This window comes from Balaenoptera ricei, chromosome 9, assembly GCF_028023285.1.
Source record: "Balaenoptera ricei isolate mBalRic1 chromosome 9, mBalRic1.hap2, whole genome shotgun sequence".
NCBI classification, from domain to species: Eukaryota; Metazoa; Chordata; class Mammalia; order Artiodactyla; family Balaenopteridae; genus Balaenoptera; species Balaenoptera ricei.
The window spans coordinates 27,870,662-27,984,803 of NC_082647.1; the positions used below are offsets into that span (position 1 = coordinate 27,870,662).

The following is a 114,142-nucleotide window of genomic DNA, read 5'->3' on the forward strand; positions in this document are numbered from 1 at the left end:
AAAATGAGAAAATGGATGTACTTCAGTGAGTGAAATGAGAGAAAAGGCTTGTGATGGGAAATGTTCTCTGGCTTTGCTTTGCCTCATAAGACTGAGAATACTGAACTAACCTTTGCACCCAAGAGATCACTGAGACGATAGCTCCGCGACCACCCTCATTTTACTGCACACTACGCTGTGGAAGAGAGGAATTCACCAAAGGTTAAGACGAATGCAGGTTCCTAGAGTGACTATGACCTCAATCTCCTGGTGTGTTTTTGTAGCTTGGAGGGTTTCCCTCAACCTCTGGGCAGGCAGGCAGCGTGAGAGGGTCAGGAACTGACACGTAAGACACCTAACATAACCTTTGCCCCACCCTCCTGGTTTAGAGGCTTTGTGCACTCATTGCGCATGCGTCACTTTTTCTTTTAGGAATGGGCGGTGCAGAGCCTTTGCCGCCGTAAAGAGCCTCAGGGGGCGGGGCCAAGCTGTTTCCAAGGTGACGGAGTGGCGGCCTCTGTGGTGGATTGAGCGGGTCTGGGCGAGTTCCCAGAGGGCTGCGCGTCCCGGTTGCTCGGCGCTGTCATGGCGGGCTTGCTGAAGAAGGTGAGGCGGTTGGAGGTCACTGACGGAATTTAGACTGTGGGGATGGAGTCAGCCCGCGGGTGGTGGCCGGAACTGTCACGGGCTTGGTGGTGCTTCTGGGGGACTCATTTTCCTCTGCCCTTAGGGGTGACCAGGTTAGCGGCTCCGATCGGAGAGGGAGAAGAAAACTCCGAACCAGCGGCTTTGAGAGACCGGTAGCTGGTTTTAGGCCAGTTTTAGCCAGGACAGTAGTGGTTTTGCTTGTCTTAGCGTGGGTACGCGGGGAATTGTAGTAAACAGCATGAATCGTGTTCTGTTTTTTTGAACAGACCACTGGCCTTGTGGGATTGGCTGTATGTGAGAGTCCACACGAGGTATGTACCTCTTTTTTTCCTTCCTGAGTTTCCAAGGAAGCCTAGAATCCTGCGACTTTGTTTCTTGAATGGTTAGCGGGATACGGATATTGCAAGCCCCAAGTTACAATTCAGCGTGAGCTCTTGAGTCAACAGCGGTATTTAGTACTTGGTTTATCTGGTACCACGTTTTTGTTTGGTTGTTTTGCTATGATCTCTTTCTCAAACCATTTTCTTGTTGACTTTTTCCGTGGCATTCTAGTGGCTCACTGGTACTTTTGCGAGTGTCTTCCCAGATCTGTATCGCCATTTTCCACCTTTCCCCCCGCCTCACCTTTTCTTAGGTGCCTTAGATTCTGTACACTTTCGATTACCAAAGATAGCGGTCTAGCAGTTGCCGCCTTTTGTCATCCGTTTTCCCTTCTAGTAGGTCTTTCCCGTCAGTATTCAGACATTCTTCCATCAAAAAAAAAAAAAAAGACCTCCCTTGATCGTTCTCCTCCCTCCTATAATCACGCCATTTCTCTCCTTCCTTCTCTTTTACAGGTAACTCAAAAGTTATCTGTACTTAACGGTCTCCTATTTCTCTTATTCCATTTTGAAGGCACTCCAGTCAGGCTTGGCCAGACTGTTCTTTTCAAGGTCACCATGCTGCTAAATCCGATGGTCAGCTCACGTTTCTCAATTTATTAACCCAGTAGCAGCATTTGACTTATTTGGCACTGTCCATCAAACACTACTGTGCTTCAAGACACCTCAATCTCCTGGTGTGTTTTTTTTTTCCCTACTTCTTTTGGCCTTCTCCTTTTCTGCTTATCCCTCATATCCCTACTTCTAAATGGTGGAGTTCTAAGACTTTGTTCTTGGGTCTTTTCTCTATTTGTATTTGCTCTCTGTTGGTGTCTGGACCCATTCCCATGGTTTTAAATACCACCTACACACTGATAACTCTTGGGTTTCCGTGGCAAGCACACTGACCTCTCTCCCTTTATGGAAGTCTTGTATATTTCATTACTTAGGGGACATCTCCACTTGGATGTCAGGCAGGAAACCTAAACTTAACGTGCCCAAAATGGGGTTCCTGATCTTCTCCCCAAAACCTGCTCTGCTCTCAGGTTTGCTCATCTCAGCGAACAGCAGTTCCATTTTTCTATTCACTCAGTCAAAAGCCTTGAAATCATCTTTCATTCTTTTCTTTCTCTCACACCCCACATTTGGTACTTCAGTAAATCCTCTGGGTTCTACCTTCAAATGATATCCAAATTTTGATTACTTCTCACCACCTCCTCTACTACCCTATTCTCAGCCGCCATCATCATGGCTGTGGATAATTGCATTTGCTTCCTAACTGCCTCTCCCTGCTTTTCACTGCCTCAGTTTGATCTTTTTTCGACAAAAGTCAGCCTGCTAAAATGTGAGTCAAGTCATGTGACTCCTTTCCTCAGAATTCACCAGTGCTTTTCCATTTCACTCTAAATACAAAAGTGCTTACAGTGGTTTTCCAGATCGCTATTCAACGGACTGTATTCTACTGATTGATCTTGTATGTTGTCTCTATCTACTGGATTGTAGGTTTTCATCAAGACAGGGATTTTTTATTCTTTTGTTCACTGCTAGAACTATGCTAGCACATGGTATGTGCTCAGTAACTAATGTTTGTTGAGTTAATGTCTTGTACTCATTATGAGTTCATAATGCCTTTAGACTCATTGTCTAAAACTGAACTCATGGTTTTCCCTTTCTAAATCTGTTTCTTCCACTGTGGAGTATTTTTCTTGATGGTATCAAAATCTTTCTACTCTGCAGGCTGGGAATTGGACATCATAGTTGATACTTCTCTTACCTCTTTTATCTTCATGTTCACTCCAGTGATGAATTTTGTTGATCCTTTTCTATAACAGCTCTCCATTATGACCTCTCTTTTTTTGTCCTACTATTATTACCACAGTTTAGTCCCTTGTTCTTGTGTAGAGATTTGCAACAACCTTGTTACTGGCCTTCTTCTCTGTTGCTCCTTTATCCTATTCTTTTAACTCACTACTGCCAGATTAATTTTTCTGAAGCACACATCTAATCACAATTTCCCTAAATCATTTAATTGCCCACATAATAAAGCCCAAATGCTTTAACTTGCCATGCAGAACCACTTACAGTCTGATTTGCTTTTTCTCCAACCTTATCTCCAAAGCATTTTCTCTGTGTCCTATATTCTAGCCATGTGCTGTCCAATAAAAATATAATGCAAGTCATAAATATAAACCATGCTTGTAGTACAAAATTTTCTAGGAGTCACTTTTTTTTAATAAAGAAAAAGTTAATATATTTTATTTTACCTAACATATCCAAAATATTACCATTTCAATATAAAAATTAATGATACTTTATAGTCTTTTTTTCATACTAAATGTTCAAAATCCAGTGTGTAGTTACACTTAACAGCACATCTTAGTTCAGATTTGTCACATTTTAAGTGCTCAATGGCCAAATTTGGCTAGTGGCTACTATATTAGACAACACAGTTCAAGGGAAATAGAACTATATAATAATTACTTTACATTCCCTGTATTTTCTGCCATTCAATCCTCTGTATGTATTCTATGTGTAAGATTGCCTTTCCTAACATCTTCAAATGTCTAAGGCCTACCATCCCTCCAGGTCTATCTCAGATGCTGCCTTTTCTATGAAACCTTCTCTGGTATCTGCTGATGTGACTCTTCTTTCCCCAATAGAATAATAATGCTAACATTTATTGAAACTTAATGTGCGCCAGGTACTGTTCTAAGTTATACAAAATCCTATGAAGCTGATATTATTAACATCCGCATTTTAGAATCCATGTCTCTTACCAGGCCTTTCTATTGTCATGCCCTTTGCTAAAATTGAGAAGAAATGAGGCTAAACCACCCCTCACACACACACACACACACACACACAAAATTTAGATTATATGTTATCTAACAAGCTCTACATTAGTATAGTAAAATACCCTCTATTATGGAACATCATATTCAAATATAGAAGTAATGTCTAAATATGCAGAGCACTTTTTAAGAAAAATGATTCTTAGAGGCCCTTAAGGTTGGTTTTGTTTATTCATATATATGGTGAATATATATGAATGAAATTAGGTATTAGCATCTACGGTTTCATACAATTAAACTAAAACAAATTTCAAATTAAATTTCAAAGAAATAATGAAAAATCCTCATCACATATCTATATTTATGATTATACTTAATATTTATGAACTGTGAATTAGGGTCTACTATAACAACTTTTTATCATATGACTTTATTGCTGGCTGCTGTATTGAACTTTAAGTTCAGTGTGCTTTAATACGTGCTGCTTTAATATGTGCAGTGACTCAGTTTTCTTGCTGCTTTTTTCTGTTGAGCCTGTGGTGAAATCTTCACATGGTACCAACTTGATCATAGTCACTAAGCCTAAGCACTGAAGTATCATCACTACATTCCATTACATTTGATCATACTGATAATATACTGCTTATATATTTTTCTATTTCTATAGAAATTCAAATAAAAATTTTTTTAAAAATCAGAATTTTCAGTGCTTAGGCCCTCAATTTGAGACATACTGATTTAGTAAGTGATTTAATTTATCAAAAAGATTGTTAGCAATAAGTTAGAATGCAGTTTTATTTTTGTTATCATACCTTTAACTTCTGTACAACTTTTTTCATACATACAAATATGAAGTTTCCGTCTTTATATTCACATTTTTCCTAAGTTGTAAAGGGATCGATAGGCATAGACATGAAGAAGTTGCAGCAAGGAAAAGTTAAATGCTTTTTAAAAAAACAGGTGGGAAGTTTTTTTTTTAATAATCGGTGAGACTTTTTAAATCTTTGGTGACATTTTAAACTGGAAATTTGTATTTTTTGTCTTTTCAGAGGCTAAAAATATTGTATACAAAGATTCTTGATGTTCTTGGACAAATCCCTAAAAATGCAGCATATAGAAAGTATACAGAACAGATTACAAATGAGAAGCTGAGTATGGTTAAAGCGGTAAGTAGCTAACTTGATTTTGTTTTCTTGGATGTATGGTATCCAATGCAACATTTAACAAAAAAATAAAAAATTCAGTTCATTACTTTTTGCATATTCTGCACACTTTCGTCTCTCATTTCTATTCTCCTTCCTTCCGTGCATTTCTTCCATCCTTTCTCCCTTTCACTCATCCAACTTCTGTTTATTGAGTACTTTTTATATGACAGGCACTATAAATACAGGAGTGAAAGAATAAGATCAAGTCCCTTCCTTAAGTTAACATTATAGCTTTCTTTTATCTCTCTTACCTGTCTAGTCCTTTATTGATCTTTTACTTCTTATCCATAGATATATCAATCTTTATTTCATTTTTCTAGTTTTAGAGTAGAGAAGAATGAAAACAAAACCGAAAAAAATATGTATATTGTGTTTAACAACTGTCAGGAATAACTATTTTAAAAAGTGCTTTGTTATGAAAAGAAGAGGACCAAGTTAGCTCTTAACTACCAAAAATTATATTGAGCATGTTATGGACAGAATGTTTGTGTCCTCCCAAATTCATATGTTGAAGCCCTAACCCCGCAGTGTGGAGTAATTAAGGTTAATGAGATCATAAGAGTGGTACACTGATCCAGTAGGATTAGTATCCTTCTAAGAAGAGATACCAGAGAGTTCGTGTTCTCTGCCATGTAAGGACACAGCAAGAAGGTCACTGTCTGCAAGCCAGGAAGAGAGCTCCCACCAGAAATGGACTCTGTCGTACCTTGATCTTGGACTTCCAGTATCCAGAATTGTGAGAAAATAAATTTCTCTTGTTTGAGCCATCCAGTCTATGTATGGTATTTTGTTATGGCAGCCCAGGCAGACTAATACAAGCATTTTACAGCTTCTGAATCAAAGGCCCTAGACAGGCACACAATAGACTGCTGCTAATTCTTTTATACCAAACTATATTGCACTGTTGTTAAATTTCCACACTAGCAGTTATTTCGTGGACTTTTGTAATTATCCAAAATAGTGTTCATAAACTCCAAAAGTTTAGAACCACTTATACATGTAATAAGTGACCCTAATATAGTTTTCTTATTATTAGATCACCAAACTCTGTAGTCCAGAGATAATTCTTACATTTTCTGCAGGTATATGGCAAAACAGTGCAATTTGATTTGGAACTTTTATTCTTATCTTGGCAGTTCTGGAAGTAATTCACAGATTACAAGTCTCTAAAGGGGAAATTAACATTTCTTTTGAATTCATCTTTCTTTAAGGAAAATGGGCTTATGCATTTTTTCCCATCTCATGGTAAGAAATTTCTCTTTTTCTTTTCATGAGGTCAGTCTCTTCAGCTGTCTTTTATTCTCTGCTTTCCTTCTCCATAACCATGTTCCCCTTTAATCATTTCTTCTCTGTTTCTCTTTTAGCCTCCCATTTTATTATCATCTTTCAGTTAGCCTCAAAATGTATTTAGCTTTTTCCTACCTTAAAAGAAAAAGAAAACTTATCCTTATATTTTCCTTTACTTTTGCCAATATCACCCAAAGAAGAGTTCACTGTCATTGCTTTCACTTAATAGTTCTAAAATTCTTTTCTCTGACCTAGGCTGTTTCAGTTGCCTTATAACTAAATTGGTCTGTGTTTAGTTCTATCATATTTCATTATATGCCCCACGCTGCCAATAGAGTCTTTTTTTCAATATGTAAATCTGATCATGAGATCTTCCTGCTTAAAACCTTACTATGGTTTCCTGTTCAGTGTTTCTGAAAGGCTGAGTTTAAGGATTTATGCTGGGCTGGTTGTGTGAAACTCATCTAGCTACCTTTATCTGCATGATTTTGACGTATAGCCAGGTTTGGGAGCCTCTGGCTTACAGGATGAAGTCTTTAGCATGGTATGGACTTTAGCCCCCCCAAGATCTGGCTCTAAGTTACCTTCTCAATCTTATCTTGTCGTTTCCTGTTTTGTACACTATACTTCAGTAATACCAGACTGCTGACAGTTATGTGAGTTCCATGCAATTTTATTTTTGGTTTCTTTGTATTTTCTCTTCCCTCTTCCTGGAATACCCTTACCTTGTCTGCCAGGCAGTTCTTACTCAGTCCTCAAGATCCGTCACTTCCTCTGTGAAGCCTTTTATGTCTTCTCTACTAGTCCATAAGCTACTTGTGAATTGCGGTCATCTTTGTATCCCAAGAATCTAGCTTAGTGCCTGACACTTAATGAGGTCCTTAGAAATATTTGTTTATCCAAAAGGCTGTATACAAATAATTTTTTAAAACACCAAGTGCTATGTAATAGCTGTATTGCTGAATCCTGTTTGATAAAATTAACACAGATTTTTTAACCCCACCCATAGAGCCATGGAATCTTCAGGGAATATTGTAATGATTATAAAGTGTCTAAGCCTAAAATGGAAATAAAAGTAAATATTTTTTTCAGATTATACTAGGGAGATAGTAATAGCATAGTGGTGAAAAGCATTGGTTTGTGGCCTTTCCAAAATTTTCATCTCAGCTCTAATACTTACTTGGTGAGTTGGCATATTGCCCATTTTCTCTGTCTCAATTCCCTCATCTATAACTTGGATATAATAATACCTGCCTTGAACACTTGTTGTTAGGACTGAATGGGTAATATATGTACAGTGCTTAACACATTTGCAAGCATATAGTGAGCATTCAGTACATGGTACCTTATTAAGCTTGGTGGCATTATGCCGTTAGTAAATAAAACTCACATTATTGACCCAACTTAAGTAAGACAAATTTTGAATTGTTTTCCCAACACAGGCTTTTCCTGAGTTGAAAATAATGTTGAATATTCCTTGCCTTCTCTACATTCTCCCTCCTGGGTGTCATGACAGTGACCAGCTTCCCTGTTTTGTTATTAATTTTTGGCTTCATAGCTCAGTCATTTTGAGTTAAACAGTCTTTCTCAAACATGTTCATCTGCTTTTTTTCCCTCTCTTATCTAACTACTTTGTATTTATTCAAGAAACACTTAATGCATGTCTATCATATGCCATGTATGGTTCTGGGCATGGAAGCTAGTGCCTACATGGCAATGAACAAAACATAAAAGTCCCTGCCTTGGAGATTATACATTAATGATGGGAGGCAAAGAAATAAATAAGAAAAATAAGTGAATGAAGAAGTACATTCCATAGTGTGTTAGAACATAGTAAGTGCAGTGAAGGAAATTAAAGAAGGAAGAATGGTGTGTATGAGGGTGATGAGGGGTGTTATAATATGTATTAGTTTTCTATGGTTGCTGTAACAAATTACAACAACCTTGGTGAGTTAAAATAATAGAAATTTATCGTCTTATATTTCTGGAAGCTAAAATTAGTATCAGGGGCAAAAATCAAGGTGTCGGCAGGCCTGCACTCCCTTTGGAGGCCTTAGGATAGAATTCATTCCTTGCCTTTTCCAGCTGTGACGGCTTCTGTTATTCCTTGGCTTGTGGCTGAGTCATTCCAGTCTTTACTTTTTCTTCTTCCATGTGTAATTTCCCTCTGCCTCTCTCTTATAAGGACACCTATAATTGTATTTAGGGCTCACTCAGATAATCTAGGATAATCTTCCCATTCCAAGATCCTTAATCACATCTGCGAAATATTTGCCATATAAAGTAACATTCATAGATTCCAGGGATTAGTTCATGTACAGTTTGTGGGGCATTATTCCAGCCTACCACAGTATAAATTATCAGAGTGGTTCTCACTAAGAAGAAGATGTATGAGCAAAGACTTTGATGGAAGTGGAGGAACAAGCCATACAGATATCTTGGGCCAGCCAGCAGATGCCCTGAGACAGATGCCAATTCCTGTAGAAAATAACTTTTTTTTTCCTCCCTCTTTTCACTCCATTTATAGGCCAAGAAGCTACCCTATTTACACCTTATTTACATATGCATGTGTATATATAGATCATGGTTTCTGGCTCTCAAAAAGCTTGGTCTACTAGAAAATAAATATATGTCATTGAATGTTCTAGTTACTATATTAACATTTTTTTTTTTTTTGGAGTCAAAATAGGGAAGCACAGTGGCTATTTTATTTTTAATTATTTTTTTTTAACTTCTTATTTTGCATTGGAGTATAACCGATTAACAATGTTGTGATAGTTTCAGGTAACCTTTTATTGAAGAATAATGTACATAAAGAAATGTGCAGACTTTATAAGCATAGAACTTGATGTATTTTCACAAAGTAATCACACATGTCAACACTGAATCAAAAAAGAGGACATTTCCAGAATGCCAAAACCCTTTCTTATTCTTCTCAAGGTTACTACCCTCCTGAAGATAACTACTCTTCTGACCTCTAATACCACAGATTCATTTTGCCTGGTTTTGAACTTTTTATAAGTGGAATCATCAATATGTATTTGTCTGGTTTCTTTTGCTTAATAATATGTTTGAGAGAATCATCTATGTTGTTGCATATAGTTGTAGTTTGTTCATTCTCGTTGCTCTATAATATTATATTATATTCGGATACTACAGTTTATTCATTTATTCTATTATATATGGTCATTTGGATTGTTTCTGGTTTGGGGATGTAATTTATGCTGCTGTGAACATTCTTGAACATGTCATTTGGTTAATGTATTATGCATTTCTGTTTGGCATATACCTAGGAGTAGAGTTCTGGGTCATAGGGTGGCATTTATTTTTAATGCTAATGCTTAAGAGGAAATATAGGAAGTACTAAGAAAATAAAGTATTATTTTAAAATCTGTATTTTAGAGAAACTGAATTAAACATATTCTTACCCTTGATAAGCACATCAATAAACATTTAACACTTTTAATATTAAGACAGAAAAGCAATAAAATAGTAGAGAGATGAAATGGCTCTTAACCAGATATTTGGTAAAAATTAGCAAGGGTACAATGAAAGAAAAATTAATTACATTTGTCATATTAAGTGCTTTTTGTGCTTCTTTAACTATTTTTTTCTTTTTTTCCCTTAAATTGTAGGAACCAAATGTTAAAAAACTAGAAGAGCAACTTCAGGGAGGCCAAATAGAAGAGGTGATTCTTCAGGTAAAGAAAAGTTGACTATTCAGATGTTTAGCTTCAAATGTTCAAAGGCACAATGTTATAGAGGTACAAAACTGACATTCCAGAAAGAAAAGAAAACTAAACTTTTTAATTTATATCAATTCATCCAATAGAAGAGTAACCACATAAGAAAATGCATACTCTGACATGTGTATGTCAGTTAAATATTTATCATTGATTATAATTTGAATTTATGAGGCTTTTGTTGGAAGTTTGGAATTTAATTAGCATGTTCTTATTAGCCTTTCCTTAGTTCAAATTAGTAACAGTATTATTGCTATTTGAATAATTTATCTTTTTAGATACATATACTTTTACACTTTAAAGGGTTACTATATTTTTAATATGGAAAAATACAGATCTTTTGAGTCATAAAATTAAAATGTAGTTTCATTTTTATTTTTGACTCTTGAAGGTTAAATTCTTAAAATATGTTTTTGTATTTCATGTTTTGTAATTTATATTGTTAAAGTTTTTACTCTGTCATTTGTTTTTAGTGTTTTTCTTATATATTTCTTTGAGATTTTTTTCAAATAAAAGATATTAACCTTAAATTTTTGCTATATTGTTTTTTTTTCTTTTTTTAGTCTGTTCTTTGCCTTTTGACTTTTCTCCCATATGTAGAGGTTTTTAAATTTTTTACTTGGTCAAATCACTCTCCCTCTGCCCACTCCCCTTTTAATCTCCCCTCCTTCCCAATATTATATATAGGTTTAGAATGTCTTCCCCTTATAAGGGTCTGATAAATGTTTAATTCTGTTTCATGTAATTTTTACGTTTTTCATATTTTTAAAAAATGTAAACATTTTTTTCTTACGTTTTCTTGCCTTTTATCAGAATCTCTTACCAATAGACATAATATATAAATTTGAAAGAATTGTTAGATGGCTCTGTTAAAAGAGGAATGGAGTATTCAGACAGCTTTCTATAAATGTAGACTGTTTCAGTCATTCAGAGGCCTATTTTCTTCGCCTTCCTATTCATTTGCCAGGTTGAATATGGTACTAGATAAAGTGTTATGGGAATTTAATGCAAACTTATTATTATTGTCTTCCTTCTGTTCCTCTTTCTTTTCTACCTGATTTCACTTTGATCATAACTTTAGTTTAGCTGGTACATTAATTTATCATGCAGGTATAGTCGTAGGGTACATTAAGTATTTTTACGTTATCTGTGCAGTTCTCAAATTTTCATGGGCTATGCTAAGGTTAAATTTTAATAATGCTTTATTTAACCCATTAGATCTAAAATAGTATCATTGAAACATATCAATGTAAAAAATTAAGACATTTTACATTTTTTTATACTAAATCTTTAAAATCTGGTGTGTATTTTACACTCTCAGCACATCTGAATTTGAACTAGCTACATGTCAAGTGCTCACTCAGTAGTCACAGGTAGGTAGTGGCTACCGTACTGGACAGCCCATTTCCAGAGGGACATATGAGAGGAATGAGGAAAGGGTAGTGTGTCGGAAGCCAGAGAAGAGGGAGGGAGTGGATACAGGCGCCACATGCCAGCTGAGTCCAGCTCCCTGAAGTAGGGCTGACTTCAGTGGTGTTCAGGGGTAGGAACCCTCCTCAGCGTGCAGTGACTTTTTGGGGGCATAGAGAAGGCATGAATGTTCAAGAGACAAGAGTCAAAGGGCATTCAGAGAGAGAGTCATCCTTAGGGATAGTTTTAATCAGTATTTTCTCATTTCAGCATTAGGAAATGCCTCTACCCCCAGATTTCTGTTTATCTACTCTTTTTAACTCATTGTTTATATACATTTTAGACTGTTGCTGCTAAACATAGACTGGCTGTTTCACACCACTGACATAAATGAGGCATTGCCTTTTTTTTTTCCTTAGTTGTGGCTCACGGGCTCCTTAGTTGTGGCTTGCCGGCTCCTTAGTTGTGGCATGTGAACTCTTAGTTGCAGCATGCATGTGGGATCTAGTTCCCGGACCAGGGATCGAACCCAGGCCCCCTGCATTAGCAGCTCAGAGTCTTAATCACTGCACCACCAGGGAAGTCCCAAGGCATTGCCTTTTAACTGGAGAATTATAGCCTCTGATAGAAACTAAGCATTCATTCTGTGTTTGAATTCTTTCTCTGATGTCCTGACAAGTGTTCAACAGTGTTCTTCTTCTAAGTTGGCCAGAGTTGTCATAGGTCTTTTTGCTGTGGAAAAAATGTGAAATAAGAAGATAGCTAAACAGGGAGATCAGCTTGGTGCTTTGTGTCCAACTGGAGGGGTGGGATAGGGAGAGTGGAAGGGAGACGCAAGAGGGAGGAGATATGGGGACATATGTATATGTATAACTGATTCACTTTGTTATACAGCAGAAACTAACACACCATTGTAAAGCAATTATACTCCAATAAAGATGTTAAAAAAAAAGATAGTTAAAATATATTTGTTAAATATGTTGTAAATTGTGTTTGAAAGGAAAAATTAAATGTAACATAATCTGATTAAGGAAACTGATTTGATTGATCAGTAAAAATACAACTCTTGTATGCTCTTACACTTCACAGATCACAATTTTACAGATTGTGGGTCTAAAGGATTATGGATCATGAAATCAGTTTAGGTGGATTGTGACTAGTTTTTTTTTTACATTCAATAGAAAATAGAGTGTATGACAGCTAGTAAAGGTGATGATATTTTTAGTTTTGTTTTAGTTGTATGTGCATCTTGTGGATCCCTTAGTAAAAAAAAAAAATTTTTTTAAACGGTGGGCCATGGTAAAATAAAGTTTGAAAGCCATTAACATAGATTAAGAGACATACTTCTTAAGAGAATTTGTAGTCTAAATGGTGAAACAGACAATTAAGATCAAAAACTCACCAACTAAACTTTTGAACACTCTAAAAGCAAATTTTAATCAAATAGAAGAAATCAAAAGCCATCCTTTCTTACTTATGATGATTGTGTAGCTGTGAGAATTAAGGTAATTTAATTAATGATGTTCAACATGTGATGGTGGAACAGCTTATTATGTATTAATATGAAAGAAGTAGCTCTACTAGTTTATATTTCAGTTATTAGCTGTGATAAATATCTATTAGACAATATAATCAAACGATCTTTTAAAAATTTCTTATTAACAGGCTGAAAATGAACTAAGTCTGGCAAGAAAAATGGTGCAATGGAAACCATGGGAGCCTTTAGTGGAAGAGCCTCTTGCCAACCAATGGAAATGGCCAATATAAGCATCATTAAATGACTTGTGTGTTTATGGGAAACTGATGTAATTAAATATTCTGTTATATTAAAAATATTTCCATATTATTGACATCTTATAATCAAGAAAACTGATACAGAACATATATAGGAGACTTGATAAAATCGCTGATTATGTAATAGGGACTTGTGAATTGGTTTTTGATTTGTAGAGCATTCATTCAAATTATTTCAAAAATATTTTTTAAAACAGAAATGTTGTGGGAAGATTTGAAAGTTAATTGGAAAAATTCCTATAGATCTCCAATGCAGGGGCCATATTCAAAAGGTGAAGTATTTTTAGTAATATCTTTAACATGTCATTTAATTTTTTTTATTCTGAAAAAACATAAAAGGTACTTAATTATTATTGTTTAAACAAATGTATAGGTCACTGTTTGAAGTGAAGTAGTAAGAAAAAAACCTATCAAATTAGAATTCATTGTACACTTGAGAAAATTGATTTGGTATTTGAAAGAAAAATTTTTATTTATAGTGGTAGTTGGAAAAACTTTTCCTTTTGTCTCATTTTTAAGGAAGTTAGCTTTCTGGCCCTTTGCCTTTAGTTTTCTTGATCAACCGAAGTACAGTAGGATAGAGATAGAATTTCTGTAAAAGAAGAGACACTAAGAGTTCTTAAAGTTTATCTGACTTACAGATAGGCTTATATTCAAAACATCTTAGTTGTATGGTTATAACTTCAAAGTGGAATCATTAAGTAGTTTTCACTAATTTCCAATATGAGTGCAGCTGGGTATCAAACAAGATAAATGCTGTTCAAAGAAAGAAGCAGTTTGGTAAGTTTAAGGTTAAACAAAAATAAAATTACTTTTCATATGTCCTCACCTTTTCTACCTAGCCTCCTATCATTTCTAAGTATTTAAATTTGGTAGTTCTTACCTTCAAAGATAAGAAAGTACTTTTGTTTTTTGTGTGTGTGTGTGTGTGTGCATGTACATATGTGTTTTGCTATCTCTTGTAGCCAAACAGAACCTTTCAGAATTTTTGGAATGAGGGAAAAAAATGTATTTTTCTTTTTTTTCCAATATTTCTCCCCTTATATAGATGTAAATTGAACGCTAAAGGAATATTTAAAGTGGATTGAGATAATTTTTAGCAGTCAGACTGCAAGAGGACGCTTCTGTGTGGGAAGTGGGAAAAGCATTTGGGGGCGAGTCCAGCGGCTCTCATTCCCAGGCTCCAGCACTACTGTGAACTCAGTGACTAAGTCGAGGCACATGGTCAGTTTCTCAAAGAACCTATTGATTTCCTTCTCTGTAAAAGAAGTAGAATTTATGATTTATATCTTCCTTTTCAGTTCTAACCATTTGCTTTAATATATAATTTTACTGAGGTCAAAATATATGATCTTAAAGCATGTTTGCATAGGTGCTTTCAAGCTATTTTTCTGGCCAACAATTTTTTCAGGTCCTTTGGGTACATGAAAACAGAAAGATGACTTGATACATACTTCCAGCTCCATTTCTCCCATGATCCTTGGCATCTTATATATTTCACCAGCAGAGCTCCTGTGGCTGTTAATAAAAGGGGACCTTATATGATGTTTACATTAGAAATTAGAATGCTAGTTGTAGAATAGCAGTAGTAGTCATAGGAATAATAATAATGACTAATGTTTGTTCATGTTTGCCAGGCAATTTTCTAAGTACTTGACTAATGTTACTCATTAAATCTGCATTACAACTCTTAAGAGTGAGATCCTGCAAATTTTTCCAGATGAAGAAACCAGAATTCCGTTGCAAGTAGTGCTCCCCTGCAATTAGGCAACATGGGGACCCTGGAGAAACTGAGGCAAAGAGACAGTGTAATAACACACCCAAGGTTACATAGTTAGCTCCTTGTGGAGCTGACTTCTGAACCTAGACAGTCTTGCTCCAGAACTCATGCTCCTAAACATTATATTTTTTTTATGAACATGCTTGGGACGCTGTCCCTCCTGCCTGTACTGTTTGGGCTGCACCAAAAGAATGTAGATCTAAAAAAAAAAAGAATGTAGATCTGCTTTCTTAACTTTTTCTGTCAAAGTACCTATAAAAAACAAATATAAAGTAATAAACTGGATTTCATTTTGTACAGAAATCTTCATATGGATTATAGGCAGATAATGTTAATGGGGTAGGTATTTTAAAGACATCACTGTGTGGTCCACTCTTTTACACTTCCTAACTGCCATTCCAACTGCCCCTATAATCTGACACCTGATTGTTTTTAATGTGTGCAAATGTTTTCCAGGTGCTTTTTATAAACTTCCAGATTAACCTCTCCTGATCTTTTGCAGCTGATTCTTCTATTTAAAGATCTTCAGTTGTTGCTGAGTGGCTTCTAGACTAATTGGAGTAGTTTTCCAAATGGCCCATTTCAGTCTCCCTGGGCTCCTCGTAGGTCTCATTCAAGTAAATCACCATAATCCAGGCACCTCAAGAAAAAGAAGCTAATCAGTTTGAGCTTTGCAGACAAAGAAGGAAGTAGCAGCCAAGTGATGCCCCCTTTTTCCAGTCTGTGGACTGAGTGCAGAATATTCAAATTTCTGGCATTCTTTCCTTTGGGAAGAAAATGGCTTATACCTAGGATAAGCATATAATTTTTCATTCATTGTGTAATGATTGTGAGAGTGAAAGGAAGTATGATAATAATAGGTATAAGCCATGGCTATCCTGGGCACACAGGATATGGCTCAGCCTTGAGGGTTGCCATCCTTTCTGATCAGGAGAAGCTGGGGAAGTTGTCTGCCTTTCTGAATAGAAAGGATATGATGCCAGCAGTGGCAGCCGTCATGTGCCGCCAGACCTCAGGTGTCATTTTGCCTCTTCCGCATTATTCCACTCCCTGACTCCTTTCCCTCAGAATTGGGGATGGAAGTAAGGAAGCTTATCTCTGTTTTAATTTCCTTTTCTAATCCTAAAGTATAGTTAGAGAAGTGAAGCTAATTGAGCTTTTTTGTGGTTACAAGGCAAAGCAGATTTATTTTTGAGCACAGCAGTGAAGATTAGGATACTAGATAAAAAGGAAAGCAATCTTCTGTCAAATCTGTCAAATGGAGAAGATCAGGATTCTTTTTTATTTTTTTCACTGTAAAAAGGCAGCTTACATTATTCTTGTGATGCTGGTGGGTGCAGGTATGAGCAACCTGTCGGCCTCCATTTCTGAGCTGGAGGGGCCCCAGAGGCCCTGAGGCCAGCTCTCTAAGTGCAAGAGTCCCTGAGGGCTGCCTGGTCCACATTTGCAAAGTGGAGTGCAGGGCAACTTCTCCCCAGGTCAACCCAGCTGGTCAACCCAGCCGGTTTGCCTGCCTCTCACTTGGGTCCAGGTGAGAGCTTCCTCAAATCCACATGACTCTTGTCACCAGATTCTTAAGTAGCTGAATTTAGGACCTACTACGATGGGAAGATTTGCTGTGTTGCCTTTAGAAGTTAAGTCTCTTTACCTGATGCTTCATCAGACTTTTCAAATGGGCCTTCCCACTGGGCCAGCTCTTCTAATTCCTTCTAACAGCCAAGACAGTATTCCAGAGTCTGTGTTCTTCTGTTCACTTTCATTTTTCTCAAAAAGCCAAGATCTTCAGGTCTTGCAGGACCTTGCCTACCATGTTCTCCAACTGAAGAGGACTGTAGAGCTTGAACCCTTGCCACGCCCCCAGTTATCTATATCAGGCTTCTTAATCACTGGAAGACAGTTTGCTACCCTCACATTTTTTCTTCAAAGGGAGAAAATCAGCAGTGCTCCATCGAAGAAAATTCCCACATATAGGTTAATATCAGCCTTTTCTTTTTCCTCCCACTCTCAAGGGCTATATAGACAAATGGAAGTTAAAGAAACTGCCTATGCAAGTGTGTTCTGGGGTCTAGGGTAAAGCAGCAAATCACCGAACATACCATGAGTAGTATTTTGCATCTTAGGTCAGAATTTCCTTTGAAACTCAGTACTTGGTGGGATGGCAGCCTATACTACAATTACAATGGAGAAAAAAGTAAATGAGAAGATAGGAGTTTGGTTTAGAGGAGAATGAAGAGGTTTATTTTCAATAGAATTCACAAGAAATTGTAGGGGAGCAAAACTTGCCACCCCAATATGTCTGTGGCATGCAGATTATTTTGAGCTGAAAACAAGGCCTAAAAGACTCAGGAAGAAATTTGGAAGGAAGCTATCACCATACATAACTATAGTATGAACTAGGTGTATAGACAGGGAGGAACCTAGCAAAGTCTGTTAAAATTTCCGTGTCCCATTGTCTCTGCATGGCCCAGCAAACATTTATTTACCAAACATTCGCTCTTCTATATCCTTGTGAAATGCCTTCCTCCCCTCTGAAGTCCCAAACCACTACCCACAACATCCTCTTGTCGTTAGCTAAAGATGGTATTTAATGTGAGGGTTTCAGCTGTTTCGGTGAGTTACTCAGTTTTCTTGGATCTCTCCCATGTATGTGTTATTAAAATTTGTGTGATTTTCTCTTGTTAATCTGTCTCAGGTCAACTTAATTCTTTGACCAGGCAGAAGACTGTAGAAGGGTAGAGGAAAGTTTCTTCCTCCCCAACAAAATCAAAGTGGGAATGTGATACAGAAATTGAATTATTTATGGGGACTGAAGAAATTTATTCGAATGTTTTCATTTAGAGGTAATAAGCCAAAACTCTCCTTAGTGAAGGAAAATATGAGAAAAATAGTGAATTAGAATAGGCTACCCCTAAACCTCAATGTCTTAATGCAACAAAAGTTTGTTTCTTATTCATATTACATGTCTAATGAGGGTCGACAGTGCTCAAAAGAGTCACACAATAGATCTGGGCTGAGAATGATGACATTTCAACACGTGGTTTCATAAACACAGAGGCAGAGGAAAGGGAACATGGCAAATCATATATAGAAACAAGAAATAGAAAACCAAAGTTAAAAACAATGTTTTTGGAATGTACTATAGAACTCATAAATTTAACTTGCCACACATTGCTAATATTGGGTTTTCAAAGTGGTCTTCCAGTTTATATTAGTTGCTAATTTTTTGTTGTGTGCGTACATGATATGTGTGGTCAATTAGCTTCTTTCTATACGTGACTAAATGAAAAGCATTGCAGAGATTCTTTTTTGGGATTTCTCATAATCTTCAAATATGTTGGTTTCTTTTTCAGGTGAACATTTTAGGCATTTCTAAAGGTAAACATTACTATTTTATGATAATATTTCATTTAACTCTCTTTTTCTATGACTGGAGGGTTGGTTCTTTTTCTTAGGGTAAAATAGGTCCACAATTCCATATCTAAATTCTAAACTCCAAAAATGTTTGAAAATGGAAAGTTTTTTAATAACTCATTTGGAAGCAAAACCTGACCTGAATTGAGAAAAGGCTGTTTATGGTCTTTAACCCACTTTAATGTGATTATGGATATATTTTGTTATAGAAGTATTAATGTATTTGCTTCTGGAGTACTTCCCCAGACCCACTGAAGGTGTTACAGAATATACAGTATATGTCCATATTACCTTTCAAAAATCTGAAAAAAACCTGAATTTCAAACACATCTGTCCTTAAGGTTTCAGAAAAGGGACTATGGATCTTTATTTCCAGTCTCTTAACAAGCTCACAAAGGTATTATGATCCAAATTCAGTTCTTACAGATAATTTCTAAAGAATAATTTTGAGGTCCTTGGTCTAAATTATTCTTCTAATATTTTTTTCTGATTCACTCATTTGCATTTTAGCATGAAGTAACAATGGGAAATACTTTGAAATGCTTGATTTCATAAAGCCACTAGATGGCATCTTTGTAAAAATAAAAATACTTTAAAAGAAATGTTTATTGTATAAATAAAGGCTGAGATAAATAAAGGTGGATTCTTATTTCGTGAGAAATAAAGATAAGTCATTTTGGGCAATAAATCCTGAGAAAAATGCATAGGTTTATGGTGAAAAGTAAAATGGTATTTTAAATTACTTTTCCACCTTCAGAATTGAGGGTCTTTTTCTGATTGGTTGTTTTCAGCTTGCATTTACATTTATTTTATATAACCAAACAACCGTATATCTGTGTGTGTTTGTGTGTATATACACATATATATGTATGTGCTTTTGATGTGCTTTCCAACTTGTATAGACTACCTGGGAAGCCTACCAATTAAGTTAGGCTTATATTGTAAAATTGAGTTGTATAAAATCGCCTCCACAGCAAACTATAAATAAAATATGAAGATATAGTGTGTATCAAGTCACATTTAAGATGGTGAAGTATGTAAGTTATCTACCACCAGGTTTTCATCCCTCCATCTCCTGCCTCTATGACTAAATCTAGCTTTTCATACTGTCCCTAACAGGGAGGGCAGTGAATGATACATTTTAAACAGGAGACCCAGAAAGGTGAGTGTTTAAAACCAATTAAATTCGCATTACTAGTAAAATTTAAGATACATTATGATTTTGGAGATGGGAGTAGGGGAGCACTGAGAAGAATTTGTCTGCATATCTCCAGCAACATCTGGTTTATTCATGAGAGACTAACCCTAGTGGTTATCAAAATGCCCTTTTCTCTGCTCTTCATGAATATGTGGATTCATGAAATGGTTTAAATGCATATGCTTTGGGACTTTTCTGGTGGTCCAGTGGTTAAGACTCCAAGCTCCCAGTGAAGACGGCCCAGGTTCCCTCCCTGGTCAGGGAACTAAATCTGGCATGACGCAACTAAAAAAAAGATCCCGCATGCTGCAACTAAACATCCTGCTAAAACTAAGACCGGGCGCAGCCAAAAAAAAAAAAACAAAAACACAACATTTTTATCTAAAACCATTAGCAAAGCCAATTTCATCTGAGAATATAATACATATTTTATATTGTTCTAGTAAGAAATATCTATTTTAAAATGAGATAAAGACGGAAAAAAATTACATTGGACATTAGAAAGTTATTGGGGAGAGGAGAATGCAATTTCAACAGAATGGCATAAAGGAATGAAGACATTGAACATTATGAAGGAAGAATGGACCTGTACTATATATAACAAATTTTAATTTTATTACTTAATCTTACATCCTTTTTAAATATCAAAGGGTTTTAGGTCAAAGGCAGCATAGAATAGTGGTTTAAAATGGAGGTTCTGGAGTCACACTGCTTGGGTTTATTTCTGGTTCCCCCACCAAACCTCTCTGAGCCTTAGTTTCCTCATTAGTAAGAGGAAGCAGATCACAGTTCTGCCTTTAAAAAATCACTGTAAAATTTAAATTAGAAGTATATGTAAGTGCTTAGTAACAAATAATCATAAATGGTAGCTATTATGAAGCCACATGAAGTTTGTTACTACATATACAATAGGAACACGATCCTTTCCCGCAATAATCATGCTTCTTTAAAAACCTCAATTTAAAGAATTTATAGTCATAGGGAAAAAAAAAGTTTATAATTCAGTGATTAACAATAGCTTTGCTTCTCCTGACTTAAAAGGGGAATTATTTAATAGCTCCAATCTCCCTTTTCTGTTTGGCTGCAAGGGAGCTAAGAGCCGAGTTCCAAATTTAAGAAAAGCAAGTAGGCATCTGCTGCTGTACACCTGTGTTCTCCTTTGCTTAGGTCCTCACTCTCACTTCATATTTACATTTTCTCTAACCCTGATTTTTTATATCCATAGCGCGAATTGCTGTCAGTATTTGGTTCGGAGAACTGTGCCATTTCACAAGTGTAAAAGACAGCTTAGAGAGTGGTTACCATCAGAACCACTTTCGGATCTAGGTAGCGAGTAGGTAAGAAATCCCCTCGCTCCCTCACCCCGCCCCAACCTCTGCTTCATTCCTTCTCTCCGCCCCCTCCCCTGGCTCCGCCCCCTCCCCTGGCTCCATCCCTCGCCCCTTTTTTTCTAAGCGCGGGCACCGCCTCTTCTCGCGGGAGTGGTGTTCTGGTGGGAGGGAGTGGTGCCGGGGCCGTTGCTAGGATACAACCGGAAACAGAGAATTCGGCGAGCGTGGACTCTGCTTTCTAGGAGCCCGGGAAACCGCTTCTCCCCGACTAACTGCGTTTCTTAGGTAGGAGGACAGGTTCTGGCTGCCCTCGACTGGCCCTATCCCCAGGCCGACCTTGAGCGGTGGCTAAGGCGCTGGACTCCGAGGGCTCTGTGCGGGGCGTTGATGCAACCTGGGCTCTGGGGACTGTATGGCCACTCGGAAACGTTTCACCTTTGCCTAAAAAACTGTGCCAAGCATCCCATCTTTCTTGGTTCCTTTTCTGGCTCCGTATCTCTAATTTGGGATTCGGAAGTAGCGGCATCAAGCTAGGAGGTGTGCCTCACCTCCCACCCCGAGCGCTTATCACGGTTAATAATATAGAAGCAAGACGTGTGTGCAACCCAGTCTGGCATTAGAAAATGTTTAGCCATCCATGGTGACCATTTTTAGTCTTTATAGAGCGCTTTCAGACATTCCTCTTTCACTCCTCTCCACCCACGGTCTTTGCTGTGCCCTGTTAAGAAACTTAAATGCTCAACAAGGCTATTTGGTAGAAGGGAAAACTGGATCCCTGCCTTACTACTTACACTAATATTCTAGATATACCAACGAAATTATGCATTGTAGGTGAAAGGGGGACGTTTTTGTATGCAATCATAGGAGAGTGTTTTTTTTTTCTTTTTAAACAACTTTTTAAAGATTATAACATTTACCCTTGAATACATAATACATAAAGATGATTAAAAGTTCAAACAGTAAGAAGAGTGAACAGTGAAAATCTGTCTTGCACCCATGTTCCCCAACTCCCTGCCCTCCAGTTCACCTTCCAGAGGTATTCTACACATATACAAAAGTAGTCGTATCTGTAACATTGTACATACTGGTATGTGCTTTTGTTGGAGGAGAGGTCATTGAAAGGACATGACCTCCGGTTTACCCACTACCCAGGGGGGCAGTCGGAGGCTCTTTTCCCCTCCCCTGTCCTTGGAATGTACCTTCTGCCCATTGTTACTGAACTAGGAGATGTGCTATTGAGACCATCGGAACTGTATACCTGACTGAACCCAATTAAGATCTCATAAACTCAGGAATTTTGGCGGGTAGATGTTGAGATTTACTGTCTTTAGGCTGCCTAAGACAACCCTCCTTTGTAAGTTTCCTTGCTTATTAAACCTGCCACCTGCAATCTGGAGCGGTCTGCCTCTTTCTTCGATTTTCCTTGCCCTCTGTGTACCAGGCTCAATTTCTGTTTTACCCAGCGAATTCTGGAGGTTGTGAACCAAGAGCTTTGCTTTTTCACTTAATTGAAGAATACAGTATGTAGCCTTTAGAATTGGCTTCTTCATTTATCATAATTTATTTGAGATTCACACATGTTGTATCAATAGTTTATTCCTTTTTATTTATGCGTGGTATTCCATTTTATGAATGCATCATAGTATGTGTATCCATTCCTCAGCTAAGGAACGTTTGTGTTGTTTCCTGTCTTTGGTGATTAAAAATGAAGCCTTTATTAACTTTTGTGTGAAGGTTTTGAGTGAATGTAGTTTTTCATTCCACTTGGGCAAAGGATACAGATTGCTGGGTCATATGATAAATGTGTTTAATTTTACAAGAAACCTGACAAACAGTTATCTCAAATGCTATATCAATTTTCACTTTTGCATCAAGCTGTAAGAGCTCCACTTGTATTCATACTCACTGGCTATTGTTGGGCTAAAATTTTTTTTAAACTATTCTAATAGATGTGTAGTGAAATCTCATTGTGATTTGAAGTTTCATTTCTCTAATGACTAATGATATTGAGCATTTTTCATGTGCTTGTACTCAGGGCCAGGATTAGAGTGAGGCAACTGAGGCAACTAGGTCTAAAATCTTAGGAGGCATTTATTCTCAGGTGCAAGTGCGTGTATAGGGCAGTGCAGGTGCCACGCTTGCCTCAATCTTGTCCTGGCTCTGCTTATTTGCTTTCTTTTGTATATTCTTTGGTGACGGATCTGTTTAAATCTTTTACTCATTTTTTTCACTGTTTTTTTTTTTCTTCTTATTATTGAGTTTTGCAAGTTCTCTATATATTCTGGGTACACGTCCTTTATCAGATAAGAGTTTTGCAAAAAACTACATCCCAGTGTATGGTTTGCCTTTTAATTCTTCTAGTTGTCTTTTTTTAAGAGCAGACGTTTTAGATTTTGTTGCTGTTGCTGTTTTAGAAGATGCTATCTTGGCCATCATGGGGGGGAGGATGACCCACCAGATAGAAACAAAAGCATTATCTCAGATTCTCCAAAAAGGGTAGATAATTATGTTGCTAGGAGTTAAGGCTTCTTTATGGTGCTCTCTTTCTAATCAGGCCACTAAACTTTGTTATAGGAGAAAATAACCAAAAGGAAGATTTTTGTGTGTGTGTGGGTGAGAGCCTAAAGAAGTTTCTAGAACTTCTTAAAAGTTGAAGTTTTGTTCAGTTTTGTCTCATTTTTTTTCTCTTTGTTTTTCCGGAATTTTAAAACTTTATTTCAGTTCTTTTATTGGTTGTTCTTGAAGTTTAACTATGCATATTTTATTTAACAATGTCTAGAGTTAAGAATATCATAGCTCTCAATTTTGTAAACAGTATAAGGAATTGATAATAGTTTATTCTCATCTTTCCCTTCCCAGTTACATATTCTTATTGTCTCATATTTTAATTTTCTGCTATTATTTTGTGTTGACAATATTTATTTGGGTTTACCCATATGTTTATGATTTATTTGTTTGCCTTTCCTTCTTGTGCTTCAGACTTACATTGGACCCATTTTACTCCTCTTCAAGTGTATCCTTTAGAAGTTCCTTTAGAGCAGATATCTTGGTGATAACTTGTTTGTAAATGTTTCTGTTTTTCTTCTTGAAAGATAGTTTTGCTGGGTGTACAATTCTGGGCTGATAGTTACCTTATTTTAATTAGTCTATTATTGCCTTGGCTTCTATTTTTCTGATGAGAAATTGCAGTGATTTTACTTTTCTTTCCTTTGCATTAATGCCAGCAAATATGATTCAGAACAGTGGATGATATGTCCTTGATCACTGTTTGCTTTTCGGATTTTCTATTTGTTATTCTGTAATTTAGTTATAATATAAATGGCTATGAATTATTTCTATTTATCCTGTTAAGTATATTTTTATATTGTGCTTCCTGGACCTGTAGATTCATATTTTTAATCGGTTTTGAAAAATTTTCATCCATTACCTTTTACGATATTTTCTCCTTTCCATCTTTGTTTTCTTCTAGGACTCCAATTTGACACATGCCAAATCAGGGGCTGGCAGACTTTTTCTGAAAAGGGCTTCACAGGCTACATGCAGTCTCTGTTGCACACTCTTTGTTTTTTTTTAATGTATTTTTTAACAATTTTCTTCTATTTATTTATGGCTGCGTTGGGTCTTTGTTGCTGCGCACATGTGGGATCTTCCCAGACCAGGGCTCAAACCTGTGTCCCCTGAGTTGGCAGGGAGATTCTTAACAACTGCACCACCATGGAAGTCCCTCTTTGTTTTTTATTTTGGCAATACAAAGCCATTCTTAGCTCACAGCAAGAGACATGCTTAGCAGAAAAATATGCTAGACTTTCTTTTTCTTTTCTCCATGGCTCTTAATCGCTCATATTTTTCATATCCTTATCTCTTTGCAACAGTCTATATAAAATCTTTTGATTTATCTTCCAGTTTACTAATTCTCTCTTCAGCTCTAATACTGTATTCATTGAATTTAACAAGTATACATTTTTATTTAGGATATTATTATTATTAATTATTTTTAATTTGTCATCTGGTAGCCAGAGAACTTCACTAAGGTTAGTTTTTTTCTCCGTAAGGATCTACGCTTAAGTGAAAGTTCCAAACACAGCTTTTCCATCTCACTACTATTTCAAGTTTTAATCTTCCCTGTGCTTTTGCCTGAGAAATCAGCCTCAGGGCCACTTCCCCTGTCCCCTTTTCCTGGCTGCCAACCTCTATAGGTAGGCTCCTGGCTATACTGGCTTCTCACTGCTCTGATCCAGCTCCTGCCTCTGATGCCTGGCTCTGGGCTGCTCTGGCCCACCCTGGCCCAAGCTCCTGTATGCTGTCGTACTGTTTCCCAAGCCCAAACTCTTGGTTTCTGTAGCTTAGGCCCTAGTTAGCTCCAAGATCAACCCACATTTGTTTGTTGATATGTTTGTTTTGGGGGACAGAGGTCATTGGACACCTCTGCTACAATTTGCGAGAGCAAAGCTACTACAGTGTGTACTTCCCAGCATATAGTTGCTGTGGAGATGTCAGGTTCCTTGGAGCTTCTATTCAATTGCAATGTCAGAAGCATAAATAGCCTTTTTTAGAAAAAAGGCTATTGAAAAAAATTCTTCTTTCACAAGGCATTGTTCATTGAGTAAGAGATGACAACATATTTTAGAATTTTTTAAATATATTCTTCATAGAATATTTCTCTCAGATTTATTGTGTTTTGAGGTTCTCTTTTTGGTACACATTTTTACTTTCTGTGGTGTTTTTATTAAAAATTCACCAATGTTTTTTACCTAATGCCATTACTAAGATAATATTAAAAAAATAATGAGCCACATTGTAGTATACTATGAACATTGCTGTATGCCAGCAATGAATTTGATATTTGGTGTAGAAGTTTTAAGTGTAGTGTGTGTGTATATATATATATATATATTTTTTTTTTTTTTTAATTCAGGACAATGTCGGACCAGGAGGAAGGATCCGATGCTCAGAATGTTGATTCACCAAAAGAAATAGAGGATGCTTTCGGGACTATCAATATTCCAGTTCCCGCAGAAGAGGTTCCAGAGTCAGATCAAACTGAAGACTGTGAATCTGAACTAGAGCCATCTAGTGGGGGCCGTGAAAAACGTGTTGAGGAGACGAGTGACCAGAGCGTTTCAAGCCTGGAGCTAAATGATGTCGAGCAACTTATGGAAGACGTTACGGCAGATGAACAAGTTTCACATTCTCCAGGAGACGGTGGAGAGTCTCTAGCTAAATCTGATAATGCAGTGCAGTCAGCCGAACAATATTCAAAAGATTCTCTGGCATTTCTGGAAAAAATAAAGGCTGTAAAGGAATCTCTGAAAACATCAATGAAAGATTCGTCAGCAACAGGTATTACCTAGGGAAGATAGGGTATTTTTTCCGCCTCATTTTGAAGAATGGTTGTTTTTTCTTGTTTGCTTTTGCTTGAAGATTTATTTTACATTTGATATTACCTTCCCACTCCCTTATCCACCAAACCTCTGTGGCTATGCCCCTTGAATCTCTTAATTACGTGTGAAGCCTCTCCTCTATTCTGCAGCATCTACTTCCCTAAATAAAGGAGCATCAGTAAATTTTAAAGTGCTGTTTATCTGTTATTCCCAAATAAAATAGGTTCTTAAAATGTTTAGGGAGAAATTTTTGAGTATAATTGTAATTCTTTTGCATGCCATTTTGGAATTAATTGTACATAGCTAGCAAGAGGTGGGATGGGAACTTGACACCATATTTTTCTAGTTTCATATACAGTACTCATTCCACATATCTCGTTGCTTTTACATATTTCCATATTTCTGCTTAGTGTTAACTTTATATTAAGCTTCAGAAAAATCATTGTTGTCTTTCAGTATGGGTTAATTTTAAAGACATAATGTTGACCACATGGCATGTGGAAGTTATTACTACATTGTTGGTAACAAAGCAGAAGGGGAGCAGGAACAAGGTGGTTACATGGAGAATTGTACTTGGGTGGTTAACTGACCGCTCCTTCTCCCCCTTGTCCATAAGTTTTGAGAGAGTTTCCATCCATAGAGTGGAGAACATGGGTCATCATTTAACAATAACAGCAGCTTAGTCTGGCTGGTAAAATGTAGCTTTTGAATCTAGTGGAGTAGTTAGCTCTTGTGTGGTGTGTCCACACAAGTAAGAATAAAAAGGAGGAGGAGAAGTAATCAAGCCCATTTATGCCTAATTGAAGTTGTTATCCCTCAATTACATTATTCATTGTGAATTTGGGCTCCAGTTTTTGATAATTCTGTGATTCCCTGTGATTATAGCTTTTACCAAATATATTATTATTAAAAAAAAATGGTCTTGGTCCTGTAGTTCCTGAGGCTCACAGATTCCTGAACAAACTTTCCCTTCCCAAACCTTAGGAAGTCACGGCTATGAAAAATTTAAAATACATTAATCATAGAATTTTGAATCCAGGAAACAATTAAAATAGCCTTCTGATAATGTAACATCTGTGAGAGTGTTCTCTTATTAAGAGAGAACTGTGAAAATAATATTTAACAAGCTTAAAGAACCTTAGCATCAATAATGCCTTGATACATTTCATGCTGGGATTAGTGATGAATGTCTCATAGAGCTTTATGAAAGCTGTCATGTCAGGCATCTAGAAATATATGAAACTTTTTTGGTCTACATGTGTATTCTCCACTCCATCTTACTTATATTACATCTTCTCCATTAAAATTTAAAGTCTTAGATATAAAAGTAAAAAGTTTACCCCATCATAATTAGTTTTTAAGTACTATATACCCTCCCTATAATTTGTAAACAGATAATCATTTTATAATAACAGTTTTTCTCTATTTTTAACATGTGTCTTGATTTTTATTTTATAGAGTTGGGAGTGAGCTACATAATGTCCATTTTTGTGAAAAGTAGATTTGTGCATAGTTATTCCAGATATTTGTAAAACAACAATGATTTTCTGTTTTGCATTTTGCCAGCTATAGTCATAAATCAATTATGGGAAGAAGAATGGACTTAGATAATCTTTTGTCATCGCAAGGTCAAGGAAAATTTTCTTTGAAAATTTCCCTGTTGGTTTTTCTTAACTTCATGAATACACACTGACTTCCTGATACATGTATAAATATATAATCAAAGCATGTATGTTTCTCAGTTCAGGTCTCAGGGTCTCCCTTTGTAATACTACACAGAAACACTTGATGTTCTGAGATGTTTCCTATGTTTATATCTGAATTATATATACCAGATATTGGGAATCTTTAAAAATTTTAAATGATTTTAAAAGAATCTTTAAAATCACTTTAGTTTCATTTCCTCTTTCTCATGGTATTCTGGGCAAGGAGGTAATCTCAAACGTGCACTGATCCTCATAGAAGGCAATGCAAGAGAGATCTGAACTTTGAGCTGGAGTTGGGGGAGCAGGCATTGACCATTGATGCCAGTTCTTGAGGTTATGCATTGATTTTCAAAGCAAAACGCTGCAACTGAATGTTTGTCACTTCTCCTCTTAGAAAATGAACACTAGCTCTTATTACGGAGGTGTGGTGGGAGAACATGGCAGAGACAACCTACATTCTACGTGATTACAAATTGTCCCATATTTCTCTGTCTGCCTGTGGATTCTATGATGCTGACCCTTGCTTTTAACTATGACTCTTTTTTTTCTCTTATTTTTTCTATAGTAAAAGTTGTACTTCTTCCTGTGGGCCAAGAAATTATAATGCCCTTTAAAGTTGACACTGTTCTAAAATGCCTCAAGGATCATTTTTCATCTCTATTAGGTATCCCACCTTATGTCCTGCAGATAAGATGTGCAGGTAAGCTTGGAGGCTAATAAAACTTATCGAGACTTCTCTTTGCTTTGTTAAACTAAATATCTTCATGTTTACTGTTTGAACATTATATTGTGGTTATATATTCGTTCATTCAACACATTATTATTGAGGACATACTTTGTTCCAAATACTTTGCTAAGAGCCAAATATATAAAGAAACATGAAACAAAATCCCTGTTTTCAAGTTGTTTACAGACTAGGAAGGAAGAAGATGTATGCAATGGTTACCACACTGTGTGTAAATGTTTTGATGGAGATATGTTCAAAAAACTGTGAGAACAGCGAGGAAGGAAACTGGGGAGATTCTAGAAAGCTTCATCTGATAAAAGTGATAATACTTGTGCTAAGTCCCAAAGAGGTGAGAAAACCTGGGACTCTTGGGAAGTTGTAAGGAGTTTAGAGGGAGTAGAAGTAAATTATATATGGGAAGTAGGAGGAAATGAGGTTAAAAAAATAGATGATGAATGAGCATGTATAGAAAAAGAAGAGGACTGAAAATGGTTTATCTATCAGTCTTCTGTACATTAAGGTCAGTTCACATTCTGATGATGTTCAACTTTATTTGTATTTTGTGGGCAATATTGAGTAGCCCACCTTATATTAGCCTGTGTCATGAGAGGCTGAGGTCTTAGTAACTGTGATAGAATTAAGCAGACTAGAATAGCTCAGGAAATGTTTCTGTAGAATATGCCTACACAGATCATAATATTTTATTTAAAAAAGTTTGATATTAACTTATAAAGATGCCACAAGTTTCTAGGGCAATAAGAACATTTTTTTTGTGGGAAAAAACGAAGTGCTAAAAAGGAGTAAGCCATACCTATGAAGTTCTTCCTCCTTGCCAAATCAGAGAAAAACAATCAGTTCAATTTCAAAATTATTTTTAGAAAACTATTGTAATGAATGTGCTCCAATAGTAAGATGTTCATGTATTCAAACAACAGGTTACTAAAGCTTGATTGAGGAACCAAAGCTAAAATTTAAATAGTTATTGTAACAATAATGATACTGATGATGATAATGATCATGTTGATGATGATGGCTAATTTAATGAGCACTTATTATGTGCTAGTCCTTCTACAGAATATTCTGCCTACATTATCACATTATCACTCAATCTACACAACAATCCTTTGAGGTAGGTATTACTATTAATTTTTTTTGAGAGATGGAAGCTAAAGCTTGAGGAACTTCTGCAAATTCCCAAAGCTTATGAGTGGCAGAGTCTGAACTTAAATATAGGTATGACTCCAAAAAGGGAATTTGGAACTGCTTGGCATTAACTATAAGGTGAAATTCAAAACTGGAGAAGAGAGAACACTTTGAGACTGAGCACCTGGCCAGTGGTACCTAAGAATCTATTTCTTTGCACTTCATGACTTTTCTTCTTTATGTGTAAATACCGTGCATCGCCACTGGCTTATGTCAGCAGCAATAAAAAAAGAGCTTGATTCTGTGCCAACCACTCTCTAAGACAGGTGCTTTCTTCTTGTACTAGAACTGGAGTTCAAGTTTGGTGGGACTAAGCCTACACTAGAAACAATTAGAGGGCTGAAGAGGGCTCTGTGTTAGTTGGAAGAGGAATCTCTATTAGTTTCCTATGACTGTTGTAACAATTAACAAATTTAGTGGCTTATTTTGCTTATGGTTCTGGAGGCCAAACATCCTAAATCAATTTCACTTGGATAACGTCAAGGTGTCAGCAGGGCTGTTCTCCCTCTGGAGGTTCTGGGGAGAGTCTGCTTCCTTGCCTTTTCCAGCTTCTAGAGTTGCATTTCTTGCATTCTTGGGCTTCCTCATCTTCAAAGTCAGCAGCATAGCATCTTTAAATCTCTCTCTGCTTCTGTCATATCATCTTCTCTGTAGTCAAATCTCCCTCCTCCTTCGTCTTAAAGGGCACTTCTGATTACATGTAAGGCTCATGTGAATAATCCAGGATAATCTACCCATCTCAAATCCTTAACTTGATAAAATCTGCAGTCACTTTTTCCATATAAGGTAGCATTCATGGACTCTAGGAATGTACATGGATATATTTTAGGGCCATTATTCAACCTATTGCAAAATCCATATAACGTTAATTTTTTTAAATTAAGAATTTAAGGTGAAATTGAAACTCAAAGATTTTTGAATGTGCTTTCTTGAACATAGCTAAAATAGACTAGTGGTATCTGACATATTTCTAAGAATGAGTAAAACAAACCTTTGCTATGTTAAATTCCTAATTGTAATTTAGGAAGAACATACATTGGAAAACTGATATAGTTTCTATCATTATACAAAGCAGCAGCCAGTAACATTGTATGTATTTATGTATGCCTTAAAATATAGAAAAAAATTTATAGTCAGTTTATGAAATAAACCAGTGGGGATGGGGGTATAAGTTGAAGCAATAAAACATAAAAATACGGTGATGATGTACACTTTTTTCAGCAAAAAACTGAGTCTTAGCTCTACCTTGGCATGAATTAATTTATATGAATTTCTGATTATAGAAACAGAAAGGAAGGGATTCTTTACAACTCTGAGTGTATACATTAGGAGTGTGTATTAAAATAATCAGGCTTTCCCTGATATGGATATGTCCTATGCTTATGTATAAAACATTGTGATTTTTTAGAGAATCGATGTTTAGAATATGATTTTACTAATATTATAGAATGTGTTTTTTATTTTTAAATGTTTATAGTTGCATGGTTATTGTATATTTGTATTTCTGATGAGTTGAGAGTTGTATTTTTACTTTACTTATAATGCTGAATTCTTGCTCAGGAGTACCACCTTAATTTTTTCCATTGTGGAGTTTTTGATACTAATAATACAGCAAGAGGTGGACATCATCAATACGCTATTTGGTAATTAAACAATATGTGTTCATATAAGCACCACTGATGTTTTCCATCCCTTAAAATGAGTACATATAATCATTTCTTTGCCATAACACTTCTTATAATTTTATCTCATTTTTAGGAATGATTATTAAAAATCATGAGACGCTACTACAACATGGAGTTAAGCCCCAGGATATTGTCCAAGTGGAAATCTTTTCTTTACATCCAGATCTATATCCAATCAAAAGAATAGATAGATCAAGGGATGCCTCTCAAATCATAACTGTCAGAGTACAAACTGGTTAGTTATTTGATATCTTTTAGATAAAGTATTTTTTTAGAGTCCCTTTGTAGTTGAACTTTCATTTAATCTTGGTTTTATCTCCTCAGGCATTGATCAGTACCAGGAAGTAGCTGTTGAGATTATAAAATCTGATTTTCACAAACCATTTCTTGGTGGATTCAGACATAAAGTAACAGGAATGGAATATCACAATGCTGGAACACAAACTGTACCTAAAAAGATTCCTGAAAAACTGAATGCATTTTGTAGGGATACACAGGTAATTTTTTTATTTTTCCATGTAGGATTTTTTTTTAAAATTATTTATTTATTATTTATTTATTATTTTTATTTTTGGCTGTGTTGGGTCTTCGTTTCTGTGTGAGGGCTTTCTCCAGTTGCGGCGAGTGAGGGCCACTCTTCATCATGGTGCGCGGGCCTCTCACTATCGCGGCCTCTCTTGTTGCGGAGCAGAGGCTCCAGACGCTCAGGCTCAGTAGTTGTGGCTCACGGGCCCAGTTGCTCCGCGGCATGTGGGATCTTCCCAGACCAGGGCTCGAACCCGTGTCCCCTGCATTGGCAGGCAGACTCTCAACCACTGCGCCACCAGGGAAACCCCATGTAGGATTTTGAAGCTACAGAATCAGCAAATGTTTTACTGTGTAGCTCTCTAAAATTAAAATCTTCTAAGGAATTATATGGTAATTAAAATAATGAAAGATATTAACTTAAATGTGTAGGAAAATATGCTCTTTACTCACTTTATGTGTATATAGTAGATATTTATTTAAATTTTTAAAATGTTTTTATTTTAGACAGTTTTTCAGAGAAGAAAGCTCCAGCAAACTACAAATACAATATCCACACAGATGACTAAAATTGGTGTGTATGTATCAAATATGACTGATAAACTGGTAACACCAGGAAAATATTTTTCAGCAGCAGAATACCATGCTAAAAGATTAAAGGCGGTAAGATAACTTTTATTATAGGTGAATACTAAATGACTTTTTACTATGTAAACGGAGTTATGCAACCATTACCACAGTCAATTTTAGAACATTCTCGTTATCTCAGAAAGAAATCCCACATCCAATAGCAGCCAGCCCCTATTTCCCTCCAATCCTTTCTGCTTTCGGCAACCACTAATCTACTTTCTGCCTCTATTGATTTGCTTATTCTGGGTATTTCATATACATGTAATCATACAATGTGTAGTCTTTTGTGACTGGTTTCTTTTACTTAGCATAATGTTTTCAAGGCTCATCCATGTTGCAACATGTATCAATATATTGCAATCTATATTGCAAAATAATATTCCATTGTATGTACCCAATTGTATATACCTACTGTAGGTAGGTCAATATATATACCACAATTTGTTTGCCCATTTATCAATTGATAGACATTTGATTTGTTTCTACTTGTTGGCTATTAGGAATAAGGCTGCTATAAACATTCACGTACAAGTTTTTATGTGGATATGTATTTTCATTTCTCTTGGTATCTGCCTAGGAATGTAATTGCTAGATCATATGGTAATTTATTTATTTATTTATTTATTTATTTATTTTTGGCTGAGTTGGGTCTTTGTTGCTGCGTGTGGGCTTTCTCTAGTTGTGGTGAGCAGGGACTACTCTTTGTTGCAGTGCATGGGCTTCTCATCGCGGTGGCTTCTCTTGTTTTGGAGCACGGGCTCTAGGCGTGCGGGCTTCAGTGGTTGTGGCTCGCGGGCTCTAGAGTGCAGGCTCAGCATTTGTGGTGCACGGGCCCAGTTGCTCTGTGGCATGTGGGATCTTCCCGGACCAGGGCTTGAACCTGTGACCCCTGCATTGGCAGGCGGATTCTTAACCACTGTGCCACCAGGGAAGCCCTCATATGGTAATTCTGTTTAACCTTTTTGAAGAACTGTCAGACTGTTTTCTAAGGCAGCTGCACCATTTTATGTCCCACCAGCAGTGTGTGAGGATTCCAGTTTCTCCATATCCTTATCAGCACTTTTGGATTATTGCCATCCTAGTGAGTGTGAAGTGGTATCTCATTGTGGTTTTGATTTGCATACCCTGATGGCTAATGATACTGAATATTTTTCATGTGCTTATTAACAACTTATATATATTCTTAAGAGAAATGTATATTCAGATACTTTGTCCAGTTTTAATGAGGTCGTCTTTTTTATTATTGCTTTATTGTTTAAAAAAGTTTTTTTAGTTATTTGCTAAGTGGTTGCTCCAAGTGTAATTTAGGGATTAGAATATACATCTCAATTTATAGCAGCATACTTCGTATTAATACTAACTGAAATTTAATAAAGTATTGAAACCTTGCTCCAATAGAACTCCAAGTTTATCCCTTCTTCTTTGTGCTATTATCATACAAACATGTACATTGTTTATGTTCTAAGCCCTGTAATTCCTTTTATAATGATTGTTTTTATGCAATTGACTTTTAAATAAGAGTAGAAAAGAGGAAAATATATTTATATAGTCTTTTATATTTTACCTACATAATTACTTTTTCTGGTGCTATTTATTTCTTCATTTGAGTTAAAATTAACATCTAATATCATTTTCTTTCAGTTTGGAGAATTCCCTTTAGTATTTGTGTATGCTTGTATACTTGATGGTGTCCTAAATATCTCTGAGTCCCTGTTCCTTTACCTTTTTTTCCCCCTCTTCTTCAGAGTGGATAGTTTCTAATGATCTATCATCAAATTCATTATTCTTTCTTTTGCCAGTTAAGATCTGCTGTTGAGCCTACTTTTTGTGTTTTCATTTCAGTTATTTTACTGTGAAACTCCTAAATTTCCACTTGGTTCTTTTTTTTTAAATTTCTGTCTCTTTGTTGATATTCTGTCACCATACATTTTAAACAAAAATTTATTCAGTATCTAACCCTAAACATAGTCAATATGGTATTTTCCTTCTTTTTTTCCAAATGGAAAAAAATTTGCAGAAAATTCCTCACTCAGATTTTTCTTTTTCTTACTTTCCATTGGGAGATAATTATACATGGAACTTTAAAGAAGTTTCTTGTACACCTAACATTATATCACAATCATTTCTCTACCTTTTAGTATTTATTATAAACAATTTAACGGCATTATATTATTCCACAATGTTAACACTATAATTTAATTACTTTCTTTTTTAGGACATATAGACATGTTTTCATCAAAATCTTAATGCTATATAAATTGTAGTGTGCATTTAAAAAATACTTAGAGAAGATGTTAGAAGTTGAATTACTAGGGGAAAAAATGATGATTTTTAAAGTTTTAGATATTACCAAAGTGTTTTTCAGAAATACTGTACCAAATGATGTACGCATAAACCACTTATAAGAGCCCATTCCATGCTGACTTCACCAGTAGCACATATTATTTTAAAAAATTGTTGTCTCCTTATAGATGTTAAATATATTTTTATATTTTCTCTCAACCTATCACTCATACTTAGTTTATGATGTCTTTCATTATAGTCAAACTTATTAATATTCCCTTTTATGGTTTTTGCATTTTATGTATTGTTATAAAAGGCTGTATCATCCCACAGTTATAAGTATAACTTTCTTTTATAGTTGGTGTGTGTGTACAACTTATTCTGGATTTTTAAAAATGATATGAAGAAGAGTTAAATTATTTTTTCCAAATGTAATGCCAACTGCTGAGTACCATGAATATTCAAGTTTATTCTCTCCACAGTAATGTATACTAAATTTTCATATATATATGCATCTGTTTCTGATTTCTGCATTTTTTCATTAATGTATATGTTTTTTTCTCTGTCAGTAATGTATTGCTTTAATTACTACTGATTTGTAATATATTTTGAGGCCTGATCCATTAGGTTCTACCTCATTGTTCTTCCTTTTCAAGACTGTCTTGACTATTAATGCAAGTTTTTCTTCCATATGAATTTTAGAGTAAGTTTGCAGTTTTCATGAAAAATTGCAGATCTTGCTCAGAAGTACATTGATCAGTTGGGGAAAAATGGACACCTTTACCCTGTTAAACATTTGGGATATCAGCTAAACATGACATACAAAGCATATGCATTTTATCTCTGCTACTTCCTAGCATCATTTTGCTTGAATAAAAAAAATTGAAAGCAGTGATTTTGTTTTTTGCGCGACAAGAAACCTGGAGCTAGACTGCTGTTCTAGCCCAGTGAGCTTAGGACATCGAGAGAGGAGCCTGCAGTCTCAGCCTGCTGACTCGCTGCACTGAAGGAGACTGCTCACCGGGGGGACCACGCGGCTAACTTTGTAGTTGACTTTATCAGTGCCTGCAATTATTCCAGCCTGAAGAATGTTTACGTTTTCAGTCCAAACTAATTTTAACAAAAGGAAAAGGTGGAATCATTACAGACTTTTGGGGAGGAGTGACGTTTTGGTGAAATTTAAGTGTTACAGTATTTTGATTGTCTCTGTAAAATAAGGTTGCGTGTAGATGGGTCAGCATCAAGTCTGGACTGAGACATGGACCAGAGAGTCCTGTTCCTTTGGTAACAAAGTTAGGAAAGAGGTGTGGATGTGTTTCTTCTCTGAAGTTCAGCACGTTGGTTGTAAATCAAGGCTGCTTCTCTCAGTCAAAATAACACAGATCCTCCCGGCAAGAGTGGGGTGTTTCATTCTTAGTGATCTAATTTCAGACAGCAAAGTTTATGATAGATTATGATTTTAGAGAACAGAGTTTCTCAGAGAGAAAGAAAATAGTAGTCACTCAAAGAAGGGGTTGTTATGACATTTTATAGCTGCAGAGTGTCCTTGGGAAAAATATTGTTTCCTATTAATTTTGTAGCTGACTTTATTCGTGCCTGGTATTCAAGCCTGATAGATTCTTATTTTCTCAGTCCAAACGAATTTTTAATTTCTTACTGTACGGGGCCTGGCTGGTGGCTCTGTGATGTCATCAGGAACCTGAATTCCTTTTACCCTTCCACTCTAATAATTAATCTTACTATCATGAGCTTGTTACTATATGATGATAAAATGGTTAATCAACCTTCAGCATAATGTCTGCATTCTGCAAGAAGGGAGAAGTCAAGGGAGCATGTCCCATGGATGCAATTCAAGAATTTTCCCTGAAAGCCCCTGCCAGTGATTCAACTTGCATCTCATTGACCTGAACTGGGTCATGTGACTTCACTGTCCCTGCTGGGACTATGTGATAATTACATTTTTAAAGTTTCATATTGTTGCTCCTCAGTTAAGACTGAGATTTTGTTAGTAAGGAAGTCGGAGAGAAAGACTATTAGGTGGGGAAATGGACAACACTACACTACACTACAACACTTTCCAAACTCGGATAAAATGATATTAAGGGAATAAGAAAAGCATAAACATACTGCAACAAAGAATATATGGGAAGAGAGGAGAGTAAATGTCAGTCGATTTTTTAAAGTTGTAAAGCAGATGGGGAAGTGTTAACTTGACTTACTTGAGCAGAGGAAGTGAAAATCTAAATGCCTGCCAAGGGGGATGGCATCAAGAACCAAATCAGTTTGCCCCACAGAATCTTGGAAAGTGAACTGGAGGTTCTGTGGAAGATGGAAGTGAGATGTGAGCTGTAAGCAGAGAGATTGGTTAAAAGCCAGTAAAAGGAGTAAATTTCAATTTAATACATGCTTCTATCTTGATTGATACCTATCTATTTGTATCATGTTTATTTTATTCTTGAACTTCTTGAGGTCAGTGCTTAGTATTTATATCTTTCTTGTTGTAAGCAAGATTATATTATCTGTGACTACTGATATTTTTGTACTCATTCCTGCCATCTCATTTTGGTTTTGATTTATTATTTATTCTTGTTTGGTTTTTTTTACTAACCTTTTTTTTTTTCTTGATTTGACTAAACTTTTCCATTTTTTTGTTCTTTCATAGGTCAGAAGTAGGTACTTTGTTTCTATTTTTCTAGTGGTTATTCATAAAAAAATTTTAATGGACTTAATTTTTTAATACCAAATGCATATTTAATCAGCCTCTATATCTTTTCCATGAACAAGTCAGGACCCTAGCAGGCTTTTCTTCATTTCTTCCTCCTCCTCACTCACTCCTCCCGTTCAGTGAGGACTTGATCTGGAATTACAACTGTATGTATATTACATCATTATAATTTACTATATAATTATAACTTCAGATTGTTTTTATATATTTACATCAATATAATATAAATGAATTTTTTCAAATATGTTATATTTAGCTTAAAACCTTTTTTGGAAGTTTTTGCTTACTTCTTTGCTTTTTCCTCTTTATTGTTCTTTTGTTGTTGTTGTTCTTTTTATTTTTTAATTTTATTTTGTTGTTTTGTTTTTTTTTCTAACATCTTTATTGGAGTATAATTGCTTTACAATGTTGTGTTAGTTTCTGCTGTATAACAAAGTGCATCAGCTATATATATACATATATCCCCATATCCCCTCCCTCTTGCATCTCCCTTCCACCCTCCCTATCCCACCCCTCTAGATGGTCACAAAGCACCGAGCTGATCTCCCTGTGCTATGTGGCTGCTTCCCACTAGCTACCTATTTTACGTTTGGTAGTGTATATATGTACATGCTACTCTCTCACTTTGTCCCAGCTTACCCTTCCCCCTCCCCGTGTCCTCAAGTCCATTCTCTACGTCTGTGTCTTTATTCCTGTCCTGCCCCTAGGTTCTTCAGAACCTTCTTTGTTTTTCTTTAGATTCCATATATATGTGTTAGCATACAGTATTTGTTTTTCTCTTTCTGATTTACTTCACTCTGTATGACAGACTCTAGGTCCATCCACCTCACTACAAATAACTCAATTTTGTTTCTTTTTATGGCAGAGTAATATTCTATTGTATATATGTGCCACATCTTCTTTATCCATTTATCTGTCGATGGACACTTAGGTTGCTTCCATGTCCTGGCTATTGTAAATAGAGCTGCAATGAACATTGTGGTACATGACTCTTTTTGAATTATGGTTTTCTCAGGGTATATGCCCAGTAGTGGGATTTCTGGGTCATATGGTAGTTCTGTTATTATACTCCATACTGTTGTCCATAGTGGCTGTATCAATTTACATTCCCACCAACAGTGCGAGAGGGTTCCCTTTTCTCCACACCCTCTCCAGCATTTATTGGTTGTAGATTTTTTGATGATAGCCATTCTGACCGGTGTGAGGTGAGACCTCATTGTGGTTTTGATTTGCATTTCTCTAATGATTAGTGATGTTGAGCATCCTTTCATGTGTTTGTTGTCAATCTGTATATCTTCTTTGGAGAAATGTCTATTTAGGTCTTCTGCCCATTTTTGGATTGGGTTGTTTGTTTTTTTGATATTGAGCTGCATGAGCTGCTTATATATTTTGGAGATTAATCCTTTGTCCGTTGCTTTGTTTGCAAATAATTTCTCCCACTCTGAGGGTTGTCTCTTTCATCTTGTTAATGGTTTCCTTTGCTGTGCAAAAGCTTTTAAGTTTCATTAGGTCCCACTTGTTTATTTTTGTTTTTATTTCCATTTCTCTAGGAGGTGGGTCAAAAAGAATCTTGCTGTGATTTATGTGATAGAGTGTTCTGTCTATGTTTTCCTCTAAGAGTTTTATAGTGTCTGGCCTTATATTTAGGTCTTTAATCCATTTTGAGTTTATTTTTGTGTTTGGTGTTAGGGAGTGTTCTAATTTCATTCTCTTACATGGAGCTGTCCAATTTTCCCAGCAACACTTATTGAAGAGGCTGTCTTTTCTCCATTGTATATTCTTGCCTCCTTAATCAAAAATAAGTTGACCATATGTGCATAGGTTTATCTCTGGGTTTTCTATCCTGTTCCATTGATCTATATTTCTGTTTTTGTGCCAGTACCATACTGTCTTGATTACTGTAGCTTTGTAGTATCGTCTGAAGTCAGGGAGTCTGATTCCTCCAGCTCCGTTTTTCTTTCTCAAGATTGCTTTGGCTATTCGGGGTCTTTTGTGTTTCCATACAAATTGTGAAATTTTTTGTTCTAGTTCTATGAAAAATGCCATTGGTAATTTGATAGGGATTGCACTGAATCTGTAGATTTCTTTGGGTAGTATAGTCATTTTCACAGTGTCGATTCTTCCAATCCAAGAACATGGTATATGTCTCCATCTGTTTGTATCATCTTTAATTTCTTTCATCAGTATCTTATAGTTTTCTGCATACAGGTCTTTTGTCTCCTTAGGTAGGTTTATTCCTAGGTATTTTATTCTTTTTGTTGCAATGCTAAATGGGAGTGTTTCCTTAATTTCTCTTGCAGATTTTTCATCATTAGTGTATAGGAATGCAAGAGATTTCTGTGCATTAATTTTGTATTCTGCTACTTTACCAGATTCATTGATTAGCTCTAGTAGTTTTCTGGTAGCATCTTTAGGATTCTCTGTGTATAGTATCATGTCATCTGCAAACAGTGACAGTTTTACTTCTTCCTTTCCAATTTGGATTCCTTTTATTTCTTTTACTTCTCTTATTGCTGTGGCTAGGACTTCCAAAACTATGTTGAATAATAGTGGTGAGAGTGGGCAACCTTGTCTTGTTCCTGATTTTAGAGGAAATGGCTTCAGTTTTTCACCATTGGGAACGATGTTGGCTATGGGTTTCTCATATATGTCCTTTATTATGTTGAGGTAAGTTCCCTCTATGCCTACTTTCTGGAGAGTTTATCATAAATGAGTATTGAATTTTGTTGAAAGCTTTTTCTGCATCAATTGAGATGATCATATGGTTTTTATCCTTCAGTTTGTTAATATGGTGTATCACATTGATTGATTTGCATATATTGGAGAATCCTTGCATTCTTGGGATAAACCCCACTTGATCATGCAGTATGATCCTTTTAATGTCCTGTTGGATTCTGTTTGCTAGTATTTTGTTGAGGAATTTTGCATCTATGTTCATCAGTGATATTGGCTTGTAGTTTTATTTTTTTGTGACATCTTTGTCTGGTTTTGGTATCGATGATGGTTGCCTTGTAGAATGAGTTTGGGGGTGGTCCTCCCTCTGCTATATTTTGGAAGAGTTTGAAAAGGATAGGTGTTAGCTCTTCTCTAAATGTTTGATAGAATTTGCTTGTGAAGCTCTCCGGTCCTGGGCTTTTGTTTGTTGGAAGATTTTTAATCACAGTTTCAATTACAGTGCTTGTGATTGGTCTGTTTATATTTTCTATTTCTTCCTGGTTCAGTCTCGGAAGGTTGTGCTTTTCTAAGTATTTGTCCATTTCCTCCAGATTGTCCATTTTGTTGGCATATAATTGCTTGTAGTAATCTCTCACGATCCTTTGTATTTCTGCAGTGTCAGTTGTTACTTCTCCTTTTTCGTTTCTAATTCTGTTGATTTGAGTCTTCTCCGTTTTTTCTTGATGAGTTGGCTAATGGTTTATCAATTTTGTTTATCTTCTCAAAGAACCATCTTTTAGTTTTATTGATCTTTGCTATTGTTTCCTTCATTTCTTTTTCAGTCATTTCTTATCTGATCTTTATAATTTCTTTCCTTCTGCTAACTTTGGGTTTTTTTTTCATCCTCTTTCTCTAATTGCTTTAGGTGTAAGTTTAGGTTGTGTATTTGAGATTTTTCTTGTTTCTCGAGGTAGGATTGTATTGCTATAAACTTCCCTCTTAGAACTGTTTTTGCTGCATCCCATAGGTTTTGGGTCGTCGTGTTTTCATTGTCATTTGTTTCTAGGTAGTTTTTGATTTCCTCTTTGATTTCTTCAGTGATCTCTTGGTTATTTAGTAGCACACTGTTTAGCCTCCATGAGTTTGTAGTTTTTACAGTTTTTTTTCCTATAATTGATATCTAGTCTCATAGCGTTGTGGTTGGAAAAGATACTTGATACTATTTCAATTTTCTTAAATTTACCAAGGCTTGATTTGTGACCCAAGATATGGTCTATCCTGGAGTATGTTCCATGAGCACGTGAGAAGAAAGTGTATTCTGTTGTTTTTGGATGGAATGTCCTATACATATCAATTAAGTCCGTCTTGTTTAATTTGTCATTTAAAGCTTGTGTTTCCTTTTTTATTTTCATTTTGGGTGATATGTCCATTGGTGAAAGTGGGGTGTTAAAGTCCCCTACTATGATTGTGTTACTGTTGATTTCCCCTTTTATGCCTGTTAGCGTTTGCATTATGTATTGAGGTGTTCCTATGTTGGGTGCATAAATATTTACAATTGTTATATCTTCTTCTTGGATTGATCCCTTGATCATTGTGTAGTGTCCTTCTTCGTCTCTTGTAATAGTCTTTATTTTAAAGTCTATTTTGTCTGATATGAGAATTGCTACTCCAGCTTTCTTTTGATTTCCATTTGCATGGAATATCTTTTTCCATCCCCTCACTTTCAGTCTGTATGTGTTCCTAGGTCTGAAGTGGGTCTCTTGTGGACAGCATATATACGGGTCTTGTTTCTGTATCCATTCAGCCAGTATAGGTGTTTGGGTGGAGCATTTAATCCACTTACATTTAAGGTAATTATCGATATGTATCTTCCTATTACCATCTTCTTAATTGTTTTGGGTTTGTTACTGTAGGTCTTTTCCTTCTCTTGTGTTTCCTGCCTAGAGAAGTTCCTTTAGCATTTGTTGTAAAGCTGGTTTGGTGGTGGTGAATTCTCTTAGCTTTTGCTTGTCTGTAAAGGTTTTAATTTCTCCGTCGAATCTGAATGAGATCCTTGCTGGGTAGAGCAGTCTTGGTTGTAGGTTTTTCCCTTTCATTACTTTAAATATGTTCTGCCACTCCCTTCTGGCTTGCAGAGTTTCTGCTGAAAGATCAGCTGTTAACCTTATGGGATTCCCTTGTATGTTGTTTGTTGCTTTTCCCTTGCTGCTCTCAATATTTCTTTCTTTGTATTTAACTTTTGATAGTTTGATTAATATGTGTCTTGGCGTGTGTCTCCTTGGATTTATCCTGTTTGGGACTGTGTGTGCTTCCTGGACTTGACTGACTATTTCCTTTATCATGTTAGGGAAGTTTTCAACTATAATCTCTTCAAATATTTGCTCAGACCCTTTCATTTTCTCTTCTTCTTCTGAGACCCCTATAATTCGAATGTTGGTTCATTTAATATTGTCCCAGGGGTCTCTGAGACTGTCCTCAATTCTTTTCATTCCTTTTTCTTTATTCTGCTCTGTGATAGTTATTTCTACTATTTTATCTTCCAGGTCACTTATCTGTTCTTCTGCCTCAGTTATTTTGCTATTGATTCCTTCTAGAGAATTTTTAATTTCATTTATTGTGTTGTTTGTTGATTTTTGTTTGCTCTTTAGTTTTTCTAGGTCCTTGTTAAACGTTTCTTGTATTTTCTCCATTCTATTTCCAAGTTTTCGGATCATCTTTACTATCATTACTCTGAATTCTTTTTCAGGTATACTGCCTATTTCCTCTTCATTTGGTCTGGTGGGTTTTTAACATTGCTCCTTCATCTGCTGCATATTTCTCTGTCTTCTCATTTTGCTTAACTTACTGTGTTTGGGGTCTCCTTTTTGCAGGCTGCAGGTTCGTAGTTCCCATTGTTTTTGGTGTCTGTCCCCAGTGGGTAAGGTTGGTTCAGTGGCTTGTGTAGGCTTCCTGGTTGGGGGGACTGGTGCTTGTGTTCTGGTGGGTGGGGCTGGATCTTGTCTTTCTGGTGGGTAGGACCACGTCCAGTGGTGTATTTTGTGGTGTCTATGGACTTAGTATGATTTCAGGCAGCCTCTCTGCTAATGGGTGGGGTTGTGTTTCTGTCTTTCTAGTTGTTTGGCATGGGGTGTCCAGCACTGGAGCTTGCTGGCTGTTGGGTGGAGCTGGGTCTTAGTGTTGACACGGAGATCTCTGGGAGAGCTCTAGCCGATTGATATTATGTGCCGCCAGGAGGTCTCTGGTGGTCCAATATCCTGAACTTGGCTCTCCCACCTCAGAGGCTCAGGCCTGACACCAGACTGGAGCACCAAGACCCTGTCAGCTACATGGCTCAGAAGAAAAGGGAGAAAAAAAGAAAGAAAGAAAAAATAAATAAATAAAAATTTAAAAAAGAAAATTATTAAAATAAAAAATAAAAAAGTAATAATAAAAGAAAAAAAAAAGAAGAGAGCAACCAAACCAATAAACAAATCTACCATTGATAACAAGCACTAAAAACTATACTAAGATAAACGTAAAAATCAGAAACAAGTCAGTTGCAGACAGCAAACCCCAAGTCTGTAGTTGCTCCCAAAGTCCACCACCTCAATTTGGGATTATTCGTTGTCTATTAAGGTATTCCACAGATGCAGGTACATCAAGTTGACTGTGGAGATTTAATCCGCTGCTCCTGAGGCTGCTGGGAGAAATTTCCCTTTCTCTTCTTTGTTCGCACAGCTCCTGGGGTTCACCTTTGGATTTGGCCCCGCCTCTGTGTGTAGGTCACCTGAGGGCATCTGTTCCCTCCCAGACAGGAGGGGGTTAAAGCAGCGGCTGATTAGGGGGCTCTGGCTTACTCATGCCTGGGGGAGGGAGGGGTACGTTAGTTATAATTGGAATGCAGGGCGAGCCTGTGGCGGCAGAGGCCGGTGTGACGTTGCAACAGCCTGAGGCACGCTGTGTGTTCTCCCAGGGAAGTTGTCCCTGGATCACGGGACCCTGGCAGTGGCAGGCAGTGGCGGGCTGCACAGGCTCCCGGGGGAGTGTGGATAGTGACCTGTGCTCGCACACAGGCTTCTTGGTGGCTGCAGCAGCATTGTTAGCATTTCATGCCCATCTCTGGTGTCCAAGCTGATAGCTGCGGCTTCCGCCCATCTCTGGAGCTCGTTTAGGTGGTGCTCTGAATCCCCTCTCCTCGTGCACCCCGAAACAATGGTCTCTTGCCTCTTAGGCAATTCCAGACATTTTCCTGGACTCCTTCCCGGCTAGCTGTGGTGTGCTAACCCCTTCAGGCTGTGTTCACACAGCCAACCCCAGTCCTCTCCCTGGGATCTGACCTGCAAAGCCCGAGCCTCAGCTCCCAGCCCCCGCCCACCCTGGCGGGTGAGCAGACAAGCCTCTCAGGCTGGTGAGTACTGGTCAGCACCAATCCTCTGTGCGGGAATCTTTCCGCTTTGCCCTCTGCACCCCTGTTGCTGCGCTCTCCTCCATGGCTCTGAAGCTTCCCCCCTCCGCCACCCGCAGTCTCCGCCCGCGAAGGGGCTTCCTAGTGTGTGGAAACCTTTCCTCCTTCACAGCTCCCTCCCAGAGGTGCAGGTCCCATCCCTATTCTTTTGTCTCCATTCTTTCTTTTTTCTTTTGCCCTACCCTGGTGCATGGGGAGTTTCTTGCCTTTTGGGAAGTCTGAGGTCTGCCAGTGTTCAGTAGGTGTTCTGTAGGAGTTGTCCCACGTGTAGATGTATTTTTGATGTATTTGTGGGGAGGAAGGTGATCTCCACATCTTACTCCTCTGCTATCTTGAAGGTCTCCCCCTCTTTATTGTTCTTGTTGGAAGATATTCTCTAGTAATTATTTCAGATATTACGCATGGGAGGTGAACCATCTAAGTCCTATTGAATGAACCTCATTTTGGGTTTTAGTCTGAGTGAGTGTAGAAGGTTAGATTCAAACTTATTTTCAAAATTATTTTATTCTATATCTTTGAAGATGTTTTTGATTAAAAGTCTGATGTCAATGGGATTCTCAGTTCTTTGTTTCCTCTTTCTGGAAGCTTTTTAGGATTTTCACTTAATCCTTAGTAATCTTACTGTGATGTGCTTGAGACTTGGCGATGGATCCTTTCTGTCTGAGAGCTTATGTCTTTAGTTTGGGGAAATGCTCTTCTATTATATTTTGAGCAATTTCTCTAATCCAACTTTCTTCATTCTGTCTGGAACTTGTATCAGACATATTTTGGAATGTCTACATTTATCTTCCATGTCTCTTAATATTCCTTTATTCTTTCTAATTTTTACGACCTTTCACCCTGCATTCTAAAAGATTTTCTTGTCTAAGTTTCTTGCTTACTAATTCCCTCTTAGACTCTGCACATTCTGTAGATCAGCAGAATAGATAACTAGTTATTGGCTGATACCTATTCTTCCCATTGTAGTAAAGCTTAAGCTGGGCATGAGGCTGCAACACTGAAAGCTACATTTTACAACCTCTTTTGTATGTTGGTGAGGCCAAGGAACTAAGGCCTGGAAAAAGGGAATGTGAGGGGAAATGATGTGTGCCCCTTCTGGATATTGCTCTTAAAGCGGCTGGGTTGCAATTCTGTTGTCTTTTCCCCCATCCTACTGACTAGAAGATGATGATAAGTGGATCAGCCACTAGGAAACACAAGTAGGAAGCCATTTGTAATACAGCACAGAGCTTCCTACTAGCCCTAAGCTGCTTGCCAATCCCTGGGCCAATCCCTGGAGTGTCATGCAAGAAGGGAAAAACTAAGTTGTTTAAACAACTGTGTTTTAATATCCTTAATGAGTTTAACAAGTTTAATAGCCCCCAAGATAAACACATTGTACTGATTTTTTTAAAATTTCAACAATAAAAATGTCGTCACAGTCTTTTGTTGCTCCTTTTGTACTGATTCAACAGTCTTTCCTTTCTCTCTGAAAATGTTAACTCTATCTAGTCTGGTCTTGTTTTTTCTTTTGCTTTGTTTTGTTTTACTCTAAAAGAGTGGTTCTAAAACTTTGGCATGCAGCAGAACATCTGGAAAACTTGTAAATATACAGAATCCATGCCCACCCCAGAATTTCTGATTCATTAACTCTGGGGTGGGCCTGAGAATCTGCATTTCTAACAATTTTCCAGATGCTGCTGCTGCTGGTGGTCTGGCCACCATACTTTGAGAACCTCTGTTCTAGTAATTCTCTTTCACACAAATGTAAATTCTTCTACATTGAATGAGAAACCTTTTATTCTGTTGGCTGTTCTCAAATCTTTGGTTACTCTTGGGTGTGTACTCAAGAGTATTTGAAATTCCTGATGTGCAAAGTGCTACAACGTATTTGTTTACTGTAGCCTTACCTCAGTGGCTTTCGGGGATGCGCAAGGCTTGATTCTGGGAGGCAGCTAGTTTTCTGGAGAGGGGGCTTCTATTCATTCTGGGTGTCACCAGCTTTCTGGGACACTAGCCACTCTTGCCTAGAGGCAGATACCTCTGATGCTCTTTACCTAAATTGTTTTAGAGGACCCTGTCCCTTTTGCATTTTTCAAGCAGTCACCTTGTTAGTTGCCCTCAGACCCCTTCTGCTCACAGGATCCACCAGTTTGGGGGTTGAAACATCTTAGAGACACTTCTTTGTTTTCTAGCTTGCCTCTCCAGTGCGTGATTAGGCTGTAGATTCCTTCAAATTCCACCCCTGCTCTGTGGGGGGTTTTCCGGTGTGGACCGGAAAACCTGAGACAAATTTTAAAAGAGCTATAACACTAATTCCTTCTCCAATTTATTCCACGTGCCTCCTTTCCTGAAGGGAATTCTTTAAAGTTTCTGTTCTGTTGGAAGATTCCTCCAGTATGATCCAATATCTTTATTGATTTCTGCTTCTATAATTTTTCTGTAGTCATCAGGGGTTAGGATGAGGGGAAGGGACGTGTCAGCATATTCTCTACCCTCAAACTTGATCTAGCCTCTCTATATTTTACTTTTTTAAAATGAGTTTACTAAATAAAAACAAAAAAATCTCTCAGTTATATCACAAGCTTTTTGTGACTCTAGTACTGTATTATATACCTTCAGACATATATATTTTTCTCACAATTTAATACGTGTTTGCTTTGGTGGTTTCCACATATAACCTACCCACTGTGTGGTTAGTAAATACCATTTTTTAAAAGATATGAGCCTATGCTAATGACAATTAAGAAAAAGTAGATAACGATACATAGTATTCATAACAATAATAGTATTTATTGAGGACTTGTGGTGTACCAGGCTTGAGGTAAGCACTTTATATGCATAGTATTATTATCACTATTTTGCACCTGAGGGTACTAAAGCACAGAGATGGCAAGTAACTTACCCCAAATTAACTAACTAGTGAGTAGCAGAGGGAAGATTTAAACTAAGCGGTACTCCAGACCCTGTGCCCTTAACTTCATACTAACTGCCTCCTGTGAAGGTATCCTTGCTACTAGATTTCAAAGTCACATAGCTGATGTGCATTATCTATGACCTTTCTGTTATAATGTATGTGAGAATACATGGCATAGAGCTGAAACTAGACTCTCAGTATTTTTTAGTACTTATTGAATTGGAATAGAAATAGTCATTGTTGCCTTTCATTGTGTAATAAGGTTGACCATATTTTATTTCCTTTAAGTATAGGTAATTGTGATACAGACTTACTACAGACGATGGCATGCTAAAGTTGTCGTAGACAGTTTAAAAAGACAGAAAATGTTAAGGTTGCAGTGGGAAGCACAGGAAGAACTAAGGAAGATAAGAGAAAAAGAAGAGTGGATGAAATTGGATTATTACCGGAGGCATAATCCTCAAACAAAGGAAGATTTTGAACTTCTTTACAATGCACTAGAACGTAAGTTTGAACTAGGCTTTGCATAAAATATTAATTTTATAATTTTTCATTAGTAGGAAAAACAGGTTTACTAAAGACAAAAGGGAGACCTTATTATTTTAGGAAGATGTCTGGGGTATCTGGACTAGAGAATTTTAAAAGATGAATAATGTCTTACATTTGGGACAGGAATTAAGGCTGGAGTGAAATTGGAAACGCTTTTATATTAACAATGGATGAATAAAATGTGACCACAGCTCTGTGAATTATTCAGTTTTAGTATGTTATCTCATTTGCTCCTCATCCCTATGAGATAAAAAGAGAAAGTATTGTCCAGTCTGTTTCTCTGATGGTCTTGGGAATTTGTGAACTCAGAGTTGAACTGTCTTGAACCCCTCAGTCCAGCATTCTGTCTCTGATTCTGCTCTTTTCAGGAGATACCTTTTTATTCCCCTCTACTAATGATTATAAATATATATATATATGTATATGTATATGTATATATATTCTCTACACATTTGATTTTATGGCTTATTTCTTCCATAGGATGTGTGCTAGTCATTGACACAGTTAAAAACTTCCGTTACTTGAACAAGCCAATCACTCCCTACTTTGGGCAGTATATACACTGTTCTTCTTGAAGCTTTTCCCCAATACCCACCCTCTAATCTCAGCTTAAATATCACCTACTCACAGGCTTTTGTGACTGACAGTGCAACTTGGACATCCTATTATCATCTTATGGTTCTCACTGCACACCAACTTTTCATTTATAACACCACAATACGTTTCTTTTTTTTAACATTAATTTCACTACTGGACTGTAAGCTCCGTAAGTGAATGACTCATTTATTTTTTGGATGATCTCTTTTTCTGTGCTTAGCGCACATGCCCAACAAATACTGGTGGAGTGAATAAGTGAGTGAACGAAGGGAAACCCAGGGATGTAGCCATGCAACTGTCTCTAGCTTCTGCTTTCCCAAGAGTACCTCTAAAGTGGGAGTAACCAGAACAGAAGAGTTATTTGTTACCTTAGATACCGGAAAGTGAAGTTGGGCTCTTGTGATGACATAGAAGAATTAAAACAATTAAAAGTAGCCTCAGTTTTTTTTTTTAGTTGAATACGGTCTTTTTATCCAAAGCAATAATAGTCTTTGACTTCTCTATGATTATTCATAATATTAACTTCAAGTAAATTTTCTTACTATAACGTTGTTTCTCTATATACTATTTATTTGTGGAGGTTACTACGTGCTCTGTTACTCAGGTCATCCTTTCCTCTCTAATCGAATACAATTTTAGGTGTCAGATATCAGGTCTATTTAAATAGCTATATGATAATATGCTATTTACTGAAGATGAAACACTAGGTCTAACAAGCAATAGTAATACATCTATCTCTTTGATAAATGGAAGAAAATGAAAATGAAATTTCTTACATAAAAGAGACATCTCTTAGTTTTCTTCCAGGCCTAAAATTCTAAATTAGAACTCTAAGAATAATTTAAAGTTCTGTTCTGTTGTAGTTAAAATTCTGGTTCACAAGCTCAGTAATTTACATAGCTCTTCTATTTACTATAGTTTTCGTTCCATATTCTTTACTCCAGTGTTTGAAACTGTTGCCCTCTTGTGGCTTATAGTGACAATTGCATAGTTTGAATTACAACTCCTAATAACAAAAGTTTAACTTTTCCTCCAGGTAACCTGTTCCTTAGTAATAAAAGCAAAATGATATCAGTTTAGGAAAATGAATTTAACTATATAAGATAATATGCTGTATCAAAGACAAGACTATCTCTGGGCAACAGTGTGTTTTTTTTGTTGTTTTTTTTTTAATTTTATTTATGGCTGTGTTGGGTCTTCGTTTCTGTGCAAGGGCTTTCTCTAGTTGTGGCAAGCGGGGGCCACTCTTCATCGCGGTGCGCGGGCCTCTCACTGTCGCGGCCTCTCTTGCTGCGGAGCACAGGCTCCAGACGCGCAGGCTCAGTAATTGTGGCTCACGGGCCCAGTTGCTCCGCGGCATGTGGGATCTTCCCAGACCAGGGCTCGAACCCGTGTCCCCTGCATTGGCAGGCAGATTCTCAACCACTGCGCCACCAGGGAAGCCCCAGTGCTTGATTTTTATGTCTTCTTCTTCTTCTTTTTTTTTTCTTATAGCAATATGTTGAGGGCAACTTCTTTCCTTGATCTGACTGGTTACTCTTATCTCAGACTCGGTATAGGAGTCATTATCTTCAGGAAACCTCTCTTAGCAGCATGGATTAGGCTTAGCACCTCTTTTCCTTGCCCCATTATTCTCTGTGCATACCATTCTCTTAACTGTCCATGTCTGTACCTAGGGCACCAGATAGGACCTTGTTCATTATGTCTAATAAATCTTTGTTGAATTGAACCTTCTACCCTTTGTCTTGTTTTAACTTGTGGAAATGGTGTTTTCTGACTCTTCTCTAATTATTACCTCTTGATCTCAAGGTCCCTTGACTTCTAGCTTCTGGAGACTCCCTGGCCCCAGTCCTTTGACAGATCTGGCCCTGGGCTTTCAGTCTGAATCTTTCTTGGTTTTTTTTCCATTCAGGCTTCCAGTCTGTGATAAGAATTTTAAAAAGCAGATGCGTATAAACTGCCAGTGACAGACAAAATATTGTATGTTCTGCTGTTTCTTGTTTGGAAATAGCAAGTTTATCAGATCTCAGAAATTTTAGAATGTGTATGGACTTTATATTTTAGTACTATCCTTTCATTTTATAGTTGAACTTCAGACCCTGGAAATTAGGTAATTTGTTCAAGAATGTAAGTTAAGGTTATAAGATAAATGTATTCTTTGAAAGGAACCGGTTGCTTTCATATCTTTTTCTTTAAAAATATTGGAGGTTATTGACATCTGTTATGGGCTGAATTATGTTCCCTCCAAATTCAAATGTTGAAGTTCTAACATCCAGTACCTCAGAATGTGACTGTATTTGGAGATAGGGCCTTTAAAGAATTAATGAAGAAAAAATGAGGTCATATGGGACCCTGGTCCAGTATGACTGGTATCCTTATAAGAAGAGGAGATTAGGACACAGACATGCACAGAGAGAAGGTCATGTGAAGACAGTGGAGGAAGGTGGCCCTTTACAAGCCCAGGAGAGAGGCCCTCAGGAGAAACTAATCCTGCCATCACCTTGATCTTGAACTTCCATCCTTCAGAACTGTGAGGAAATAAATTTCTGTTATTTAAGCCTCCCAGTCTGTGGTACTTTGCAATGACAGCCCTAGCAAACTAATGCAGGATTCCAGTTTTTTTTGTTTGCTTTTATTATCATTCCCAGGGAGCATATATTTTATGAAAGCAGGAAGAATCTCTCATTTTTCTCAGTGTCTTCTCTGTATAGTTCTGGAAACTGTCAAATCAGTTATAAAATCAGTTTTATATAGCTGTTCCTGGTCCCTGTGTTTTTCTATTCCTTATTAGTAGTGGGTCATGGTATTTTTCTGAGGCCAGCCATGTTCTATCCTTTACTATAGATTTACAGGGAGTTTGTTCATCTAATGGAGAATTTTATTGGAATTGAGGTCCATTATTTTCATATTTCTAATTAGCTTCATTGGGTTGTTTCCTTTTTAAAAGTCATACTAATAATTTAAGCAAAATACAAAATCTGAATATATATGGATATAAATGTATTTGAATACACATATGTATAGCTCCAGATTCACCCAGGACTTAAGGATTAATCTAGCAGATCAGTATATTGCTTTTTGAGGTTGGCAGAATAGCTTAAATATCCTAGTGGCCTAAATTTATTACTGGTCCCAAAGGTTTCTAATGTAAAACTGGGAAGTAAAATACGCCTACTAATATCATTCAGTTTTTATTTGCTTTCTGGGGACATCCATATAATCCCATGAGGTAAATATTCTCAGTTATTATTTCCACAAGCAAGCAATCTTCCTCTTTATTCATATACTGCCTTTTAGTATATGGACATTGTCAAATTTTTAAAGTTTTTTGGTTGGTAAAACTACTCTTAAATGATAAGCTCATCAATCATGGATTTTCTGGACTTTCATAACATAATTTAGCACTTAAATTTACAACCCTTTTGCTGAACACAATTTAGCTTTTAAATTTACAAATCCTCTTTTCGAATAGACCAAACTGTACAGTATCTGAATAATGTATTCCTGGTAAGAGACAGAATGGGATTCTTATAAAGAACACAAGTGACAAGTCCTTGACCTGATCAGGATGATTTCAAATTGAAATTTGAGAGGAGGAAGAAATAATATGTTAAAATTATAAAACTAGATATCATGAAAGGCAGTGATTATAACAGAGGAGGGCCAGAAACAACACTTATGACTTCAGATATTTACCTTTCGATGCAGGGACCCGTATTAAAGTAAACTTGAAATTTTAATAGAAGAAGGAAAATATAATTTCTAATTATATAAATTATATATAAATGTAATATATTCTGAAATATCCCTGCAACACGATGAGAGAGTAATCATGCCTGGAATATAACAACAGAAGAGTACATTTTACTTGATTGAATCATATCTAATAGAAGATAAGAGGAAGTAATCTTATGTCAAGAGTTGATTTACCCAAAGGAAGTCTTTAAAACTAATGGTGAAAAATGTCAGGCTTTTGGGTAAAGATAAATGTAATGACAAGCAAAAATTCTGTCCCAGTGGAAGGATTTTACAGTCTATCCAACTAGGGAGAGTCAGAGACACATTCGCTCCTTCAAGAAGGCATTATGTCTTTCTCACTTTTGTGTGTACCATCAAACCTTATAGAGTTCTTTCCGATAATAATTGCTCAAAAATTGCAGTTGAGTATTTTGAATTGGCAAAGAAATGACAGGATTTTGACAAGTATTGATATAATAACCATATCAGGGAACTAGGTTTTTTGAAGTTCAGATAAAAAATAGGCTTGATTCTATGGCCAGAGTGTAGTTCATGAGACTCTGAAGCTTCATCATTCTGACAATAAAGTAATAAACCATCTCTACATAAAAGGAAAGAATTACATGGCTAATTAAGCAAATATGGCTTTCCAGTAGTAAAGCACCTAATAAGTTCACATTGAAAAGAATTGTGATGAATGTCAAAGACTAGAGTGACTATGGAATATTTATTCAGAATAAAGAACAGTAGGTCACTGTTTCTACTTTTGTTTTGCTTCCATGTTCTGTGAAGAACAGAAAACAAATATGGCTCAAATGAGTTCAGGTTCACAGTCCAAATGTATGTCCCAGAGGATCAAAGCCATACGGTTATCTTTCAGTAATCATGGAGAATGGGAGGTGTGCCCAGAAGACATGACCTTCCAGAGAAGGCTTGTGATTAACTGTCACATATATTACAGATTTTTATAACTCTGCCCAGCTCCCTGCCCCAATACACACTTTTCAGGTGCCTGATTTAAATTTGAGGCTTACTTATGTAAAATTCCCCCAAATTGACCTTACTGCAATTTTTGTTTCATCCTATGCATTTTGATATGTAGTGCTTTTTTTTTTCTTTCCTTAATTGTTGACACTCATACCTTTTACTTCTTATTTGATTAAAATGTTATTTTTGATAGTATTTCTTACATTTCCAAGCAGATGGGAATATATTTCTTTTTTAAACTTTTGTTATTAATTGTAGTTGAATTGTACTGTGTCAAAAAATGCAGTTTTCGACATTTCTGATTTGGGGGATTTATGTTTTCTTCCATTCCTACTCCTAGAATTTATATAAATGCTTCATACAACTTTGAAAATAAGATATATTTTCAGACTTTGGTGTTCAGAGCTTGATGTATATTAATTAATTTAAATTTGTTAATCATACTGTGTCAGATATTTTTTGTTTTTAATTCTTCTTTACTTGACTGTCATAGATTAACTCATTTGTATTTTATTTATGTTTATATAATATAAAATATACTCACCACAGTAGTGTTTATAACTGATAGAAGTTTTGCTTTTTATAGCTTGATGGGATGTGATTTTCAGTATAAATATTCATGAGAGTCATACCTGTCATCATAAAATTATCTTCTACCCCAAGGGATGAATTTTGAGTGTTTTCCCCCCTATTTTCAATATATTAATATTGCTGTGTCTGTCTTTTTTGTTGTTCATATTTACCATCCTTTTATGTTTAACCTTAGTCTTTGGCATCACTTTGTGCCTTCCAAAAACATCATGTCATTGAATTTTTAAAAAACCATAATATTTTATTTTCAGTCAAAAAAATCGAACCATTTCATATTTTTCAATATAACGATTATGCCTGATTTTGCTTCTCTCATCTTGCTTTATGCTTTTTATTTCTAATTTTTTTGTCTTTTTCTGCACAAACATTTATGATTGTTACTCTTTTCTGCAATGATCTGAAATGTAAGCATTCTTTTTTTATTCCTTCTTAAAGTTTTTCAAAGACGTTCTTAAAACAGGTAAACTATCAAATGGATTCATAGCCTACCCTTTTCTCTAGTTCTGATTCCCGAGTTAAGGTTTACTACCTTCTGCTTGAGGGTCCACTTTCTGAGATGAGACAACAGCAGTTTGGGGGACGACATTTGTGCCTCCTTGAGTGTCTTCCATTCGAATCTGCACTGTGTCTTACGGAAATTGCGCTAAGATTTCTACCACATGGATCACACCTCTCTCTGATTTCCAGTACTGCTTCTGGTCTCTCCCTCTCCTCCCCCATTTCATGTTTCCTGTATCATTTCTAGAAGAACTTAGGAGAGAGGAGTTGGAGTTAACAGCCTGTATATAAACCTCCATCTTGTCAGAAATTTGGTATGCCATATATTAAAGAGGAACTAGGCCTGGATAGGACATGAAATTATGTCAAATAATATGCAATTTAAGAAAGGGAAGTGTTTTTGTCTGGAAAAGAGAAAACCTAAGTAGACTATGACAGCTGTCTTCGATGCCATGTGGTGCAAAGAATAGACTGACTGTTTAGCCTCACAGGCTAGGACCAGGACCAGGGTGAGCAAATTAAACCTGTCCAAGCTGCTGGGAAGAGGATGCTGTCTTAGATGGGGAGGGGTGTTGAACTGTTTAATTTCTAAGGTTCTTTCCAACACTATTTTTCCTTTAATGTAAATAAGTTTGACATTTTTGAAATATGGGATATAAAACAGTTTTCTTCCCCAAATTTAACATGTATAAGAATTGAATGGAACACTTGTTAAAATAAACATATCCTGAGCCCAGACATTTTGATTTATTTAAGTTTGGGGTAGGATCTAGTACTCTGTATTTTCTGAGGTTAATTTTGAGAATATGGTGTAATCTTTAGGTAAAGTGAGTTTATAAAAGTACTATTCTTTGGCATTTTATGGTTTGGTTTTAGGATGTATTTCATGCAACACATTCTATTTTTAATTTTTATTTTATATTGGAGTAGAGTTGATTTACAATGTTGTGTTAGCTTCAGGTGTACAGCAAAGTGATTTAGTTATACATATACGTATATCTATTCTTTTTCAGATTCTTTTCCCATATAGGTTATTACAGAGTACTGAGTAGAGTTCCCTGTGCTATACTGTAGGTCCTTGTTGATTATCTATTTTATATATAGTAATGTGCAACACAGTCTTTGTTGATAGTAACCAACACTTTAAAATATTGTAAATATTATTCTAACTTAATTCATTGGTTTGAGTAAAGTGTAAATGTAATTACTTTATAACATCTGCTGATATAATTAGGGTTTTGTAAAGAAATGGAAAATCGTTCTAAAAGTGCTAATGATGAAGAAAACAATTGAAGTCGACATTTCTACATAAAACTGTCAATTTGGGTACTGGGGGAAGCAGACACCAAGATGGAGTTTGAAGTGAAAGATAAAGGGAAGAGAGAGCAGGGAAAGGCAACGAAAGTCTTCAGATTGAGATGTAGGTTGACACCTGTGAAAGCTGAGAGAGGGAAGGAATGAGGATGAGGGATGGAGATCTTCAAACAGGTAGGGTTCTGAGGAAGTCTGAGCTGGCCCGACGGTCAGCTCTGATTAACCACAGAAGAGACCACTGTTGGGCAGACATGGCCAGGCCCTGATTCTCCCATGGTTCTTACTCATTGACTGGGAGCTTAGTGGGGAAAGTGTGGCCTCTGCTCCAATATGGCAGCAGATCCGAAGTGCTGTAGCTGGTGCTATCAGCCACCTGTACTCCTAGCTACGGGTACTCTCTTGGAGGGAGACCTGAGCAGGACACGTTCATGGCTGCCACAAATCCAAGCCATATTTGTTCCAATACTGGGGGGTGTGCATGCTTACTTGGAGGCATAATTTGACATGATCTGTACTGATGTCTTACAGCTTCTGTTAGTTTGACTCTACTTTTATTGCTTTACGTCTCTCAGCTTTCATTTCATCCTATTTTTTTCATATATCAGGTGTACAATATGAATGATTCTATTCATGTATAATTTTATTTAAATTGCTATAAAAATAAAATACACTTGTCAGGAGGTGATAGTAAAAAATGCTCTGTAAAGATGTGGGCTTTTAAAAACTCAAGAGTCTTTTATGTTATTCCTCTAGTCTGGAGGCAAGAAGAACTTGCACGCATTAACCAGTCTTTCACTGGAGCTGAGAGGAAAGCTGCTTTGTGTGAACTCCTGGAAAAAGAGACCCAGATAATTGCTTCCATTGGGAGACATAGATATATCGCTTATACGGCTAACCAGGAAGCATCGATACAAGCTTTTTTGGATAAGGTAATTGAAGTAACAATTATTTAAATATGAATGTATCCTGAGTTTAAAAATATAGAATATTGAACTAAAGAAGAGACTTACATTGTAAGAATTTGTGTGAATTTTGTTTAGTATTTTGGTGACATATTTATTTAAATTTTGTATATATTTTTCTTTCTTCTTATACAGCTTTAGATTTTCACTGCAGCCTAGAATAACGATTGACAAGTCACATGAAATTAACGTGTTCTTAACAAAAGAGCTATGAAGGAAAAAATGGAGACACCACCTTTGTGACTCTGTTCATTTAGACTTAGGCTGGCTATAGAAATTAGATGAATTGCACACCCTGATAAAATGTACAGTATTGAAGTCACAAAATGTCTGGATCTGCAGTGCCCCATAGTAAGCAACGTGGGGGAAATAGCTATAGACTAGTGTTTCTGCATTTGCTCACCAGGTCATTAAGTGACTAGAAATTTCTGACCAAAAGGATATATGATTATTGCAAACCATGAAAACATACAATTAAGGGAAAATCTAAAGTAATTACCCTTTTGTGGTGAAACTGCCTGCTTGATATTGAATAGCCTGTTTCCATAGTGACCAATTTCCTTTTATAAACTTGATCTTTCCAAACAATTAAAAGCCAATCCAGCCACAAGAAGAAAAGGGATGGAGTTCTTCAAGGTATTCTCCTGTAGTGATTCTGGTTGTATGATTCTTGTTATTTGAGAACATTTGTTCTTAAAAACCATATTTTTTGATGCTATAAATGCCCCCCACTCATCTTACTTATACGCTCTCCTGTTTGATCTCAGTTTTTCTTGTGGTTTTAACTACTGCCTGCATCCTGGAACTCCCTGCAGTTCCAGGCCAGACTTCTCCTAGGAGCTTCCAGATCACATCCTGAATTGCCTACTATCATTGCTCTTTGGATGTCCCCAGAGTACACCTCAAGTTGACATGTCAACCCCTGAGTCATATCATCTTACCTTTCCTTGACCCCTCACCTCCAAACTGATCCTCTTCTGTAACACTCACATAATGTATCTTCTGTGAATGTTTCATCATCTACTTAAGTTGCTTCAGACAGAAACCCGGGTGTTATTCTGGACGTCCCACTTAGCCACCAACCTGTCTGTTCTATTACTTTAATAATCTCCTCAGTTCTTTACTTCTTCCTTTCCAAACTCACTACCACTGCCTACAGGGAAGTGGCTCTGCCGTGCACCTTGATGACCTTGCGTGTATCCAAATACGCCACGTAAACAAAGACTTGGACCACAGCTAATCTGAGTCTTGGTGGAATGCCTTGTGATCCTGCTGGCACTGGAGAGGATGGGAAGCTTCTGAGATGTTATGCAGCAGCTCCCCTCTCCTGCTTCCCTGTCTCCTCTGAGAGGCTGTCATGAGACAGGTCTTGCCTTGTGTGTGTGAGCTTGACGTTGATTTAATTGGATCTGGATTTCCTTCCCATCTGGATTACTTTATGTCCCCAAATGAGGCTTTCGACCTCCAGTCTCACTTCTTAATTCCCTCCTCCATCATCCGTATTGTTGCCGTAGGGACCTCATTCAACACAACTCTGCCCCTGGCCCTCCTTGTTGCCCTCAGGGAACAAGGACTTTTATAGTCGATTCTTAGCACACCTGACCCATCCCACAGTTGTTTATCATCTCTGCTCACACACTACAGCCATACTGTTTCAGCTACGCTCAGTTACTTGCACGTTCACAGAAAGACCGCATGCTCTCAATGCTTTTGCATCTGCTGTGGCCTCTACATGGAACATCCTTTCCTTCCTTCTTCAGTAACCAGGTAGTCACCCTTCAAAACAAGCTCAGATGTCCCTTCCTCCAGAAAGGATCACTGATCCTCCTACTTTAGCCTGTACTATATACCTTCATAAGACTCTGTTTCATTTTTGTCTTAGTACATAGTGGTCAATTTTTATTATATCTGTTTACATGTCTGAATCCTTCCTAGATTCTGAGTTTCTTAAGGCAAGAGCTATCCTTTATCTCCATAGCCTCATATCCTAGCTCACTGCTCATCACAGAGTATCAATAAGTGCTTGTGGAGGAAGGTAGGGAGGAAAAAAAAGGGAAAGAAATAATGGTTTGTAATTTTTTTTTAAATTATTTATTTATTTTTGGTTGCATTGGGTCTTTGTTGCTGCGCGCGGTCGGCGAGCTGGGGCTACTCTCCGTTGTGGTGCGCGGGCTTCTCATTGCAGTGGCTTCTCTTGTTGAGGAGCACAGGCTTCAGTAGTGTGACGTGCAGGCTCAGTAGTCGTGGCGCACGGGCTTCGCTGCTCCGTGGCATTTTGGATCTTCCCGGACCAGGGCTCGAACCCGTATCCCCTGCATTGGCAGGCGGATTCTTAACCACTGCCCCACCAGGGAAGCCCCAGTGGTTTGTAATTTTATATTTCAGGTACTATGAGAAAATATGCAATGTAGATACTATCATTTCAAATTCTTGAATATCTTCATTCTAGAATAGCTGAGTTCTACTGTATGGAAGCCATAATATTCATACTTCTACTGAGTCATATTTTGAACTAAACTTATTCCTTTAGCAAGTTGCTCTATGTTGAATCCAGCTTCATCACTGCGCACTGTGTTCCTTATGTGTCTGATTGTTAACCTTAAGAGGACAGCATGGACCCAGGGCACAAGAAGGAGCTGGAGGCCTCTCAGGTGCCGATGGACAGGGTGGATGGGTGGTACTTACCTTCCTTATTTAAGGCTGAACCTTGTACAGGATTTCCTGCTTGTGCTTCATCTGCTGCTTTGTTTCCTATAAGCGATTTTAAAGTCTTGTTGTAAATACTTATACAATGTCTATTCTTCATTATGCCTGCACACCCCTCACCCCACCCCCCAACCTCCAGCTTCATGTCTAGCATTGTCCCTAAACATGTTTTGAATTATAGGGAATCCAAAGGTAGATCAAGTCCCAACATATAAAAGCGCCTCTGGAGTCGGTTGATGACGATTCCTCTCTGTCATGAAGTATAACTTTCTAAGAAGTTCTTTAAATTTCACCAAAAAAAGATGAGATGGGGAGATTTTGTTCATGAGAATTCCTGTGAGGAAGGAAGATTTTTTTTTTTTTTTCGGTAAATACTTTGATAAGTTTTGGGGTAGAATCTGAGACACTAAAGGATCCTGAGTATGGGAAGAATTGCTCTATCCCAGGAAAATGGAGGTTTTCGAGTGTTGCCAGGAGAGAGAGTAGAGGGAGGACACAGTTAGAAGGCAGTGGGACACAATGTGGCTTCTTGTAACTTCATTAATTATATCACTAATAATTGAAATATTAAGTGCAAGATGATTTTTTTTTTTCATAAGAGGAAAAGGAGCAAGAGAAATGACTGGGCCTTAATGACTGATTCAGGGCAGCACACAAAGATGCGAGATCAGAAGATGGCAGGAAGGATGGAAAAGTTAGCCACAAGAACTTGTAGAAATCAAGGGAAAGGCTTTTTGTGGGTCATAGGTTTTAGAATTGGGGTTCTGAACCTGTGGTCACCCCAGCTGATAAACCAGTTAATCTCACCAATCCCCAGGCTAAGACTTAGAGGAAATGGACATTTTAGCTGATACAAGAGAATTTTACCTCAGTTTTGACCAAAGTGTTATACAGGGCAAGACAAACACAACCACGGAATGGAACAACTGCAATTGAGGTCAATCCCCAGTCCATTACGTAGCCTAATTAGTCCATTCTTTAAAAATATTGACCAACGGTGACTTTTGACCTGCTTTTAACCTGTTATAGTAAATTGTGAAAACTTTGTTATTCTAATACAAAGTCATTTAAATCACTTTTTTGTATATGATGCCATAATAAACATCATAGAAAACAATTAAGGTAGATTTTATAGTCTTTTGTTGTAAATACTTATACCAGTTCTATTCCGTTTTATGCCTGTCTATCCCACCCTACCCATGCCTAGCATTGTCTCCAATAAATATTCAGGAGGAGTCAGCGTTGATTTCATGAAACTTGAAATAACTTATTCTACAGTTTTTTTGATTGCTAAGAAAAAACAGCTTATAAGTAATCCCTGAGGCTAGATAAGGTCAGAGTTTTTTCAAGTGTTAACCCTAACAACCAGGGCCATGATGCGGATTTTAAGATCCACATTTAGCACCATAACATATAGATATGTAAGGAGAATATTTACTTTCCCATAATTTGGAAATAACTCTGGAAAATAAAATTTTATGGTTTGGTTTCAGTTTAACTTCAATGTGTCTAAGTATTATGTAGTGTATTGAACTAATATTTTATTTTTTATCTTCTTTTTTTAAAAAATTTATTTATTATTTATTTATTATTTATTTTTGGCTGTGTTGGGTCTTCGTTTCTGTGCGAGGGCTTTCTCTAGTTGTGGCAAGCGGGGGCCACTCTTCATCGCGATGCGCAGGCCTCTCACTATCGTGGCCTCTCTTGTTGCGGAGCACAGGCTCCAGATGCGCAGGCTCAGTAGTTGTGGCTCACGGGCCTAGTTGCTCCACGGCATGTGGGATCTTCCCAGACCAGGGCTCGAACCCATGACCCCTGCATTGGCAGGCAGATTCTCAACCATTGCGCCACCAGGGAAGCTCTGTTTTTTATCTTCTTATCCTGGACACAGAATTTCTCTGAGTAATGAATGATTACTATTTTAAATTAGTCCAATAAAAGCACTGAACTAATCAGTTATTAGGGATTCTATACTAAGCCTTCATTCTCCATAAAAAGTTTAATGTAAAGATTTTTGAAGCATTAGTTAAATAATTTGTAATTTTATCACATCAAACATTGACATCCACAGGTTGTCAAATGTTAAAAACTCATAAATTGACAGAGGTGAAGAAATTCAGGTCAAGAAATTTGAATGAAAAATCATCAGCCAATTTCTAATATATCTTGGGTACTGCTTACCCAAACTGTGTAAAGAGACAATTTGAATTTCTGCAAGAGGTTTTCCCTAGAGTCAAGGCCATTTATTTCTTTGATTCTCTTTGATTTACACACCACTTCTCACAATCACAAGCTAAAAAACTGCAATCTACTTTAGCTGTGTCATTTAATTTTTTTTCTCCTTACTCAGGTGGCCAACAGGTAATGAGATAGAAAAATGCAACCAGCTCTTGCCTCTCTCTGAGCGCCACAGTCCACAGGGATGTCCTCTATGGATGGACAAAACCACTTCGCTGTGTAAAAGAAAAGTTGATCACTACCCAGTAGCTCTGGGGGGTTAGTGTTATTCTTAATTTGTGCCCTGCGGGTCTAGAGTATTAATTTAGGAGAAAGAAAAGACCGCCTCTCACAGTGCAGCCATTTCTTCTCTTTTGTGGAAGCTTGCTGCTCTCAAGGTTTTTGTTACCTCTCCACCTTCCCTTCCTCAAAATGTGCCTTCCTGCTGTTTTTCTGTTCCTCTCCTCCAGAGTCTATACTGTTTCATTTGTTGGCAGCTAAGTGGAATTTATTATGCTCCTGTTTTCTGAAGCAATTTAAGAACATGATTGTTGTACATTTCTTATTACAACCACAGCGTTCAAAGAAAATAAGGCATAGAAAGAGAAATAAGCAAAGTTGACATTTTCCTGCATCAGAATAAAAAAGATACCTTAAGGCCTGCAATCAAAGAAGCTTAGACTTGAAGACCAGGTTATCAGTGTTGGCAGAAATAAATCCAAATATAAAAACAACTTTGCCAAGCAGATTTTTTTAATGTCATTTCAGTGCTTACACTAGGGAACTCAAACTTCAAATCTAGGAATCTTTGACTGTATCACTCAGTTCCCTTTAATCTGGCTAACTCCTAGTTATTCTTCAGGTTTTATCTTAGATATTATTTTCTTTTCACCAGTTAAGTGCTTCATATCAAACTGTAGTTACCTGTTTACCTGCATCATCAAGCATAATCAACTTTTATTTTAATTATTTATTAATCTTTCTATGCTCTTAGATTTAAGAGTTCATGAAATTAGAATTTATCTACTTGCTACCTAGTACACTGACCAATTTATAGTAAACACAATAAATATTTATTGAATGAATGAATGAATACTGTAGGCCCTGTGAAATATGTAAAACTACATAAGAAATTTATTTCTTATAATCTGTAAGGAGAAATAGAGTTATAATTATAGAACAATTTGGATCCAAATTGCATTGCCCCACTGCATACTGTGTTTGTGTGTGTGTGTGTGTGTGTGTCTTTACAAGTACAATAGGACAGATAATAGTGATTTCAGTGGTTTCAAACCATAGTAGTTAGGAATCTTTGTAGAAAAGTTAGGATTTAAGTTAAAAATTGAAGGGTAGAAACGATTTGGATGTTAAATATATTTGGAAAAAATCCAAGGTATTACTATATCACAGTATCTTAGATGGGGCTAAAATCTTGGAGGGAAGGTAGAGTTAAATCAATACAACAGCTGAAAAAAACCACAATAAAGTAGATGAACTAAGCATTTCATTAAAAGATTATTGTACTTGGATTATTACAAATGAAATAACTTATCAGCCTGAAGAGCTAAAGGTATTGTTCACTTTACTGGAAGAAGGGAAATTACATTTAATAGAGCCACCCTGAGGAAAACTGTGTGCAAAGATTAAGGCTTTAGACTTTAGAATATTGCTATATGAAACTTAGCCTAAGATTGCTTATTCCTTAAAGGTTTTAAAAAGAGCTTTGCAGCAAACATTAGATTTCAGTAACACTCTGAGGCCTACTCCAAACAAGGCTGTATCCATTTAAAACAATATATTTTTAAAATTTCTAAGTGATAATAATTAAATCATAAAATATTTTCTTATTGAGCTATTTCCCTTTTATAATCCTTAATAAATTTTATTAATTTTATCAATCTGCTAATTAACTCTATATTATTTAATATTAGATTTATGCCTTAAAAATGGAAACTAATTATAGGGCTGCAGCTTCTCATTTGCTAGATTAAAACTAGAACTGAGGATCTAAAGTTTCTGATAAAGATTCCTAGCTCTGCACAACATTCATTTTACCTTTGATCAGAAAATGATGCCATTACTTTGAAAACATATCAAATATAGTTGTTAAATTGTAGCTTTGTAGTTTTCAATGTAATTTAGCTAATATGAAATGTAAAAAAAAATTAAAGGTAAATTGAGGCTGTAACTAAAAATTCATACTACTGTCATACTAAATACAGCCTTAAATGGTTTCTCTATTTGGCTATTCTACATTCCTGATGATTTATTCTGATACATGGGCTTCTATTTAAACTTTAAATTATATCAAATCTAAGATTTAAATGCTTGCAAGTATGGCATAAATTGGACTACAGGTCTCCAAAGCAATTACCAATCAGGCTACAAAAAATACAGCATTTGGACAGTTAGAAATTGTGATCAACATAGCCTCCTTTTTGATAGATTATAATCAGGGAAAGAAACTGAGCAGCTTTATACCTTAAAAGTAGAAGAGTCAGTGAATTTTCACTGTGCTCTTTCTAGGTCAATGAATCTTCTCTTAAAGTCTCAATAGTTTGGGTAGGAGGCAACAAAAGCACTGGCAAACATAGTCTTTAAATATTTTGTTGTGGTCCTGAATCAGTGGAGGACTCACTCCATTTCCTGTCTCTGAATTCTTAGCCTGGGACTCCTCACATGAGCTTCAGGGCAAGTTAGCTCCATCTTTGACCCTCAGTTCAGGAGACAGGCTATGTTGGGAGGCATCAAGCCAGATTTGGAAACAGGAAGTGAGAATCTTAGCCATTGTCAGGGAGGCAGGGGCCATAGCACTGCTAAAATAGCTAAATACAGCTGTTTCCCTATGGACATCTGCTTTGTGAAGAACTGTGAACTTGTTATAGATATATTTTTATAGGAAACAGAACTGTAACTGAGTCTCATATTGCTATATCTGTAGGTCTAACACCTTGAGGATTGTAATCATTGTTCCATAAGGGTTGTTCTCAATTGGCAAGGCATGATCAAGACACATTCATACAACTCAATATAATTGAACCAAGTAGATAATTTTTTTAGCATTCTAAATAGCATGCTTTTTTCCCCAGGGGTTATTTCATAAATCCATCAAGCTAACCATCATACTAGTTAGTACAAATTAGTAGCAAATCCTGAATCCTGAGGAAGTGTTTGTACTTCTGCAGACTAAAGCTCTCTCATATTTTTTTTCCTAATTTGTTTTACTTTCCCATGGTCTACAAATTCTTCAAATAATTTTCTTAAGTTTTAGTGATAGTTTTATTCCATAAAGCACATAATAATAAGGTTAACTTATAATAGAAGGAACAAAATTATTTTTGAAACTTTAATTAACTGATAATTATAAACATATTATTTTTAAGTGTTCAGCTCCAAAGATATGGAGAACATTTGATGGAAAAATAATTGAGATGGATACACAATTCACCATCAGAGCCAGAGAGCTGCAAAACATCTATAACTGCCTTATGCTGAAAAATATCTCTCAAGATGAGAGACTAGATGTGCTCTTAACACTTAAACATACTGTGAAGGTACGTTACTTTCTCTTAGTTTTTGGGTATCACTACCACTATCAATAAAAAAATTGAATACTAAAATAAACAAGATGGTTTGTATTAAGTAATTATAAAGATAATAAATGTCTATATATATGAATTTTATTTTGTCAGCAACTATATTGTTTGGGTATAATTGGAGGATATGGTTTATGCATTAACATTTATCTGCAAGTTCTCAAACTATATATTATGACACATACAAAAGTAAATATAACACAATGAATATTCTAAATGTAAATGTATCCTTAACTTTGCAATGAATGCAGATATATATAGCATGAGATTAGTACTCAACTCAGTTCAATAAAACAGCAATTATTGTTTATATATTTTGACACTTTTTAATGAAAATTTTATTTTTTAGCAATTTTAAAGCAGCATTAGTATAAGTATTTTTATCTCCTTTTCCTCATCAGTTATTGATTTAAGGCACTTTAAGTAGTTGAGTAAATGGTTCTTGTTGGAAGGTAAGTCCCCATAGGTCTCTCACATTTCTGCCCATCTTGAAAGCAGAGGCATGGACTCAATTAGGCATTGACTGCCTTTTTTCTGGACAGCCTTTTCAGAGATGTTTGTCAAGTGACTATGCCTTTGAAGCTAGAGATAGGAAGAGAGGGAGAAGCCATAGGTCCAGAGGTGGGAAATAAGCATGGTATCTGTAGAGGGCAATAGAAAGACCAAATTGGCAGAAACGAGAGTACAGGTAGGGAGTACAGTAGAAATATTCTTACCTGACATAATTAGGACCATTAGCTGGTTAATTAAAAAAGCCAAAGGATGGACTCATAAAAGATAAGTTGTGCATGTCTTAATATGTTTAACCTAATATATCCACATATACATTTATTTAACAATATTTGATGGAGGATTAAGGCTTTTAAGCATGACTCGATTTCTGGCTGTGTTTATTGTGGCTACACAACCTTAGATTAGTTATTTAATATTTCTGAAAATCAGTTTCATCATCTGTAAAATTAGTTGCCTTGAAGATACACATATATATGTGTGTATATATTTATGCATATGTATGTATATAGAATATAAATAAAATATATAATTTATGTGTCTCAATGCTTACAAATAGGGAGCCCTCAATAAATAATAAGTATTATTTTGATGACAGTTGCTAATATAGACCAGTGAATTTTGAACCTGGGTGTATGTTAGAATCATCTGGAGAGCTTGAAAGAGAGAAAGAGATACACAGAGAAAGGGAGAGAGAGTATGAGAATAAATGAATAGGAGTGATATCTAGGCCCCATTTCAGAGCAGTTAAATCAGATTCTCAAGTGTGAGGGCACTGTTAAAATCTTTTAAAATCTTCCCCAGGTCATTCTAATGTGCCCTCAGGGTCAAAGACCACTGATGCAGACTCTTGTATTAGCCATACCAAGTACATATTAAAAAGAAGAGAAGAGCATTATTTTATAGTTACTGACGTTACCCTCTGACTCCTTCATTCAAACTATGGTTTTTGTAGTCCCTCTTGGGCAGTCGGAGCAACTTACTTCTATTTTATTACTTCTAAATCCTTCTACTTTAATCACTTCACTCTTACTTGCGCTTTCTTATTCAATCACCATCATTTCTATTACTTTGTTAAAGATTATTGTGAATTATATAAACATGCAGAAAAAAATGCATAAAATATACGTGTATAGTTTAGCAAATATAAAACCACCAATCTTGTTACTGCCCTCTGGCCCCAAAACAGGACATTGCCAACGTCCCCCTTTCTCTTCATATTTGCAATTCACCCTCTCGTCCTCTAAAAGTAATTACCATACAGACTTTCATGGTAGTCATTTCCTTGATTTTTCTTCATAGTTACCACCTCTGTATACATCTCTAAATAATACGGTCTAGTGTTGTTTATTTTTGGATTTTATTTAAATGGAATAAGACTGTATGTATTATTTTGTGCCTTGCTTCATTTGCTCAACATTAATTTGTAAGATTTAAACTTGTTACTGTATATAGCTCTAGTTAATTCATGTCCATATATCAGATAATACTCTACTGTATGAATAAGCCATCATTATTTATGTAATCAATTTATTTATGGATATTTAGTTGTTTCTAATTTTGAGCTGGTGTGAATGATGACTCCGTACACATTTTTTAAAGCACTTAAAGTAGAATTGCTGGGCTGTAGATTATGCATATCTTAAGTTCTACTAGATAATGTCAAAATTTTTTCTAAATTAGTGGCACCAATTTATACTTATGTCAGCAATGTTTCGTTACTTTTGGAATCTAGTTTTCAGTTTGTTTGGGTGATAATTTTAAAAACTAATTAGTGATTTTAAAAATTCTGTACTGAATATGGTTGTGTTTTACACAGGAACATGAATGTAAACTGACTCAGGAAATTCTAGAATTGATTGACAGGGAGGTTGACCTTATGATGAGAGGAGTCAAACATGAGAACCTTGAAGGACTCAGAAAAAGGATTGCAACACTCTTTTTTCATTACATCAAAACACCTCTGTTTAATCCAGAAGTTGCAAGACACCTTAAGGTACTCTACCTTTTCTTCCCCGTATTCCTTTATCAAAATTCTAAGACGTGCTATAGTAAGTCGAAGTATATGCAGATTTTGCTTTAATACTTTACTAGGGGTCCATGTGGAAGACCATCTTATTGGTGAAATCTCCTTTGAATGATATTTTTTATGTTGATAAATGAATCATTTAACTTTTTCTGTTTGTATTTCCAAGCTTGAATTCTCTCCTACTCTCTGGATTAAATATCCAGTTGAATATTACAGTGTTTGGAACACATCATGATCTCTCACGCCATCATGCTTTTCCATGTACTGTTGCTTCTACTTGGAATGCTGTCCCCTACTTTACCCAGCCAACTCCTCTTCATTTTCTAAGACTCAATTCACATGTACCCTCCTTCATTAGGCCTCAGAGAGAGTTAAACTCTTCATATCTGAGATTCTACATGCACCTGTTTGTGTTTCTTTATAATACTTATCACGGAGTTATAATTATTACTGAACAGATCCACATAGATATCCTGCGAGAACTTCAAATGTAACACGTATTTGAATTAAACTACCTTTTCCAACTCTAACATGTTAAGCCTTCTTTGGGGATTTTTCTCTCTAAAGCCAAGATAAGTGCCTTATTGTCTTCTTACTTTGCAAAACTATTTAAAACACCTTTAGTAAAGTTTTGGGGGGATTTACTAAAGAATTTGAAACAGCGTTTTGTTCCAGTGATTATGTTTAGACTAATAATCTATTTAAGAAGCTGACTAAACATGTATTTTGCTTTTTTAACATAAACAAAATCTCAATATTTAGTCAAAATTTTTAGAAAAATTAAAATTGTTTGTTTTTTATAGTCTTTCTTTTTAATGAAGTTTTGAAACTTAACTGTATTGCAAGATAATTTCAAAATATAACAAAAGTTCAAGAGAAGAGTTGACCATTGAATTATTTCTTATTCACATCGGTGTTTCATTTTTCCAAGCTACCTTTTAGTCTTCTATAGACTTACTCAGTTTTTATATGCTTGCAGTAGTATAATAGAATTTAATATTCTACACATTCATATAACATTGTATCATTTTATTCACTTTTTAAATTTACCTTTGGTAAAATTCAATCTTTTTGGTGAGTTTTGACAAATTCAGAGTCATGTAATCAACAGCCAACAGCACAATCAAGATAAAAAATAGTCTTATCACCTCCCCCAAATTCCCTCATGCTGCTACTTTGTAATCAGCCCTTCCCCTGGCTACCTAACCCTTGGCAAACACTGATCAGAATTTTATTTCTATAGTTATACCTAACCTAGACTGTCACATAAATGGAATGATATGCTATGTACAAGTATACCATGTCTTATTGCACTTCACTTTACTGAGCTTTGCAGATACTGTGTGTGTGTGTTTTTTCTTTTATCTTTTTTTTTTTTTTTTTTTACAAATTGAAGGTTGTGACAACCCTGCATTGAGCAAGTCTGTTGGCACAATTTTTCCAACAGTATTTGCTCACTTTGTGTCTCTGTGTCACATTTTGGTAATTCTCGGAATGTTTCAGGCTTTTTCATTATTGTTATATTTGTTGCAGTGATCTGTGGTCACTGATCTTTGATGTTACTATTGTAATTGTTTTGGGGCACCTTGGACCTCACTCACATAAAACAACGGACTTAATTGATGTGTGTGTGTCCTGACTGCTCCACCAACTGGTGGTACTTCCAACTCTCTCCCTCTCCTCAGGTTTCCCTATCCCCTGAGACACAACATTATTGAAATTAGGCCAATTAATAACCCTACAACAGCCTCTAAGAGTTCAAGTGAAAGGAAGAGTTGCACACCTCTCCCTTTAAATTGGAAGCTAGAAATGATTAAACTTAGTGAGGAAGGCTTGTCGAAAGCTGAGATAGGCCAAAAGTTAAGCCTCTTGCACTAAATAGTTAGTCAACTTGTAAATGCAAAGGAAAAGTTCTTGAAGGAAATTAAAAGTGCTACTTCAGTGAACACATGAGTGCTAAGAAAGTGAAACAGCCCTATTGCGGATATGGAGAGAGTTTGAGTGGTCTAGATAGAAGATCAAACCAGCCATAACATTTCCATAAGCCAAAGCCTCTTCCAGAGCAAGGCCCTAACTCTCTTTATTTTTATGAAGGTTGAGAGAGGTAAGAAAGCTGCAGAAGAAAAGTTTCAATCCAGCAGAAGTTGGTTCATGAGGTTTAGGGAAAGAAGCTTTCTCCATAACATAAAAGTGCAAGGTGAAATAGAAAGTGCTAATGCAGAAGCAGCAAGGTATCCAGAAGTTCTAGCTAAAATAATGAAGGTGGCTACACTTCGCAGCAGATTTTCAGTATAGATGAAATGGCCTTATATTGCAAGAAGATGCTATCTAGGACTTTCCTAGCTATAGAGAAGAAGTGAATTCCTGGCTTCAAAGCTTCAAAGAACAGGCTGACTCTCATGTTAGGGGCTAATGCAGCTGGTGACTTTAAGTTGAAGCCAGTGCTCATTCACTATTCTGAAAATTCTAGGGTCCTTAAGAATTATGCCCAAGCTACTCTGCCTGTGCTCTATAAATGCAACAACAGAGTTTGTATGACAGCACATCTCTTTCCTACAATGGTTTAGTTAATATTTTAAGCCCACTGTTGAGACCTACTGCTCAGAAAAAGAAGATTCCATTCAAAATATTACTGCTTATTGACAATGAACCTAGTCATGAAGGAGCTCAGATGGAGATGTACAATGAGATTAATTTTGTTTTCATGCCTGCTAACATAGCATTCATTCTGCAGCCTGTGGATTAAGGAGTAATTTTGACTTTCAAGTCTTATTATTTAAGAAATACATTTCATGAAGAGATGTGGCCAAGATGGCAGAGTAGGAAGGCCTGAGCTCACTTCCTCCCTGCAAAATTACAACTATTTACAGAACAACTATCTATGAGAACAACCTAAAGATGATCAGAAAGGATTTCCCACAACTAAAGATGTAAAGAAGGAACCTCAAGGAGAAGGGTAGGAGGGATAGAGATGTGGTAGAGTCAAGACCCACACCCCTGGGTAGGTGACCCATAAAGTGGGAGGATAATCACAATTGCAGAGGTTCTTTCCAAGGAGTGAAGGGTCCGAACCCACCATTGGGCTCCCCAGCCCAGGGGTTCTGCACCAGGAAGACGAGCCCCCAGAACATCTGGCTTTGAAGGCAAGTAGAGCTTGCATATGGGAAAGCTAGAGGGCTGTAGAAAACAGAGACTCTGCTCTTAAAGGGCATGCACAAAATCTCACATGCTCTGAGTCCCAGCGCAGAGGCAGCAGTTTGAGAGGAACCTGAGTCAGACCCACTTGCTGATCTTGGAGAGCCTCCTGGCGATGCAGGAGGCAACTGGGACTCCCTCTGGGGACATAGACATTGGAGGCAGCCATTTTGGAAGCTCATTCTACCACAGAAGACACTGATGCTGTCAAGCGCCATTTAGGAGTCCTCCCTCTGGTCTGTTAGCACCAGGGGCTTACCAGCCAACCAGTGGTCTGGCAGCCACCACACGAGGCAGGGCCTGGCAGCCAACAGGGCCAGAGGCCAGCCCTGCCTAACAGCATGACCACAGTAGTTGGCCCTGCCACACAGAAGAGCCCACGCAGCCCACACAGGGGCCACTTTTAGAGTATATAGCTCTGGTGACCAGAGGGGAATGTGCTGCTTGGCTCCACAGGACATCTCCTATGTAAGTCCATGTTTCCAAGTTTGGGAAACATAACCGAACTACCTAATACATAGAAATAAATACAGAGAATTAGGCAAAATGAGGAGACAGAGGAATATGTTCCAAACGAAGGCACAAGACAAAACGTCAGAAAAAACTAAATAAGTGAAGATAAGAAATCTACCCAATAAACAGTTCAAGGTAATGATCATAGAGATGCTCAATGAACTCAGAGGAAGAATGGATGAACACAGTGAGAAGTTTAACACAGAGTTAGGAAATATAAAGATGAACCAAACAGAGCTTAAGAATACAATAACTGAAATAAAAAATACACTAGGAAGAATCAACAGTAGATTAGGTGATACAGAGGAAATGGTCAGCAAACTGGAAGACAGAGTAGTGAAAAATCACCCAAGCTCAATGGAAAAAAAAGAAAAAAAGGAATTTAAAAAAATGAGGATAGTTTAAGAGACCTCTGGGACAACATCAAGCATACTAACATCCACATTATAGGGGTCCCAAAAGGTGATGAGAGAGAGAAAGAGGCAGAGAACTTATTTGAAGTAATAATAGCTTAAAGCTTCCCTAACCTGGGAAAGGAAACTGACATCCAGGTTCAGGAAGCACAGAGAGCCTCGAAACAAGATGAACCCGAAGATGTTCACATTAAGACACATTATAATTTAAATGGAAAAAATTAAAGACAAACAAAGAATCTTAAAAGCAGCAGGAGAAAATCAACTAGTAGTATACCAGGAAACTCTCATAATACTATCGGCTGGCTTTTCAGCAGAAACTTTGCAAGCCAGAAGGGATTGGCACAATATATTTGAAGTGATGATGGGGAAAAACCTACCACCAAGAATATTCAACTTGACAAGGCTATTGTTCAGATTTGAAAGAGAGATAGAGGTTTATAGACAAGCAAAAGCTAAAAGAATTCAGCATCACTAAACCACCTTTACAAGAAATGTTAAAGGGACTTCTCTGAGCAGAAGAGAAAAGACCACAACTAGAAATATGAAAATTATAAAAGGAAAGATCTCATTGGTAAAGGGAAACATACTGTAAAGATAGGAGATCAACCACTTATAAAGCTAGTAGGAAGGTTAAAAGACAAAAGTAGTAAAATCATCTATATCCACAATAAGTAGTTAAGGGATATACAGAACAAAAAGATGTAAAATATGATGTCAAAAATATTAAACATGGCAGTGGTGGGTAGTGAAGTAAAAATGCAGGGTTATTAGAATCTGTTTGAACTTAAGAGATCATCAACATAAAATATATGTGTTGTTATATATGAACCTCATGGTAACCACAAAACAAATACCTATAATAGATACACACACAAAAGAGAAAACAATCCAAACATAACACTAAAGGTAGTCATCAAATCATAAGGGAAGAGAGCAAAAAAAGAAAGGAACAACAAAAACAACAATAAAAGACTACACAACAACCAGAAAACAGTGGACAAAATGGTTATAAGTACATTCCTATCAATAATTTCTTTAAATGTAAATGGACTAAATGCTTCAATTAAAAGACATGGAATGGCTGAATGGATAAAAAAACCCCCAAGACCCGTGTATATGCTACTTACAAGAAACTTACTTCAGATTTAAAGAAGCAGACAGACTGAGAGTGAAGGGATGGAAGAGGGTATTCCAGGCAAATGAAAGCAAAAAGAAAGCTGGGGTAGCAATATTTAAATCAGACAAAAATAGACTTTAAGGGCTTCCCTGGTGGCACAGTTGTTAAGAATCTGCCTGCCAATGCAGGGGACACAGGTTCAAGCCCTGGTCCAGGAAGATCCCACATTCTGTGGAGCAACTAAGCCCGTATGCCACAACTACTGAGCCTGCGCTCTAGAGCCCACGAGCCACAACTACTGAAGCCCGCACGCCTAGAGCCTGTGCTCTGAAACAAAGGAAGCCACCGCAATGAGAAGCCTGCACACTGCAACAAAGAGTAGCCCCTGCTTGCTGCAACTAGAGAAAGGCTGTGCGCAGCAACAAAGAGTAGCCCCTGCTCGCCGCAACTAGAGAAAGGCCGTGTGCAGCAACAAAGACCCAACTCAGCCAAAAATAAATAAATAAATAAATAAATAAATTTATTTATTTAAAAAAATAGACTTTAAAACAAAGACTGTTCCAAGAGACAAAGGACATTACATAGTTATAAAGCAATCAATCCAATAAGAATATAACAATTGTAAATATATGTGCACCCAACATAGGATTACCTAGGTACATAAAACAAATATCAATAAATGTAAAGGGAGAAATTGACAATAACACAATAATAGTAGAGGTTTTTAACATACCACTTCCATCAATGGACAGATCATCCAGACAGAAAATCAGTAAGGAAACACTGGCCTTAAACGACACGTTAGACCAAATGGCTTAATGAACATATATATATATATATAAAACATTCCATCCAAAAGCAGCAGAACGCACATTCTTTTGAAGTGCTCATGGTACATTCTCCAGGATAGATTTCATGCTAGGCCACGAAACAAGTCTCAATAAATTTAAGAAGATTGAAATCATATCAAGCATCTTTTCCAACCACAGTGCTATGAGACTAGAAATCAACTGCGAGAAAAAAAAAACTACAAAAAGCACAAACATTTGGAGGTTAAATAATATGCTGCTAAACATGGGTCACTGAATAAATCAAAGAGGAAATAAAAAAAAATACGTGGAGACAATAAAAATGGAAAGACAAAATCAGTGGGATTCAGCAGAAGCAGTTCTAAGAGGGAAGCTGATAGTGATACAAGCCTACCTCAGGAAATAAGAAAAATCTCAAAATAAACAACCTAACATTACACCTAAAGGAACTAGAAAAAGAAGAACAAACAAAACCTAAAGTTAGTAGAAGGAAAGAAATAATACAGATCAGAGCAGAAATAAATAGAGACTAATATCAATGAAACTAAGAACTGGTTCTTTGAAAAGATAAACAAAATTGATAAACTTTTTGCCAGACTCATCAAGAAAAAACGAGGGGCCAAATCAATAAAATCAGAAATGAAAGAGAAGTTACAACCAACACCACAGAAATTAGAGGATCATAAGAGATTCTTATGAACAATTACACACCAATAAAGTGGACAACCTAGAAGAAATGGATAAATTCCTAGAAACATACAATCTCCCAAGACTGAACCTGGAAGAAATAGAAAATATGAACAGACCAATTACCAGTAATGAAATTGAATCAGTAATCAAAAACTCCCAACAAGTAAAAGTTCAGGACTAGACTGCTTCACAGGAAATTCTACCAAACATTTAAAGAAGAGTTAACATCTGTCCTTCTCAAACTACTCCAAAAAACTGAAGAGGAAGGAATACTTCCAAACTCATTCTATGAGGCCAGCATCACCCTGATACTGAAACCAGACAAAGACATCACAGAAAATTACGTGCCAATACCACTGATGAACATAGATGCAAAAGTCCTCAACAAAATGTTAGCAAACCGAATTCAGTAACACACTGGAAGGATCATACACCATGATCAAGTGGGATTTATCTCTGGGCTGCAAGAATGTCAATGCTGCAAATCAGTGTGATACACCACATTAACAAATTGAAGAATGAAAATTATAAGATCAACTCAATAGATGTGGAAAAAGCTTTGACAAACTTCAACATTCATTTGTGATAAAATCTCTCAACAAAGTGGGTATAGAGGGAACATACCTCAACATAATAAAGGCCATATATGACAAACCTACAACCAACATCATATTCAATAGTGGAAAGCTGAAAGCATTTCCTCTAAGATCAAGAACAAGACAAGGATGCCCACTCTTGCCACTTTTATTCAACATAGTATTGGCAATCCTAACCACAGTAATCATACAAGAAAAAGAAATGAAGGGAATTCAAATTGGAAAGAAGGAAGTAAAACTATCACTATTTGCAGATGACATGATACTATGTAGAGAAAATCCTAAAGATAACACCAAAAAGCTATTAGAATTCATCAATGAATTCAGTAAAGTTGCAGGATACAAAATTAATATACAGAAATCTGTTGCATATCTATACACTAATAACAAACTCTCAGAAAGAGAAATTAAGAAAACAATCCCATTTATAATTACATCAAGGAGAATACAATACCTAGGAATAAGTCTAACCAACGAGGTAAAACTTGTACTCAGAAAACTATGACATTGATGAGAGAAATTGAAGATGACATAAACAAATGGAAGAATTAATATTGTTAAAATTACATAATATCCAAGGCAATCTACAGATTTAATGCAACCACTTTCAAAATTCCAAGGGCATTTTCCACAGAACTAGAACAAATAGTTCTAAAATGTGTATGGAAACACAAAAGACTTTGAATAGTGAAAACAATCTTGAGAAAGAAGAACAAAGCTGGAGGTATCATGCTCCTTGACTTCAGACTGTACTACAAAGCTACAGTAATCAAAACAGTATGGTACTGGCACAAAAACAGATCCATAGATCAGTGGAACAGAATACAGAGCCCAGAAACAAACCCACATTTATATGGACAATTAATCTATGACAAAGAAGGCAAGAAAACACACTGGGGGAAAAGACAGTCTCTTCAGTAAATGGTGCTGGGAAAACTGGACAGCCACATGCAAAAGAATCAAACTGGACTACTTTATCACACCAAATACAAAAATCCACTTAATGGAATAAAGACTTAAATGTAAAACCTGAAACCTTAAAACTCTTAGAAGAAAACCTAGGCAGTATGCTCTTTGACATCGGTCTTAGAAGTATTTTTTGGATACGTGCCCTCAGGCAAGGGAAACAAAGCCAAAAATAAGTGAATGGGAGGACATCAAACTAAAAATCTTTTGCACAGTGAATGAAACTATCAATAAAATGAAAAGGCAGCATACTGAATGCGAGATGATATTTCCAAATGAAATGTCTAATAAGAGGTTAATATTCAAAATATACAAAGAATGCATACAACCCAACATCAAAAACAAACAAACAACAGGATTAAAAATGGGCATAGGACCTGAATAGACGTTTTTCCAAGGAAGACATACAGATTGCCAACAGACGCGTGAAAATGTGCTCAACATCACTAATCATCGGGGAAATGCAAATAAAAACCACCATGAGATATCACCTCACACCTGTGGAAGAGCCATCATCAAAAAGACAACAAATAACAAAGGTTGGTGAGGAAACGGAGAACAGGGAACCCTTGTGCACTGTTGGTAGAATTTATATTGGTACAGCCGCTGTGGAAAACAATGTGGAGCTTCCTCAAAAAATTAAAAATAGGACTGCCATGTAACCCAGCAATTTCACTTCTGTGTATTTACCCAAAGAAAACAAAAAGACTAATTTGAAAAGATATGTGTATTCCAGTGTTCATTGCAGTACTGTTTATAAAAGCCAAGATATGGAAGCAAGCTAATTATCTATTGATAGACAAATGGATAAAGAAGATGTGGTATGTGTGTGTATATATATATATATATACACACCAACACACACACACAATGAAGTATTAGCCATAAAGATGAGATCTTACCATTTGCTACAACATGGATGGATCTAGAAGGTATTATGCTAAGTGAAATAAGTCAGACAGAGAAAGAAAAATACTGCACAACCTCACTTATATGTAGAATCTAAAAAGTAAAAAAACAAAGCAAAACGAAAAGAGACTCGTAGACACAGAGAATGAACAGGTGATTGCCAGAAGTAAAAGGGTCGGGGGGGGCGAAATAGTTGAAGGGGATTAGGAGGTACAAACCTCTAGTTATGTAGTAAATAAGTCACAGGGAGATAATATACAGCATAAGGAATATGGTCGATAATATTGTAATAACTTTGTACTGGGACAGGTGGTTACTAGACTTATCCAGATGATCATTTCATATTGTATGCAAATGTTAAATCATTATGTAGAACATCTGAAACTAACATAATATTGTACATCAACTATATTTCAATAATATTTAAAAATATATAAATACATTTCATAAGGCTACAGCTGCCATAGATAATGACTCCTCTGATGGATGTGGGCAAAGTAAATTGAAAACCTTCTGGAAAGGATTCATAATTCTAGATGCCATTAAGAGCATTTGTGACCAGTGGGAAGAGGTCAAAATATCAACATTAACAGGAGTTTGGAAGAAGTTTATTCCATCCCTCATGGATGACTTTGATGGATTCAAGACCTTAGTGGAGGAAGTAACTGCAGATGTGGTGAGAATAGCAAGAGAACTAGAATTAGAAGTGGAGCCTGAAGATGTAATTGAATTGCTCCAACTCATGATAAAACTTTAATAAATGAGGAGTTGCTTCTTATGGCTGAGCAAAGAAAGTGGTTTATTGGAATGGAATCTACTTTTGGTGAAGATGCCGTGAAGATTGTTGGAATCACAACAAATGATTTAGAATATTACATAAACTTAGTTGATGAAGCAGTGGCAAGGTTTGAGAGGAGTCATCCAATTTTGAAAGAAGTTCTACTGTGGGTAAAATGCTGTCAAACAGTATTGCATGCTACTGAGAAACCGTTAGCATAATGAAAGGAAGAGTCAATCAGTGCAGCAAACTTGATTGTTGTCTTATTTTAAGAAGCTGCCACAGCTACCCCAAACTTCAGCAATCATCATCCTGACCAGTCAGTAGCCCTTAAGGAGGGCAAGACCCTTCACCAGAAAAAAGAAGACTCAGATGATAGCATCTTTAAGTAATAAAGTATTTTTAATTACGTACATTGTTTTTTTAGACTTAATGCTATTGCACATTTAACAGACTACAGTATAGTGTAAACATAACTTTATATGCACTGGGAAACAAAAAAATTCGTGTGACTTTCTTTATTGCTATTATTCGTTTTACTTCAGTGGTCTGAAACTGAACCTGTAATATCTCCAAGGTATGCCTGTAGTCTTTCGAGACTGGCTTCCTTCATTTAGCATATTGTATTTGATATTCACCCATATGTTTTCAGTGTATCATTAGCTTTTTGTTATAACTGAATAATATTTTTATGGTCTGGGTGTACCAGAGTTTATCTATTTACAATTGTAGGACATTAAATTGTTTAGAGTTTGGGGCTTTTGTGAATAAAGTCACTACGAACACTCAATTGTGAGTTTTTGTGTAAGTTGGTTGTTTGGGGTTAAATACCTAGGAAGTGGGATTGTTGAGTCATATGGTAAATGCATATTTACCTTTATAAAGACTGCCAAACATTTTTCCAAACTGATTATACCATGTTGCACCCCATCTGCAATGTATGAGAGTTCCAGTTGCTTTGCATCCTTGTCAGCACTTGGTATTGTCAGTTTTTATTTCATTTTTGGAATTCTAATAGGTGTGTAGTATTTTAATCTGCATTTTCCTGATGAGTAATAATATTAAGCATCTTTTCATGCACGTTTTTGCCATCCATATATCTTTTTGGTGAAGTGTCTCCACATATCTTTTGTCACTCCCATTTTTTCAGTTGAGTTGTTTATTTTCTCGTTATTGAAATTTTTAATATATTTTGCATATAAGTCCTTTGTAAGATACATGATATGCAAATATTTTCTCAGTCTGTGGCTTGTCTTTTTATTCTTTTAACCGTATCTCTAACAGAGCAGAAGTTTTTGTTTTGATGACGTTCAATTTGTTCATTTTTAAAATGGATCATGCTTTTATTGTTTGTTTTGTATTTAAGAAATTTTTGGAAGAGTTAATATTGTTAAAATGTCCATACTACCCAAAGTGATCTACAGCTTCAGTGCAATCCCTATCAAAATTCCAATGGCATTTTTCACAGAGATAGAAAAAAAAAAATCCTAAAATTTGTATGGAAACACAAAAGACCCAGAGTAACCAAAGCAATCTTGAGAAAGAAGAGCAAAGCTGGAGGCATCATGCTTCCTGATTTCAAACTATATTACAATGCTATAGTAATCAAAACAGTATATTATTGGCATAAAAACAGACACATAGATCAATGAAACAGAATCGAGAGCCCAGAAATTAACCCATACTTATATGGTCAATTAATTTACAACAAAGGAGCCAAGAATACACAACGGGGAAAGGACAGTCTCTTCAATAAATGGTGTTGGGAAAACTGGACAGCCACATGCAAAAAAAATGAAATTGGGCCCTTATCTCACACCACATACAAAAATCGACTCAAAATGGATTAATTATTTAAATGTAAGACCTGAAACTGTAAATCTACTAGAAGAAAACATAGAGGAAAAGTTTCTTGACATTGGCTTTGGCAACAATTTTTTGCTCATGACAGCAAAAGCAAAGGCAACAACAGCAAAAATAGACAAATGGGATTGTATCAACCTAAAAAGTTTTTGCACAACAAAGGAAAGAATTCAACAAAATGAAAGCAACCTATGGAATGGGAGAAAATATTTGCAAACCATTTATCCAATGAGTTAGTATCAAAAACAACATGTACAACTCAATGACAAAATAATTTTAATCCAATTTAAAAATGGGCAAAGGACCTGAATAAACATTTTCCCAAAGAAGACATACAAATGGCCAACATGTACATGAAAAAGTGCTCATTATCACTAATCAAAGAAATGCAAATCAAAAGCTCAGTGAAATATCATCTCACCAAAGTTAAAATGTCTACTCAAAAAGACAAAGGGTAACAAGTGTTGGCAAGGATGTGGAAAAAAGGGAATCCTTGTGCACTGTTAGTGGAAATGTAACATTATGGAGGTTCCTCAAAAAATTAAAAATAGAACTACCATATAATGCAGAGTTTCAAATTTTGAATACTGATAATTGAGCCAATCTAAATTTAGTGTTAAGATAAATGAAAAGAGAACAATACGTGGTTTAGTGAGCTTTTATTGCTATGTGAATCTAGCTATTGCCTGTAAAAATAATTAACAGAGCATAGCACCAAAAATCTAAATTCTTAAAAATAAGTGCCAAAGCACTTTCTTTTCTTTTCTTTTTGGAAAGTTTTCTTACTATCGCAACTCAAAGCCTCTACCTACTCATTTTTTTTCAGTCAGTTAATTTTCTAGGTGATTTTACCATGTATATCTAAAAGTTTATGAATAATAGAGATTTTTAATATTTTGGCAGGGTAAATGAATACTACTTGAAATTTAAATTTTGCATAGAGTAGGAAGTTAAGGAAAAAATATGACTTTAAAATTAACCAACTTTTTATCTCATTCTAAGGTAAATTAGCCCTTAGCATTTGGCCTGGCTGTTATAGTTTCTTTCTTTCTTTCTTTCTTTCTTTCTTCCTTCCTCCCTTCCTTCCTTCCTTCCTTTCCTTTCTTTCCTTTCTTTCTTTCATTTAGGTCCCTCAAGACCCACTGAAGTTTTATAAGAAGATTTACTTTTGCATCAGTTGCCAGCTGTATTTGCCTTCTACAGAGTTTGCTGTATCATCCACCTCACACCACATTTACCGCTGTCGTCACTGCATTAACCTTGACAATGAGACTCAAAAACGAGAATCATGTTTGAAGTACAAATGTTTACTTCAACGACTTTACTATTCAGAAGCTGATTATGAAGATGATTCTAAAATTGCTTTCCTGATGCAGGTATGATCAGTAAATGTTGCCAATCACGGATGAAATTTGTCCATTGATTTTACAGAAAAGATTTCTGCTTTCCCATCCAAACCTATTAAAATAATGGTTCTTCTTCCTATGTTTATTCTTTGTGAAGCTTGCCTCTCTGGCAATTCTAAGTTTAATATGCAGACCTTGTGACAAAAAGTCATTTCAAGAGCTTTAGCTAATATGGTTTAAATTTTTTTTAAAAAGTTTTAAAACAGTTATTTCATTTCTTCCCTTTTCCCTCTTTTTTCATTAAAACAATGAAGTTTTTAATAACACTAAGCGAATTACTTATTTATTAAATCTTAATTTCCTCATTTGTAAAATGGGAATAGAATGATCTGCAGTAACCCTGAGGATAAGATGATAGTTACTAATGAATTTTGAAAAGTACTTAATACCATATAAATGTAAGGTAAAATTAGCATACTGGAAGAAATATACACAGCTTACTCTGGCTTAAAGATGCAGTCATGATTGTGAGACTGGTAACATATGGTTTGGGCAGAATGAGCAGAGATTTGATGAGAAATAAGAAGCTATGTGCACAGAAAGCCTCATGAATAATGTTTTCCTTTAAAAAATATACTCAGTATAATGTGTTTTCTCAAGTAATAGAATACTTTAAAATTTTATGTTTAGAAGAAAACATTGTTTTTCACAAATGTTTTGACACGCAGCTACAAGATATTCAGTACCTGACTGAGAACATCTGGGCATCCCAGTCAGTGCTCAGCGCCTGGAACGATCTCAATGATCTGGTCATGGTCAGGTGGGATAAGTCCTTGGAGTGGTCGCCCTGGAACTGCATTCTTCTTACCAAAGATGAAGGCACTACTCATCTCAAGCTAAAGAGTGTTGAAGAGGTAAGGAGGTCAAACTTTATTTGGGACCTTAATTTGGTCATTGGAATTATTAGAGGTAACTTGACTGCCTTTTACTACATTCCATGCATAAGTTAAATACTTCCATTGGATTAAGAAACAGAGAACCCATGGATAACAGTAACAAAATACATGGATGATATGTATGGCAGAGATTAAAATTGAAAGGAAGCTAAGACACATAAAAGGTAAAGATAAGACATCTGAAAGTCTTTCAAGTACCTAACATGAAACCAGACCCTCCTAATAATAGCAAGTTCAAGTGCATTAGTTCCACAGTAAATTCCGTAAGAACAGGGATATTGTTTAGTTTATTTGTGCCTATATCTCTAATACCTACAACAGTGTCACAGACTAGGGAATTAATAAGTATTTGTTGAATGAATAAATGATTATTATCACCAGATAGGTATTTTGAAACCTAGAGTCTGTCCTTTGATTAATCATCACAAGTCTGCCTAAAAGCACAGTAGATTCTCAAATAAATTCTGTTCATAATTTTGTGCCCAAAATGGCAATCATACTGATGGGGTATAGTTCTGAGGCTTCATTTTTCATTTGCTTCCACCTAACTAGTAGTGGGGAAAGCACTGTAAAAATTAAATACCATTTAATTCCAGTAATTTATAAGATGCAATCTGTAAAACATTTTGATGAACAGAATTGAGGGGTCCCTGATGAGTTCCCAGAAAGCTCCATTTATACTAAGCAAGCCTATGATCCCAACAGCTGATATTGATTCTCTGCCTTCTACTGATTAAATTGCTGTGCTTTAATTCCATGCAAGATGTCAGCTAAGGGAAAATAAAGAAATGACTTCAAATATAATAGTCATTTTGAATCATGCTATTTCCTGCCTGTGTTTTTATTAGGGAGGGGGAAGGAGTAAAGAGGAGAAACTAGTTAAATTTTTAACTTTTTGGAATAATTTTCCATTAGAAGTCAGGCTAAGAAAAATTTTACTCTAGGGACTGAAGGAAAGGGTAACAAGAAACTGAAGCTATGTTAAATATTGTATTTAGTAAACTAAGCTGCCTCATAAATATTTAATCACTGAAAGCCTAGCCAATACTAGCAATAGTGTTTCATATAGGACCCATAGTGGGATTGAAGTTCATTCCCAAAGCTGATATTCCACTGCTTCTTCAATTAATGCACACAACTCCCTTTGTGTATTTAATCAAATTCCTGCAGTATCAAATTAAATGTTCTATTCACATGCATTTCTAATTTCAGGATCTTATTGAATTTCTGTAAATAGAGCTCCATTTACGCCAAGCAACCCTAGTGTAAATAAAGAAATGACTTCAAATATAATTGTCATTTCAGACAAACTAAAAAAATTGCCTTTTTATGGTTTTGGGCTGGTGTAATCTTTTAAGTATTAATATTCAGGCTAGTTAAAGAATAGTTTATGTCTTGTGGTAATTTCAGAATTTCCTAAATGCACAGAGGTATTTGCTATCTCATTGAGTAAAAAAAATACTCAAAAATTAAAATAATCTTGACTCCTGCAATCATGATGCAAATTGTAGGAAAAGCATGGAAAAAGACTTCTGTTCTTTGAACTGTATATGAGGCAGATCAGTTTCTCCTGGTGTGTGCAATGGCCAGAGTAGGACAATAGTGGATTTAAAGTCAAGACACCTGACCCAGTATTTCCCCATTTCTGTCACTAACGATCTGCAAGACCTTAAGACCTGCCTTCTTTGCTTCGCAAAATTTTATAAAGGTTAGCGAAAAACATGAAATTGGTATAAAGGATTAAAGTAGATTAGAGCTTTGAATTCTGGCTCTATCACTTATGAGCTGGGAGAAGTTGGGCAAGTTTGTTAATGTCTCAATGCCCCAGTTTTCTCATCTATAAAATGGGGATAATGGATATTGGATATTTTTCCATATTATATTATTCTTTAAGAGTTACTTATTGTTCCTTTTATTGTATGTACCGTATTGTGCTATTCTCATCTTTAATGATTACTTTTTGCCTTTATTTATGCACTTTGAAAACCTATAAAATTCTCTACATGTTTTGTTTAATGTTGTATAACAGAAATGTGTTAGTATTTCTTGAATGAAATATGTGCTAAGAAGTGTTGGAATAAGGTTAAATGAGTATTTTGACCTGGTGAATTTGTCTGTAGAGAGGAAACTTTTTTTTAAAAATTGAAGTATAGCTGATTTATAATATTATGTTAGTTTCAGGTGTACAGCACAGCAATTCAATATTTGTATAGATTATACTCTACTTAAAGTTATTATAAAACAATGGCCATATTTGCCTATGCTGTACAATATATTCTTGTTGCTTATTTATTTATACATAGTAGTTTGTGCCTCTTAATCCATACTCCTATCTTGCCCCACCGCCTTCCTTTTCCCCATTGGCAGCCACTAGTTTTTTCTCTGTATCTGTGACTCTGTTTCTGTTTTGTTATATACATTTGTTTTATTTTTTAGATTGTACATGTAAGTGATAATATAGAGTATTTGTCTTTCTCTCTCTGACTTATTTCCCTAAGTATAATACTCTCTAGGTCATCTGTGTTGTTGCTAATGGTGGAATTTCATTCTTTTTTATGGCTGAATAATATTCCATTGTGTATATATACATATATACCATAGAGAGGAAACTTTAAAATAAGCCCAGGATATTTCTACATAATGCTTTCTTTAAGAATGCCACATCCTTTGGCTCCTTTTCTCCAGGGCTTTCTTTATCTTGACTTGACACTATGGAAGGATCTTTAGTAAGGAGATATCTTAGTAAGGAGATATCTAACCTTTCAGAAAACAAATTTTAGGAGGAGGTACAGGTAGTATTTGTGATTTGGTTGAAAAGAAGGGTCAATTAAGATTAATAAAGAGGGGCTTCCCTGGTGGCTCAGTGGTTAAGAATCCACCTGCCAATGCAGGGGACATGGGTTCGAGCCCTGGTCTGGGAAGATCCCACATGCCATGGAGCAACTAAGCCCACATGCCACAACTACTGAGCCTGCGCTCTAGAGCCCACGAGCCACAACTACTGAGCCCACGTGCCACAACTACTGAAGCCCGCACGCCTAGAGCCCGTGCTCCACAGCAAGAGAAGCCACCGCAGTGAGAAGCCCACACACCACAACGAAGAGCGGCCCCCACTCGCCACAACTAGAGAAAGCCCATGCACAGCAACAAAGACCCAACGCAGCCAAAAAAAACCAAAAAAAAAAAAAATGATTAATAAAGAGAATAGACAGTATTTATTAATTCAACCAGAATTTGCTTTTGAATCTGCCGGATATTGTGATAAGTGCTTGGGGAAAAGCAAGGAAATGTAATGGATACAATACTTCATTGTTTCAGTTGCTTGAGTTTAGCTGCAAATAACAGACTAAGCAATATAATGATTTAATCAAATATGGGGTTAGTTGTCTTATATAATAGGAATCCAGAGTTTGGCATCTGGGGGCTTGTATGGTAGCTCCACAATGCTCTCAGAAACCCAGGCCTTCTAACTTCTTCCTCAGCCATATTTAACCTTTGGCTTTAATCCTAATGATTGTGTACTCTTAGAGACAGATAGCTACTTCATCTTCTGCATTATATCCACCTCCTAGATGTGGCAAAAGCCTAAAGGTACTTGACAGGTGAGTCTTCCCACTCCTAAAAAGCTTCCCTGTAAGCTTTATCCAATGACTTCTTTTTAAAAAATGTACATATATACATGTGTGTATATGTAAATATATATGTTAATGCCATATATGTGTGTATATATATATACACATACACACATATGTATGTGTATATATATACACACACACACACACACACACACACACACATATATATGTCAGAAACTTGTCATATGGCCACCCCTAGCTATAATAAAGCCTAAGAAAGCTGAGCACATCACAAAATACAAAATAAGGCCCCTATATAGAGTCGGGTCTCTAAATATGAGTACAAGAGAGAATGAATATTGGGTTGGCAACTAGCAGTGTGCCCCTCTCATTAGAAAACAGAGTGTCTTATAATGTGGCAAAGCTACATAACGGAGAAAGTTCAAAGTGCTGCTACAGCTGTGGAGAGACAAGAAGCCTAACAATTAATTATGAACAAATAAAAATGGAAAGGCACAAAGATTTGATAAAGGCAGGAAGATTATTTTCTGTTTAGAAGACAGAGAAGAGAAACAGAAGAGAAACAGAGAAGAGAAACAGAAAAGAATGCCTACCTAGACTTATATCTAAGGTAGTAAAAAGGGTGACTAAAGAGAAGCTTATGTTGTCACAGCACCATTGTGATCTTTATTTTGAACTCTGGAGATATAGAGGGAAGGACGAATATTGGAAAAAAAAATTCAAGTGGGTAATTGTATCAGTATTGAAATAGATTTAAAGAGAACTAAGGTGGCAAGAGCATTCACACAAAAATATTGATTGACTCTTTACCTTATGGTGCCAAGACACACATGTATGAAAAAGACCCAGTTTGAGGGACTTCCCTGGTGGTCCAGTTGGTCAGACTCCACGCTCCCAATGGAGGGGGCCCAGGTTCGATCCCTGATCGGGGAACTAGTGCTGCAACTAAGAAGCCCACGTGCCACAACTAAAAAAAGATCCCTTGTGCTGCAACTAAGACCCAGCGCAGCCAAAATAAATAAATAAATATTAAAAAAAAAAAAAGACCCAGTTTGAATCTTTAAGGAGTCTTCCTTATTATCATGGAAGAGACTCGCAAGTAAATAGTGAAATTCAAGGCAGAATGAACTACATATTACAATTAAAATACATGAAAGTGCTTGCAAGTATGGAAGAAGGAAGGGTTAGTTTAGACTTAGGTCAGAGGGATAATCAAGAAAGGCTTCCAGATTAAAGCGTCATAAAAGCTGAGCCCCGAAAGATGATGGACAAAGTGAGAATAAATGTTTTCTGGGCTGAAAGAACTGACAAGTAAAGGCACTGAGGCATAAAAGTGTTTTTACTTGGCAAAATATATTTGTGACATTTAATAGAATTTGATTTTCTTTTCTTTTCAGGGATATGAACCCTTGTTTATTCACAAGATCAAACACAAACATTTCCTGGCTAAGAACTATTTTTCACAAATTCCAGTGCTGGCTTCATTTTTACTTGGTGATGGTGAAGTAGATGAGATCAGAAAGAAACATCAATCAGAACCAACATCTAAGATTATAGATATCCACAGGCCTAGTCCTTAAAAGATCCAGGACTATTTGATGATTCGCATTTTTGTCCCCTGCTAATAGAGTAATACAGAGGTCACACAATACGGAAGTAGAATTTTATCTTTTATTGATTTTAATTGTTTTTCATAGTGTCATAAGTTGTATGAAGAGAAAACATCCCTATACAAATGCTTTATTGTTAGTGTTAAATTTAATATAATTTTGTTACTGAAATTAATATTTTAAAGAGAACATTTTATTTTTACTTATTTTCACATTAAAAGTTTTAAAAATTTCAACTACATTATATTATAGTTAAAATCAACAGGCAAACAAAAGCTAGGCTTAACTTTCAACTCAAAAAATTTATTTTAGAAAAAAATGTAGTTACAAGAGAATAGTCAGTATACGGATGAGAGGAAACATTATAGAATTCTCTTTCATGAAAATCTTTACATATAGGATAAAAGATGCTATGTTTTAATATAGGGATTTGAATCTTCACATTTTATCTTCTACTTTCATCTTCCATTCTTCTCAAAATTTCAATGAAAAAACAAACTATAAACAAACAAAAAAGTGCATTCCATACTGGAAAACAGGGTGAACAGTGGAACTATATTTTATTCTATGGTAGAAAAACTCCCTGTGGGGCAATGATGAAACTCTGTAAGAACAATAAAAATGGTCAAGTAAACTATAACAATTCCTTTCCCTAATAAACCAAAGGAATAACCTTGACCACATGCATGTCAGGGACGTACAATGATGAACAACGGTATATGAGTCAATCTTAACAGGAAATAGGTTCAAAAGAGGATAATTCAAGGAGAGTTTATTTATAAAGGGACTTCTTATAAAGCGTGAGCAGTGTGTAGGGAAACTAAGGGAATAGTGTAGGAATGCAGGGTCACTATCAGATAAGCTGTGTCTACCCTAATCTCAAATGGATCTGGGGAGGGAACGGTCTGGGAACCCAGAAAGAGAGTGTAAAGGAGATAACTGAGAAGATCAGTGAGCAACTCTCAGGGCCCTAGGTGATCTCATGAGCTAGAGAAATAAATATTCTGACCTCACACTTCTCTCTTCCTCCAGTCTCTTGCTTGGGTTTCCCATTGGAAGAACCCAAAAGGAAAGCAGAGAAAATAGAAGTCTGTGGACATAATTCATATAGCTTCAGGGCAAAGATCAGAGGAGACAAGTGGGAGAGTGGATTTGGCTGGCTAAAGAGAAGACATCCAGCTAGAGAGAAGAATTAAAAGTGAAAGTGAAGAGCTATAATTCAAGCAGCAATATTTCATACACATACAACATAATTATATATATTTGTATGTATTATACTTATATATAAGTATATATATGTGTGTATGTGTATATTATATATATATAGAGAGAGAATTCTCTTAATTTCAATCAGTAATTAATGAGGCTGTTCTCAAGTTTAGTGATCAAGGAGTCAAGGAATTCAATCTAAATATTAATATTTATTCTACATAAATATTTACCAACATTTTAGCAACGTATTTTCTAGGATATCCACAGTTTTTTTTACTTAGCAAAAGCATGGCACATGATTATTGTTTTTAAGGAACTAAACATTGAACAGGGAAGCACTATAAAGCTGTTGTTATTTTCAAGTTTTCATAGACAATTCAGATGTTCTGGGAACTTTCTAAACAATAAATTACAGATAGGATTAGATTGGGGACCATTCTGATCACTAATAAACAGGTAAAAATTTAACACAGACAAAAGTGGGTTTACACTGCAATGGAAATGACCAGGTTTTCACAAGACAGTTCAGGAGAAACCCCCAGGTCAAAGTAGGAGGAGCTGAGGAGGCAGCAGGCAGGGAGGGGGCAATAGTCAGATAGGGGCAAATAGAGGACTTTGAGAATTCCTCTATTGCCCTAGGAGTAAAGCACTTGCTTATAGTAATGGAAGACTTGTGGAGTACAGCTGGTGGGGGGCAGAGCAAGGGCAGGCAACCAGAGCTATTTAATCATATATGAAAAGGGGCAGCACCTTAATTTAGGGCTGGGAAAATAACCACAAAGAGAAAAAAAAAACAAAAACCAGGCTCCACAACAGAGAGACTTTGCTTAATAAGGTCAGCTCTTCTGGGAAACTCTTTTCCATCCCATTGGAACTACAGCTCTCGTTTTACACAGGTCTCCAAAAATCCACAGCAGAAGGGGCTAGAGATGGTGTCAGGCTAGAGAGCAGCCAGCAGGGAAAAAGTCCGGTTGCTGCCTACTAGAATCCTGGCACCAGGGTACTGGACAACCACCAGTTAAGAAGTTAAACTCCCCTGCCTTAGAAGGACCTGCATTTCTCTAGTTTATGACCTGATGAGCACACCTCCCCTGGCCCACTAACAAATGAAACTGTAGAAGGTGTTTCCTTCTTTCTCCTTTAGGAGGACTATATTATATGGATAGAGGCCTAAACAGTAGAACAGAACAAAGTTTTATATCCCAATATTGCAAAAACAAGCTGACCAAAGATAGCCACCATATACATAAAGATTCAAAAATCAAAAAAGGGATCCTTTTGAAGAATGAGAACAAATATTCATTTAACAAATCTCTTAACTATATTAAGGACATTTGACAGCATTTTTCATCTTTTGGGAAAAAAATACTGGGAAAAATTGCTATTACATAAATCATTACAATAAATAAATAAATACAACAAAATAAACAATTGCTGAATTAGAATAAACAACACACTAATGGCAATGAAGAGCAGATTTGGTACTTGAAAGCTAAAGCTAATACAGGGATTAGGTGCATTAGCTCAAGATAGTCCCCTAGAGATTTCCCTGGCAGTCCAGTCAGTGGTTAAGACTCTGCATTCCCAGTGCAGGGGGCATGAGTTTGATCCCTGGTCAAGGAACTAAGATCCTGTGTGCCACACGGTGCGGTCAAAAAAAAAAGATAGTCCCCTTGAATTCAGAGGAAAAGTCAAAGAAATGAGGAAGATGAGCAAAAATGATAAGTCTAACAGCTTTGCTTTGTCTACGCTAAAAATAACATAAGCCTAAAATGGAGTAGAGAAGGAGAAACAATTAGCAAAGAGAGATTTAAAGCTAATTTCCCTAAGCTAAAAAGGCATATATCCATAGCTGTATAAAGGATCTACCAAGTACTGGGAAAATTAATATAGAGATACACATAGACACAACCTCATGACATTTCTGGATTTCAGAAATATTGGACAAATTCTATAAGCATTCAAGTTGAAGAGGAAAAGCCAAAAGGAAAAAAGTCAATAACAACAGCATAGATTTCTCTTCTGCAACACTAAGTGCCAGAAGGTGAAGGAGGAACATTTCTATTGAAGACTTTTGAATTTTGAGGGTGAAAAAATGACCTAAGAATTTTACTTTCAAGCAAATTTTTTTTGGTGAAGACAACAGGAAGACATTGTTAGGCAGGAAGCATGCCATCAATCTATGTGTCCTCCGGCTGACCTTGAAACTATGGAGGTAGGGCCTGGGCATGATATCGTATATGAGAAATGGCAGTGAGTACTACAACTTCAAGATCCTTTCTAAATGATCATCATTTGTGTGGTTATGAAACAATGCAATGAACAAAAATAAATTTTCAAATAAAAATCTATACTGCAAAAAACAAAAATATGAACCAACAACAAAAAAATACCCTGAGTATTGTCACTAAATGTCTGCTGTAGGAGGGTTCAGAGGGATAAAAGTGTTCCAGATCTTTTCAAGGGGAGACAAGTAAATGGATATATAGGTAGGAAAGTTGGTATTCAAATATTTAGTTTAAAAATTTAAAGGCAACTGCTAGCAGAATGAAAATGGAATTATTAACTCCACATTTCTAGAGAGAAAAAGGGAACAGCAACAAACTTGGGAACTATTGTGAAATAAAGGGGTTTTGTTTGTTTGTGTTTTTAGGTTAACAGGAAGTATATATGAGAAAAACAAGATTAAAAATATCACAGTGCATAAATTTGAATGGGTTAAAATTCTAGTAGAGGATAGTTATTCTTATATGGTGTCAAAGGAGTGAACTACAAGCTGTGTACCAGATATGTACCCCCAATAAAATGACATTTAAAGATATTTAGTAAGACTATATCAGTCATATACAAATAGGCAACAAAATAATTGGTGGCAATATTAATATCGAGGATGAAATTGAGAAGAAAAAGAGAACAAAAGAAGTTACTTTATTTTGATAAATTATTATTCACAATATAAATGAATAATTAATCTCTACATTGGGTATGAAAGTAAGCTTAAAACAAAAAGTCAGTTGGGAAACAATTCTCCATAAGTTTTTAACATTTCTGCACGTCTTTTGAGCAGAGGTACTTAGTTCTCCTTTTTTCAAGGATGTTTGTAAAGCAAGCAGTCTTGGAAGATAGAGACAGTGTTTACTGTTCCCTGTAAAAGATTCAGAGTCTCTAAGCCCAGCATTCCCAGTCTATAAAGCAGCTCACTGTGTGCATGTGTCATTTGGACTTTGTGTCACCCTGAGGGATTTAGGGCAAAATGCTGATATTCTGGCTGCTGCTGTGAACAATAAATTGTGCTTTATCTCTGACCCAGGAGTCTCATGTCTTTTACTATCATTTATGAACTTGTGGCACCAAACTTGTTACCTTGTAATTAGGACAGCATTTCAGATACTTCACAGTTCTTGATACAGATAACCTTAGAAATGGAAAAAAAAAAAAAAGAGAGAGAGAAATGAGTCAAGAGGTACAAAATGCTGTTTCTCTTCTCTTTCCAGGAACACTGGGTGATTGATTGCAATTCTCCATCCTCTTGAAGTGAGGCAGGATTATGTAGCATGCTTTGTCCAATATAATGCAAATAAAATTATCTTGTGTCACTTTTGAGCATTGAAGGAATGAAAGATTCTGATTCTACTAACTAGACATTCTTCTTCTAATAAATAGAAAAAGAATGAATACTCCCCAATTCATGAGGCCAGCATATCCTTGATATCAAAATTTGACAAGGATAGTACAAGAAAGAAAATGATAGGCCAATTTCACTATGAATATAGATGCAAAAATCCTAAACAAAATATTAGTAAATAGGGGGTATAGCTCAGTGGTAGAGCATTTGACTGCAAAATATTAGCAAACCAAATCCAAAAAGTGTATTAAAAGATAAAAGCATATGGTTTTTCCTGGATATTCTTCATGTGCTTCTTCAGTTCTACCTTTCCCCCTTCTCTTCTCTTCTTTGTGCCCTTGGAGGCTGATATTTATGCAGTGCATCAACGAGTGCATAATATTCCTCAGTTGGGTTTGGTCAATAGGAAGCATCATCAGGAAATTTGAGGTCTGAGAGAAAGAGGTTGGGATATTTATTACCCTGGCTTCTCCCATCTGCCTTTTGGTCTGTTGTTGTCAAGTGACTGCTTTTATCTGCCTAAGACCACAGCTGTGGTTGGATGGTCATTCCTCCTACTCTTCAACTCTCTTTGAGTTCTGGGGCTCATTCCTTCTTTTTACTTCTTCAGCTTATGGGTGATAATGGCTGTAGGTGCTTAAGGTGCTTCACTTTTTCATTTTGGTTTCCTTAAACAATGTCATCTTTGTAAACAGTCCTTTTACTAAATACTTCTCAAATTAGCCAGTTTGAATCTGCCAACAGGTTCTGCTGGACCATGAACAAAGCAGTAATTGGTACCAGGAGTGGTCCCAGCAAACGGACTTTAAGAGGTAATCCTAGGCTCGGGCTGCTTACATGTTTGAAGAGCATGTGGGTACCCTCCATGTAGGAAATGGGACACTGGTAATATGCAGCGTGTGGTAGCATCATGATTACTCAAAACTTCGCCAGTGGAGGCATGGAATGGGGTGCGGGACGGAGGATAAGCTCAGGGAGATGAAATGGCTAAGGCAATTAGTCAGTTTGATGACAAAGATTGTGGCATAAGATGGGTATTCTTACACTAGAGAGAGTCCACAAAGAAATGGATATATTGAAAGCCTTAAATGTCCAATACAGACCCAGACAGAAATTCAGAAAGCCCTAAGACAGCTCTAAAGAAATTATCTCCTGCATATACAGCGAATACGTGGCTAAGGATTAAGTCTGAAGCCTGCTTGTAATGTGTGTAGAGTTGTCTTGTCAATTAGATGTGCACCCAGGTTAGATCTCATGCTAAGGTAAGGATACTGGTGAGGAAGAACAAGGTATGGTCTGGTATGAGTTAGCCTATATACTGAAAGAGTTTCAGGAGTGTGTCAATTTTTACTTAGATTCAGGGGAGTATATATAAGAATTTATTGTAAGGGTGTTAGACTAAAAAGGATAAAACGAAAGATTATATCAAGCCAAATAGATGTTCTTGCCTAGAATTCAAGATTTGATGTGTTGGCTTGAGGCCCTGAGAATTGCTATATGTGTTAACTGGAGCCTAAACTCAAAAGTGACCTATATCAGTGAGCTTGAAATGCCAGAACTCCCCCTGGAAAATATTAGGAAGATGGGTTGTTGGAGTGGATCTGTTATGTGCAACTTTCTCAGACGCCTCTTAAAGGTGTCTATACTCCACAAGAGGGTCTTCACCAAGACATTAAAAAATGCGATCATAAGTGGATTCCCAGCATCCTTGAAAAACTCTATGGTGACTGTTCCCTGTAAGCTGGAGATGACAGTGGTGGCTGCAGTGGAATTTGACAGCCTGGTTTAATGGGAATAATGCAATCCCCAATGCTAGAAGTCAGGCTGAAACTTAAGCATCAGAAAAAAGTGGGCAGAGTTATAATAAGAACCCTAGGGGCAGAGTGGTTTGTTCCTGCAGGGATTTATAACAGTGGTTAATTGATAATCAGATCCACGGGCATGAAATGGACTGCTGTATTAGTTTTTTAGAGGCTGTAACAAATTACCACAGATTGGGTGGTTTAAAACAACAGGGATTTCTTCTCCCACAGTTCTGGAGGCCAGAAGTCTAAAATCAAGGTTCAGCAGAGCCTCATTCCCTCCGCATGTCCTATGGGAGAATTCCTCTTTGCTCCTCTAGTTTCTGCTGGCTCCAGGCATTCTTCGGCTGCTTTGGCTGCATCACTCCAATTTCTGCCTCTGTGGTCACTTGGCCTCCTCCTCTATGTGTGTCTGTGTCTTTTCTTCTGTCTCTATGACGACACTCATCATTGGGTTAAGGGCCTACCTGGGTAATCCAGGATGATTTCATCTAGAGATCCTTCATGTAATCACATCTGGAAATATTCTTTGTTCACATAAGGTCACATTTACCAGGTCCAGGTACTGGGACATGGATATATCTTTTTTAGGAGCCACCTTTCAATCCACTATAGCAGTATGGTTCTATATGACATATATGAGCAGAAAAATTCCAGTTCTGAAGGGCAGAAAAAAAATTAGTTAAGGTATGGTAGTGAGGAATCTTGGTCTTTTACCAGAGTTCTCAAACTTAACCTATTTCACAGACGTTAAAATATAGAGGCATGTTAAAAATTTTAAAGAGTTTATTTGAATACAATCTATTTGAATTGGGCCGTGTCAAACCTTAAGTGGTTAGGGGTGTTCTGCCAAAAGGAACCAGGAGAAAGACTTATATTGAGAAAGTGTGGAAACAAAGAACAGAAATTATTATTATTATTATTATTATTATTTTAACATCTTTATTGGAGTATAATTGCTTTACAATGGTGTGTTAGTTTCTGCTTTATAACAAAGTGAATCAGCTATACATATACATATATCCCCATATCTCCTCCCTCTTGCGTCTCCCTTCCACCTTCCCTATCCCACCCCTCTAGGTGGTCACAAAGCACGGAGCTGATCTCCCTGTGCTATGCAGCTGCTTCCCACTAGCTAGCTATTTTACATTTGGTAGTGTATATATGTCCATGCCACTCTCTCACGTCGTCCCAGCTTACCCTTCCCCCTCCCCGTGTCCTCAAGTCCATTCTCTACATCTGCATCTTTATTCCTGTCCTGCCCCTAGGTTCTTTTGAACCATTTTTTTAAATTATTTTTTTAGGTTCCATATATATGTGTTAGCATACGGTATCTGTTTCTCTCCTTCTGCCTTACTTCACCCTGTATGACAGTCTCTAGCTCCATCCACCTCACTACAAATAACTCAATTTCGTTTCTTTTTATGGCTGAGTAATATTCCATTGCATATATGTGCCACATCTTCTTTATCCATTCATCTGTCGATGGACACTTAGGTTGCTTCCATGTCCTGGATATTGTAAATAGAGCTGCAATGAACATTGTGGTACATGACTTTTTTTGAATTATGGTTTTCTCAGGGTATATGCCCAGTAGTGGGATTGCTGAATCATATGGTAGTTCTATTTTTAGTTTTTTAAGGAACCTCCATACTGTTCTCCATAGTGGCTGTATCAATTTACATTCCCACCAACAGTGCAAGAGGGTTCCCTTTTCTCCACACCCTCTCCAGCATTTACTGTTTGTAGATTTTTTGATGATGGCCATTCTGACCGGTGTGAGGTGATACCTCATTGTAGTTTTGATTTGCATTTCTCTAATGATTAGTGATGTTGAGCATCTTTTCATGTGTTTGTTGGCAATCTGTATATCTTCTTTGGAGAAATGTCTATTTAGGTCTTCTGCCCATTTTTGGATTGGGTTGTTTGTTTTTTTGATATTGAGCTGCATGAGCTGCTTGTATATTTTGGAGATTAATCCTTTGTCAGTTGTTTCATTTGCAAATATTTTCTCCCATTCTGAGGGTTGTCTTTTTTATGGTTTCCTTTGCTGTGCAAAAGATTTTAAGTTTCATTAGGTCCCATTTCTTTATTTTTGTTTTTATTTCCATTTCTCTAGGAGGTGGGTAAAAAGGATCTTGCTGTGATTTATGTCATGGAGTGTTCTGCCTATGTTTTCCTCTGAGAGTTTTATAGTGTCTGGCCTTACATTTAGGTCTTTAATCCATTTTGAGTTTATTTCTGTGTATGGTGTTAGGGAGTGTTCTAATTTCATTCTTTTACATGTAGCTGTCCAGTTTTCCCAGCACCACTTATTGAAGAGGCTGTCTTTTCTCCATTGTATATTCTTGCCTCCTTTATCAAAGATAAGGTGACCATATGTACATGGGTTTATCTCTGGGCTTTCTATCCTGTTCCATTGATCTATATTTCTGTTTTTGTGCCAGTACCATACTGTCATGATTACTGTGGCTTTGTAGTATAGTCTGAAGTCAGGGCGCCTGATTCCTCCAGCTCCATTTCTCTTTCTCAAGATTGCTTTGTTTATTCGGGGTCTTTTGTGTTTCCATACAAATTATGCAATTTTTTGTTCTAGTTCTGTGAAAAATGCCATTGGTAGTTTGATAGGGATTGCATTGAATCTGTAGATTGCTTTGGGTAGTATATTCATTTTCACAATGTTGATTCTTCCAATCCAAGAACATGGTATATCTCTCCATCTGTTTGTATCATCTTTACTTTCTTTCATCAGTGTCTTGTAGTTTTCTGTATACAGGTCTTTTGTCTCCTTAGGTAGGTTTATTCCTAGGTATTTTATTCTTTTTGTTGAAATGGTAAATGGGAGTGTTTCCTTAATTCCTCTTTCAGATTTTTCATCATTAGTGTATAGGAATGCAAACTACTATGCTCTAGTAGTTTTCTGGTAGCATCTTTAGGATTCTCTATGTATAGTATCATGTCATCTGCAAACAGTGACAGTTTTACTTCTTTTCCAATTGGAGAACAGAAATTATTTGATTGGCTATAACTTAAAGCCTAGTTGGGTCTTTGTGATTGGTTGTCCTTAGCATTTTGATTTGATTTCATAACCTTGAGACATTTACAGGCTTAGATTTTTGGTTTCCTTATGTACGCTGCCATGGCATTAGAGCTCCCTCAGTCTAATGGCTTTCTTGTTTAATTAATTTAACACAGACCTACAGACTCTTTATGCAGGGAGAGACTGGCTCTCTTTAAAGAATGACTCTTCCACAAATGTGTGTTTACTGTGTATGTTCCTCCAAGCCTTCTCCAGTGAGACCTATCTCATTAACAGTGCCCAGGAGGAAACAAGTAACCAGACCTTCTAAGTGCTCTTAGATACTGGCTCTGAGATGACTCTGATCTCCGGAGATTCAAAACATCACTGTGGCTTACTGGGAGTCTGTGATGGCTAGGCAGTCAGTTGGTTCCTGCCCCAAATCAATTCAGCGATGAGTGCCTGGCAACCACAGAACCATCCTGTGCTCATTTCCCCAAGGTTAGAGTATAAAGTGGAAATGCATATACTTAGTAACTAGCAGGATTGTGCCGTATGTTTCCTCACTTACGCAGTGAGGATTATTATAATAGAAAGGGCCAAGTGAAAGTCCCTGAAACTGTCCTCCAAATCTCTCCTTTCCCCCCAGAAGGAGTAAACCAAAAGCAATACTGCATCGATGGGGGAATTGGTGCCACCAAATACTGGGAAGGTTAGGATTCCTACCACAGTCCCATTTAATTATGCTTTGGGCTGGTGCAAATCCTATCCAGATCTTAAAAGCTGTGGATTATCATAAAGATAATCAGATGATGGGGTTTCCCTGGTGACGCAGTGGTTGAGAATCCACCTGCCAATGCAGGGGACACGGGTTTGATCCCTAGTCTGGGAAGATCCCACATGCCGTGGAACAACTAAGCCTGTGTGCCACAACTACTGAGCCTGTGCTCTAGAGCCCGTGAGCCACAACTACTGAGCCTGCATGCAGCAACTACTGAAGCCCGCGTGCCTAGAGCCTGTGCTCCGCGATGAGAAGCCACCGCAATGAGAAGCCCGTGCACTGCAACGAAGAGTAGCCCCCGCTCACCGCAACTAGAGAAAGCCCGCACGCAGCAGCAAAGTCTCAACACAGCCCAAAATAAATAAATTAAATGAATAAATTTTTTAAAAAAAGATAATCAGATGATGATGCCAATTGCAGCTCTGGTTACAGATGTGACATCTGTGGTATCATGTATTATATTACCTTCAATCAAGGAACTCGCTTTACAGAGGCAGAAGTGAGACAATGGGTCATGCTCACAGAATTCACCAATCTTACCATGTCTCTATTACCCAGAAATACCTGACTTGATAAAACTCTGGCATGGCCTACTAAAGGGTCAGTTATGGCACCATCTGGGTGACAGCACCCTGAGAGGTTGGAGTGCTGTCCTACAGGATACAGCACATGCTTTAAGTCCTTGGCCAATAAGTGGTGTCTCCCTCACAGCCAGAATGCATAGACTGGGAAACAATGGGTAGAGCTGGTTAATGGATGCTGCTGTCTTATCTTAAGAATGCACAGGACTAGGAACAAAAGGCTAAGGCTGAGTGTGTCCTGTTTCACTATTATACTACATAACCTATGCACATCCCTTCAACCTTGGACTCAATGAATGTGCAGACTTTTATGCACAGGGAGGAATCTCTCCAGGGAACACAGTAATATTCATAGTAATATTCACAGTGAATTGGATTTTGAGACTCACAAAGCAATTCTTTAGAGAGCCCAAATGGTTAAGTTAGTGTGTCGTCCTAAGTGAACAGGTCATAATCTCTCTTTTCCACAGGTTGAGAGCTACCAATACCTGGTTGAGAAGAAACATTTTCCACATTTTTTTGGATATAAGATTATTTTATTCTCGTTAGGTCTCACAATAAGACTCCCTTGCCACTCCAAATTATACTCCAGGTAGTATGCTATGGTACCCTTATAGATGCAATACACCATGTTGCTTTATAGGAATAATGTATCATTCCATAACGGGCATTATGAAATTTCATTTCGGACTCTAAAAACTATCACACGTTATATTTTATAGAATCATAAAATATATTTAAAAGAAAGACTTTCTGAGGGAGGACCAAAAAAGTTTAGTCAAAAATAAAGTACTGGATGCTCTTGGCTTGAGAAAAATGTGTATCATGTTGGAGTATATAGTCTGTAGATATCCATTATATTCGGTTAATTGAAAGTGTTGTTGAATTCAGCTGTGTCCTTACTGATTTTCTGCCTACTGGATCTATTTCTAATAGAGGGGTGTTGAAGTCTCCAGCTATAAAAGTGGATTCATCTATTTCTCCTTGCAGTTCTATCAGTTTTTGCCTCCTGCAGTTTGAGGCTCTGTTGTTAGGTGCATAACACATTAAGGATTGTTATGTCCTCTTGGAGCATTGACCCCTTTATCATTATGTAATGCCACTCTTTATCCCTGGTAACTTTCCTTGTTCTGATGTCTGCTTGATTTAAAATTAATATAGCTACTCATGCTTTCTTTTGATTAGTATTAGCATAGAATATCTCTTTCCACTCATTTACTTTTAATCTGTATAAAAATTGTCTTTATATTTAAAGTGAGTTTTATTTAGGCAACAGATAGGTGGGTGTTGTTTTATGATACACTTTGACAATCTCTGTTTTTTAATTGGTGCATTTAAACCAGTGACTTTCAAAGTGATTGTTTTTTTTTTGTTGTTTTTTTTGTTTTTTTTTATTATTTATTTATTATGTTTTTATTTTTGGCTGTGTTGGGTCTTCGTTTCTGTGTGAGGGCTTTCTCCAGTTGTGGCGAGTGGGAGCCACTCTTCATCGCGGTGCGCGGGCATCTCACTATCGCGGCCTCTCTTGTTGCGGAGCACAGGCTCCAGACGCTCAGGCTCAGTAGTTGTGGCTCACGGGCCCAGTTGCTCCGTGGCATGTGGGATCCTCCCAGACCAGGGCTCGAACCCGTGTCCCCTGCATTGGCAGGCAGACTCTCAACCACTGCGCCACCAGGGAAGCCCCCAAAGTGATTGTTGATATAGTTGTAGTAATAGCTCTCATATTTGTTACCCATGTTCTTTGTTTCTACTCTTGTCTTCCATTCTTTTTCTGTCTTTTTTGGTTTTAACTGAGTATTTTATATGAATCTATTGTCTCTCCTCTCTTTATTATATTTACTCTAATTTTCTCATGGTCTCATCAGTTATACCTTTTTTTTTTTAAAGTGTTACTTAATGGTTACCCTAGAGTTTGCAATATACCTTTACAACTAATCTGAGTCCACTTTCAAATACCACTATACCACTTCCCAGGTAGTACCAGTACCTTATAACAACAAAATAATCCTAATTCCTCCCTCCCATCCCTTGTATCATTGCTGTCATTTGTTTCACTTATACATAAGTATACATGAGTATATATATAGTCGAATACATTTTTGCTATTATTTTGAATGAATTTATCTGTTAGATTAATTAAGAATAAGAAAAACAAAAGTTTTAATTTTATCTGCACTTATTACAGTGTTTTTGATCTCTAGCATTTCTTTTTGGTTCTCTCTTAGGATTTCCATCTCTCTGCTTACATTGCCCATCTGTTCATGCATGCTTGCCTACTTTATCCATTAGAACCCTTAGCATATTAATCATAGCTGTTTTAAGTTTCTGGTCTGATAATTCCAATATCTCTGCCACATCTGGATCTGGCTTTGATGCTTGCTCTGTCTCTTCACACTGTGTTGTTTGTCTTTTAGTATATATTGTAATTTTTTTTTTTTACTAATGGGTCATTAACTGGGTAAAAGGAACTGCTGTAATATAGGACTTTAGTAGTGGTGGTAAGGTGTAGGGGGAGGGGAAGGGTTCTATAGTCCTATGATTGAGTGTGGGTCTTTTAGTGAGTCTGGATTGTGAACTTCACACGTACTTCTTGGTTTTTGTTTTCGTTTTTCTTTCCCACTTAGTGGGACCGGATGGGCTAGAGTGAGCTGGAGTTGGGTATTTCCCTTCTCCCGGGTCCGTTAGGTGCTGATAAAGTCCCAGTAGGTTTGTCTCTGGTTAAATAGTTTCTCCTGAGGGCAGAGCTTGTTCAGAAGAACTGAATAATCTGGCATATTTTGAAATGATTAATTTCCCCATTCCCCCTAAGCATGAGGGGATTTTTCTCTAATCTTCACTGTGAGAATCTTATAGAGCTCCAGGAAATAAAACTTACAAAATGTGGAGATCTCTGATGCCTGGATTCCCCTGGATTTTCCATCTCTCAGACTTGTCCACACTGAGCCTCTAGCAATTCATCAATTACAGTTCAGGGTCCCTACCCTGGCACTGGTTCCCGTGGAGGTTTCTGCTCCAATAGGTTGTGATTCTCTGTATTTGCCTTTCTTTCTCTCCAATGTTGGGGGTAGGGGTTTGTCCTGTGACCTCACTTCTCTTACAGATCTAAGAAGAGTTGTTGCTTTTTCAGTTTGTTTAGCTTTTTACTTGTTAGGGCGAAGTGGTGACTTCTAAGCTTTTACTTGCTAGATTGGAAACTAGAAGTCCCCTGGATGCTCTTGACTTGGAGAACATTCTGATAATCCTTTTACCAACTTAAATTTAATGCACTGCAGATTTTAAAGAACATTTCTTAAGTAAACAAAATCTAATACACATAAAAATAGATTAAAATGTTATCAATGAATGTTAAAAAACATATACCTATACTGAATTTTCAACCTTAATGATTCAGGCGGAAATATTTCCATTAAGTTCCCATAAATGTGCATATTTATGTAATCAGGAAAGGAAAATACATACTAAACTATGAATCTTTCAAATATGAACAGTTTGTGATAATGACCGAGAGTCAAAGTCTGCTTTTCATAGGATCTTGTGGACAGCTGTTACAAAATGTTTGTGAAATGTAAACTGAATTTGAATTTCTTCTCTCCCATACACAATGCAGAATTGAATTATAATCTTAACAAATACATGCGAAAAGTGATCTCAGATTCTAGAGAGTTGACATTTTTACATCACGTCGAAACTGAATTAAGAGTGTATCAAAACAGAATTCAGCAATGTTTAATCATTGCTGATTCAAGTGATTTGATGTGAAGACGAATATAGGGGATGCACACACAAATCGATTTGAACAGAGTATAAAGTTTTATACAAGTCAGAAGTCTGTGTTTTTTCTGACTCTCCAACAGAATGATACACTGAAGTTTGGTGTTTTACATCAGTATTGGATTTGTGAATTGACTTAGGTACAAGAACAAGTAATTGAAAGAAGGAAATTCCGTTATTCTTTCCTAATAGGTCTTCAAATTGTTATCATCTATACTTATAAGCCTATCCCTCTTTGATAAAATGCATTTTCACATGCTGGATATTCCTCCTGGTTTTCTTTTCTACCTTCACTCCCCTGCTTCTGCTTATTCCAATCCTATGTATTTTTCAAGGTCAGCCCAACTGTACCTCATTCAGTCATTTACTCATTTATTCAACACATATTTCTTGAGTTTAATATGGACTAGTTATTATGCCTTGGGGCCATATGTCAAGTAAAATACTATTCATGCCCTCAAGGAACCCATGTAGACAGACAGACAAATAATTGCTGTCTTTCTGTGTCTCCTCATCTGTAAAGTGAAGTTGGCATTATTTCAGCTGCAGGATTGTTAAAAATTAAAGTGTGTATATAAAATATATGGACACAGGAAGTGTTAAATGTTTGTTTAATGAAGGATTAGTGTTTCTTTGCTTTAAGTGTTTTATAAAACAGTATAATCTTTCTTTTATTATTTCATATGCAGTAGGTTGATAGGAGACACACAGAATTAGGTTTACCCTTCAATGACTGGTCATTTTCTTGGTGCCCTACGTGGTTATTCACGTACTGTGGGGATTCTTCCGAAGCCGTTGTATCCTAATTTGGTCCAAGTGTGATCCCTTATTCTCACTGTTTCCTTTTAATGTACCTGAAAACGATTCAAAAGAGACAGAACTCTACTTTCTGGAGGTGAAGGTTTCAGGTGTATAAAGTGTGAACAGCTACTGCTGATACCTTGCTGCTATAAATTTTACATGTGTTCAAGAAGTTATTATGAACTTTCCGTGACACTTCCTCAGAAAAAAACTTCCCCAACTTCACAAGAGCTTTATCTGCAGATGGATTGCTGTCTCTCTCCTCCCACTCAGCTTGGCTTCCTGCTAATGCTTGTGTTTGGCAGCTTCCAATGGTCTTCCTAACCTGCATTTATCTTTCCCAAATTAGAGGCAGCTGGGCAATTTTAGGAAGACAACAACTCACTAATTCTCTTTTCTAATTTGTAAAGCCAGTAATTCTCTCAAACTTCAGGAGGCTTTGAAACAAAGAACTGTATGTGGTCTTAAACTTTTTAAGCTTTATTAGTTTACAAATATTCTCAAACAATGTGAAAGTTTAAAAAATATCAATTATTAGGATAAAAAATTATATATTGTGATAGCTCTATTCTCCTTACCTGTTTTTAAATCAATATGAATAAAAGCAGCTGGAGTTGGTCTCCCAGTGTGAGTAAGAAACTAATTTCTATTATGCACAGCAAGTAGCCAGGAAAAGACCCTTGAGTTGAAAAAAAATTTTAAGTTGCTTTCTAATAAAGAATAAAAAATTCTTATTTGCTAAGCAAAATCTCCAGCTGTTTTATATTAACAATATATTTTTGTAATTGTTTTCTTTGGACAAAATTCCAGTGATACTATTTTTAGCACAAATTTAGTCTGCTGTTTTTTTTCCAGCTTTTTAATTACGTTATTATTTGACATAATTAAATCTGCGTTTTAACCCGTCTTTTCCTTGTGAATAACTCTTAAGGATAAACTTTATTGTGTAAGGCAAACTGCCACGTACTGTTCGGGCTCCCTCCGTGAGTTACGGAAATGTGGAGAAGGAAAGCGGCCTTAGGTATTTGACACATCATAACGATGCTTTGTTTTAAAAACATCAATACAAAAATGCTATGAATAAAATGCTATGAATAAGAACTAGCAAAAATAGTCGAGTTATTCTTTTAATAAAAACTATATTTTATAAGACATACATCTGGCAACGTCTGACTCATAAAAAGGATGCCAAATCCCCCAATATACCTATAAATATTTACAATTTTTATTTGCAGTGACTGAAGTGTACATAAGGAATTAATTTTTATTGCATCATTTTATTGTTGAGGTAAAATTTGTAAATAGTGAAATGTGTAGATCCTAAATGTATAATTCAATGGATTTCAAAAAATGTATACACCTGTATAACCAACATGACAATCAAGTTATAAATCATTTACATTACCTTAGAAAGTACTTTTGTGACCCATTATAGTCAGTTCCTACCCACCATAGATAATCACAAGTCTGATTTCAATGATCAAACATTAGCATTGACAGTTCTTGCGTTTTATAAAGGACTCTTGTGCTTAGCTTCTTTTGCTCAATGTAACATTTTCAAGATTCACTGATGTTGTTGGATGTCTCAGCAGTTTGTTGATATTTACTGTTGAGTGATATTTTATTTGGATTGTTTCCAGTTTTTTTGACTATTATAAATAAGCTCCTATAAACTTTCTTTTATCAAGCCTTTTAACAGACATGCTTTTATTGCTATTGAGTAAATATCTAGAATTGAAATTGTTGGGTTGTAGGCTAGGTATATCTCTGACTTTAGCAGAAAATGCTAAACGGTTTTCCAGAATTGGTTGTATTATTTTATACCCCCCCCAACAGCATACAAGAATTTTCTTTGCTCTGTATCCTCACCAGCAATTGGTGGTGTAGCCCTTTTTGTCATTTTGGTGGATATAAGTGGCATCTCATTGTAATTTTAATTTGTACTTCCCTGATGACTAATGATGTTGAACAGTTTTCATGTTCATGTTGATCATTCTTATGCGTTCTGTTGGAATATGTTTTTTCAAGTGTTTTGCCCATTCTTTAATTGGATTGTTTTTCTTATTATTTAGGTGTAAATGTTTTTTATAAATTCTGGATACAAGTCCTTTGTTAGATACATGTATTGTGGATATTTTCTCCTAGTCCCTGGCTCTCTGTTTAATTTTATTAATGGTGTCTTTTCATGAGTAACAGTTTTTAACTTGTTAAAGTCCAATTAATCAATTGTTTCTCTGGTGGTCTATGCTTTTTGTTTCCTCTCTAAGAAGAGTTTACCTTCCCCAAAGTTGAGCAGATATTATTTCCTTCTACTTTGTAGTTTAAGCTTTACATTTAAGTCCTTGATCCATCTTGAATTAATTTCTGTACATTATGTGAGATAAGGATTGATTAAAGTTTCTTTTTTTAATTAAAAAAAATTTTTTTTACATCTTTATTGGAGTATAATTGCTTTACAACCTTGTGTTTCTGCTGTATAACAAAGTGAATCAGCTTTTTAATTTTTTTGGTTTTCAATTATTTTTTGAAATTACAAAGAAAATTTATTTTATATAAAATTAACTCATGCCTGTGATGAAAAATATTCAAATAGTAATACAACTCAAATATTCATAACAATTTCTATTCAATACTAAATCTACATATGCAATACTTTTCTCTCTTGCTTCACTTTCTCTATCCCCCCTCAGGCCCCCCTCCCCAGAACATTAACACTCCTGAATAACACATGGTAAAACTCTTAATGAATTGGTGTTTTTCTCCATAATTTCTTTTTAAACTCTATTTAAAACACTTGCAAACTATGTATAAAGATCAATAATCCTGTGCATAATGTCAAAAGTTTGAACGATGTAACTCAAATGTAATAGGCTAGTAGCTGGAAATTACTCTGGTTCTAAAGTTTCTTTTTTTTTAATATGGAGGATATCTAGTTGTTCTTGTACCATTTGTTGAAAATAGTATTTTTCTGCCTTCTTTTATTGGTACTTTAATTGATTTTCTCTATTGATTGCTATATATTTCATTAATACCTGCTCTTTTATTAAGTCATTGTTTCTACTTTTGGGGGGGGGTTAATACTTATGTTTTCCTAATCTTCAAGTGAAACTTAGTGAATTGATTGGAAACCTCTTTTCTTTCCTCATAGAAACATTTCATCCTATAAATTTCCCTCTAGGCAGTGCTTTAGCTATATTCAACAAATGTAGTATGTTATAATTGCAATATAATTTTATTTTATAGAAATGCAAAATAGTCAAGTGCTATTCTTTGAATAAAATCTATATTTTTCAAGGTAAGTATTCAGTCACATGTCTTTTATATATTTGACTCTGTGCATATACTATTACTCAGATTCATATAACCACATTTCTGAGAAGAAAAATTTGAGGCAGGTTTTTATTCATATGCAATTATATGTGTAGTCCATAATTTGACTTTGGGCATAAAAATTACTTCCTCTAAAATAATATATGAGTATATCAGATCGACTGAATTTATTAGGTTTTTAAAACTACTCAATCTAAGAAATGAGTGTTCATTCAAACAATTTATTTTAGTAGTTTACTCATGTATGAAATCCAGATGTTGAATGTTTTCAACTGTTAATATCAAATCACTCTGAGTTTTCTCTTTTCTCTCTCGCTTTCTTTTTCTGTTCTCTGAATTGTTCTGATGATGCATTATAAGTGAGTTCATGTTTAATGAAAGAGATTGACCATATCCCTGGGAAGGGGTGCCAATCAGGAAACTAAATAATGCACTCTGTACAACGGTCTGTATTTTCATTTGCCAACGTTACTCAGGTAGAGAAATGCAGCCCCACTTCACCTGTCCAAAGCAGAAATGCCAATTAGCATTTCTGACTTTAATATTATCCACAGTATGTTTGTCTCATTTACACACACATTAGCTAGAGTAATGTGGCTAATTCCGAAGGTTGAACAGGAAATCTAACTTAAGATTTTATAGTGTTCCCATATGTGTCGTTTAGGCTGGAATGTATAGGCATACCACAGCTAAAGAATGAGAAAGTGTTATTGAAAGGTACTGTGGGACATTTGAGGAGACTTGGGCTTTAGTTCTGATGCTGCATTTTACTATGTATTTAACTTTGGATAAGTAACTTAATTTCTTCATCTTTACAGTGAACTGTTTGGCCCAGATAATCTCTGTGGTGCTTGCATTTCCAGAATTTTAGGTCTACAATAAACACAAACCAGACCAGAATTTGGATAGGCTCAGGAGAAGGGTAACATCTGAACTGTATTGTCAGAGTTCTTCAGAGGTGATTGTTGATTCCTCTCCCAAACTGTACCACAAGGGAACTTTCTCTAGATTCTTCCCAGTCATTTCAGTGAGTGCCTTGTGAGGTTTTTGGAGGAAAAGCGTGCAAGAAATATGAACATCTTTTTTTTTTTAATTAATTAATTAATTAATTTTTGGCTGTGTTGGGTCTTCGTTTCTGTGTGAGGGCTTTCTCTACTTGTGGCAAGTCGGGGGTCACTCTTCATCGCGGTGCGTGGGCCTCTCACTATCGCGGCCTCTCTTGTTGTGGAGCACAGGCTCCAGACGCGCAGGCTCAGTAGTTGTGGCTCACGGGCCTAGTTGCTCCGTGGCATGTGGGATCTTCCCAGACCAGGGCTCGAACCCGTGTCCCCTACATTGGCAGGCAGATTCTCAACCACTGCGCCACCAGGGAAGCCCATGAACACCTTTTATCTCTGGATATCTGGTCTTCAGGAGCTTCACACTGTCGTACTAGCCTACACTCATCCCTTTGTAATTTATTAACTTTATTCAGCTCACTCTTTACTGGTATCTGTGGTATCTGACAGCATCCACCATAGATAAGCAACTGCTTCTCCCTGCAAGCCCCTGTCCACAGATTTCTGGTCATTTGTTTGCCTTGTGCCCTCAGTTGTCTGATTGGTTAAAGGAAACTTGTTAATCTGACATTTTTCCAGCTTTTTCTTTGTTGCAAGAGTGGGAATGATGCTCTTTCCAGTTTCCAGGGTGAAACTGATACAGTAGCAATTGGATATTCTTCATCATCCACTTAACCACCTTTTCAAGGATGATATGTACATTATACTTTCACAATTCTACCTCCCTCACAGAACTTTATCTTGATGAAATTAGTATATATTAATGCCTGAAAGTCTTTTATTGATCACAGTCATACTTCTCTGCAACAAAACATTCATGTAAACTGGAATTTCAGTTTTTTGGCGATGTCATTTAATTCCTTAAATTTGTGAATTGCATGCTAAAAAGCATATAGAGTTTGAAGTATATATCTTCAAAAATAATTAAAAATAATATTTAATAATATTTATTTATATAAATATTTGAATACAAAATTTACAAATAACTTTTACTGACCAGTTGGTTAGTTAATCAGTTGGTGATTCTTCTTTAATTTTGTGCAAGGCAAAGAACTGAAAACCACCTGGCTTTTACACTAGGATTTGTTACTCAGTCATTATAATCATTTACTTTTGTAATTCTGAGAATTAATAAGACTTACCAAATGACTTATTAATCAAATCTATTATTTTATTGTTTTTCACTTAGAGACTTTTTAAGTCTTTTTTTCACTTTTTAACCCAATATGCCAAGAGAAGTCTATGAAAATTAAAATATTGTTAATTTTAAAAAGACTCTTGCCAATACAATATTTTGGTTAAGAATGCTTTTTATTATATTAGATATTTTTAAAATATTCTTTTCAAAACTTAAGACTGCAGATTATTGATTTAACTCATGGAATTTGTGACAACTATGGAACACGCCACTTAGATCTCTTGCTGTGGGGAGCGTAACTGTCTGACAGCCCCGGTTGCTGCTTCTTGGATCCACTGCTGTGTCTGCACTGAAGCTGGACTTTCCTTGGCTGCTCCCAACCAATGGTGGGTAAAGCAGTGCTAGCGCATTCCTGTGAATATGAGGTTCCTTTAACAGTCAGCTTTGGCTCAGGACTATCCACATCCATAGTTAAAACTTTCTCAGAACTGCACGGCAGTCTCAGGCTTTTCCCGCCCTGGTCTTTCTTGCTTTTTCTCTTTTCGTAGGTGTCAGAACTGCATTGTAGTCTAGGCTATCCTGCCAACCCCAGCTCCTTTCTCTTTTTTCTCCATAGGATTTTTTTTCCTAGTAAGTCTCTTGCCTGTCTAATTCTGTCTTGGCATGTGCTTCTTGGAGGACCTGAAGTAACATAAATTTCTGTATAATATCTGCCATTTAATGTAATTAACAAAGGAAATCCTCACAATCAAATCAGTCAAATTAGACTTCCTTTCTGTCAGAAAGCCTGGCTCCCTTTTTCAGTTTACATAAACAATTACAAAATAATGAATTTTCAGGATATAATAAAAATGTCTAAGATAAATTATGGAATAAATCTCATAAAATATAAAAAGCAGTCAATTCAAGATTAAAATTATATAAGAACTAATGTAATGAATACTACTGTAGCTGATGTAACTACTGTAACTAAGTTTTTGGAAGGTTTTAAAGACAGAAACTTATGTAATTATTCATTACTGATTTTACTACTGCATTATATGAATAACTAATATAATTTATTTAAGAAGCAAAGAGGATGCTAAAAGGGATAGTATTCCTTGAATAAATGGGTATACATTCATATATTAGACTCTGATGCTCAGCTTTGGGGAATAATTAAAAAAGAATTATGTATGAAAAGTCAGAAATAACTCCATTAATTACTTTAGGTGTTAAGATTAAGCTTTTCCTATGTATTAACAAAAGAAAGAAGTATATACTACTAAAAACTAGTTGATCCAGTAGCTACTATGTATTTTTATGTATTATTAATATGTAGAATATGGTAAATATGAAATTTTTTATAAGGTGAATTAAAAGGATGGAATGAAGATTTTATTATATATACTACATAAAATGTATATATATACATGAGACACATGTGTGTATATCTATATACATTTTGTTGTAAAATTTGACAAAAGAGGTTCTTTTCTAAAATTTTTAAATTTTATTTTTTTATACAGCAGGTTCTTATTAGGTATCTATTTTATACATATTAGTTATCTATTTTATACATATTAGTGTATATATGTCAATCCCAATCTCCCAATTGATCCCAACCCCCCCAACCCCCCCGCCACTTTCCCCCCTTGGTGTCCATACGTTTGTTCTCTACATCTGCGTCTCTATTTCAGCCTTACAGACAGGTTCATCTGTACCATTATTCTAGATTCCACATATATGTGTTAATATACGATATTTGTTTTTCTCTTTATGACTTACTTCACTCTGTATAACAGTCTCTAGGTCCATCCACGTCTCTGCAAATGACCCAATTTCGTTCCTTTTTATGGCTGAGTAATATTCCATTGTATATACGTACCACATCTTCTTTATCCATATGTCTGTCGATGGGCATTTAGGTTGCTGCCATGACCTGGCTATTGTAAATAGTGCTGCAATGAACACTGGGGTGCCTGTGTCTTTTTTTTTTTTTTTTTAAATTTTATTTATTTATTTATTTACTTATGGCTGTGTTGGGTCTTCGTTTCTATGCGAGGGCTTTCTCCAGTTGCGGCAAGCGGGGGCCACTCTTCATCGCGGTGCACGGGCCTCTCACTATCGCAGCCTCTCTTGTTGCGGAGCACAGGCTCCAGACGCGCAGGCTCAGTAATTGTGGCTCACGGGCCTAGCTGCTCCGTGGCATGTGGGATCTTCCCGGACCAGGGCTCGAACCCGTGTCCCCTGCATTGGCAGGCAGATTCTCAACCGCTGTGCCACCAGGGAAGCCCTGCATGTGTCTTTTTGAATTATGGTTTTCTCAGGGTATATGCCCAGTAGTGGGATTGCTGGGTCATATGGTAATTCTATTTTTAGTTTTTTGAGGAACCGCCATACTGTTCTCCATAGTGGTTGTATCAATTTACATTCCCACCAACACTGTAAGAGGCTTCCCTTTTCTCCACACCCTCTCCAGCATTTGTTGTTTGTAGATTTTCTGATGATGCCCATTCTAACCAGTGTGAGGTGATACCTCATTGCAGTTTTGATTTGCATTTCTCTAATAATTAGTAATGTTGAGCAGCTTTTCATGTGCCCCTTGGCCATCTGTATGTCTTCTTTGAAGAAATGTCTATGTAGGTCTTCTGCCCATTTTTTGATTAGGTTTTTTGTTTTTTAATATTGAGCTGCATGAGCTGTTTATATGTTTTGGAGATTAATCCTTTGTCTGTTGATTCGTTTGCAAATATTTTCTCCCATTCTGAGGGTTGTCTTTTGGTCTTGTTTATAGTTTCCTTTGCTGTGCAAAAGCTTTGAAGTTTCATTAGGTCCCATTTGTTTATTTTTGTTTTTATTCCCATTACTCTAGGAGGTAGCTCAAAAAAGATCTTGCTGTGATTTATGTCAAAGAGTGTTCTTCCTATGTTTTCCTCTAAGAGTTTTATGGTGTCCGGGCTTACATTTAGGTCACTAATCCATTTTGAGTTTATTTTTGTGTATGGTGTTAGGGAGTGTTCTAATTTCATTCTTCTACATGTAGCTGTCCAGTTTTCCCAGCACCACTTATTGAAGAGACTGTCTTTTCTCCATTGTATATCCTTGCCTCCTTTGTCATAGATTAGTTGACCATAGGTGCGTGGGTTTATGTCTGGGCTTTCTATCCTGTTCCATTGATCTATATTTCTGTTTTTGTGCCAGTGCCATATTGTCTTGATTACTGTATCTTTGTAGTATAGTGTGAAGTCAGGGAGTCTGATTCCTCCAGCTCTGCTTCTTTCCCTCAAGATTGTTGTGGCTATTTGGGGTCTTCTGTGTCTCCATACAAATTTTAAGATTTTTTGTTCTAGTTCTGTAAAACATGCCATTGGTAATTTGATAGGGATTGCATCGAATCTGTAGATTGCTTTGGGTAGTATAGTCATTTTCACAATATTGATTCTTCCAATCCAAGAACATGGTATATCTCTCCATCTGTTGGTATCATCTTTAATTTCTTTCATCAGTGTCTTTTAGTTTTCTGCATACAGGCCTTTTGTCTCCCTAGGTAGGTTTATTCCTAGGTATTTTATTCTTTTTGTTGCAATGGTAAATGGGAGTGTTTCCATAATTTCTCTTTCAGATGTTTCATCATTAGTGTATAGGAATGCAAGAGATTTCTGTGCATTAATTTTGTATCCTGCAACTTTACCAAATTCATTGATTAGCTCTAGTAGTTTTCTGGTGGCATTTTTAGGATTCTCTATGTATAGTATCATGTCATCTGCAAACAGTGACAATTTTACTTCTTCTTTTCCAGTTTGTATTCCTTTTATTTCTTTTTCTTCTCTGATTGCCATGGCTAGGACTTCCAAAACTATGTTGAATAATAGTGGTGAGAGTGGACATCCTTGTCTTGTTCCTGATCTTAGAGGAAATGCTTTCAGTTTTTCACCATTGAGAATGATGTTTGCTGTGGGTTTGTCGTATATGGCCTTTATTATGTTGAGGTAGGTTCCCTCTATGCCCACTTTCTGGAGAGTTTTTATCATAAATGGGTGTTGAATTTTGTCAAAAGCTTTTTCTGCATCTATTGAGATGATCATATGGTTTTTATTCTTCAATTTGTTAATATGGTGTATCACATTGATTGATTTGTGTATATTGAAGAATCCTTGCATCCCAGGGCTAAATCCCACTTGATCATGGTGTATGATCCTTTAAATGTGTTTTTGGATTCTGTTTGCTAGTATTTTGTTGAGGATTTTTACATCTATATTCATCAGTGATATTGGTCTGTAATTTTCTTTTTTTGTAGTATCTTTGTCTGGTTTTGGTATCAGGGTGATGGTGGCCTCATAGAATGAGTTTGGGAGTGTTCCTTCCTCTGCAATTTTTTGGAAGAGTTTGAGAAGGATGGGTGTTAGCTCTTCTCTAAATGTTTGATAGAATTCACCTGTGAAGCCACCTGGTCCTGAACTTTTGTTTGTTGTAAGATTTTTAATCACAGTTTCAATTTCATTACTTGTGATTGGTCTTTTAGTATTTTTTATTTTTTCCTCGTTCAGTCTTGGAAGGTTATACCTCTCTAAGAATTTGTCCATTTCTTCCAGGTTGTCCATTTTATTGGCATGGAGTTGCTTGTAGTAGTCTTTTATGATGCTTTGTATTTCTGTGGTGTCCATGTCACTCCTTCTTTTTCATTTCTAATTTTATTGATTTGATCCTCTCCCTCTTTTTCTTGATGAGTCTGGCTAAAGGTTTATCAATTTTGTTTATCTTCTCAAAGAAGCAGCTTTTAGTTTTATTGATCTTTGCTATTGTTTTCTTCATTTCTATTTAACTTATTTCTGCTCTGATCTTTATGATTTCTTTCCTTCTACTAACTTTGAGTTTTGTTTGTTCTTCTTTCTCTAGTTCCTTTAGGTGTAAGTTTAGATTGTTTATTTGTGGTTTTTCTTGTTTCTTGAGGTAGGATTGTATTGCTATAAACTTCCCTCTTAGAACTGATTTTGCTGCATCCCATAGGTTTTGCATCGTCATGTTTTCATTGTCATTTGTCCCTAGGTATTTTTTGATTTCCTCTTTGATTGCTTCAGTTATCTCTTGGGTATTTAGTAACGTACTGTTTAGCCTCCATGTGTTTGTGTTTTTTACGTTTTTTTCCCTGTAATTTCTTTCTAATCTCATAGCATTGTTGTTGGAATAGATGCTTGGTATGGTTTCAGTTTTCTTAAATTTACTGAGGCTTGATTTGTGATGCAAGATGTGATCTATCCTGGAGAATGTTCTGTGTGCACTTGAGAAGAAAGTGTAATCTGATGTGTTCAGATGTAATGTCATATAAATATCAATTAAATCTATCTGATCTACTGTGTCATTTAAAGCTTGTGTTTCCTTATTAATTTTCTGTCTGGATAATCTGGTGTAAGTGAGGTGTTAAAGTCCCCCAGTATTATTGTGTTACTCTCAATCTCCTCTTTCACAGCTGTTAGCATTTGCCTTATGTATTGAGGTGCTCCTGTGTTGGGTGCATATATATTTATAATTGTTATGTCTTCTTCTTGGATTGAACCCTTGATCATTATGTAGTGTCCCTCCTTGTCTCTTGT

General features: G+C 36.4%; 2 protein-coding genes and 1 non-coding gene across 6 annotated transcripts; 2 read left to right on the forward strand and 1 right to left on the reverse strand.

Moving 5' to 3' along the window:
* Window positions 1-495: 495 nt before the first annotated feature.
* NDUFA5 (NADH:ubiquinone oxidoreductase subunit A5) lies at window positions 496-13,256 on the forward strand. The gene is made up of 5 exons (XM_059933496.1): window positions 496-585; window positions 894-938; window positions 4,828-4,944; window positions 9,906-9,971; window positions 13,089-13,256. Exons 1-5 carry the CDS (start codon window positions 565-567, stop codon window positions 13,188-13,190), a joined length of 351 nt encoding a protein of 116 aa, XP_059789479.1. The 5' UTR covers window positions 496-564; the 3' UTR covers window positions 13,191-13,256.
* An 858-nt stretch (window positions 13,257-14,114) lies between these two features.
* IQUB (IQ motif and ubiquitin domain containing) lies at window positions 14,115-87,453 on the forward strand. 4 transcript variants are annotated; one of them, XM_059933488.1, is made up of 16 exons: window positions 14,115-14,441; window positions 18,348-18,372; window positions 19,528-19,570; window positions 20,832-20,943; window positions 25,853-26,277; window positions 28,590-28,724; window positions 31,713-31,874; window positions 31,964-32,136; window positions 32,672-32,827; window positions 48,091-48,301; window positions 56,825-57,000; window positions 65,340-65,510; window positions 67,882-68,058; window positions 81,071-81,319; window positions 82,018-82,203; window positions 87,239-87,453. In XM_059933488.1, exons 5-16 carry the CDS (start codon window positions 25,857-25,859, stop codon window positions 87,419-87,421), a joined length of 2,400 nt encoding a protein of 799 aa, XP_059789471.1. In that variant the 5' UTR covers window positions 14,115-14,441; window positions 18,348-18,372; window positions 19,528-19,570; window positions 20,832-20,943; window positions 25,853-25,856; the 3' UTR covers window positions 87,422-87,453. The 4 variants fall into 4 exon arrangements, with proteins under 4 accessions (XP_059789471.1, XP_059789474.1, XP_059789473.1 ...); XM_059933491.1 differs by lacking the exon at window positions 65,340-65,510; XM_059933490.1 differs by lacking the exons at window positions 18,348-18,372; window positions 19,528-19,570; window positions 20,832-20,943.
* On the reverse strand, window positions 47,136-47,195 carry LOC132372250 (U7 small nuclear RNA). Its single transcript, XR_009505121.1, has one exon. It is a non-coding gene; the product is annotated as a U7 small nuclear RNA (small nuclear RNA).
* Window positions 87,454-114,142: the final 26,689 nt, after the last annotated feature.

Bases quoted from the DNA above. Each gene is read 5' to 3' on its own strand.
- NDUFA5 (XM_059933496.1), top strand. From the start codon at position 565: ATGGCGGGCTTGCTGAAGAAG. The intron at 586-893 runs GTGAGGCGGTTG...TTTTTTGAACAG, and splicing joins TGGCGGGCTTGCTGAAGAAG to ACCACTGGCCTTGTGGGATT. The intron at 939-4,827 runs GTATGTACCTCT...TTGTCTTTTCAG, and splicing joins TATGTGAGAGTCCACACGAG to AGGCTAAAAATATTGTATAC.
- IQUB (XM_059933488.1), top strand. From the start codon at position 25,857: ATGTCGGACCAGGAGGAAGGATCCGATGCTCAGAATGTTGATTCACCA. The intron at 32,137-32,671 runs GTAATTTTTTTA...TTTTTATTTTAG, and splicing joins CATTTTGTAGGGATACACAG to ACAGTTTTTCAGAGAAGAAA. The intron at 81,320-82,017 runs GTATGATCAGTA...TTTGACACGCAG, and splicing joins AAATTGCTTTCCTGATGCAG to CTACAAGATATTCAGTACCT.